This window comes from Ambystoma mexicanum, chromosome 5q (genome assembly GCF_040938575.1).
Source record: "Ambystoma mexicanum isolate Mex_15411 chromosome 5q, UKY_AmexF1_1, whole genome shotgun sequence".
Taxonomy (NCBI): domain Eukaryota; kingdom Metazoa; phylum Chordata; class Amphibia; order Caudata; family Ambystomatidae; genus Ambystoma; species Ambystoma mexicanum.
In genome coordinates, this window is record NC_090933.1 from 1352600378 (window position 1) to 1352743983 (window position 143606).

The window sequence follows — 143606 nt, forward strand, 5'->3', positions numbered from 1 at the left end:
ATGAACTTTTGATGAGGACATCATCTACATAAGCCAGGTTACCCCTCGCACCCAGGTCGGGCATGGCCTTATGTAGGAAAATGTTGAATTAATTTGCCGGAGTTGAGGTATCCGAAGGGAGACCGGGTCCAGGTGTACTGCTGGCCCCCAAAGGTAAAAGCCAGTTTGTATTGGTCCTCCCTACTGACAGGCACGGTCCAGTATCCATTGGTCAGGTCTATTACTGTGAATACCTGTGACCCCTGAATCTGGGCCAGCCCTTGGTCAATGTAGGGCAGAGGCCATCGGGAAGTATGGAGCCGTTTGTTGAGCTCCCTAAAATCGGCGCAGAGTCTCCACTGGCCATTTGGCTTCAATATTCCCAGTGCAAGATTATTGAAAGTGCTGTGGACTGGACAGATTATTCCCCGGGACTCAAGGTTCTTAATTATTTCAGTAAGGGACTCCATGGATGCGAGAGGCAAGCGATATTGCTTCACAAACACTGGAATCATGCCAGGCTCTGTGGGAATTGTTGTGGTGTGGATGTCGGTGCGACCACAGTCATATGAGTCTACCGCAAAGAGATCTTGGAAATCCAAGAAAACTTGTTTCAACTTTTGCTTCTGTTCCAGAGTCACACAGGCATCAGCTAGGTTGACTCTCTCTTCCACCATCTGCCTGAAGCCTTGAAAGACTTCTGGTTTGGCTATCTCATCGGCCTCCTCCAGCTGGGTGGAGAAGTCCCTGGTCAGAGTGCTGATTCGGACTGGAGGCTTCAGGTGGGAAAGGCAGCCCTCATGGACCTGGAAATTCACCTCATCCCTCCTGAAGTCACAAGTCACATCTTCCTTACCATAAGGGCAAGAAGTGTACACCAGGAAGTTTCCCCCATGTAGGGTGAAAATCCTGTCTGGTGTTGTATTGTCCTCACTGTCACTGTCAAAACAGTCCTTGGGGATTTGTCCTAACAGTTCATTTCCTAAATCAATGGAGAAATGTCGGTCATCAACCGCCATTCCCATAATGGTGCCTGCGGCTAGAGTAATACTCTTTAAGTCGCTGTTATCCACCTCTATTGGAATGGTGTCATGTTCTATGTTGACTAATGGTGTTGGGTTTACGCCTAACCTTTGCTGTTGGAGAGAAGCATTTAGATGAATATAAGCATCAGGGATTTTCAATTTTTGTCTTCTTTTAACTTTCACTTCCAGGGAGAATTGTCGGGTCCTTTCCGGGATGGTGACTTCCTCTTTAATCTGACTTTCAACTGCATAAGGTAGCAATTGAGCTGACCTAAATGCTTTTTCTGGATCATCAAAGCCCATGGGATTATCCGCTAATTGGGACCAAGCTTTGAAGTTTATTAGGTCCAAACTAATGGCAAAGCGATTGAGAATGTCACTGCCTAAGTAAAAGGCGGCAGTGACGTCTCGCACGACCCAACAATTATGGACTATGCTCTTGTTGCCAATGGACATTTTGAGCATACACCTGCTTGGCAGGAGATGTTTGGAATTAGGTGCTTCCAGGTCCATTTCCCATTTGTCTATCAGTTTGAATGTGGGAAATGCTGGATCTTTTGGGAGTTGGCGGAACATGGCTTCGCTGATGAAGCTCTTAACATTGTTCACACACATTTGAGCGAGAACAGAGTCCTTCCCATAATTTAACTGAAGAGGGATGAACAACTGCTCTCCAATTTGCTGAATATCGGCCAGGCTCTGAGCTGATTTCATATCTTTCTGGACTATAGGAGGTGGAGTGTCTGATTGTGGATTGGTAAAGAATTTCAGAGTGTTTCCTTCCAGTGTGGAATACCACCTTAAACTGGAAGGAAGGTTGATTTTCAGAAATAGAGAGGACCCCCCCCATCACCAGTCTGTTGTCCTACTGCTATTACTGTCACATCTGGAATTTGGTTGTTCTGGAAGTGAAATTCTACTTGGTCAGATTTTTTGTTCAACCATGTGACAGGTGCCGTTTAAACTAACATGGTTGACACTCTGTTTTAATTTTATTGGTCAGCTAGTCTGGATCCAGAGGACCTTGTTTACGCAATCTATTAGGGGTGACAACCTTCTCAGGAGGTCATTCCCTAGTAAACAAGGGGTGCCCTCTGGAGTCACCACTATGACCGGGTCTTTCACCTTGTGTCGCCCAATTTTGATGTCCAAATCTGCAGTCCCCTCGACAGGAATTTCCTTCCCGTCAAAGTTCTGCAGTTGTCCAGGAAGTGAGGTGAGAGGAATATGGTAATTCTACCCCCTTCCCGCATTTAGTTCATCAAAGGCCCTTTTGGACAGAAGGGTAGCTTGGGATCCAGTGTCCACCAGTGCCAAAATTGTACCCTGCCCCTGTACTTGTACCGGGGCATAGTATCTTCCCTCCTTCTCCTCAAGGGGGCACAGATAATGCACATTTTTGGACAACTGGTGGGCTAACTTTCTGGTTTTTGACATGGCGAGAGAAGAGATTTGGGCAGAATTCTGTGAAGAGCCTGGGGAATCTGAAAAAAAAGTTGGCAACTGGAAATGGTTTCGGGTTCTGGGCCGCCCCCCCCCTTTTTGGAGGCAGTCCTCAGGATGGGTTTGACCCATGGGGTTTTGGTATTGTTGGTTCTAGGATAGAATGGTGGGCGGCGACAGCTCAATCCCCATATCTACCCAGTCTGTTGATTCGGTTTTAGGTTCCCCTGGTTCCGGTTCTGGGCCGCCCCTGCCTTTTTGGAGGCAGTCACCAGGATGGGTTTGAACCAGGGGTTTTTGTTTTTGTTTTTTCTGGGATAGGATGATGGGCGGTGACAGCTCAATCCCCACATCCACCCAGTCTGGATTGGAATCTCTTGGGACCCATTTTCCTTGGGAGGAGTTCCCCCATCTCTGAAGGAGAAGATCCTTTTCCCCGGATCCTCCGAGGATCCCTCTCCCTCAAATTGGAAGACCTGTACCTCCTCCACAAAGTGGGTCTGTTTGGGTCTTTTGTTTCTCCTACCTCCTCTCTGCTCCTTGGGTGGCAGACTTTCAGGGGTAGGAGATTTTGTTTCCGGTTCCTGGTTTTCCAGGGGCTGTTTACAAGTTGGGAAGGAAGCTTCCTCCAAGGCTTTACACCCCCCTTCCCCTTGTGCCTCCTCCCTGGGAACCGATGGGTTATCGGGGTGCTGCCCCCGTCATTGTTCTGGAGCACCAGGCCCAGAGTTTGGGGCATTCTGCGGTGGCATGCTCATCTGAGGGTTCTGTTGAGCCCTCAGTATGTGACCCAGATCCCGTGCCATATTTTGGACCTGGCGCTCAAGTTGTGAAACCCGCTCAGGCTGATACAGGGCTCTATTTTCTCCCCTGGGCTGATCCCGGGAAGGGTAGCTATCCCTTCTCTGGTAATACCCCGGATTGGGAAGAATTGGGTCCCCCTCCACCCTTGGCCTCCCCTCTCCCGGATTAGGTTGTCTGGGCTCAGGGAATTGGGGAAAGAAGGATGGATGATTTTGGGGCTGGAAATTGGGTGGATACCTGGGAAAAAAGTTCTGCCCAGGATTTGGTGAACTTCTGCCCTCCTGGGGGAAGTTAGGAGGGAAGTTCCCTGTGTCAGGTGCTTGGCTGGATCCCCCCCCTTGGGCTGGAGGAGTCCACACATAACCCAGAATGGGTCTGTTTCCCTTGTAGCGGGGATTTACATAGTCAAGGGAGCGGGGGACCCCATTTGTGGGACTAGCTCCTCGACTCCCTGTCTGTGACTGGCCCGAGGGCCTTCTGGGCTGTGAATTATTTGGCGCAGGCAGGTTTTTAGGCCCCCCATCTCCAAACCTAAAACGGGGGCAACCTTTACCTCCGCCACCTTGGCAGCAGCAGGGGTGCTGTTGGTTTTGGGGTTTTTCTGCGCATTACTGTTATTTTCTATGGGCTTCTGCACCTCATAGATCCCGGTAGCCTGTTCAATGACCCAGTCTAGTGACCTCTTCTCGTGAAAATCTCTCACTAGCTGGGTCATGATGTATTTGGGCAAGGCATGGAAAAAGGTATTGACAAATTCTCTGCTGTCCGTGTGCACCCTTCTGGTGGTCTGCGCAAAGGCACGCTTCAATTCTTGCACGAATTCTTGTGGGTCCTGATCGTCCCCACATTGCAAATTGTAGGCTGCCTTGCGAGCCTCTTGAGGATTTCTATGAACAGAAAAATGTTTCAAGATGGCCGCCCTATATGCAGACCATCTTGAATGGTTTTGGTCCTCCAGCCCTGCAAAGAAACTGGAGTATTCTGGGGAGAATGTCCATTTGACAATCTGGATGCAGCTACTGCTGTCCTTCAAATGGAAAGTCTCCATCATTTGCTCATAGAGCTCCAAGTGTTCCCAAACAGAATACTTGGCGTTCTTATGATAAGGCGTGATGACACTCCTTATTGCCTTTATTTGTTTCAATGGGTCCTTAAGCAAGGCCCTTTTTGCCTTATTGGCCTTTTTGGTTCAGGTAGCCCTGGTCCATTCATCCTCTGACCCCGAAGCACTGCTCCCAGAGGTGCCCATCTGATCTTCCAGGTTTTCCCGGATTCTGCGAGCCTGGGAATGGCTGGCAGAATGTGGGGACCTGGTCTCCTGTGTCCTGTGTCCTGTAACGCTCAGAGGAGTCTTCAGATTCCTCCTTGCTGCCAGGATTTGATGGGTACCTCCCCCACTGACCTAACTGGGCAGAGGTTTTTAGGATGTCCTTAGGGGGCCTAATTTCCTGGGGTTCCCCACTAAATTGCACTGTACTTAGGTGCCCATACCCGGATGCCCGCCCATCCATTCCTGGGTGGTACTAGCCTATGAGCCCCATCCTTTTGGCTGGATAGTAATCTGCCATCCCTGTGGCCCTGTGCTCATGTGCGCCAGGGGACATGGGGGTGGCAGAGTCCAGGGACTGGGAGAGTTGAAGGCCTCTGGTACTAGGGCTCCTGAGGTTATGCTCAGGAGTTTCCCTTTCCCAGCGAACCTCATCTCTATCCGCCCCTGTTCCCTGTTGCAATGCAAGAGCCTGCACTTTCCATTCCTCAGTTAAGGCCTTACTAGACTCTATCAGTCTCTCCTGCATGGCTACCTGTTGCTGGAGCCTATCATTGTGCTGACAGAGAGCATCATTCTCTCTCTGTGCCTCCTGATTGGTCCTGGAGTACTGGGCCAGTCTCTGCTGCAGGAGGGTTACCTCATGAGCTGTGTCCCTATTGGCCTGCTCCTTTCTTGCCAGAGCATCCTCCACCCTCCTGGTGTGCTCTAGCAAGTCGTGATGCTCTTTTTGGCGGTCACCCAGCCCCTGGAGGGCCAGGTGATTTTCTTCATTTTTTTCTTTTAATTGGCAGACTTCCTGGCCTAAGGTGTCCCTCTCCTGACTAAGAGCCTGCATCTGTGCCGCCAGGTCGTCCCTCTGCCTTTGAAAGGAACAAGCTTTCTGGCACTCTTCCTGAAATTCTGTCTGGGTGTCCAGGTCTTTCAGAATCAGTTTATTGCTCTCTTCTTTTTCTCTATCCAATTGGCTTTGCAGGGTGGCTACCTGCTTCGTGCATGCCCTGTTGAAATCTATTTGTTGCTCCAGCTTTTTCTGGCTCTGCAGTAAGGAGTCCAAACTGTCTTGGTGCTTCTTCTGCAAAGCCAGAATTCTGGTATCCTGGTCAGCCTTTTCCTGTTGCAGGATATCCATATCCTCCTTCATTTTAATGATGTATTGTCTACTCCCGTTTTCTGACTCCTGGCTTCTGTGCAGCCTCTGCTCAGAAGAGTCCAGGTCAGATTAGGCCTTTTCTAACGCCATCTGTTGCCTATTTGCCAGATCTTGGCCTTCAGCACATTTGTCCTGCATGGCTCCCATATATGGATACAAATATGCCGCTATCCTAACAATCTTATTGTTTTCATCTTTGGCTTTAGGGGCCATATATAATTCACTCAGGGCCACATGTAATGGACCCTGATCTATCCATTTATCTGAGTCTGTTTCAGTGACCTGTTGCGCGATTGCCTGCAACCAGACCGTTTGGTCCTGATGAATCCACTCACCTCTCACAAATAGCTTATGTAAGAAGTGCTCTCTGGCTATTTTGATGTCTACCAGTGTCGTCATTCTGGAGATTTGAGTTCCTTCCTGACTTACCGAAGTTTGTATTTTATTTTGCAAAACAAACCTTCTCCTTAGAGCGTCCCTTTGAGGAGTGCTTTACAGCGTACCACCGAATGGTGATCTAACCGGATATGTGTATGCGGTCAGTTGGCACACTGTATTAAGCTGCACAAGTGGTAACTCTTATCCAGAATCCCCGGCTACGAGCCCCCACTTTGTAAGTAACTCCAATCAAGCAATCCCACTAAGTCAGTGCCTAGTCTGGGATGGCCAAGGCAAGCCCTTATTTATATATTTTTATGGCAAGTTATAATCTGGATGATGAACCCTTATATAACAACCCTCTCTTTGAATCCCCTGACCTCACTGAGCCAAGAAGTAGGTTTGTTTTGCAAATTAAAAGATTTATTTGAAAAATGAAACAATATATATATATCACACTTTTATGAATAAATTAATATTTGATAGCACACTTAGGAATATAATGTTGATCAACAATGGGTAATGTTACACATGCACTCAAGGGCGCATTGCTGTATTGATGTTGTGCAGCGCTAATTTTCTATTACTATATTGACTCCATGTTGCTGATTTGAGTCATATGTGGTGTGGCATGGTGTGCAATGTGCATGTGGATGGATGGGTCATGTTTGGCATCTTGGATTGTTTTCAATGTTGTGCAGCTTCAAATTGCATGTGGGTTCTTTTCCAGTAAATTGTGGCCTTCCTTGATGGACATTGGCGTACATCTGTATGTCCATTTGTTCTACGGACGACAGTCCACACCCAGTTGGAGTATGCACCCCCCCAATCAAACCCAGTTGGAGTATGCATCTCTCCACCCAATCACACCCAGTTGGAGTATGCATCTCTCCCCCCCAATTACACCCAGTTGAAGTATGCATCTCTCTCCCCCCCAATCACACCCAGTTGGAGTATGCATCTCTCCCCCCCAATCACACCCAGTTGGAGTATGCATCTCCCCCCAATCACACCCAGTTGGAGTATGCATCCCCCCCCCAAATCACACCCCACATCACACTGCCATGTGCTTGCCCTGCTACTCACCAAGTAGCCACAAACGTTGTCCGGCTTGTCGCTCCATGTAGCGTGGTATGGTTGAGTTGCCCAGGATCATTGAGTCATGGGTTTATCCTTGATATTGGGCACAACAATGTGTGATTATCTTGTTTGAGTCACATACCATTTGGACATTGATGGAGTGGAATTGCTTTCTATTTCGGTAGACTACTTCATTGTGATGTGGGACAACCAATTCCACATGGGTACAGTCGATGGCCCCAATGCAACTTGGGATGCCTGCCAGTGAATAGAAGCCAACTTTGGTGTTTGCGATCTCCTCTCTCTTAGAATCCCCCTTGACCCCACTGAGCCAAGAAGTAGGCTTGTTTTGCAAATTTAAAAGGTTTATTTGAAAATTAAACAATATATATATATATCACACTTTTATAATAAATTAATGTTTGATAGCACACTTGTGAAGATGATAGTGATCAACAATGGATAATGTTACAGTGGTACACTCTTTTTAATAGCTTAGGAGTTGATATGGAGAGGATAAAGTAGCTGAGAATGCTTTTATGGCTTCAAGGACAATGCAAGGATGAATGAAAATGCAGTACAGAAAATAAACTTGATATGATTTTAGCAAAAGATAATATAATCACTTTTTCTCTGGTAATTCACCCCCCCCCCATGCCATGTAAGAAATGGAAGGAGAGCACACAGTCTTCAAGAATCCCAACAAAATGCAATACGAAATGCAGTTCCCCCCTAGCAAGCTTAGAGAAAAACAGGTATGATTTTAAAACACAGGCACAAAATGCTTCGAATGTGATGACAATGAAGTGAGAAATGTGCTAAAAAGGCTTTTTATTCTCTCTAGAGGTTCAGGGTGGTTGATATCTAGTTTATATTAGTTCAGGCTCACTTTAGCAATGCTCTATGAGTAACTAGCATTTTAAAACGAATTTTAGCAAAGGTAAGCAAGGAGCTGCTGATTTTTACACGTGGCTGAAATTGTGCAAAATGTCAAATCGCGGCAAATTTAATCACGTGCGTCGAGCGTAATACGGAGGCACTATAAAGAGTAGGAAGTCGGTTCTAGGTTCGTTGGAAAGCCTAGAATCTTAGCTTTAAGATAAAAGTTTCGCTCCTAGCACCGGAGATACGGACGATTTTGTGAAGGTAGTTTTAGGATTTGAAATTTAAAAGTTCAAAATGACAGTTGACAGTTTTCAGCTTTAAAAAGGACAGAATGACACACACGACTCCTATGAGGTAGTTCTAAATAGGTTAAAATAGTTTTAATTAGATTATTTTAAACTAAGAGATCAGTCTGGCACAGTCCTAGAGTACTCACACTATCTTTTGGACAGGAATGACTTCGTCACCGATCGGGTCAGGATTGGCTGGACTTCTGCTAGCGGTTCTTCACAGTGGTCTGGTCTCTGGTTCTGCTCTCAGCACTGCACAGTTCTGGCCTCTCTGGATCTCTGGTCTCTCTGAATCTCTGGTCTCTCTGGATCTCTGGTCTCTGGAAGTTGATGGATTTGAAGTCTGGAGTCTCCCGGCAAAGCGTCCCGCAAGAAAGTGGAAAGTGAATCTCCACCTGTCCTGCACTGTCTGCTTTTATGTGTTTAGAAGTGGGTGTGTGCGTGGCATAACTGAGCCTGCCCCTCTCTACTTGTCATTGGCCCAATTCTCCCCTCTCCCATGATTGGGGGAAGGAAATGGATTGTCATCATGATGAGGTCTGTTTATGGGTCAGAGGATCCTCCCCTGGTCAATTTGCCCACAAATCTATATTTGATTCAAATACATATTTCCCAGATACACAAGTGGTTGACATTACATGTACATATTACAGATTAATTAAGACAGGTCTCTGTTCAAGACCCATGTTCCTGCGAGCTGGGATTCAGAAATGACAACATTTTGCGCATTTTTGGTCAGTTTACCAATATCGGACATTTACCAAAAATTACACAAATGTGCGCAAGGAGTATGGACATTAATTGATGAAGTGTCAGATTTATAACATGCAGACATTTCGAGTAAGACCCTATTTTCCGCTAGCAACCCCCCAGAATACACCACAGGGTCCTAACACCTCTTAAAACGTGCACAGAAAAATCACAAGAATAATGCTATTACTTATATAATTTTGACCAGTCCGCACTATGATTTATCTATCTTTTTAAAATGATGCCCTGGTCAAAAGGGAAAAGGGGTGTGGCTTCCCACAACACATGGTGGAATAACTGGTTTATCCACTTCCCCCAAGCTCAGCTTGCTAGCAGAGGCACTGCCCCTCCCAGTTTCTCCCAAGAGGAAGCCCTTTACGACCCCCCCCCCCAATTTAACATTTGCCTGAGTCCAGGACAGGACTTTGTTCAATTTCCTGCAGTCTGCAGGTACCCCTCCCTTAATTCAATCAGAGAGGTGTGATCTCCTTTTGGTAGGGGCAGCAGGATGCAGCCAGGCCTGGGAAGAGTTGTTGAGCCAGTTCAACTCCCATCGGGGGTAGTTGTCAGGCAGAATTCAATTTCTTTAAGTCAAGCTTCAGCTAAATGTCCTGTTTGTTCCCAGTTGAAATCAAACTTACAATTTTTACACATGCAGCTAGAATGCTGATTCTAAGTTCAAAACCATGACATTTAACAGTTGCAAACTAGGTGACACTCAAAAGTAGGTCACTCATTTAATTTAAACATTTTGATTTTAGTGGTTATAAATCCAATTTCAATTAAGCTGCTGACATCCACAGCTCAGCCAGTTTTGTTATAAACATTGTTTTGGGCTCTTCATCTTCCCAGATTTTGTATGCACACAACACTTCATTCTGCCAGATGTCTGCTGGTGTTCAGTAAGATTTTTGAATGTCCTGCAATGTTCGAAATAGGCACTTTGAGCTTGCATTCAGGAAAACAAAGGTGATTTTAAGGCTCTTTTGGTCTAACAACACTGTTATTTTTCCTTTGACACCACCTTTCACCCTGGCGCTTCCGGTCCATCATGCTGGCACTGGTGGGTGGCAGGTTATACAACCATTTTGGTGTGCGCACAACCGCACGGTTTTCCAGGTTCTGGGATGGAATGATGGGCGGCGACAGCTCATCCCCACATCCACCCAGTCTATTGATTTAGTTTTGTTCTGGGATAGAATGATGGGTGGCGACAGCTCATCCCCACATCTACCCCGTCTAATAATTCAACATGGGTCAAAACCCTTGAAAGTTTTTTTGTTCTCTGTGTAACAGGCACAGTTGTCCCAGCACGCCCCTTTCCGGGGACTCTGCTGTTGACTTCAGTAACCAAGAAATAAACACAGCCTTACATTTTCAGGCTGTGCTTATTTTAATTCTTATGTCCATTCACTGGAGGTAATGTGCACAGAGCTTCAGTTGAAATGCAGATACGCCTAAATGGTTTAGGAGGTGCTTCATGCTGTGGGATTTGTGCCCCCTTGAGAAGGTGCCAGCCCCGAACACCCCAGGGGAGCGAGCCCCATACTGTGAAGACCACTAGGCTTCTGTCCACTGCCACTGTGTTTGCTTGCTGCTGCCACTGAGTGTCACATTCATGAGTTAGTACTCATAGTTGACAATCTCTTGCTGTCAGAGCAGCCTACGCATCACATCAGAGTGACCCATTCTGCCTCAAAGTGGGAGGGCTTCAGCCCTTCCAAGCCCAAAACTGGCACCACCCATGGGTGTTGGAGAAGCTGAATTTGGTAATGGGAGTTAATATATTTATTTATTTAATTGGTTATTTATAACACGCTTAATACGCAGAGGTTTCTAAGCACGGACCCGGGGATCCAACCTGAGTTGCCCCATGTCGTCTTGTTTCCAAGACGAGCACGTTGCCCCTTAGCTATCCTCTCAAGACGTAATGTATCACTGAATGCTTCCCTATTCATTCTTGATGATGACAAACCAATGCAGGGTTTGAGTCATGCTGGTAAATCTTGGATGCGCGCTGGTAAAGAAAATGATCCTACGTGCCTGGAAATCACCACATTTCTTGTGCATAGAGGAGTGGATCAAGGATTTACTGACCCTTTCAGACTTCAAGAGGGTCATTTACGAGAATAGGGAGTAGGAGAAGTTTCAGGAGATCTGGGGTCCTTTTCTGGATCTATATGGACAACCCCGATGCAGACAAGTCCCATGTACTATACACCCCTCATGACATGCATGTCCTAAATGAAATGATTGTTAGTTTCAGATCTATGGCGGATGCAATGTACCCTTACTCATCAGTGCCTTTCTCCCCCCCCCCCCTTTTTCCCTTTCACTTCTTCAGAGAATAAATGGATTTCTGACGCTTGCTTTAGAGTTAGCTTTTGATGTAGGACACTAATTAGTGTATCTACTGTTTTGGTCATTGAGTTGTTATACTTGAGTATTGAGATTATGTACAATATTTTTTGTTGTTAAATTTCGATAAAAAAAGACTTATGGAAAAAAAACAATAGTCTGTCAAGTATTTACCTCGACTGGAACATATAGGAACTCGCTCACACGTGTATAGAAATGACTGCATGGAATGCCTCTTTTCAAGCTTTAGAAACAATATGCAGAGTATAGGGTTTGCAGAGTATAGGGTTTGCAGACTATAGTTTCTGCAGGTGTGTAACTGATAGGGTTAGAGGATTAAGAAATCCCAAGCCTGCCGGACTCCACTTCTTCTGTGTGTGTAATTAAGAGGCCCTGCAGATAAAGTGATATTTGGAGTTGGAGCCTCCATTTCTTACAGGTGTATGAAGTCATCGAGCTCAATACCTTTAGAAAGGAACATGGAATGGCTGCAAACATTAATTCATAATTGTAATTCTGGTGATGTGATATGATCCCGCCTTGCACTCAAGCATTGAGGTACCGAACATCACCACTAATGTAGTGCAGGGATTCTTGAGTTAGAGCAGGAGATATACAGAGATAAACATGTTTTTATTTACCAGCTATTGAATGACAGCAATTTATGAATCTTTATATACGTAGCCGGTAGAATAAGAGGAAGTCAGTGATTATTTAATATCTTAATAACAGGCAGTCTTTACTTATCTACATTGATTCATTTACCAAATACTAAATAGCCAAACTTCATGCACCATTATTCATTGTATCACTGAGTCAGCAGAGGTCTTTCTAGGCTCAAGAAATCAGGGTCGAGTTATGCATCAGGTGTTTCCTTCTTGGAGGTTCCATCTAGTGGGTGGTATTCCTCAGGACGTGTGGGGGTCATGGAAGGAGCAGGAGTGACTGGAACGCTTCCCCTACCGCTAGAAAGAGAACGCAACAAAGACACGTTATCCCACTACAGAGGGTGACAATAGCAAACACAGGCAGAGTCAAGTGGCTGAAACTAATGCCACATTCAGTGTCTTCTGCCCAATGACAGACACCCACAGCCCACCATCTGTTGTAACTAAGCCCCCTAGTTTTCACCCATCCACACTCTGTTCCCCCACACATACACCCTCCGTCCTCTAGCTCACGATCTGTCATTCCCAACAACCAACCTTCTGTTGTGTACCGCCCCCCAGTTATTCTCCTGGTTGAGCAGGTAAACATCCTCCATAGCAGTGGAGGATGGCCACAGGGATGATGATGAGAGAGTGCTATGTGAAGTGGGTCTGTGGAAGAACCCGAAGGTGTTCCCTCGAGTCACTGAGGTAAAAGGGAGTCTTCAAGGAGAGGTTGACCCCTGTGGAAGGCAGGCGTGTGTATCCGGCAAAGAGGGTGAAAGGCTTTGAGATGACCAATCACACCGCTTTGGAGGGGGGCTGAACAGGATGCACCTGGGTTATTGGATAGGAGCTGTGAATGCAATACAAGCAGCAATGTTCATATAAGTGTGAAAAGATGTGTCCTTAATGAAGACTCTGTGAGAGCATGATTAGGGTAAGTGCTTTACTCAAGTCCGGATGATGAGAATACAAGCTGCAGGTAAGTTCTCACTTAAGTTCTTAGAAAGACCTAGAAGACATCCACTGGCTCCCACTCTCACAGGCAATCAGCTCTCAACTGACATTCAGAAAACACACAGGGGTACTCACACATGAACTTTCCACACATTCGACCCGGGCGGTACGGGATTACCGGTACCGGTAAGGGCACCGGTACCGGTAATCCCTTACCGCCCTATTACGAGTTCATTTTGCGGGTCCTCCCTTAACGCCTTTTGGTAGACAAAGGTCCAGAGGTGCTTAGGAAAAAAAGGGTGTTAGAGCACGCAGAGGAAGATGCTGTGTGGTTCGATAGCAAAATCTTCCTCATAGAGAAGGGAAGGGAATGAGGCCAGTGATAAACGTGAGGGAACTCAACAAGTGGGTGATGTGCCACAATTCCAGAATGGAAGGGGTGCACCTGCAGTGAGATAGGCATCAGAGAGGAGATTGGATGGCAAGACTGGATCTAGAGGATGAACACGTGACAGCACCAATGTGTGTGCGAGACAGAGACTTCTAAAGGTTCAAGCGGGTAGGATAGATGCAGCACTTCACGTGCCTCCCGCATGGGCGCACAGGGGCTGTGTGGGGTTTCACGAAGATCATGCGGCTCACAGTGATATGGTCGGGGTCGAGAGGTGCCAGACTACTTTATCGGGATGACCGTTTGTTCATGGTGGAAAGTAGGGAGTTGGTTCTGAGAACGTGTTAAAGGAGATGAACATCCAACAACGCAGCGGAATCCCATGATGGAGGCAAATGCGCAGTTAGTGTTGCAAGAGGACGGCTCAGTGGTGGGTGGGAGAGGATTGGAGTAGCATTCGGAAACAGCTGATATGAGAAGCCAAATGAATAGGTCAGTTTGCCAAGTTATAAGGTGTGTGAAGAGTAAAATAAAATGAAAGGGGCAAAAACAGGCCATTGTGGACCCCCATTGGGAGAGAGGCGGCCACACCCAGCCTATCGAGATGATCAGATGGCCAGCATTGTGGTAGAAGCCTCTGGGCTTAATTCAACAACCAGCCCTAGTTTTTACCATCTTCCCGGACTAGCCTGTAAGCACACATGTGACCCCAAACCCAGAGGAAGGGGTCTAGTGCGTTAAGAAGTAGAAGAGTGGAGACTATGGAACCTAGAGCAAGAATGAAGTATGGGGGCACTTAAAACCCCACACTCTGAGTGACTGACAACTGATGGTAAGTCCAAGAAAGGGATACCAGATTCAAAATATCGAAACACGGAGACTTTCTTGTTAACACATTTCGGTATTGACATTTGATTGTGGGGTGAATGTAAAGGCCCTTTCACATGAATAGCAAGATTTTAAACACTGAAACAAAAACGGCCTGGCCTTTGTTGTTGTTTTTCAAGTAAAATCAACGAGCTATGTGGAAAGTGGCCTACCTCCCATTACAAATGGATAAGCATTATTTTAGTTTACAAAAGAATGCGGAATCAAAGATCCCTGCCACATGGAAAACAGGATTTTTACACATTGAAAAAGAAAAATGGCCTGCACAGGTTTGTGCAAATAAAAATGGCATTAAAAAGTAAACGTGAAAAAAATATCACTGATCACAGAAAAATGTCAGGAAAATAAAACATGATGTGCGGGTTGAACAAAACCAATGTATATTATGTTTCACCTACAAAACTCCAGGGACATTTGAAGAACCACTTTGTCTTTTGGTAAATGTCAGCCAAAGCTAGACCCAATTGCTAGCTGTGGGCAAAACTTCCCAAGGAAAACTCCCACTCTCAGCCTGGATGCCACACCTCCCATCTAATGACCGAACGCAATAAAATGTCCTGCTACAGGTGTCGAAAATCAGTGTTCTCCGGACCTGCCGCTCTGAAAGCACCGACTTCAAGAAAAAGTCAACCTTGGCTGGAACACGACTAATATGTGTGAAAATAGGGGCACCCACTTCAAAGAGCAATCTTCCAACACAAAGGAGACTGATAAAGGCACAGGCTGACCCAGTGAAAACAAATGGCTGGATGGCAGGAGTCAGTGTGATTTGACTCACATGAAGATTCACAATTAATTTAAAAGGACTATTATCATTTACCCTTTTTTCTGAGCCTTCATAAGGCAGATGGATTTAATCTGTTTACCATTTTTTAATGTCATTTCAAGGCGATTTTGGGGATACAAAATTCATCTTCCTGTGACTGTGGGAACGGTGATGGCCAATTAAACTAGGTTTCTGGCTGATCTGAACATGTTCCAAATGTGAGAGTTGGTGAGCGGGTGGAAAATGAAATTAGGGATATGCTTAAAAAAGTACATATTCATAACTGTTGTGCTTTTTATGGAAGGTGCCACATGGCCGTGCTACATGATACGCAACTGGTGTTTGGCTTATCCATGATTAGCTCAAACAGAAAATATGTTTACTATGGGAGTTGCTAGTAAAATTCTGAAGTTTTGATATATAACTAGTTTTTGCCAAAGAGTTGAAAGGAGAACAAAGGGGTGATTACAAATGGGAATTGCCATATGTTGTTCCAGACTGTCACGATCCCTTCCACGCACACACCTATACATCATGTGGTCCCCAAGGCGCTCCCCCGCCCCCGTCTCACTCATCCCTTTCTCCCTCCCCTCTCCGGGACTCACGTGGATACTCACACGCCTTGAGCGCGCACCCGCGCCTGGTCCGTAACAGGACTGCTGTCAGGCTACGGCCGTTTCTTCACTGGCAGTTACCTTGGCGCCTAGGATTGCGAAGGACTAGCATTGAGCTTCCGCGTCGCGGGACTGTAAGGTCACGTGACGCTCTTGCCCGATCACGTGACTCAGCCGCGCATCACGTGATCAGAAGCGCGAGTACTTAAACACGGAAACCCAGGTACTCGTTGCTTCACAGCTGTGCTCTGCATCCTGTTTGGCGTTACGTACCTTTGGATCAGTGACTACTCACGGAATCGACTTGGCCTGCTCTACTGGACTCTTCTTGGATCTACCCTTTGGATTTGTTTGCATAGTGATATTCGGCTCTCGACCACGGACTGTTATTGGATTGCCTCCCGGATCTCCTTCTTGCACCTTGGCTCTTTGGACTTCTTGTCTCATAGCTCCACAGTTCCTGCTAACAGGCGAACAAGCTGAGGACTACTCCTCTTGGGGTACTTCAGTCCACGTGGGTCCCGGACCTCTCCACTAGATTCACCACCTCTTCCTTGACCCTTATTGGTAAGACCTTTCCGTTTTCCTAAACACTGTGGTTACTGTTTATTGCTTGGTACTTAATCCGCATTTTCTTGCAGCAGCGTGGGGTCCCAGAGGTTCGCGGTCCCGGACTTGAACATCTTCGCCTGTGGCCTCAACGGCTGCACAGAGAGTGGCTTTAGGTTCTCTCTGTGAGGCATTTGGGGACAGAGGCCTCTTCTGCCTACACGACACTCAAGTCACAACACAGACCTCTAAACCAATCCTAACTTGGAGGCTGGGTTTGTGAGGAGAGAGAAGGGTAAGTGTCCAATCCTATTGGCAGCGATTATTGCAGGGTAGTTCCGCAAGATTGTAAAATTGGTGGTGTCATCGCTGCTATATAAGGGGGTCTGCACTAGGACAGGGGAAAGAAAAAAAGAAAAAAGTAGACACACTGGGACAGACAGAGAGGAGAGACAGACTATCAGGAAGGCTGAAACTTACCATCTGACAGCTGTAAGGAGACACTAGATGAGATTGCTGAGAGCGCATCTGGGTTGAGCTGTCTATTCCTAGGAAGGCCTCAAAGCTGGCTGGGTCCTCTGGTGGAGAGGGGGAGGCCATCTTTGAGAGTGGAGTGACCAGGTCCCCGCCCTATCTTTCCAGAAGTGCCTGAGATGCAGCTGGCTTTCCTGAACCTTAAACAGAGGCTTGCTATGTAAGTAGATCTGAGTTCTGGGAAACCAAAAGGTGTAAGAGTCTGCTTGCCTTGAATCCTTTCACTTCGTAGTGGTTGGGGTACAAAACTGTGTAGATCCTTAGCCTATATAACAAAAAATATTAATTTAATTATTTCCCCATTTGGCAGAAGACTACAGGGGGAATTTTGTTAAAATTCGAAATTAACAAAGCTCACTTCCCAGTGTGCGCTGAAAACTATAGCCTATACTTTAATTGGGTAATCCTTGTTGTCTGCTGACCCCGACTTCTTAAGGAAGGTGGGTGTCTTTGTTCGTAAATCAGTCCAACCTTTTTATCCAGCCTCCCCAACACAGGCCTTTTAGTAAGGCGGGGTCTGAATTCCAAAATCCCCCAAATCATTCCAATTTTTCTGTCTGATTTCCCAACATAGACCAAAGCAAAGGGGGTCTGAAAAACAAACCACTAAATCACCCTGTGTTTATTTTAAAACATAAATGTGGACAAAATCCTCATTACCAACCTTGAAACTCTACTGCTAGCCTTTTAAGCCTTCAGGAAAATTTAAAACTATCAGTGTAATTATTTAGTGAATTGAAAATTACGGAAAGGGAAAAAATGTGATTGTGTTCTTTTTAATTTCACTTTTGTGATCTATTTACACCGAGAGAAGTTGATTGTGTTGTGCCACGGATAAAGTGGCGTTTTGACATTTTCGTGCATTTCTATTACTTTTAATTTAAATAAATACCAATATATTACCCACACACCAGCCTGGTTCTTGGCTCATTGTTAGCTCAGGGGAGAGGGATCCAAGGGGCATGATGTGTGTCTGAGATAGGGCTAAAAAGAAGAATCTGTTAAACAGTGTGTTGCATAACCACCTGAGTGGGGGGAAACTCCTTGTGTTTAGGGTGGCTTCTCAATAAACCGTTACATGATTACAGTCATGTTTTTAGAAAAAGATCTATAATTTGTCATGAATTAATGGTTTATAACTTTACGCCCTATTGGCCAGGGGTGTTTATATCGCCCCCACACCCACATTTTGAATACATTTGGAACAGCGGAGTGTGCCAGCACAGTGTGCTGCAGTGGATCTATGTGATCACTGCGACCGTCATAATTACGACATACAAAGCCGACTTAAAAAAAACCATTAAACCCCCTTTACACCACATATATATGGGGATAGACCCACGGATCACTCCCATATTAATATTATATCATTAAACCACACATATGTATATATGTGGTGTAGGGGGACCTAAAAAAAAAAAATCAGCATTTTTTTGCCCGTCGTAATTGTGAGGGCGACATTTTGGGCCATTACCTACTGCAGTCAGTGCAGTGCATGCACAGACGGGCGCACTGGCGCAAAGAAGTCATCTCTGAATGATGAACAACTGAAGGTAATTTGCACGTGAGTTGCGATCTGATGATTTGCCTTTGTCTTCGCTTGGAAGGTGGTGCCTGAAGTTCCGTGAAACCCGTCCTTATGTTCACGTAACACGTTACAGCTTCAAAACTGTCCCTTCGGTTTCACGACTCCAATGTTTGGCTACATACTTATAAACATCAGATATAGTAGCACTTGACGCTGCTGCCTTACCTGATTCAGAAGCACCCTAGCGGTACCCTCTCGGGTGGGCAGATCCACTGATACCAACCAGTGGCGGAGCAACCGTTTATTGCTAGCGCTCGGGGAGCAACGAGTGTTTTAGCCTCTGCTACTTGATATCCATCTTTATATACAGAACATCTTCAAGTAATTCCTCACAGTCTTCTCTTTTGAGACGCTCTTAGATCGCTCACCAAATCTAACGTCAGCACAAATCATCGGGGACTGCGGACGGAAAGCCTTTGAACCGTGTGCCGTTTCTAGTCTTTGGTGCAACTAGGGATTAAAATAACTAAGCCATTAGGAGAATCTCGGAAGTCTCTGGGACTAAGTGCTGGAAAATAATATTGCTGGCGAAGAGAGAAAAAAAAACCTCTAAAACATATATACATGTGGAAGAATACACTTAGGCAATAGATTATAATATGTATATATAATGTTGGTGTGCAAGGGAGCTGGAATTTCTATTAACCATGTTGTAATTCCTCTAATACCTATGTTGAACCTATATACATTTCTATATGGTGCTGATCCTACATGGCTCCTCAATATGGCCCAGATGATAGGTCCCAGCTCAGCCCAGGTGGTAAATTGAATATTGAGGTAGAGAGAGGAAAACAAAGAGAGGGGGCAGTCAGGCTTCCCGCATCTTAGAGATTGCGGAGAAGTAGCTGAGAGTGAGAAGGAGAAAGAGCAGGGTCAAGCGGGTGCAAATATGGATTGGAGGGACATGCATAGATTGTGAGGATGAGAGCAGAGGACGAGAGGAGGAGAGTTTTCAAGTTTGAGTTTTTCATTTTGTTGTTTCACAAACATTAAAAAAACAAAAACATTGATTGCCAAATCACAAACTGGCACACTTCAAAGCAAATTCCATTTTCCTGGCGTTTATAGACCCTCTGAAATGCTTCTCTCGCAAAGACAGATTGTAGTAATGACCACTTCTCAGGGGGTGTAGAATGCATGTAAGGGCCCACCAGCACGAGGACCACGGTGCAGGTTCAGGCACGCAAGTGGCCCAGTACACCCCACGCCTCCTGAATTTAAGTGATCACTAGTCAGACCCCAGGATTCATCTGGGGTGCAAATAGTTTTATTTTATTGTTTTACGGGAGATGAGATCTGTGCATATTCTGGAAGCCCAATCCCCCATTAAAAAACTAAAATACAAGAGGCCCTCCCCCATAGGAAAAGGGACTTAGACCCTTTTCTATTTCCATGATGGCCACAGGCAGGAAGAGTGCTGGGCCTGGAGCACGGATCTCTGGTCCAGCAGGTAAGTGGGGAGGGAGTGGGGAGAGGGTGTGCAATGTCTTTAGGGGTGGGAACAGGGTGTGGACATGTGGAGGCAACAGGGAGAGGTGCTGGGACGTGCAGCACACAGAAACTGTTTGTTACAGATTCTAGTCAGGTAAAATGTGTGCACATTGCATTTAATGCAGGCTGCAGTTTGTCATTCACGCTACAATTCTGCCTGCCAGGAAACGTCCTCATTTCACATACATCTGACTCTCTTTCAGTGGCTAATGTCCCCTTTTTTCGCAAGGGTACAGGTAGAGTAGGGTTTGTCCATTTAGGGTGACACATTGAATGCTCCACTTCAAGAGCTTCATACATAAATTCAGCAACACTGTGTTATGGTTCTATGTCTTATCATTTTGGGAATACCAAAATGCTCCATTTCAATGCTACTGTGGTCTACAGTTTCCATAATGGTGTGAGAATGTTATTATATCACATGTGTATGTATAGCGCTTCGTGCTTGAACCCTCCCACTTCAAAGTGCTGTAGCAACGGTGGAATTACTACCAAATGTAATGGTACTCAATTTTTCATCCTCAAAAGGATGACGGGCTGATTACGCTGCCAAGATTGGAACTTGAAAAGTGCAGGCAGGCACATAGTAGAGCATTAACTCACTGAGCTATACACTTAGTGCAGATACAAAGGAACACATATCAGATTTTCCCCGCATCCTCTCCTAACCCCTTTTCCCTCCAGTCCTTTTTCAATACAAAATATAACATTAATATTATCACATTTATAAAAAGTGTGCGTGACAATATTTGCCCTGCTTCTAAGCACTGTAATAAAAAGTGAAATAATAGGTGTTCTATTAATAAGAAATGTAATCCCCACAGTCAAAGCATTACCAACAGTTGTGGGTGTACACATGTAAGGAGACATGTCTAAATGATAGCATCAATAATTCCATCCAAAGGCCCAGAATGATGCCATCGTCTTAAATCAGTGTTGTCAGGGCTGATTTAAGTGTGACTACTACTAAACTTCAAACATGCCTCTACAAAAATCATATCCTGAGCATTGCCTCTGCCTCCATGAGATATGCACTCATCTAATTAGTTTAGGCTATTAGCTGGCACTTCCGCCACCTATACGCTGAAACTACTGCATGAGAGTACAGATAGGGAGAAATGCATATGAGGAGGGACACACAGCTTGTAGGTGTTGTTTGTTTATGGGCCCACTCATTGACTGCCCATGGACATGGTAACCACTATAGCCTTTCCCACCACCCAGTTCCTGCCCCTGCCCACCCAAACCACCTTCTCATGGGTACTCTTTGTGGTCATTTTATTCACGCCTTACCATCAAACGTTGCACTTGAAGTGCATGGCAGTGTTTTACCAAAGCAGTCTTCCGAGAAATAATAACTTAATTGGGGCTGTAAATTCACTGCTGGTGTAATAAAAATGTCATAACCAGGTTTGCCTTCAGCAACTCAGATTATAAGCACTATGCGTGTCTTTCACTGAAGTCATGTAAAAAACAAGCACTGGCAAAGCCAACAGTTTTGGGTTGTGTATAAGTATTAGGCATATGCCAGGTATAGCTATTAAATGTCCAGGTAATTGCACCATGTTGCACCTGTTACCATCAATGCCTAGTTAATACTATTACGGCAATACCTGGCAAGTGCCTTTTCCATGCCTACACAAAAGCCCAATTTGATGGTGTTGCCAATGCTTCTTTTCACTCAGCAAGTATCACTGCTACAGCAAATTGCTCTATGCTGCTACTCCCCCTTCCGAATCTGAGCTGTGTATGGCCGAATACCTCTGGACCATATTACCTTATTATAGGAAAAACGTGTTTCCCACTTCATTTAATTTTTTACCATGAGAATACTCGAAGTAAAATGGACTTCCGTGAATGTGCTTCTAATGCACACTTTCTCTCTGTGCAATGCCACGGTTGCCACTGTAACATGCCATGCTTAGCAGTAAAAGTGGAGTTGGGAGGGGGTCTGCCACCCTCGACATACCTTACAACACTACTTTGAGTGGGAGATTTTGGTTGTAGGTAAAATGATCGAATCTAAATGGTCGACAGAACAAATGGTCGACACCAAAGGTCGACAGGTCAATGCCACGGTTGCCGCTGTAACATGCCATGCCTAGCAGGAAAAGCGGAGTGGAGAGGAGGTCTGCCACTCTCGCCAGACCTTACAACACTACTTTGAGTGGGAGATTTTTACTTCTGATGCCAGGGGAGACTTTCTCTCTGTGCAATACCACGGTTGCTGTTGTAACATGCCATGCCTAGCAGGAAAAGCGGAGTGTGGAGGAGGTCTGCCACTCTCGCCATACCTTACAAGACTACTTTGAGTGGGAGATTGTTTACTTCTGATGCCAGGGGAGACTTTCTCTCTGTGCAATACCACAGTTGCTGCTGTAACATGCCATGCCAAGCAGAAAAAGCAGAGTGGGGAGGAGGTCTGCCACTCTCGCCATACCTTACAACACTACTTTGAGAGGGAGATTCTTTACTTCTGATGCCAGGGGAGACTTTCTCTCTGTGCAATGCCACGGTTGCCGCTGTAACATGCCATGCCTAGCAGTAAAAGTGGAGTTGGGAGGGGGTCTGCCACTCTCGCCATACCTTACAACACTACTTTGAGTGGGAGATAGTTTACTTCTGATGCTAGCGGAGACTTTCTCTCTGTGCAATGCCACGGTTGCCGCTGTAACATGCCATGCCTAGCAGGAAAAGCGGAGTGGAGAGGAGGTCTGCCACTCTCGCCATGCCTTACAACACACTTTGAGTGGGAGATTTTTACTTCTGATGCCAGGAGAGACTTTCTCTCTGTGCAATGCCACGGTTGCCACTGTAACATGCCATGCCTAGCAGGAAAAGCGGAGTGCCATGCCTAGCAGGAAAAGCGGAGTGGAGAGGAGGTCTGCCACTCTCGCCATGCCTTACAACACACTTTGAGTGGGAGATTTTTACTTCTAATGCCAGGGGAGACTTTCTCTCTGTGCAATGCCACGGGTGCTGCTGTAACATGCCCTGCCTAGCAGTGAAAGCAGAGTGGGGAGGAGGTCTGCCACCCTCGCCATACCTTAACAACACTACTTTGAGTGAGAGATTGTTTACTTCTGATGCCAGGGAGACTTTCTCTCTGTACAATGCCACGGTTGCCGCTGTAACATGCCATCCCTATCAGGAAAAGCGGAGTGGAGAGGAGGTCTGCCACTCTCGCCATACCTTACAACACACTTTGAGTGGGAGATTTTTACTTCTGATGCCAGGGGAGACTTTCTCTGGGTGCAATGCCACGGGTGCAGCTGTAACATGCCCTGCCTAGCAGTGAAAGCGGAGTGGGGAGGAGGTCTGCCACCCTCGCCATACCTTACAAAACTACTTTGAGTGGGAGACTGTTTACTTCTGATGCCAGGGGAGACTTTCTCTCTGTGCAATGCCACGGTTGCCGCTGTAACATGCCATGCCTAGCAGTAAAAGCGGAGTGGGGAGGAGGTCTGCCACCCTCGCCATACCTTAACAACATTACTTTGAGTGAGAGATTGTTTACTTCTGATGCCAGGGGAGACTTTCTCTCTGTGCAATGCCACGGTTGCCGCTGTAACATGCCATGCCTAGCAGGAAAAGCGGAGTGGAGAGGAGGTCTGCCACTCTCGCCATACCTTGCAACACTACTTTGAGTGGGAGATTGTTTACTTCTGATGCCAGGGGAGACTTTCTCTCTGTGCAATACCACGGTTGCTGTTGTAACATGCCATGCCTAGCAGGAAAAGCGGAGTGGGGAGGAGGTCTGCCACTGTCGCCATACCTTGCAACACTACTTTGAGTGGGAGATTGTTTACTTCTGATGCCAGGGGAGACTTTCTCTCTGTGCAATACCACAGTTGCTGCTGTAACATGCCATGCCTAGCAGGAAAAGCGGAGTGGGGAGGAGGTCTGCCAATCTCGCCATACCTTACAACACTACTTTGAGTGGGAGATTGTTTACTTCTGATGCCAGGGGAGACTTTCTCTCTGTGCAATGCCACGGTTGCCGCTGTAACATGCCATGCCTAGCAGGAAAAGCGGAGTGGGGAGGAGGTCTGCCACTGTTGCCATACCTTGCAACACTACTTTGAGTGGGAGATTGTTTACTTCTGATGCCAGGGGAGACTTTCTCTCTGTGCAATACCACGGTTGCTGTTGTAACATGCCATGCCTAGCAGGAAAAGCGGAGTGGGGAGGAGGTCTGCCACTGTCGCCATACCTTGCAACACTACTTTGAGTGGGAGATTGTTTACTTCTGATGCCAGGGGAGACTTTCTCTCTGTGCAATACCACAGTTGCTGCTGTAACATGCCATGCCTAGCAGGAAAAGCGGAGTGGGGAGGAGGTCTGCCAATCTCGCCATACCTTACAACACTACTTTGAGTGGGAGATTGTTTACTTCTGATGCCAGGTGAGACTTTCTCTCTGTGCAATGCCACGGTTGCTGCTGTAACATGCCATGCCTAGCAGTAAAAGCAGAGTTGGGAGGGGGTCTGCACTCTCGCCATACCTTACAACACTACTTTGAGTGGGAGATTGTTTACTTCTGATGCCAGCGGAGACTTTCTCTCTGTGCAATGCCACGGTTGCCACTGTAACATGCCATGCCTAGCAGTAAAAGCGGAGTGGGGAGGAGGTCTGCCACCCTCGCCATACCTTAACAACACTACTTTGAGTGGTCGATTGTTTACTTCTGATGCCAGGGGAGACTTTCTCTCTGTGCAATGCCACGTTTGCCGCAGTAACATGCCATGCCTAGCAGTAAAAGTGGAGAGGGGAGTAGGTCTGCCACCCTCGACATACCTTACAACACTACTTTGAGTGGGAGATTTTGGTTGTAGGTCAAATGATCGAATCTAAATGGTCGACAGAACAAATGGTCGACACCAAAAGGTCGACAGGTCAAATGATCGAATTTTTTTTTTTGTTTTTTCACATTTTTTTTTTTTGGGGTGCCGCTGTAACATGCCCTGCCTAGCAGTGAAAGCGGAGTGGGGAGGAGGTCTGCCACCCTCGCCATACCTTAACAACACTACTTTGAGTGAGAGATTGTTTACTTCTGATGCCAGGGGAGACTTTCTCTCTGTGCAATGCCACGGTTGCCGCTGTAACATGCCATGCCTAGCAGGAAAAGCGGAGTGGAGAGGAGGTCTGCCACTCTCGCCAGACCTTACAACACTACTTTGAGTGGGAGATTGTTTACTTCTGATGCCAGGGGAGACTTTCTCTCTGTGCAATACCACGGTTGCTGTTGTAACATGCCATGCCTAGCAGGAAAAGCGGAGTGGGGAGGAGGTCTGCCACTCTCGCCATACCTTACAACACTACTTTGAGTGGGAGATTCTTTACTTCTGATGCCAGGGGAGACTTTCTCTCTGTGCAATGCCACGGTTTCCGCTGTAACATGCCATGCCTAGCAGTAAAAGTGGAGTTGGGACGGGGTCTGCCACCCTCGCCATACCTTAACAACACTACTTTGAGTGGTCGATTGTTTACTTCTGATGCCAGGGGAGACTTTCTCTGTGTGCAATGCCACGGTTGCCGCAGTAACATGCCATGCCTAGCAGTAAAAGTGGAGAGGGGAGTAGGTCTGCCACCCTCGACATACCTTACAACACTACTTTGAGTGGGAGATTTTGGTTGTAGGTCAAATGATCGAATCTAAATGGTCGACAGAACAAATGGTCGACACCAAAAGGTCGACAGGTCAAATGATCTAATTATTTTTTTTGTTTTTTCACATTTTTTTTTTTGGGGTGCCGCTGTAACATGCCCTGCCTAGCAGTGAAAGCGGAGTGGGGAGGAGGTCTGCCACCCTCGCCATACCTTAACAACACTACTTTGAGTGAGAGATTGTTTACTTCTGATGCCAGGGGAGACTTTCTCTCTGTGCAATGCCACGGTTGCCGCTGTAACATGCCATGCCTAGCAGGAAAAGCGGAGTGGAGAGGAGGTCTGCCACTCTCGCCAGACCTTACAACACTACTTTGAGTGGGAGATTGTTTACTTCTGATGCCAGGGGAGACTTTCTCTCTGTGCAATACCACGGTTGCTGTTGTAACATGCCATGCCTAGCAGGAAAAGCGGAGTGGGGAGGAGGTCTGCCACTCTCGCCATACCTTACAACACTACTTTGAGTGGGAGATTCTTTACTTCTGATGCCAGGGGAGACTTTCTCTCTGTGCAATGCCACGGTTGCCGCTGTAACATGCCATGCCTAGTAGTAAAAGTGGAGTTGGGAGGGGGTCTGCCACTCTCGCCATACCTTACAACACTACTTTGAGTGGGAGATTGTTTACTTCTGATGACAGGTGAGACTTTCTCTCTGTGCAATGCCACGGTTGCCGCTGTAACATGCCATGCCTAGCAGTAAAAGCAGAGTCGGGAGGGGGTCTGCCACTCTCGCCATACCTTACAACACTACTTTGAGTGGGAGATAGTTTACTTCTGATGCTAGCTGAGACTTTCTCTCTGTGCAATGCCACGGTTGCCGCTGTAACATGCCATGCCTAGCAGGAAAAGCGGAGTGGAAAGGAGGTCTGCCACTCTCGCCATGCCTTACAACACACTTTGAGTGGCAGATTTTTACTTCTGATGCCAGGGGAGACTTTCTCTCTGTGCAATGCCACGGTTGCCGCTGTAACATGCCATCCCTATCAGGAAAAGCGGAGTGGAGAGGAGGTCTGCCACTCTCGCCATACCTTACAACACTACTTTGAGTGGGAGATTCTTTACTTCTGATGCCAGGGGAGACTTTCTCTCTGTGCAATGCCACGGTTTCCGCTGTAACATGCCATGCCTAGCAGTAAAAGTGGAGTTGGGAGGGGGTCTGCCACCCTCGCCATACCTTAACAACACTACTTTGAGTGGTCGATTGTTTACTTCTGATGCCAGGGGAGACTTTCTCTCTGTGCAATGCCACGGTTGCCGCAGTAACATGCCATGCCTAGCAGTAAAAGTGGAGAGGGGAGTAGGTCTGCCACCCTCGACATACCTTACAACACTACTTTGAGTGGGAGATTTTGGTTGTAGGTCAAATGATCGAATCTAAATGGTCGACAGAACAAATGGTCGACACCAAAAGGTCGACAGGTCAAATGATCAAATTATTTTTTTTTGTTTTTTCACATTTTTTTTTTTGGGGTGCCGCTGTAACATGCCCTGCCTAGCAGTGAAAGCGGAGTGGGGAGGAGGTCTGCCACCCTCGCCATACCTTAACAACACTACTTTGAGTGAGAGATTGTTTACTTCTGATGCCAGGGGAGACTTTCTCTCTGTGCAATGCCACGGTTGCCGCTGTAACATGCCATGCCTAGCAGGAAAAGCGGAGTGGAGAGGAGGTCTGCCACTCTCGCCAGACCTTACAACACTACTTTGAGTGGGAGATTGTTTACTTCTGATGCCAGGGGAGACTTTCTCTCTGTGCAATACCACGGTTGCTGTTGTAACATGCCATGCCTAGCAGGAAAAGCGGAGTGGGGAGGAGGTCTGCCACTCTCGCCATACCTTACAACACTACTTTGAGTGGGAGATTCTTTACTTCTGATGCCAGGGGAGACTTTCTCTCTGTGCAATGCCACGGTTGCCGCTGTAACATGCCATGCCTAGCAGTAAAAGTGGAGTTGGGAGGGGGTCTGCCACTCTCGCCATACCTTACAACACTACTTTGAGTGGGAGATTGTTTACTTCTGATGACAGGTGAGACTTTCTCTCTGTGCAATGCCACGGTTGCCGCTGTAACATGCCATGCATAGCAGTAAAAGCAGAGTTGGGAGGGGGTCTGCCACTCTCGCCATACCTTACAACACTACTTTGAGTGGGAGATAGTTTACTTCTGATGCTAGCTGAGACTTTCTCTCTGTGCAATGCCACGGTTGCCGCTGTAACATGCCATGCCTAGCAGGAAAAGCGGAGTGGAGAGGAGGTCTGCCACTCTCGCCATGCCTTACAACACACTTTGAGTGGCAGATTTTTACTTCTGATGCCAGGGGAGACTTTCTCTCTGTGCAATGCCACGGTTGCCGCTGTAACATGCCATCCCTATCAGGAAAAGCGGAGTGGAGAGGAGGTCTGCCACTCTCGCCATACCTTACAACACTACTTTGAGTGGGAGATAGTTTACTTCTGATGCTAGCGGAGACTTTCTCTCTGTGCAATGCCACGGTTGCCGCTGTAACATGCCATGCCTAGCAGGAAAAGCGGAGTGGAGAGGAGGTCTGCCACTCTCGCCATGCCTTACAACACACTTTGAGTGGGAGATTTTTACTTCTGATGCCAGGGGAGACTTTCTCTCTGTGCAATGCCACGGGTGCTGCTGTAACATGCCCTGCCTAGCAGTGAAAGCAGAGTGGGGAGGAGGTCTGCCACCCTCGCCATACCTTAACAACACTACTTTGAGTGAGAGATTGTTTACTTCTGATGCCAGGGAGACTTTCTCTCTGTACAATGCCACGGTTGCCGCTGTAACATGCCATCCCTATCAGGAAAAGCGGAGTGGAGAGGAGGTCTGCCACTCTCGCCATACCTAACAACACACTTTGAGTGGGAGGTTTTTACTTCTGATGCCAGGGGAGACTTTCTCTCGGTGCAATGCCACGGGTGCAGCTGTAACATGCCCTGCCTAGCAGTGAAAGCGGAGTGGGGAGAAGGTCTGCCACCGTCGCCATACCTTACAAAACTACTTTGAGTGGGAGACTGTTTACTTCTGATGCCAGGGGAGACTTTCTCTCTGTGCAATGCCACGGTTGCCGCTGTAACATGCCATGCCTAGCAGTAAAAGCGGAGTGGGGAGGAGGTCTGCCACCCTCGCCATACCTTAACAACACTACTTTGAGTGAGAGATTGTTTACTTCTGATGCCAGGGGAGACTTTCTCTCTGTGCAATGCCACGGTTACCGCAGTAACATGCCATGCCTAGCAGTAAAAGTGGAGTTGGGAGGGGGTCTGCCACTCTTGCCATACCTTACAACACTACTTTGAGTGGGAGATTGTTTACTTCTGATGCCAGGGGAGACTTTCTCTCTGTGCAATGCCACGGTTGCCGCTGTAACATGCCATGCCTAGCAGTAAAAGCAGAGTTGGGAGGGGGTCTGCCACTCTTGCCATACCTTACATCACTACTTTGAGTGGGAGATTGTTTACTTCTGATGCCAGCGGAGACTTTCTCTCTGTGCAATGCCACGGTTGCCGCTATAACATGCCATGCCTAGCAGTAAAAGCGGAGTTGGGAGGCGGTCTGCTACTCTTGCCATACCTCACAACACTACTTTGAGTGGGAGATTGTTTACTTCTGATGCCAGGAGAGACTTTCTCTCTGTGCAATGCCACGGTTGCCACTGTAACATGCCATGCCTAGCAGTAAAAGCAGAGTGGGGAGGAGGTCTGCCACCCTCGCCATACCTTAACAACACTACTTTGAGTGGGAGATTGTTTACTTCTGATGCCAGGGGAGACTTTCTCTCTGTGCAATGCCACAGTTGCTGCTGTAACATGCCATGCCTAGCAGGAAAAGCGGAGTGGGGAGGGATCTGCCACTCTCGCCATACCTTACAACACTACTTTGAGTGGGAGATTTTTTACTTCTGATGCCAGGGGAGACTTTCTCTCTGTGCAATGCCACCGTTGCCACTGTAACATGCCATGCCTAGCAGGAAAAGCGGAGTGGGGAGGAGTTCTGCCACTCTCGCAATACCTTACAACACTACTTTGAGTGGGAGATTGCTTACTTCTGATGCCTGGGGGACCCCTACTTGCTGTGAGACGCAGAGGTGCTGCATTGCCACCAGTGGCGGGGGTAGCTTTTGGTGCCAGGAAGGGGCTGGGGGGGGATAAGAGGGTTCCAGAGGTAGGCTGTCTGCCATGCCGCCTCTGACTCCACCACTGAGTGGCACCCCATGAGCGCCATGCCTCTGCCCCCGCCCGTCAGGAGATGGGGGGGCAGGTTTATTTCCCTATTCCTTAGAGTACAGCCCTGAGCAGGATGGGTCTTGGTCACTGTGAGACTCACAGCTCTACATGTGATTGTCCGGCGTGTACCCTGTGCCCATCAGTGAGAGTGGAGCAGGTCCTGCCATCCCATGCTTACCTTACAGGTCGGCCCTCAGCAGGATGGGTCCTGGTCACTGTGAGACTCACAGCTGTAGATCTGATTGTCCAACGTGTACCCTATGGCCATCTGTGAAAGTGGAACAGGTCCTGCCACCCCATGCTTACCTTATAGGCCGGCCCTGAGCAGGATGGGTCCTGGTCACTGTGAGACTCACAGCTATAGATCTGATTGTCCGGCGTGTCCCCTTTGGCCATCAGTGAGAGTGGAGCAGGTCCTGCCACTCCATGCTTACCTTACCTTAATCAACCCAGGCAAAACAGTGATAATGATTGTTTCAAAAAAGGGAGGAGACATCAACTACATCCCCTGGCCAAGAGAGCTCGGCACCACACCAGAACCATCATCAACTGTAAAAAACCTAGGGGTCCTGATGGATAACAACCTCACTCCGGAGCCACAAGTAAACTCAGTAATCAAGAAATGTTTCTTCCTCCTTCGAGCATCAAAAAGATCCTACCGTTCCTGTCATTTGCCAACAAAACACTTACCATCATCGCTCTGATCATGTCCAGAGTGGACTATGCCAATAGCCTATACCTGGGCATGCCCGAACGACTTCTAAAAAAAACTGCAACGGATACAAAATGCAGCAGCCAGACTCCTCCTCAAGCTACCCAGAAGAGAACACATCACACCCGCGCTAAAATTACTACACTAGCTAACACTGAAACAGCGAATAAAGTTCAAGGCCATGTGCATCACGCACAGAGCAATACACAAACAAGGTGCAGAATTCCTAAGCGACAAACTACGCCTACACCAACCGACAAGAACACTAAGATCAAGCACCGACATACGCCTGGAACCAAAATCCTACAACAGAAAAAAACTCGGAGGATCGTCTTTCTCTCACCAGGCACCTAAAACCTGGAATGACCTACCTAAGAATGTACGGAATACAACAAACCACCTAGCATTCAGAAAACTCCTCAAATCATGGCTCTTCAAAGCATAACCACAACGGAGACGTACTAGAATGCCCCGACATTAAAACAATGACGAAAATAACTCCAACCTCGACCACTCTCAAATTGGACAAACACTCAAACCAAAGAACCAACCACTCGACAGAGCATAAGACATCATTGAAAATAGCCACAAAGGAAGGCTGCAGAGACTGACCACATACCTAGACCCACACGAAAGCCCAATTGACTCTCCAACTCGCACGTACCGGACGAATATATCCAGACCGGCAGACACATCTAGATAGACGCTGGCCTGCGTCGCATCTGGATAGGATCGATTGAAGAATAACATGCCCGCACCTAGAAAAACGTGAATGCTAACATGGGCCACACCTAGAGTTGTGAACACCAACCTGTGTGGCGCTCAGATGGACATGTGAATGTTAGCATGCCCACACCTGGACGGGTCTCCAGACACTAGCCTGCGCCGCTTCTGGGTGGGAGTATGAGTGTTGGCATGACCACACCTGGATGGAGTCCTGAGCGTTGGCCTGTGCCGCGTCTGGATGGGAATGTGAGGGCCGGCAAGTGCCACACTCAGACAGAACTGTGAATGTTAGCATGGTAAAGGTCAGGTAACCCACTAACCAATATAAGCTCAAACTATGCATACTTATCTCACTCAAAAAACTCATACAACCATCTCTCGCACAACAAGCCGCACGCACTTCACAACACTGCAACAACACATAATCCGGAACAACAACACACACGGACGGACTCCGATCCGATACCCGCACCAAAGCTCAGCACCCGGTGTATACCGAGTTGAAGCTGCCAACAGAACACCACTCCTCTCATTATCCTACTCCCTTCTTCACCTTACTAACCCAACCCACCTTTATCGTTTATAGATCCGCCTGGGGACCAATTCCGTTGGTGACGGTGCGCGGTACAAATACATTTAACATTTAACATTTAAAATGTAACTTACAGGCCGGCCCTGAGCAGGATAGGTCCTGGTCACTGTGAGATTCACAGCTGTAGATCTGATTGTCCGTCATGTACCCTGTGGCCATCAGTGAGGATGGAGCAGGTCCTGCCATCCCATCCTTACCTTATATGCCGGCCTTGAGCAGGAGGGCGCAGGCCCCCGCTGCCAGAAAGAGCATTGTGTAGCTGAGTTTCCCATTGGCTGTTCCACTGGAGTGGGGGGCAGTATGAGTAGTCCCTCCATTGCACAGGTCTGTGCTGCAACAGTGGATAGAAGTCGGGATACCTGACACCGTGCCCGTGCTTTCCTTACAGGCCACTTTGCAGTTCTTGGCGACGGCTGTCACTCCTGTAAATGAAGAAATAAAGGGTTAAACGGTGAGTGCTTGCAGACTCCATGGATCTCAGCCCTCTATGCCGCGAAGAGGCGCAGGAACCTAGACTTTAATGTCAGACGAAGCCACAGCTCTATCACAGAATGTATTTCAGGGGTTTCCCTTTCCTGCCACCACCACTTCTCCTGGTTCTGTGTATTTTCTTGCATGATTTGAGAGAGGAAAGCTCCCCCATGTGCCCTCATTGTGTAAGGATGTGATCTGAGAGGGAACCCATTCAGACAGATCTGTGGAAGGCCACAGAGTCTAAATGCTGCCATCCATGTGCTGGCTGATAGGTTTAATTGGATTGTTTATCAAAATAGTGGATACAAAGTTTTAAATGTGCACTTACACACCCTATGTTACACTGTTACAAATATAATGCTTTTTTGTATTCACATGAAGAAGCAGGAATACATGGTTTCAAAATGCTGCCATAATTACACAGTGGGGAACATGTTGAGAATGATAGCTCCTAGTAACTGGGATGTGGCATGTTAGCACTTTATGAACCTTAGAAAATCTGCTTGCATGAGTTCCTTTGTATTCTCTGGAAGGGCAGAAAACCAAATAGTTTCTAGTTTCACATAAATCAACAGCGGTGACTGGTGAATTTTGAAAGTGGGAGAGTGGGGAGGGGAGGAATATTTTCTGAAATTGGTGCAGGCAAACACAGCGGGAGAGCCCATAACTCAATGTTATTTATTTATTTATTTATTTATTAATAATATACTTTCAGCCAGTGGCTTTGTATATACTACATAAAATTGCAAACATACACATCAACATGATAAAATTCCATGTCAAACTAATAAAATCCTTTGACAATTTACATACGGATTATCATGCAATTTAAGTAACTCATAAACTATTAGCAGCGCCTACTTACACATTTAAAATCAAGGTGACAATACTAAAACATAATTCAAGCTTTCTATTTTATCCTAAAATTTAAAAACCATCTGCATATTCAAATAAAATTTCACCATATGGTACATAAAATTGGTGTCGTCGCCTTTCATAAAAGTTGACCATTTTTCAAAACTATCATCGCAATCAATTGCATTATCTTAAGATTTTAAGCACATTGTGCACATCTTGTTTAAACGTTCACAGCAAGCGGGTGTTTCAAAGTCTCTATCACATTACACCCACATAAACGACAACGTTTATCAGTGCCTGATCTCCAGTGCCTTCCACCTATTTCTTCCAATGTGTCAGTCACAAACGTTGAATTTCAATAATAGATCATTTCCAAATATATATGCATTAGGGTAAGCTACAATATACTTAGGATTAGACGGCCGGGACAGCCAGTATTGACAATATGAACCACTAACTTTCTTAGTCGATAATTCGACACTATGGGACTCACGGCTGTACTCTTGCATCTTCTTTTGAAGCCAGAATTTCAACTTATTTTGTGATGCATTATTTAGACATCTATCATACCGGATGTCCATTTGTTATGCTGTTTAATACTTTTCCCCATTATTCCAATAGTGGCATACCTATTCAGTTTTAGATATGCTTGAATATAGGTCACAATAACTGTATCGTTATCTAGCAGCATCATGCTTTTTAGGTACGTAACCATTTCCTTCATACATTCTAAAACAGCGCCTCTCCGTTCAAATTCAAGATAGATATACTAAATTGTTAAGTTCAGAGGCCTTCTGAAGAGTTTCCTCCTAAGCAACTACTACCTCAAATAACTCATTTTTAGGAGGACTTGCTGGATCTCCAGCCAAGAAGTCAGTTACAAAAAATTGGGTAAAATCATTGTTTTCCGGTGCAGTTTCATGCAGGCGTAAAGCTATGGAATCGGCCTTCTTTCATTCCTGTGTTAAAGCAGGCGTGGTTATATGGGCTACCATAATAAATGCTCTCTACAAAGCATAACTTTCAGCCAGCATTTTTATTTGTATTCAAAACTGAGACATCAATGAAAGACTAAAGGCAATTTCACACATTCTTACTCATTCATTTTCCAATCCTTTTTGTAAAAGTCATAAAGTGCATGCAAGGGTCCAACAGCACGTATGTGCTAACATTGGGGTCCCCTGGGACAGTTACCACTATTAACAAAATGACCCCTCTGTACTTTCATCAATACTCAACTTGCACAGGCCGCCACCTGTCGGCAAGTTCCTACCCTGGATGTTATTCTTACGACTACTTCCTCCGTCAGTGGACTGATCACATGGGTACCCTTCGAACTATATTGGTAGCCCCATGCAGCCTGGGAGATAGTCCCGAATTCCATTTGCTTCTTTATCTCCATGATACTTTTATAGACTCATTGATTTATTGATAATAATAATAATGCATTTCTTATATAACGCTACAGACCGATATGTCTCAGAGCGCTGAAATAACAGAAGACATTATCCTCCAACAGAGTGGTACTCTTTCAGATGACATCGAAGCCTGTCAAGTGCCCAATGCCCTTCTGAAACGTAGCACCACCAAGAACCTTACTAGCAGAAAATACTGGAAACAAGCAACCATGGTAATTTAGAGATTTATCTGTAGTGGAATGTATTTGGCTTCTTTCAAAATCACCCAAACAAAATTCTCAACAATATAAACAAAAAATAGTTAACAGACTGAAAGAGGTTACATGGCAGGTAGGAACTTCTCTTTAGGTAAGAACTTCTCTTTAGGTAATGACCGTCTGAATGAGCTTACATGGCAGATAGGAACTTCTCTTTAGGTAAGAACTTCTCTTTAGGTAATGACCGACTGAATGAGCTTACATGGCAGGTAGGATCTTCTCTTTAGGTAATGACCGACTGAAAGAGCTTACATGGCAGATAGGAACTTCTCTTTAGGTAGGAACTTCTCTTTAGGTAATGACCGACTGAAAGACCTTACATGGCAGGTAGGATCTTCTCTTTAGGTAATGACCGACTGAAAGAGCTTACATGGCAGATAGGAACTTCTCTTTAGGTAGGAACTTCTCTTTAGGTAATGACCGACTGAAAGAGCTTGCATGGCAGGTAGGATCTTCTCTTTAGGTAGGAACTTCTCTTTAGGTAATGACCGTCTGAATGAGCTTACATGGCAGATAGGAACTTCTCTTTAGGTAATGACCGTCTGAATGAGCTTACATGGCAGATAGGAACTTCTCTTTAGGTAATGACCGACTGAAAGAGCTTACATGGCAGATAGGAACTTCTCTTTAGGTAATGACCGTCTGAATGAGCTTACATGGCAGATAGGAACTTCTCTTTAGGTAATGACCGACTGAAAGAGCTTACAAGGCAGATAGGATCTTCTCTTTAGGTAATGACCGACTGAAAGACCTTACATGGCAGGTAGGAACTTCTCTTTAGGTAGGAATTTCTCTTTAGGTAATGACCGACTGAAAGAGCTTACAAGGCAGATAGGATCTTCTCTTTAGGTAATGACCGACTCAAAGACATTACATGGCAGGTAGGAACTTCTCTTTAGGTAGCAACTTCTCTTTAGGTAATGACCGACTGAAACAGCTTACATGTCAGGTAGGATCTTCTCTTTATTTAATGACCGACTGAAAGAGCTTCTATGGCAGGTAGGATCTTCTCTTTAGGTAATGAGAGATTGAAAGAGCTTATATGTCAGGTAGGATCTTCTCTTTAGGTAATGGCCGACTGAAAGAGCTTACATGGCAGGTAGGATCTTCTCTTTAGGTAATGACCGACTGAAAGAGCTTACATGGCAGGTAGGATCTTCTCTTTAGGTAATGACCGACTGAAAGAGCTTACAGAAGCAGAGATATGTATCTTAATTAGCGGGGTCTCAGTCGGTATGGCAGTGTGTACTTGCTCTCCGCAACAGCCGATAGAAGGAGCCCTGTGAATCATTTTGCTGCTTCTAGACAGTTGTTTAAGGTGTTGGGTGTTAGAAGTCTTGTACTCGACGTCTGTTTCTTGCATTATTTCAGGACCTTTGGGTTTGCATGTGTGTGTGTGTGCGTGCTGTAGGGAGGGAGACTGGGAGTTGGGTTGCACGCTTCAGTGTATAACTTACAGCCAAAGGCATGCTGTTTGTCCCCAATGTGTGTGCTGTGGCACTGCTGTTACACCCACATCTTTGTTGGTTAGGTGGTGGCTGCTATTTGAGGTTAACTTTAAGGTACCTTAATAAAAATACAAAATAAGGTTCTATCCTGTGTGTCTATGTGGTGGATTTTTCAAGGTAATGCTATAAGCTAGTGTTATGCTTGCAGATGGCTGCTGTTCTGAGACTGTGTGTCTGTGGTTAGCTACTCAGCTGATGGCTGTTTAGGTGGCTCGGTTGATAGCATAATTGCATAGACTGTTAATTTAAATGCCTATATGTGTGCTTTACGTATTGTAGTTGCTGGTTATTGTGTGTGTAACTTGGTGGGGCTGCTTTTTGTGGACCTGCAGTTGTGCACCATCCTGTGTTGCGTATAGTTATTTATTGCTGTCACTTTTGTTTGTTTTCAATGCATTATCACAGATTTGCATTTATCTTAGGGTTGCTTCTGCTTGTATGTACTTGTGCTTTCGGGTTAACTACTGTTGAATCCTCTTTGTATGCCGATGATGTAGGGGGATTCAGTCATGGCTTGTGTATTCTATGAAGTAGGGTGTTGTTGCTGTCATGTTTGTAACATGGCTCTTGTTCATGAGGTTGGATTTTGAGTGTGGCATACTGGCATTGCCCTTTGGCCGGATGAAGTGACACCAACACATACTCTATCCGTACTGATAATGTGTGTTAATAGGAATTGCAGATCCACAGGCTGCACCCTGCTCCACCTTCTGACAAGCAATACAGAAAAGCGGCATGGGCAGGGCTCCTGTAAACTCTGGTTTGGACTGACTGGTGTTTCCCAGCGGCCCTGTTCACTGTGGGCCTGGTGGAACTGGACGGGAAAGCACTGTTTGGTGCAGGCAGCTGAGGCTTTTAAAAGTCCATTGGCATAGGGGCTGCATCAGATAATGGACTCATATTGCTGGGATGTTTCTGAAATCTACCTCTTTGGCCTTTGCAATGCAAATCGAGGTTTCAATGTCATGAGTACTTTACAGCTGGGATGGGGGACTTGGATGTATTTGCAGGCTGTAGACATCTGGGAGCACTGGATCCAAATGTGTTCTTTGATATGTTTCTTACTGTTCTTCAGATATTACACTCATGTTTTGTCCCACTATGATTGAAGATCTGCTTTGAGAGATCATGAACTTATTTAAAACATTCCTTTTTAATCCATATATATTTACAAAATGCTTAATATACACGAACTTTGGTTAATGGTATTCAACTTTTCCTTTGGGGGACTCGCCCAATCCCCTTATAGAAGGGTTAGGATCACACGCTCCGCTCTCCCGATTGGAGAAATATGGGGCTGCTTTGACAACATTTTCCAGGGCCACTTTTGGTTCCCAGTCCACCCCTGATTACATCGGGCCCTGGAAACACCCAGGAAATCATGCTGGTGTGCTAATAGCTAGACTTGAGAGTTGTTGCTTAATTAGAAGAAGTTACAAATATATTCTTGTAAGACAATCCAGAGAATGGGTAAATCTTTGCATGATTGCAGGAACATACACATATGTCCCATTAAGAATTCAGGGGATGACTTCTCGAGCAGTAAAACAGTCTCTTTGCTCTGACGTCATGCTGGATGCAACATGTCTTCTATGTTATGTACATCTGAAACCCATGTTGTGTTATACATGTGCTGGTTCCTTCAGGATGTGCAGAAGGTCGACTATGGGCTGGGGGGGTAATTCTTGGGTAGGGCGTTGCATTCCATCATGACCTGAAGGTGAGCGTGAACTATTCAAATGTGTTGACATTGAACCTGACGTCAATATCATGGTAGATAGCATTAGCCAGTGAGTTGCATTATAGCACCCCCGCCCCTTCCCCCCACCCTCCGATCGATCCCAATTTGGGCCAGGTTTTAGATTTAGTTGTACAGTCTTTCTGACCAAGGATGTTCAGCCTTTGGGTCTCGCCATTTGAAAGAATAGAGTGTGCCATCTTCAGCCCGTCACAAATATGGTGAGAAGTGGGTGCCTACATACCTATCCTCAAGTATAGCGCTTAGAAATGCAGACATTGTTAATGATAAAGACTGTGTGCACCATTGTTAGTGATCTCTTACCTACTGAAGTAGCTTGCACTGTCATACAGTAGGCACTTGCTGATGAGCAGTTGGTGGTTGTGGTCCTACAGTTAGCAAGGTTAGTTGTTGCTTCACATGTGTAGCACTTCAACGAATGTGCTGTGAAGGAAAAGAAAAAGAAACAGATTGTAAGAAATCCTCTTTGGTCCATGAGCTGAATTGTAAAACGCCTGCATAGGCAGCTACCCCAGCAGCTACCCTGGCATCTACCCGACAGCTATCCCGGCAACTAGCCGGGCCACTAGCCCAGCATCTAGCCCGACACTTAGCCCGGCAGCTACCCCAGTAGCTACCCCGGCATCTAGCTTGCAGCTAGCCCGGTTTCTAGCCCAGCAGAATGCCCGGCAGGCCTGCACGGCATCTAGCCTGGCATCTAGCCCAGCAGCTGACCCAGCAGCTATCCCAGATTCTAGTTTGGTAGCTAGCTCGGCAGCTAGTCCGGCAGCTAGCCCGGCATCCCAGAATGCGAGATCCGGCTCCCTTCATGGCTCTCATTTGCTAATCGATTTCAATGAGAGACCTGGCCAATATTTGAATTTGATGAGAAACACAAATGTCTACTCAGTTTGAAAAGAGGTTTGTGGGTGAAAATATAATAGCAAGGAAAGCTAAGCCAGCAGACCCTACAACCTCAAGAGGGGCCGACACACACAAGATTTTCCCCATGTTGGCAAAGGACGTGGGTGAGATGAAAACCACCCTGGATGAACTCCCAATAGAGATAGCGGGGTATTAAGAGTCGCATCTATAACCTACACATCTTGGGAGTCAGTGAGAGACTTGTATGGCTGATATGAATCAAGCATTCCATCCGGATGGGTGATAAGACCAGACAGATAACTGAAAATAACTACAAAAAAGTGGAAGGTCTCATGTCAACCACAGAAGATATGCTTGGGGAGGCAAGGTGGAAGGGGAGGGTCTCAGGTGGAAGGGGAAGGTGTCATGTCAACCAGAGTAGATACCCTTGGGGAGGCCAGGTGGAAGGGGAAGGTGTCATGACAACCAGAGAAGATATCCTTGGGGAGGCCAGGTGGGGGGGGGCTCATGTCAACCACAGAAGATATCCTTGGGGATGGCAGGTGGAAGGGGAAGGGCTCATGTCAACCACAGAAGATATCCTTGGGGAAGCCAGGTGGAAGGGGAAGGTGTCATGTCAACCACAGAAGATATGCGTGGGGAGGCCAGGTGGAGGGGGAAGGTCTCATGTCAACCACAGAAGATATCCTTGGGGAGGCCAGGTGGTAGGGAAAGGTCCCATGTCAACCACAGAAGATATCCTTGGGGAGGCCAGGTGGAAGGGGAAGGGCTCATGTCAACCACAGAAGATATCCTTGAGGAGGCCAGGTGGAAGGGGAAGGTCTCATGTCAACCACAGAAGATATGCTTGGGGAGGCCAGTTGGAGGGGGAAGGTCCCATGTCAACCACAGAAAATATGCTTGGGGAAGCCAGGTGGAAGGGGAAGGTGTCATGTCAACCACAGAAGATATGCGTGGGGAGGCCAGGTGGAGGGGGAAGGTCTCATGTCAACCACAGAAGATATCCTTGGGGAGGTAAGGTGGTAGGGAAAGGTCCCATGTCAAACACAGAACATATCCTTGGGGAGGCCAGGTGGAAGGGGAAGGGCTCATGTCATCCACAGAAGATATCCTTGGGGAGGCCAGGTGGAGGGGGAAGGTCTCATGTCAACCACAGAAGATTTCCTTGGGGAGGCCAGGTGGAAGGGGAAGGTCTCATGTCAACCACAGAAGATTTCCTTGGGGAGGCCAGGTGGAAGGGGAAGGTCTCATGTCATCCACAGAAGATATCCTTGGGGAGGCCAGGTGGAGGGGGAAGGTCTCATGTCAACCACAGAAGATTTCCTTGGGGAGGCCTGGTGGAGGGGGAAGGTCTGATGTCATCCACAGAAGATATCCTTGGGGAGGCCAGGTGGAGGGGGAAGGTCTCATGTCAACCACAGAAGATATCCTTGGAGAGGCCAGGTGGAGGGGGAAGGTCCCATGTCAACCACAGAAAATATGCTTGGGGATGGCAGGTGGAAGGGGAAGGGCTCATGTCAACCACAGAAGATATCCTTGGGGAAGCCAGGTGGAAGGGGAAGGTGTCATGTCAACCACAGAAGATATGCGTGGGGAGGCCAGGTGGAGGGGGAAGGTCTCATGTCAACCAGAGTAGATACCCTTGGGGAGGCCAGGTGGAAGGGGAAGGTGTCATGACAACCAGAGAAGATATCTTTGAGGATGCCAGGTGGGGGGGGGGCTCATGTCAACCACTGTAGATATCCTTGGGGAGGTAAGGTGGTAGGGAAAGGTCCCATGTCAAACACAGAACATATCCTTGGGGAGGCCAGGTGGAAGGGGAAGGGCTCATGTCAACCACAGAAGATATCCTTGAGGAGGCCAGGTGGAAGGGGAAGGTCTCATGTCAACCACAGAAGATATGCTTGGGGAGGCCAGGTGGAGGGGGGAGGTCCCATGTCAACCACAGACAATATGCTTGGGGATGGCAGGTGGAAGGGGAAGGGCTCATGTCAACCACAGAAGATATCCTTGGGGAAGCCAGGTGGAGGGGGAAGGGCTCATGTCAACCACAGAAGATATGCTTGGGGAGGCCAGGTGGAGGGGGAAGGTCTCATGTCAACCACAGAAGATATCCTTGGGGAGGCCAGGTGGAAGGGGAAGGTGTCATGTCAACCAAAGAGGATATCCTTGGGGAGGCCAGGTGGAAGGGGAAAGGCTCATGTCAACCACAGAAGATATCCTTGGGGAGGCCAGGTGGAGGGGGAAGGTGTCATGTCAACCACAGAAGATATCCTTGGGGAGGCCAGGTGGAGGGGGAGGGTCTCATGTCAACCACAGAAGATATCCTTGGGGAAGCCAGGTGGAAGGGGAAGGTGTCATGTCAACCACAGAAGATATGCGTGGGGAGGCCAGGTGGAGGGGGAAGGTCTCATGTCAACCACAGAAGATATCCTTGGGGAGGTCAGGTGGTAGGGAAAGGTCCCATGTCAACCACAGAAGATATGCGTGGGGAGGCCAGGTGGAAGAGGAAGGTGTCATGTCAACCACAGAAGATATGCGTGGGGAGGCCAGGTGGAAGGGGAAGGTGTCATGTCAACCACAGAAGATATGCGTGAGGAGGCCAGGTGGAAGGGGAAGGGCTCATGTCAACCACAGAAGATATCCTTGGGGAAGCCAGGTGGAAGGGGAAGGTGTCATGTCAACCACAGAAGATATGCGTGGGGACGCCAGGTGGAGGGGGAAGGTCTCATGTCAACCACAGAAGATATCCTTGGGGAGGTCAGGCGGTAGGGAAAGGTCCCATGTCAACCACAGAAGATATCCTTGGGGAGGCCAGGTGGAAGGGGAAGGGCTCATGTCAACCACAGAAGATATCCTTGGGGAGGCCAGGTGGAAGGGGAAGGGCTCATGTCAACCACAGAAGATATCCTTGAGGAGGCCAGGTGGAAGGGGAAGGTCTCATGTCAACCACAGAAGATATGCTTGGGAGGCCAGGTGGAGGGGGGAGGTCCCATGTCAACCACAGACAATATGCTTGGGGATGGCAGGTGGAAGGGGAAGGGCTCATGTCAACCACAGAAGATATCCTTGGGGAAGCCAGGTGGAGGGGGAAGGGCTCATGTCAACCACAGAAGATATGCTTGGGGAGGCCAGGTGGAGGGGGAAGGTCCCATGTCAACCACAGAAGATATCCTTGGGGAGGCCAGGTGGAAGGGGAAAGGCTCATGTCAACCACAGAAGATATCCTTGGGGAGGCCAGGTGGAGGGGGAAGGTGTCATGTCAACCACAGAAGATATCCTTGGGGAGGCCAGGTGGAGGGGGAAGGTCCCACGTCAACCACTGAAGATATCCTTGGGGAGGCCAGGTGGAGGGGGAAGGTCTCATGTCATCCACAGAAGATATGCTTGGGGCGGCCAGGTGGAGGGGGAAGGTCCCACGTCAACCACAGAAGATATCCTTGGGGAGGCCAGGTGGAGGGGGAAGGTCTCATGTCATCCACAGAAGATATCCTTGGGGAGGCCAGGTGGAGGGGGAAGGGCTCATGTCAACCACAGAAGATATCCTTGGGGAGGCTAGGTGGAAGGGGAAGGTCTCATGTCAACCACAGAAGATATCCTTGGGGAGGCCAGGTGGAGGGGGAAGGTCTCATGTCAACCACAGAAGATATCCTTGGGGAGGCCAGGTGGAGGGGGAAGGTCTCATGTCATCCACAGAAGATATCCTTGGGGAGGCCAGGTGGAGGGGGAATGGCTCATGTCAACCACAGAAGATATCCTTGGGGAGGCCAGGTGGAGGGGGAAGGTCCCATGTCAACCACAGAAGATATCCTTGGGGAGGCCAGGTGGAAGGGGAAAGGCTCATGTCAACCACAGAAGATATCCTTGGGGAGGCCAGGTGGAGGGGGAAGGTCTCATGTCAACCACAGAAGATATCCTTGGGGAGGCCAGGTAGAAGGGGAGGATCTCATGGCCAACAGCTTCTTCTTTACAGGGACGTCCTCAAGAATGTGGGTGAGAAGAGTAGGCGTCTGGAGAGGGGGGGTGTTGCAAGGGAGCTGAACTTGAGAGGCGCCTCAGTTAAGCTCACGGCTCCAAAGCTATTCTAGCTTGGGGGTGCGGGGCATCAGCTGGTGATAAACAAGCCGTAGAGTGGGGTGCGATGCTGGAGGGACACAGGCTGACCAGTCACCCGCAGCATTAGATGCCCTGCCTTTGTGATATTATTTCATGCTTGCACATTATAAGTGAGTGACATTTGGTAAGTGGCGGGCATCGTGCTAGCTCTACGTCCACTGTGGCCAAGTAATTTGCTACAGCACTGTGGGAAGGGGTGGTGCAGTGTGACAGGGGATGCAGGCCTTTAGCACCCCCATCTTTCTATACCGCAGACTCCAGTATTGATGCCTCATGTGCCTCACCCCGTCTGTGTATTGGGGTTCAAACTCAGCTGAGATGTGAATTTTGGGTTACTCCGTCCCTCTTGGGAGCTGCAATGTTTGACATGCGGTGCCCTTTTGTTTATTGAGGTTGGAGATCTCAACACATGTTGGCAGTTAATATGGTGCCAGACCCCAGGATGTGTGTAAGAGTTAGTGGCACACGGTCTGTAGCTCATGGCGGGGCTTGAGGTGGGACTGTCATGTTGGCAGATAGGGTACACTGGCATCACTGTGATAGGGGCCTCCTCAGACTCGTGCCACGCTATTAAAAGGGGTGCCACACTGGGGCTGGGAACATGAGGTCAAACTGAACTGCATGGGTGAGGCCTCTGCAGGGGATACGGCTGCAGGGTATGCAAGGAGATCCTGCTATAAGACTGAAGCCCCTGGTGGTGAGGGCTCAGGATGGGTCCCCATTATCAATTGTGGCACCAATTATTCCTCAAATAATCCTAATATGAAATCCCTTTATAATCATATTGCCACGGCATGGCAGCTCCTGCGGCTTTAACTTAGTGTCATTATGACATTTGATCTGATTATTTAAATAATAATTAAGCTCCCCTCAGCTCAGGGTAGGTATTTGCTCTGCACCCTGTGATTGGCTGGCCCTGCTCATACAGGCTGATTCTATTATGCCATTGTGTTCCCCCATATATACAGAGTGCGCGCGAACCAGGTTACCCATGAGTTCCATATGCCATGGTTACAAACACTATAGTGCTCTCTGTGTGGTAGTGTGCATGGCCAGTGTATGGAAGCGGCCTGCCCCAACATGGGCGCAAATCATAAGCGTAGTACGGTGAACATGTCAATCATGCTGCATGCGCCAAGCTGTGGGCCAGCACTGTTATAGAGGCATACCTGTGTACACACACACGCAAGATCACCTTGAAGGCATGCACTGCCCTCACTCCTCAGGGCGATGGAAGGGCTTGAGGGGGGGGGGGGCTCGTGTCTTGTGACTTGTGTCCAGGTGTCTTTTTTGCTTTTCTACTCGACTCACAGCAAAGTACCCGACTTCTTTTGGGGCAGCGCAGACTTGGAGAAGATATGCAACACTAAGAGCGGACACAACTGGCCATCGAAGCCTCACTCTCTGCAGAAGCACACAAGCCTGCAGGCTCTTATATGGGCTTGGAATGGATGAGATTGCAGAGGCCACTGGACCGTGCTGGTGTACCACATTAAAGAGGGTGTGTGTATCTTCATGCTTATAGCTCAACTCCAAAGATCCAAGGTCTGGGTTTGTGTAAACACAGGGCCCCTCTGAGCTGTACTGGAATGTGGTTACATTTGTTGTCAAGACTATTCTTTTACTTTGTGTCTCTAGTGTTAAAGAACCCTATTGCTGTCATCAAATATTTCTTTGGAGAGGGTTGAGGGCGTTGGGCTTTCAAGTGTAGAGTTTTGCTTCGTCTATGTTTAGGGTGGGATTTTAACTGCTGCCACTGGTTCCGTATATTAAGGGGTACTCCTGATTTTGCGGGCGAGGCGGAAGTGTAATGTCACACTTCAGGAGGGGAGGGTCTGGTGAGAGAAAGGCGACTTCTGTGTATTTCGATGCTGTAAACCTGTTTGATTGGGGAGGTTCACTTGGGGGCCCTCGGGTTGGACTTGCTGATTTAATATGGAATGCAACGGGTCTTAACGACTACAAAAAGTATAAAAAACGCCAGAGATAAAAAGCTTGGGGGATAACGGTGGGTTTCTGCTAGAGTTTTGCTAAACCCCAAAGGCGAAGCGGCATTGGAAGAAGCACTGGGATGGTCAAGAGGGTGTTTCATACATTAAATGATTCCAGTTTGAGGGGTGTTACCCCAGTGAGTCATAAGAATCTTTCTGTATCCGTGTGGCCTTCTGCTCATGACGGCTGAAGATGTGTGGCGCTGCCCCCCCCACACTCCTTGGAGGAGACGGGGCTGATCTCTACAAAGGGATGCCTGGTGGGGTTGCCTGTAGCCCATTAATCCGGGCTGTCAAGGGGCGTGGCCTAATGGGCCGACAGCCAACACCCCCAAACCTCCCAGGAGGTAGGCCATGCCCTCTTCATGAGGCCCAATCCCCATGCCCTGTAGGCCATGCCCTCGTCACGAGCCCCAATCCCCCCGCTGGTAGGCCATGCCCTCTTCATGAGCCCCAATCCCCATGCCCTGTAGGCCATGCCCTCTTCATGAGCCCCAATACCCACGCCCTGTAGGTCATGCCCTCTTCATGAGGCCCAATCCCCACGCAGGTAGGCCATGCCCTCTTCATGAGCCCCAATCCGCATGCCCTGTAAACCATGCCCTCCTCATGAGCCCCAATTCCCCCACAGGTAGGCCATGCCCTCTCCATGAGCCCCAATCCCCACGCCCTGTAGGCCAGGCCCTCTTCATGAGCCCCAATACCCACGCCCTGTAGGTCATGCCCTCTTCATGAGGCCCAATCCCCACGCAGGTAGGCCATGCCCTCTTCATGAGCCCCAATCCCCATGCCCTGTAGGCCATGCCCTCTTCATGAGGCCCAATCCCCATGCCCTGTAAGCCATGCCCTCCTCATGAGCCCCAATTCCCCCACAGGTAGGCCATGCCCTCTTCATGAGCCCCAATCCCACACCCTGTAGGCCATGCCCTCTTCATGAGCCCCAATACCCAGGCCCTGTAGGCCATGCCCTCTTCATGAGCCCCAATACCCACGCCCTGTAGGCCATGCCCTCTTCATGAGGCCCAATCCCCACGCCGTGTAGGTCATGCCCTCTTCATGAGGCCCAATCCCCATGCCCTGTAGGCCATGCACTCTTCATGAGCCCCAATACCCATGCCCTGTAGGTCATGCCCTCTTCATGAGCCCCAATCCCCCAGCAGGTAGACCATGCCCTCTTCATGAGCCCCATCCCCCCCCCCAGGTAGGCCATGCCCTCTTCATGAGCCCCAATCCCCCAGCAGGTAGGCCATGCCCTCTTCATGAGCCCCAATCCCCCAGCAGGTAGGCCATGCCCTCTTCATGAGCCCCATTCCCCCCCTCAGGTAGGCCATGCCCTCTTCATGAGCCCCAATCCCCAGGCCCTGTAGGCCATGCCCTCTTCATGAGCCCCAATCCGCCTGCAGGTAAGCCATGCCCTCTTCATGAGCCCCATTCCCCCCCCAGGTAGGCCATGCCCTCTTCATGAGCCCCAACCCCCCCCCCCAGGTAGGCCATGCCCTCTTCATGAGCCCCAATCCCCCAGCAGGTAGGCCACGCCCTCTTCATGAGCCCCAATCCCCCAGCAGGTAGGCCATGCCCTCTTCATGAGCCCCATTCCCCCCCCCAGGTAGGCCATGCCCTCTTCATGAGCCCCAATCCCCAGGCCCTGTAGGCCATGCCCTCTTCATGAGCCCCAATTCGCCTGCAGGTAGGCCATGCCCTCTTCATGAGCCCCATTCCCCCCCCGAGGTAGGCCATGCCCTCTTCATGAGCCCTATTCCCCCCCAGGTAGGCCATGCCCTCTTCATGAGCCCCAATCCCCAGGCCCTGTAGGCCATGCCCTCTTCATGAGCCCCAATCCGCCTGCAGGTAGGCCATGCCCTCTTCATGAGCCCCATCCCCCCCAGGTAGGCCATGCCCTCTTCATGAGCCCCAATCCCCTCCCCCCCAGGTAGGCCATGCCCTCTTCATGAGCCCCAATCCCCCAGCAGGTAGGCCATGCCCTCTTCATGAACCCCAATCCCCCAGCAGGTAGGCCATGCCCTCTTCATGAGCCCCAATCCCCCAGCAGGTAGGCCCTGCCCTCTTCATGAGCCCCAATCCCCCTGCAGGTAGGTCATGCCCACTTCATGAGTCCCAATCCCCACGCCCTGTAGGCCATGCCCTCTTCATGAGGCCCAATCCCCATGCCTGTAGGCCATGCACTCTTCATGAGCCCCAATCCCCCCACAGGTAGGCCATGCCCTCTTCATGAGCCCCAATCCCCACGCCCTGTAGGCCATGCCCTTTTCATGAGCCCCAATCCCCCCACAGTCAGGCCATGCCCTCTTCATGAGCCCCAATCCCCCCACAGGTAGGCCATGCCCTCTTCATGAGCCCCAATCCCCCCACAGTCAGGTCATGCCCTCTTCATGAGCCCCAGACCCCCTACAGGTAGGCCATGCCCTCTTCATGAGCCCCAATCCCCACGCCCTGTCGGCCATGCCCTCTTCATGAGCCCCAATCCCCCCGCAGGTAGGCCATGCCCTCTTCATGAGCCCCACGCCCCATGCCCTGTAGGCTATGTGTTAGGCAGAATCCTGCGCAGTACCCTTTGGGAACCCCACACACAATTAAGACTACAAGTGTAAGTACAATTTCACCTTTGGTACAAGCTTGTACTACACAGTAAAGTGGTAGCGATGGCTGAGCAGCCAGACTTATCTCAAGAGTAAAGTGAGCAGTAGAAACATTTACTCAGAGGACCAACAAATACAGTGATTCAAATATACACTTACTCAAGGTTTCTTGGTAAAAGAATATACATTTATTTACTCACTCAGTTAGAAAACATTACACTAGCACAAGCAGCTCAATATCACACACTAATAAACCACAAAAAATACAACCGGTAAGTAAATGAACAAGTTTAGCTCCCCTGAAGTGGGAGCAAAATGGCACTTCAGATACTTAATAAAGGGGTAAAAAGACAAGGTTATAAGAAAAGGCAGCACAAATACATTCATAGGCAGGGTAAAGGGTTTCAGTTAACTACAACCAGCAATTCTTCTCATATGCCTGGGCCAAAGTCAATGGCTCAGAGTCTTTGTATAGGATAGCACAGTTCTGGTAGTAAACGGTTAAGTGTTTGCCACAGAGTTTAAAGGTATTTGGTTAGTGTAAAGACCGGAGGGGGGTCTGCACTTCCACTCTCTATATGGTAGAGGGGAGGCACAGAGACCCCTGCCAAGATTCTCTATTATTGGAACGTGGTTGAGCAATCAACGCATAGCTTCTCAGGAGGTGATGCGAGCTGGTTCTTAAGTGCAGTGTAGTCCCTGAGCACCCAGGAAGGAATGCCCACACACTGTATCGCTTACAACAGAGTCTTTATATAATTAATATTCAAGGTCATATTCACGATCATGATAACTCACTTTGTACTCCGAAAATCAACAATGGTAAATATGTACAATTCTATAGTGGTACCACTAACGTTATTAGATCTCATTAAAGTGCATACGGTCAGAATGACACACAGATCAAAATAAAGAGGAAACCAGCAGTAGAGAGAGGAAGGAAAGCAAGATGGTTCAGCAATTGGCAGAATCCTGGTCCCACTACCTAGACACAGTTCTGTGTGGAGATCCCCCCACCTGGGCAACTTGCAGAAGAAAGATACAAGCCCAGTCCATATATTGTTCAAACTAGACTTTCCAATAGTTCTGCAACCCCAAAGTACCTGGCGTTGTAGCATTCCTTGTCGGGGAAATCGACAACCCTTCTTGAGTGCCCTCCCTTTAAAGCAAGAGTCACGGGTCATCGAACGTCCGACGGAGAACAGGTCGAGCTACGACGGTGAAGTGGCCGCATCGTTCCTAGCGGTGCTCGTTGACTGTGAAGTGTAAACATCCTGCAAGGAAGAGGCTTGCGGGGCACCTCGATGTCAATAGTTCTGGACCGCAAAGAGTTGAAGAACTGTGGCCCAGCAAGGGCATCGAGTCGTCGGCGTCTCTGTGGTCTTTGGGTGGCAGGAAACCCACCAGTGGATGCTCCTCGGCGCCTCGATGGTCAGGCCTTCTCCGGCAAGATACAGCGGCGACGATGCGTACGAGAGCGTCCTTGGATCAATTAAGTTCTTAGGCAACGTGAGCACGGCGGCGACAGTGGCGGACAGCAGTCCAGGCGTTCTCCTTGGTGTTCCGCAGCAAACCCGTATCGGGTCGGCAGCCTGTCGAAGGTCTGTCTACCATGGAGCTTAGGCAAAGATCAGCTGTGCACGATGGTCCTTCGTAGCTCGGGAAGAGGGAACCTTACCAGTTCCTCTGTGGGTCAGTTCTTGAGGCACAGCAGCTTTCAGATTGCAAAGGAGAGCAACAGCAATTCTTCTCGTCCAGCAGGGCTCAAGGGTAAGCTTCAGTTACTCCAGTTACTCATCGTAGTGGACTTCAGCTTCCGAACAGGATTCTTAGCAGTGAGAGGTCCCCAGATATACTGTTGATCTCCCATTCATTCCCCTGGGTCACACTCAAGCATCCAATCGAGAAGGCTCCAGCCAGTCTGGTCGGCACTTCCCCACACTACCATATACGGAACTTCCACCCAACATCCAGTCAAGGGGAAGGGACAGAGGCAGGGCTTCCTGGGACTTCGGGAAGATCAAGGTAACAGGTGATGGAAGGCAAGAGGCCATGGGGGCCATTTTGTCTCCATCAGGAATCTACTGATTCCAATGACAGGGCCTGGGCATCTCAAAATGGAGGACGCTCAGGACACCAGTCATTTCAGCACGGAGCTGCCACCAGCCTGTACCCTCGTCTGTGGGTCACACATAGGTGCCCAAAAACATACACTAGGGGCACAGGGTTGTACCTCTACCCATGGGTGCCATAAGGGTATCCCACGGGTCTGTTCACCAAACCAAAAGAGAGAGAGCTGCACCGCCAGGAGTCCCACATGAACTCCTGCACGGAAAACACAACAGGACACATGATAAAAACAGTAAAGGACAAGGATACGGAGGCCCTGTCCCTCCGATGCATTTCCAGCATCACAACTAGGTGAAAAGTGTGAAGAATGTTTAGGGAAGGACAAGTCTTCGAAGTTGAGGAAAGATTCACGCACTCGATGGCCGAAAATAGTTCCAGACTGCATTTGCACAGTACCTTTTAAATGAAGAAAGCTGTAGCTGAGGCAGTTGTTCCTGGCAGTTTCTGCAGATCTCGCTGTTCCTGAGCTTCAGTTGTGGGGACAAGAAGGAGGGTGTCGGGAGGTTCCTGCACTTTCCAGGGATGAGGCCAAAAGATGTAGCAAGACGTTAGTTTAAGGTGTGAGTGCCTTAAAGTCCACGAGCTGGTTTCCTTCCCTCTGTCTATCCGGTTTTCAACAGCACTCTGATGAAAATTCGACCAGATGTGGAAGGTGTCCAGGTGGCTTGGAGTTGGTTGTTCCCACCAAACTCAAGGGAAGAAGTTAACCTTGAAGGGCTTCTCTGTCAATGGAGTTTCAGGCAATTCAGACCTGCAGCAGGGCTTCACCGGTCGTCCAGGAGTTGCAGCAGTCCTCTTCCTTCCTCTCCTCTTCGGTTCTTTCGTTCCAGTGGTCGACTCTGCTTTCCAAGTCCCAGAGACCTGCTTTTAAACAGTTTTCCCCCATTTATTACAGCCTGGCTGTCACTCACACAGTAGGGTGGCTGTCCTTGCCGGACAGCTAGCCGGTCAATCACGCCAGAATGCATTCAGGTCTCCAAGGAAACTAAGCACAGGAAGTTTCGGGCACCTCCCTCACATCCTGTTCACCCCAGAACTCAGGCGCCAGAGGAGGGCTTCAGCACTGAAGCCTGCTAAAGGCCAACGAACAAAGAGACCAAACCTGGTTTGGCGCATAGAAACAAACACAAGAAGGACCTTTCCTAAAAGAAATGGTGAAAAAGTCAACCAGAGTCTGTTTTTACAGATAGGTCTTGGGCGCCATATTGAAAAACATGGCTAATCCGATTTTTAGCTACCGTTGTTCGCGGTCGGGAAAAATCATGGTAGTTTGATCTAAACCACTGCCACCAGCCATTTAAAGTAGGAAAGGGTAACATTTGACTGTTACATGAGTGTTTTGACTCAGAGGAAGCTAGGCAACCCCTCCAGCACTCTATAGGAAGATAGTGTGTGCTGGGTCAGTAAATTTAAAGAGACTAGTAAAGTCAATTTAACTTTACATGCTCTGGGAGACAGTAGTCAGTCCCAGATAGGGTGTTTAAACCTTGGGAAGTCTGAAAGACATCCCTGTGCCACTGCACTGAAGGTGCTGTGTGACACACAGAAAAATATGATGCCTATGGAGTTGTTTTAAAATTCCATAACCAAAGACCACAAAAGTAAAACACATACCAAAATACATGGAAGAGTGGAAAAAAAAGGCTCTCACTCTTCCCAGGTAGAAAAATCAAATCCTAGAAATCCAGCAAAGTTGCTGGGGGTCTCAAAAGGTAAGGGAAATTAGCACATTTTGAGAATCCTCCCTAACACTCATCCCCCCCAGACTAAGGGAGAGGAGGATTTAATCCACTCCTGGATGAATCTCCTTACTCCATTCGATCAAACATCCTGGAGATACCATCAGCATTCTGGTGGTGACACCCATACCTGTGTTCAATGGTAAAATCAAACCCTTGCAGGATGATTGACCATCTCAGTAGTTTAGGGTTTTCCCCTTTCATTTGCATCAACAATCTCAAGGGTTGGTGGTCAGTCTGAATCACAAAAGTAGATCCATACAAGTATGGTCTAAACTTCTTCAGTGACCACACAACAACAAAGTATTCACGCTCAATGGTTGCCCACCTTGTTTCTGGTTCCTTCAGCGTCCTGCTAATGAAGCAAATGGGGTGCTCCCTACCATTCTCATCTATTTGACTAAGGACTGCACCTATACCTGTATTTGAATCATCTGTCTGCACAATGAAGGTTTGGCTATAGTCAGGAGCTTTTAGGACTGGAGCTTGACAAAGGGCTTTCTTTAGGCCTTCAAATGCTTGAGTGCACTCCTCATTCCAACTGACCTTTTTAGGAATTTGGGTGAGTAGACCACATTCAAGGAAGAAGCTATGGTCCCATAGTTCTCTATGAAGTTCCTATAGTAACCAGTGAGGCCTAAGAAGGCTTTTACTTGTATTTGAGTAGTAGGGGTGGCCCAGTTTTGTACAGCTTGTACTTTGCTAGCCAATGGCCTGATTTCACCTCCTCCTACCTCATGTCTAAGGTAGACCACTTTACTCTGACCAATTTGACATTTACTAGCCTTTATGGTCAGATGGGCCTGCTCAAGAGCCTGCAAAACATATCCTAAGCGGTGAACATGTTCTTTCCAAGTAGGGCTGAACACTGCAATGTCATCCAAGTATGCCATGCAGAAGTCCTCCATCCCATTCAGAGCTTGATTAACCACCCTTTGGAATGTAGCAGGTGCATTCTTTAGTCAAAAAGGCATTACCTTAAACTGGTAGACCTGGTAGAGGCCTGCTGGGGTTGAGTTTGCAGTTTTCTCCTCGGCATGGTCTGTCAGTGCTATTTGCCAATAGCCTGAAGTGAGATCAAATGTACTGAGGTACTTGGCTGAACCAAGTTTATCCACCAGTTCATCTGTCCTTGGTAAAGGGTGAGCATCAGTCTTGGTGACTGCATTAAGGGCTCTATAGTCCACACAGAATCTCAACTCTTTGGATCCTGCCTTTGGTACTAGAACAACTGGACTAGACCATGGACAGGTAGAATGCTCTATTACCCCGAGATCAAGCACCTTGTTGACCTCCTCCTTTATGTGGGATTTTACATAATCTAACATCCTGTAAACTCTGCTTTTAACAGGTAAACCACCAGTTTGAATATCATGCTGGCCCCAAGGGGTCAGGCCTGGTGATAGTCAAATCAGGGAGGCAAACTGATTTAACAGAAACTTGCACTCCTCCTGTTGTTCAGGTGTCAAATTAGAGGAGAGATTAACTCCTTCTATTTTCTCATCTAAAGGCTGGCCTCTTAGTAGGTCAGGCAGAGGTTCACTCTCCTCCTCCTCTTGGGCTGAAGCTAGAAGCAAAGCTCCCACATCTGGTCTTGAGATATTAGCCTTTAGGCGGTTGGTGTGAAAGACTCTGGAAGCCTCCTTAGGATTGCCTAAGTCCACCAGATAGTTGACCTCTCCAGGTTTGCGCACAACCTTGAAGGGTCCTATCCATTTGTCCTGTAAGGCTCTCTGCCTTGTAGGTACCATGACTAGAACTAGCTATTCTTCAGAAAACTCAATGATGTTGGCCTTCTGGTCATGCCAATGCTTCACCAGAGTCTGTCCTGCTTTCAAGTTATCTGATGCTTCTGACATCATGTGTGACATTCTCCTCTGGAGACCTATCACATAGTCAGTGACTCTCACTGGCTTGTGGGAAAGAACACTCTCCAATCCCTCCTTAAGTAGGGCCAAGGGGCCTCTAACTGGATGGCCATAAATAAGTTCAAAGGGACTAAATCCAACTCCCTCCTGAGGGGCTTCTGTATAAGCAAAGAGAAGGCATGGCAGTAGAAGGTCCCACTTTCTCCTAAGGGGTTCCACTAAAGTACCTATCATGTTCTTCATTGTACGGTTGAACCTCTCTACCAATCCATTTGTCTGAGGATGGTAGGCAGTTGAGAACTTATAAGTTACTCCACAGCTTTTCCACATGGCCTGCATGTAGAGGGACATAAAATTGGATCCCCTGTCAGAGATAATGTCCTTAGGAAAACCTACTCTGGTAAAAATACCAAGTAGGGCCTTAGCCACAACCTGAGCTGTAACAGTTCTCATATGTATGGCTTCAGGATACCCAGTAGCATGGTCTACTACAATCAGGATAAACCTGTTTCCTGAAAATGTTGGTGGGTATAAGGGACCAACAATGTCGATTCCTACCCTCTCAAAAGGGACTCCCACCACTGGGAGAGGCACCAAGGGTGACAAATTCTTGGCTCAACTCTTGCCAGAGGTTTGGCAATTGTGACAGCTCCTACAGTACTCATCTACATCAGACCCCAACTTAGGCCAGTATCAATACAAAGAGAGACTTTCCTTGGTCTTCTTAAAACTTAAGTGACCCGCCAAAGGTATCTCATGGGCTAACTGTAGGAACTGGGGTCTGCTTTCAAGAGGCACTGCAAGTCTTCTGTAGTCCCCCGGGGATAGACTCAGTCGGTTCAAAGTAGAAGAGGCCATCTTCCCAGTACAACCTATGCTTCCCTGGCTCTTGCCCATCCAGCTGGTAAGCTGCCTTTTGGCAAAGACCTTCAAGAGTAGGCCACTCTCGTTGACCTCTGCTGAAGTCTGCCCTACAGGGTCCACCTTCTGCCAGTAAAGACTGTAGCTCAGGATGGTCTGCAGGATCCAGATCTACAACAGGAGGACGGTCCTCTTCCAGCTCTGATTCCTCAGCAGCTGATTCAACCACACAAGGTTGTCCACATACTCAGCCTCAGCTGGTGGAGGAGTCACAGGTGTGACTTTGGACAGTCCCCTAGGGGATGCCCTTGTTGGTAGCACAGTAGTGCTGGCTGGTTTCTTCCTGGAGGTTTTAGGTTTCCCCTTTTCCTGCTTCTTCTTAGAAATGGCAGTCAGTAAGTCCTGTGGACTGGGAGTTATATGTTCTTCTATAATCTTCTCTTGAGAGCCCCTTAAGGTACTCTCTCTGGCCTTCCTAGTCCGCTCCTGTTTCCTTTTTCTGGGAGGCCTGGGGGTGCTTGCTACAACTCCAATAGTTTTTAAGTCATTCCCCAGTAGGACCCTCCCAGGTACTTCACTCTGCACACTTACAGGTATCTTGACAGTCATGTCATTGCACTGGATGAGAGCTGGTAACTGTGGAAGCTTTTGGACAGGCCTCCAGCAAGCTTAGTTAGGAATTTGGGTGCCTTAGCAACATCCTCAACCTTGAAAAATGATTCATCAACTACAGTTATGCTGGCCCCAGTGTCTCTATTGGCAGGGGTCTCCTGACCATTCCCAAGAACACTGTCTTTGTAATACTCTTTAGTATTTTCTGGAATGGAATTGTAGATATCTAAGTTTTGTTGTTCGCACAGACCCAGGAATACTAAAGAAACACTGGTTGAGACTTTCATGGGTTACTCGGCCAGTAAGTGAAAGTTTCCATTTGCCATTGATACTTCATCCTCTGGGGAGAAGGATAAGGAGATAGTGTGGATCCCTGAAGGTTTACCCTTACATCTGGGATCCCCTTTCACATGGTCAGTTGACCACAAACATAACATTTTCCAAATGTCTTTATGAATGGGGGTTTGTTCTAACCTCCTTCTGGTTTGGCACACTAGCCTGATTCGGTTTCCCTTGTGGCTTACCCTTGTTATGTCTGTGGCCCTCTTTTAGAGTGGAAGTATTAGAGTTCTCCTTGTTGTCTTTCTTGTGCTGCTTTCCCTCCTCCTTCTTCTTAGTTACCCCAGAATCCTTGTGAGTAGCCCTGTTGGCAACCCACAAGTCAGCAGCCCTTGCTAACCTCTTTGGATCAATTTCCTTAGAGTCAGCCAAGTGCTGTCTCAGCTCAGGAGAGCAGGCATCATAAATAGACTCTAACATAAACAGATTTATCATACCTTCATAAGTGTTAACTCTGTAACCCTTAACCCATCCATCTAAGTTTTTCAAACATTCAGTCACCCAGGTAGCCCAAGGGGTACCGTCATGCTTTTAGAGGGTTCTAAACCTCTTAAGAAACTGAGAAGGGGTCTTCCCAAATCTAGCTATCAAAGCTAGCATCACAGTTTCATACTCCTTTCCGTCTATATTCCCCAACCCCATTACCACATCAGTTGCAACAGGGGGTAGCCTACAAAAAAGCCAAGGAATCAACTGATTCCCTGCAATGTCTTGATTTTCATGGTTATATTCAAAAGCAGCCAACCAATCCAAAATATCAAGCTTAACCTTATATTTACTTACTGCATCTTTGGGCGTGTGTGGGAGATTCTGGGAGAGAACCAGTTTCAAGAGACAACTTTTTCATTTCAGGTGCATGATTCAACTCCATTTCTCTGAGTTTAAGTTCTTGATGTTTGCTTTCAGTTTGAGCTTGGCTTCTTTTAATCTTTAACTCAAGTCTCATTATTTCTAATCTTTAACTCAAGTCTCATTATTTCTAAAGAGACAAATTCAGGACATAGATTTGGACCTGGCAGGGTCCCTGTGGTCAAAGGTTGAGGCCTATAAGCAGGTGGAGGTAAAACAGGGCCTATATTGTGAGACTCTTCTGCCTCATCTAACTCATCCATAACATTTGAGTTACCCTCAGAAACATTATCATCCTCATCAACATTTTCCAAATATCCTGCAGGTGTGGGGGTTTCAGACCCACTCCTCAGACTTTGGTATTCTAACAACTTTTCTATCAATTCAACCGTCTTGCCTTTTACAGTGAGATTCCTAGCTTTGCACATATCTCTCAATTGATCAACAGTTAAGGTCACTAGGGTCTCCTGTCTGTAGCTAGTGTTGCTTAGCCGTTTTAGGGTTATTTGATCAAAGGTAAGAGCAGTAGTCTAAATGTAACAATTATACTTTATCCTCACCACTGTACACCAGTGTTAGGCAGAATCCTGTGCCGTACCCTTTGGGTACACTACACACAATTAAGACTACAAGTGTAAATCCAATTTCACATTTGGTACAAGCCTGTACTACACAGTAATGTGGTAGCAATGGCTGAGCAGCCAGACTTATCTCAAGAGTAAAGTGAGCAGTAGATCAAGTTACACAAAGGACCAACAAATACAGTGATTCAAATATACATTTACTCAAGGTTTCTTGGTAAAAGAATATACATTTATTTACTCAGTCATTTAGAAAACATTACACTAGCACAAGCAGCTCAATATCACACACTAATAAACCACAAAAATCCAACCGGTAAGTAAATGAACAAGTTTTAGCTCCTCTGAAGTGGGAGCAAAATGGCACTTCAGATACTTAATAAAGGGGTAAAAGGACAAGGTTATAAGAAAAGACAGCACATATACATTCATAGGCAGGGCAAAGGGTTTCAGTTAACTACAACCATTAATTCCTCTCATAGGCCTGGGCCAAAGTCAATGGTTCGGAGTCTTTGTATAGGATAGCACAGTTCTGGTAGTAAACGGTTAAGTCTTTGCCACATAGTTTAGAAGAATTTGCTAGGCGAAAAGTTTGACAAATGTTTAGGGAAGGACAAGTCTTCGAAGTTGGGGAAAGTTCCACAAACTTTTGCGATGGCTGAAAAGATTTCCGGACCGCGTTTGCACAGTACCTTTTGAATGAAGAAAGCTGTATCTGAGGCAGTTGTTCCTGGCAGTTCCTGCAGATCTTGCAGACAAGAAGGAGGACGTCGGGAGGTTCCTTCACTGCCCAGAGATGAGGCCAAAAGCTGTAGCAAGACGTTGGTTTAAGGTGTGAGTGCCTTAAAGTCCACGAGCTGGTTTCCTTCCCTCTGGATATTCGGTTTTCAACAGCACTATGATGAAAATTCGACCAGATGGGGGCGGTGTCCAGGTGGCTTGCGAGTTGGTTGTTCCCATCAAACTCAAGGGAAGAAGTTAACCTTGAAGGGCTTCCCTGTCGTCGGAGTATCAGGCAATTCGGACCTGCAGCAGGGCTTCACCGGTCGTCCAGGAGTTGCAGCAGTCCTCTTCCTTCCTCTCCTCTTCGGTTCTTTCATTCCAGTGATTGACTCTGCTTTCCAAGTCCCAGAGACCTGCTTTTAAACAATTTCCCCCCATTCATTCCAGCCTGGCTGTCACTCACACAGTAGGGTGGCTGTCCTTGCCGGACAGCCAGCCGGCCACTCACGCCAGAGTGCATTCAGGTCTCCTAGGAGACTAAGCACAGGGAGTTTCAAGCACCTCCCTCACATCCTGTCCACCCCAGACACCCTGGCTCCAGAGGAGGGCTTCATCACTGAAGCACGCCAAAGGCCAATGAACAAAGGGACCAAACCTGGTTTGGCATGAAGAGACAAACACAAGAAGGACATTTCCTAAAGGAAATGGCGAAAAAAGTCTACCAGAGTCTGTTTTTACAGATAGTTCTTGGGCGCCATATTGAAAAACATGGCTGACCCGATTTTTACCTACCATTGTTTGCGGTCGGGAAAAATCATGGTATGATATGATATGATATGGCATTTATAACGCGCCTATACACAAGTGTTTCAAGGCGCGACGAGGCAAGGGGGGGACAAAGGGAGGACCGACAATGATCTTACTGGGCCAGGTGTTATTCAGATCGTGCAAGTGCATGGGTAGGGGGGAAAAAAGGAAGAGTGCAAGGGGGAAAAGGGAGAGGGGAAAGTGCAGTACATGGGAAGTGGAATAAATAAGAACACATGAAAAAACAACAGGCATGTGCAAGAAAGTGCGGATAAAGTGCTGAAAAGGGGACTGAAGGGATACATAAAAAACAGTCCCCAAGTGCAGGGGTTACCAGGGAAGCAGTGCAGGTGGGCAGTTGACAGGGCCTGGGCCAGATATCAGAAGGGTGGCCAGGTAACCTGTGCAATTTCAGTCAGGAGTTCAGCAAGGGATGGGAGGAGAGAAAGCAGAAGCAAAGAGGAAGGTTTTGAGGTGTTTCCGGAACCGGAGGTGGTTCTCCTCGAGTTTCAGGGAGGCAGGAAGGCTGTTCCAGAGAGAGGCCCCTGCCGAAGAGAGTGATCTGCCACCAACTTGTTGCTTGGAGAAGCGACTGACCCTGAGGGAGTTGGAGGCAGATGAGCGAAGAGCTTGTGAAGGAAGGTATTTAGGAAGAGAGAGTTGAAGGTATTTCGGCCCCAGACCCCAGAAGGCCTTGTGTACAATGCAGATGGTTTTGAATTTAATCCTCGCAGCCACTGGGAGCCAGTGCAGAGATTTCAGTCCGGGAGAGATATGATCCCGGGGCTTGAGGCCAAGGAAAATTCTTGCAGTCCTGTTCTGGATAAGTTGCAGAGGGCGGAGAGTGGAGGCGGGAAGATGTAGACAGAGGCTGTTAAAGTAGTCCAGCTTGGAGAGGACCAGGGCTCTGGAGACAGTGAGCTTCTGGGGGAAGGATAGGAAAGGAAGAATACCTCTAAGGAGGTGTAGCTGGTAGTGTGACCTCTTAGAGACGTCCGAGATATGAGGGGAGAAGGAGAGTGTAGAGTCGAAGATGACCCCAAGGTTTTTTGCCTTGCGGTCGGGAGGGGAGGAGGGCCAAGGGAGGCCGGCCAGAGAGCTTCAGGGAAGGAGGGAGTGGGTGTGCCGATGAGTAGAATCTCAGTTTTACTGGCATTAAGGCATAGGTCGTTGGCGGCACACCAATCCTGGATGGCAGATGTGGGATGTTTCAACCCACGCATCCAAGCCATACAACATCATTGTGCATTACTTAAATGGGAAACATCATAATGGCCGCCGGAAAGCATGCTGCTGGCCAGAAATCACCAGAAAGTGCGCAGTGAGAACCTGACACAGACAGGCTGCCATCTTCTTTTGCCTCTGTCAGTGTTATTACAGGACACCATTGCCAGCCCCATCCTTTGGCTGCCCACAGAACAAAAGCAGACAAAGGAATACAGAGCTGTTCAACAATTCATTTTCTTAATTGTCAAAATTGCTAAAATCATGGGCATGAAACCACCAAAAAAATCCAACTTCTGGTTGGGCGTTCTACATTACTCTACTGCAGAATCCACATCAATACAATTTTAGCAAGGATCATATGCTATCAAGTAAAATCCCCTTTTTGAAATGTATTAATGTAAGGCAGCTGTCAAAAATGGGTGCAATACCATTTCCCACCACTGACTGGCGCTAGCAATCTAAATTCTGACAGGAGACTTGTATTTCAGGAGCTTAACAGTGAACCTGAGTTAGCTGCGACTTCAAAGGCTTGCTTGTCCATGAGAAGTCTTCACACCTGGTCATCTCAGCAAGAAGGCAGGAAATCACAAGGTTCTGTTAATCAAATGGAGAGTGGCACCCTGGACTGATGCCCTGCTAGCAGGAAAAAACAGACAAAGGATTCCTTCAGCTGAATATGGTATGCTGATTTTGGGTGTGAATGTCAACACTGCTCTGGGGGAAGGCAAGACATTTGATGTCTGAGTCAAGCCAAGTTTCTAGGGGCGGGGACAAACCAATGGGTGTACTGCAGTGGAGGCAAATGTATGTTTTATTAAATTGCTTATAAAATATTGTATCAAGTTGACAGAAATGTACAATTTGGGGATTCTTAATATGAAAAATGCACCCACGATTTGAGACTAAGCTGGACGTTGTGGAATGTTCTGAGGCCAAGCCCTGTAATTATTAATATTGTAACGTCTGTGTTTATGCTAGGGACCTCAAAACTTACTGTAATATGCACAGAGAGGGTGTGTACCTCCGTGTCAGATTTGATGAAAAACCAATATGGCAAAACCCACTAAAAGTGCAAAATGTTGTCATTTCTGAACCCAAGTTCGTAGAAACATGTGGCTTGAACCGAACGGTACCTTAAGCAATCTGTCATGCAATTTAGGTAATATTAACAAGTTGTGTATCTTGTAATTATGTGTTTTATGAAAAAGAAGATATGTTGTATGGACACAAAGGGGAGTGTCCTTTCCTTGAGCCCTAAAGATGACACCGGATGACTCATTCTGACTCACAATTCCCTTCTCCAGTCAGGTCACAGTAAATCCTTTAACCTATCAGGATCCTCAGAGGGTTGGGCATAGAAAGTCAGCCTTCCAACCCAAAAGACATAAAAAGAACCACTGAGACCCAGATAGGGACATTCATTTTCCACTCTTTAATCGATTCCTGCGCAGCACGCTGCCTGACCATATCCATAACTTAGACTCCAGATAGACTCCAGAACTTGAAGCAGAGAGGCCTGAACCAAAAGCTGAATCCTTCTCAGCAGGCCTCAGAATCCAGCAACCTAACTAAACTATTCAACAGCCGGGCAAGCTCTTTTGATTCTGGCTAGAACCCTGTGCCAGAACCATATCCAGACCGCTGTGCCGTGCCGATAGCAGACCCAGACCAGACCACTGTGCAGGGCCGATAGCAGACCGAGACCAGACCGCTGTGAGCATAACCAGTGCCAGAGACTGTCCGGAGAGAGAACCGCAGCCCAAACCTGACCAGATCTGTGACGAGGTCCGTTCCAGTCCAAAACTAGGAGTGAGTATCCAGCCAAGAACTGTGCATAGTCATATCTTAGTCTAAAGTAATCTCATCCCATCCATTTCAACCTAATTAGACTGCATAGAAACCGTGTGTCCATTCTGTGATTTCAAAGCTGCAAAAGTGTCATCTGTCATTCTGAAATCTTGACTTCATTTCTGAAAATCTACCTCCACAAAAATGTCAGTGGCCCTCATTATGACCCTTGCGGAAAGGGGTTTACGCCGGCGTAATGCATGGCGTACCTTTCCGCCTTACTACGAGTTCCCGTAGCGCCATGGTGCTTTTTTCGCCTGCTTTTTCCGCGCGGAAAAATCCATGGCGCTACGGGACTTGTTGTTAATTACGCCACCGTAATTTACGGTGGCGTAATTAACGCCTTCCCCACTCCCATTATACCCTATGGGGCAAAAATGGGAATGGGGAAGGGTAAATGGGGATTGGGGACTTACCGCCCCGCCAAGGTCGGAATGGGGCGGTAAGTCCGCCAACCCCCATGGCGGAGTTGGCAGCTTTGCGCCATGGACCATGGTGCAAATTGCACCATGGTTCTCCGCCAGGGTCGTAAGGAGGGCCAGTATCTTTTGGACCGTATGTCCTAGAAGCGAGATTGAACTGTCATTTTAAAGCTAAGAACCTGAGCTTTCCAACAAACCCAAAACGACCTTCCAACTCCTTATTGTTTTACCGTAATCACGATCGACGCACTCAGAAAAAGTGAAGCGAATTGCAATTTAACTCAATTCCACCACTTGTAAAATAGCTGCTTCTTGCTTTCCACTGCTGAAATTCGTTTTCAACCTGATAATCATTCCTGATTCATTGCTAGTGTTGACCTGAACTAATTCAAAGTAGCTATCACCTACCCTGAATCTCCGATAGGGAATTAAAACCATTTTTAGCATATGTTTCACTTCCTTGCAATCACATTTAAAAGTATTTGGCCTGTGTTTTAAAATCATCCCTGTTTCTCTTAGCTTGCAGGGGGGAACGGGAACTGAACTGCTTCTGATTGTATTCCTGAAAACCTCTGTGCCCTCATTTCCATCGCTACATATTGCATAGGGGGGGAGGAGTTGTCACAAAGGAAAAAGTGATCAGATTATCTCTTGTAGAAACCATAACCAGTTTATTTCCGTGCTGCATTCTTTCCATCATTGCTTTTCCTTGAAACCATACAAAGTATTTTCTGCTACCTTATCCTTTCTATTCCAACTCCTAAGTAATTAAGGAATTGTGCTACTGTAATATTATCCATTGTTGATCACTGTTCATACTCATAAGTGTGCTATCAAATATTAATGTATTCATAAAAGTGTGATATACATACATATTGTTTAATTTTTCCAATAAACCTTTTAATTTGCAAAACAAACCTACTTCTTGGCTCAGTGAGGTCAGGGGGATTCAAAGAAAGGGTTGTTATGTAAGGGTTTATCATACAGATTTAAGAACTTGACATAACAATATATGAATAAGGGCTTCCATTGGGCATCCCAGACTAGGCATTGACTTAGTTGGATTGCTGAATTGAAGTCACTTACACAGACAGACAGTCAGAGATGAGGGAGGGAGAGGAGGAGGCCTCGGGTAGCCTGAAAATGAGCTGGGTGTCATCAGCATAGCACTGAAAGTTGGGGCAGAGAGTGGCGATGCGGTGGGCAAGGAGTGCCAGGTGTTGGTTGAACAGCCAGGGAGAGAGGTTAGCCCCTGGGGGACACCACAGGTAGAGAAAAAGATGTCAGAGAGGAAGGACCCAAGTTGGACCTGGGAGGGCCAGTCGGAGAGTAAAGAAGTCAGCCACGCCAGAGCCAGACCAGTGATACCCAGGTTGTCACAGAGACAGTTGAGAAGGATGGCACGATTGACCGTGTCAAAGGCAGAAGAGAGATCAAGTAGGATAAGAACGCAAGGGGTGTTAGAGTCGAGGTTGGAGAGCAGGTCTTCACGGATGTTCTGGAGAGCAGTTTCCATGCTTCTGGCAGCTCTGAAGCCAGACTGATGGTCATGAAGACAACCAACAGATTCAGTGTGGAGATTGAATTGGGAGATGGCCAGTTTCTCCAGGAGCTTGCCCAGGAAGGGAGTTATGGAGATTGGACGATAGTTAGCCAGCCAGGAGGGGTCGGCAGAGAGTTTCTTAAGAAGAGGGTGCACAAGGGAGTGCTTCAGGGGGGAAGGGAAGACTCCACTAGCGAAGGAGTGATTGCAGAAATCTGCCAGAGCAGGAGCTAGGGAGTCGATGTGATCCTTAGTAGTTTTGGAGGAACATGGGTGAACCTGTTTTGACAAGACTTTCATAGGTCGGACTTGTCTAGAAACCTTGTCTGGAGAGAAAAGGGGAAAGGTAGAGAAGGAGGGAGGAGGGGTGGCAGCAGAAGGGCCAGAGGAAGAGCAGGGAATAGTGGGAGGGGGGTGAGAGGAGGAGAGTGAGGACAGGATGTCCTGAGTTTTATAAATTAAGTGAGAGGCCAATGCCGTGCATAGGGCCTGGGAAGGGACAGGAGAGGTAGAGACTGCGGCAGGATTGGCTAGTTCCCTGCAGATTTTAAAGAGTTCAGCGAGCTGTTAGATGCCGCAGAGATGCGGGTTTGAATATGAGCTCTCTTCTTGGTGAGGATGGAGAGCCGGTATTGTCTTTGCAGCAGGCGGCAGGCCAGTTTGTCAGAGGATGAACTTGAAGCACGCCATTTCCTCTCGGCAACCCTGCACTTCCGTTTTAGGCTGATGAGGTCTGAGTCGTACCAGGAGTTGCACTTGGCTTTGGGCTTCAAGCGGATTCTCATGACAGGGGAAAGGATGTCAAGAGTATCAGATATAGCAGAGTGGAGAGTGAAGAGGGCTGCGTCAGGGTGAGAGTCAGCCAGGGGGGGGAGGAGGTGAGAAGGTGGCAGCGATAGCCTCAACTGAGACACGCTTCATGGGTCGGGTGACCGAGAAGGTGGGTGGTAGATATGGAGGTGGCTTGGCCTGCGGGGTAGGGAGGGTGAGGTGGGAGGAAAGGAGAAAGTGGTCACTCCAGGAGAGAGGAGTGGAAAGAGGGATAGAGAGGGGAAGGGCTGAAGAGATCAGAACATCGAGAGTGTGCCCTGCAGAGTGAGTCGGGCCAGAGGGGAGAATAGTGAGGGAGAGTCGCAGAGGTCGTGAAAGAGTTCAGATGGGGGGCAGGAGGCATCCAGCTGGATGTTGAAGTCTCTGAGGAGGAGGAATTGAGTGGTTGAGGCCAGGAGTGAAGAGGAGAGGTCCGCCCACTCAGAGAGGATGGAAGAAACCTGACCAGGTGGCCGATAGATAGTAGCCACAGTAAGGGAATGGCGAGGCGAGAGAGAGACCCTGCAGACGAGGCATTGAAAAGAGGAGTAGGCCTGCGTAGGAATGATAGAGGCAGGAATCCACTCAGGGAAGATAAGGGCTACGCTCCACCAGATCTGTTGGGCCTGGGCGCGGAGAGGATCTTGTAGCCATCAGGTAGGAGCATGTCAAAGCTGGTGACAGAGCAGGACGTAAACCATGTCTCACTGAGACCGAGGACATGGAGGTTGAGTTCTTCAAGAAGGCAGCAGATGTCAGAGGAGTGTTTGACAGCGGATCGGTAGTTAAGAGTGGCAATGTGGAGAAGGTTGCCCTCCTTGAAGGACTTCCGGGGAGGGGTACAGATCAGAGGTACGCCCTGCAGAGGTGTAGAAAGCGCCAGAGAGGGGGCAGAGTGGGAGGGGGTAGGCAAGGTAGCCAAGGAAGTGGGGAGGGGAAAGCAGGAGAAGAAAGGAAGTTGATGAGGCGCGGAAAGCATCTATCAAAGAGATGAAGGTTGGCCTGAGGGCCTTGGACCAAGACGGTTCCATTAGAGTAGACATTAATGATGACCTTAGAGGAAAGGAAGGAGGCCAGGAGGGCATCCCAGCGAGTACCACCATTAATGGGAGAAGAGGAGAAAGGCGAGAGAACAGAGACCATATGAGGGGTCCATAGATCTGGAGAAGGAACGACAAAGAGGATGTCGGTGAGAGTTTCCTTGGAGGAGGCACTGCTGTAGGTGTCAGCGATAGGGAGGTCTGGGTTGGAGACCAGGATGTCCTTTTTAAACTTTTTCCTACCAGACTTAGTGAGGAGAGCAGAATAGTCAATAGTGAAACAGTTTGAAAAGATGGGGGAGACAGAGAGCACCATAGAGTAGGTGGGAGAGGAGGGGGTCCAGGAGTAGGCAGACAAGACAGCGAGAGGCAAGTGAGCAGGAGAGTGGCACAGGACGGTACTTAAGCGGTGAGCGCAGGAGAGGCCCAGGTAATATTAAGATAGGAAGGAAGGACAACCTAAATTTGAGAATCCTAAAGAGGGAGAAAAAGGCCTAGGTTTCACAGAGCAACTTTAAATATGGTGACAGTGCATGTTAAACAGGTAGAGAAACCCACCTAAATTTGAGAATCCTAAAGAGGGAGAAAAAGGCCTAGGTTTCACAGAGCAACTTTAAATACGATGACAGTACACAGTAGAAACAGTGAGATCACAGCTGACTTAGTTGGTCACACCAGGTGGACACAGTGGACAGAGGGCCCAGACCAATGTGCAAGTCTGATCTAAACCACTGCCACCAGCCATTTAAAGTAGGAAAGGGTAACATTTGACTGTTACATGAGTGTTTTGACTCAGGGAAAGCTAGGCAACCCCTCCAGCACTCTATAGGAAGATAGTGTGTGCTGGGTCAGTAAATTTAAAGAGACTAGTAAAGTCAACTTAACTTTACATGCTCTGGGAGACAGTAGTCAGTCCCAGAGAAGGTATTTAAACCTTGGGAAGTCTGAAAGACCTCCCTGTGTCACTGCACTGAAGGTGCTGTGTGACGCAGAAAAAGATGATGCCACTGGAGTTGTCTTAAAACTCCATAGCCAAAGAACACAAAAGTAAAACACACATCAAAATACATGGAAACGTGGGAAAAAAAGGCTCACACTATTACCAGGTAAAAAATCAAATCCCAGAAATCCAGCAAAATTGCTGGGGGTCTCAAAAGGTAAGGGAAATTAGCACATTTCTCGAATTCTCCCTAACATGTAATATGTCTCTTCAAGTCCACTTGTCTACAGCATAGTGCTGCAGAGGGGGTAGTGTTCTCTGTTTCCGGCACAGAGCGTCACCTCTGCCACCACCTGTCACCTCCTGTTTCCCACACCTCTATGCTGAGAGCAGGGACACTTGCACTTCTGGTGAAGGCATGGCACTGCCCCGTGGTGCTTTCCTTGCCACATTATTTTCCTAATCAGACCTTCCTTCAATTGCTAGCAGTGGCAGGTAGGTCAGCAGGGAGGTTGGGAGACAGCATGATGCCCCGGCTTCTGTTATCTTCTAGGGCCTTGTGCCTCGGATTGCAAAGCTAAGGAAGCAGGTAGGCATAGCAGAGGAGCTACCGCTCTGTGCTTGCTGTTGCTGCCTGGCACCACTAAAAAGGACATAGAAGCTGCAGAGCCAGGCCATGTGTTGCTATCTCATTTCTATTAGACAATGGGGGCATGGGATGGATGGGGGGCAATGATGCAGCCTTCTTTTCCCATGCAACAGCATTGAACAGTCTGGCTGTGGGAGAAGAAGAGTGCAGCACTCCCTATGCTCTGTCCCTGGCACCGCAGAGTCTGGCTGTGAGAGAAGAGGAGTGCAGCGCTCCCTATGCTCTGTCCCTGCAGAGTCTGGCTGTGGGAGAAGTGGAGTGCAGAGCTCCCTATGCTCTGTCCCTGGCATTGCAGGGTCTGGTTGTGAGAGAAGAGTACTGCAGCGCTCCCTATGCTCTGTCCCTGCACTGCGAGTCTGGCTGTTGGAGAAGAGGAGTGCAGTGCCCCCATGCTCTGTCCCTGGCACTGCAGATTCTGGCTGCTGGAGAAGAGGAGTGCAGCGCTCCCTATGCTCTGTCCCTGGCACCGCAGAGTCTGGCTGTGGGAGAAGTGGAGTGCAGCGCTCCCTATGCTCTGTCCCTGGCATTGCAGAGTCTGGTTGTGAGAGAAGAGTTCTGCAGTGCTCCCTATGCTCTGTCCCTGCACTGCCGAGTCTGGCTGTGGGAGAAGAGGAGTGCAGGGCCACCATGCTCTGGCCCTGGCACTGCAGAGTATGGCTGCGGGAGAAGAGGAGTGCAGCGTCCCTTATGCTGTGTCCTTGGCACTGAAAAGTCTGGCTGTGGGAGAAGAGGAGTGCAGTGCTCCCTATGTTCTGTCCCTGGCACTGCAGAGTCTGGCTGCATGAGAAGAGGAGTGCAGCACTCCCTATGCTCTGTGCCTGGCACTGCAGAGTCTGGCTGCAGGAGAAGAGGAGTGTGGCGCTCCCTATGCTCTGTCCCTGGCACTCAGAGTCTGGCTGTGGGAGAAGAGGAGTGCAGCTCTCCCTATGCTCTGTCCCTGGCACTGCAGAGTCTGGCTGCGGGAGAAGAGGAGTGCAGCGCTCCCTATGTTCTGTCCCTGGCACTGCAGAGTCTGGCTGCAGGAGAAGAGGAGTGCAGCACTCCCTATGCTCTGTGCCTGGCACTGCAGAGTATGGCTGCGGGAGAAGAGGAGGGCAGCGCTCCCTATGCTCTGTCCCTGGCACTGCAGAGTCTGGCTGGGGGAGAAAAGGAGTGCAGCACTCCCTTTGCTCTGTCCCTGGCACTGCAGAGTCTGGCGTGGGACGAGATGAGTGCAGTGCCCCCTATGCTCTGTCCCTGGCACTGCAGAGTCTGGCTGTGGGAGAAGAGGAGTGTAGTGCTCCCTTTGCTCTGTCCCTGGCACTGCAGAGTCTTGAGAAGAGGAGTGCAGCGCCCCCTATTCTCTGTCCCTGGAACTGCAGAGTCTGGCTGCAGGAGAAGAGGAGTGCAGCGCCCTGTATGCTGTGTCCCTGGCACTGCAAAGTCTGGAGAAGAGGAGTGCAGTGCCCCCTGTGCTATGTCCCTGGCACTGCAGAGTCTGGCTGGGGGAGAAGATGAGTGCAGTGCTTCCTATGCTCTGTCCTTGGCACTGCAGAGTCTGGATGTGGGAGAAGAGGGGTGCAGCGCTCCCTATGCTCTGTCCCTGGCACTGAACAGTCTGGAGAAGAGGAGTGCAGCGCCCCCTATGCTCTGTCCCTGGAACTGCAGAGTCTGGCTGCAGGAGAAGAGGAGTGCAGCACCCCCTATGCTCTGTCCCTGGCACTGCAGAGTCTGGCTGCGGGAGAAGAGGAGTGCAGCGCTCCCTATGTTCTGTCCCTGGCACTGCAGAGTCTGGCTGCAGGAGAAGAGGAGTGCAGCACTCCCTATGCTCTGTGCCTGGCACTGCAGAGTCTGGCTGCGGGAGAAGAGGAGGGCAGCGCTCCCTATGCTCTGTCCCTGGCACTGCAGAGTCTGGCTGGGGAGAAAAGGAGTGCAGCACTCCCTATGCTCTGTGCCTGGCACTGCAGAGTCTGGCTGTGGGAGAAGAGGAGTGTAGTGCTCCCTATGCTCTGTCCCTGGCACTGCAAAGTCTTGAGAAGAGGAGTGCAGCGCCCCCTATTCTCTGTCCCTGGAACTGCAGAGTCTGGCTGCAGGAGAAGAGGAATGCAGCGCCCCGTATGCTCTGTCCCTGGCACTGCAAAGTCTGGAGAAGAGGAGTGCAGTGCCCCCTGTGCTCTGTCCCTGGCACTGCAGAGTCTGGCTGGGGGAGAAGATGAGTGCAGTGCTTCCTATGCTCTGTCCCTGGCACTGCAGAGTCTGGCTGTGGGAGAAGAGGGGTGCAGCGCTCCCTATGCTCTGTCCCTGGCACTGCACAGTCTGGAGAAGAGTAGTGCAGTGCCCCCTATGCTCTTTCCCTGGCACTGCACAGTCTGGAGAAGAGGAGTGCAGCACCCCCTATGCTCTGTCCCTGGCACCGCAGAGTCTGGAGAAGAGGAGTACAGTGCCTCCTGTGCTCTGTCCTGGGACTGCAGTGTCTGGCTGCAGGAGAAGAGGAGTGCAGCGCCCCATGCTCTGTCCCTGGCACTGCAGAGCCTGGCTACGGTAGAAGAGGAGTGCAGCACCCCCTATGCTTTGCCCCTGGCAATGCAAAGTCTGGCTGCGGGAGGAGAGGATTGTAACGCTCCCTATGCTCTCTCCCTGGCACTGCAGAGCCAGGTTGCAGGAGAAGAGGATTGCAGCTCTCACTATGCTCTGTCCCAGGCACTGCAGAGTCTGGCTGCAGGAAAAGTGCAGCACCCCCCGTGCTCTCTCCCTGGCACTGCAGAGTCTAGCTGCGGGAGAAGAGGAATGCAGCACCCCCTGTGCTCTGTCCCTGGCACTGCATAGTCTTGCTGCAGCAGAAGAGGAGTGGAGCACTCCCTATGCTCTGTCCTTGTCAGCACAGAGTCTGGCTGCGGGAGAAGAGAAGTGCAGCACTCCCTTTTATTTGTACCTGGCACTGCAGAGTCTGGCTGCAGGAGAAGAGGAGTGCAGCACTCCCTGTGCTCTGTCCATGGCACTGCAGAGTCTGGCTGAGCGGGGAGAGGAGTGCAGCACTCCCTGTGCTCTGTCCCTGGCACTGCAGAGTCTTGCTATGGGAGAAGAGGAGTGCAGCGCCCCCTGTGTTCTCTCCCTTGCACTGCAGAGTCTGCCTGGGAGAAGAGGAGTGCAGCACTCTCTGTGCTCTGTCCCTGGCACTGCAGAGTCTGGCTGCGGGAGAAGAGGAGTTCAGCACCCCCTATGCTCTGTCCCTGGCACTGTAGAGGCTGACTGCGGGAGAAGAGGAATGCAGCGCCCCCTGTGCTCTGTCCCTGGCACTGCAGAGTCTGGCTGCGGGAGCAGAGAAGTGCAGCTCCCCCTATGCTCTGTCCCTGGCACTGCAGAGAATGGCTGGGGGAGAGGAGGAGTGCAGCACTCCATATGCTCTGTGCCTGGTACTGCAGAGTCTGGCTGCGGGAGAAGAGAATGCAGCGCTCCCTATTCTCTGTCCCAGGCACTGCAGAATCTGCCTGTGGGAGAAGAAGAGTGCAGCACTCCCTATGCTCTGTCCCTGGCACTGCAGAGTCTGGCTGCAGGAGAAGAGGAGTGCAGCACTCCCTATGCTCTGTGCCTGGCACTGCAGAGTCTGGCTGCTGGAGAGAGGAGTGCAGTGCTCCCTATGCTCTGTCTCCAGCACTGCAGAGGCTGGCTGTGGGAGAAGAGGAGTGCAGCGCTCCCTGTGCTCTGTCTCTGCACTGCAGAGTCTGGCTGGAGGAGAAGTGGAGTTCAGCACTTCCTATGCTCTGTCCCTGGCACTGCAGAGTCTGGCTGCGGGAGAAGAAGAGTGCAGCATCCCCTCTGCTCTGTCCCTGGCACTGCAGAGTCTGGCTGCGGGAGAAGAGCGGTGCAGCGCCCCCTATGTTGTGTCCCTGGCACTGCAGAGTCTGGCTGTGCGAGGAGAGGAGTGCAGCACTCCCTGTGCTCTGTCCCAGGCACTGCAGAGTCTGGCTGTGGGAGAAGAGGAGTTCAGCGCCCCCTGTGCTCTGACCCTGGCACTGCACAGTCTGGCTAGTAGAAGAGAAGTGCAGCGCCACCTATGCTCTGTCCCTGGCACTGCCGAGTCTGGATGCGGGAGGAGAGGATTGCAGCACCCCCTATTCTCTGTTCGTGGCAATGCAGAGTCTGGCTACAGGAGAAGAAGAGTGCATCACCCCCTGTGCTCTGTCCCTGGCACTGCAGAGTCTGGCTGGGAGAAGAGGAGTGCAGCACTCTCTGTGCTCTGTCCCTGGCACTGTAGAGTCTGGCTGTGGGAGAAGAGAAGTGCAGTGCTCCATGTGCTCTGTCCCTGGCACTGCAGAGCCAGGTTGCAGGAGAAGAGGATTGCAGTGCTCCCTATGCTCTTTCCCAGGCACTGCATAGTCTGGCTGCAGGAGAAGTGCAGCACCCCCTGTGCTCTCTCCCTGGCACTGCAGAGTCTGGCTGCTGGAGAAGAGGAGTGCAGCACCCCCTGTGCTCTGTCCCTGGCACTGCATATTCTTGCTGCAGCAGAAGAGGAGTGGAGCACTCCCTATGCTCTGTCCTTGTCAGCACAGAGTCTGGCTGCTGGAGAAGAGAAGTGCAGCACTCCCTATACTCTGTACCTGGCACTGCAGAGTCTGGCTGCAGGAGAAGAGTAGTGCAGCACTCCCTGTGCTCTGGCCCGGGCACTGCAGAGTCTGGCTGCGCGATGCAGAGTCTGGCTGCAGGAGCAGAGAAGTGCAGCTCCCCCTATGCTCTGTCCCTGGCACTGCAGAGTCTGGCTGCGGGAGAAGAGGAGTGCAGCGCTCCCTATGTTCTGTCCCTGGCACTGCAGAGTCTGGCTGCAGGAGAAGAGGAGTGCAGCACTCCCTATGCTCTGTGCCTGGCACTGCAGAGTCTGGCTGCGGGAGAAGAGGAGGGCAGCGCTCCCTATGCTCTGTCCCTGGCACTGCAGAGTCTGGCTGGGGAGAAAAGGAGTGCAGCACTCCCTATGCTCTGTGCCTGGCACTGCAGAGTCTGGCTGTGGGAGAAGAGGAGTGTAGTGCTCCCTATGCTCTGTCCCTGGCACTGCAAAGTCTTGAGAAGAGGAGTGCAGCGCCCCCTATTCTCTGTCCCTGGAACTGCAGAGTCTGGCTGCAGGAGAAGAGGAATGCAGCGCCCCGTATGCTCTGTCCCTGGCACTGCAAAGTCTGGAGAAGAGGAGTGCAGTGCCCCCTGTGCTCTGTCCCTGGCACTGCAGAGTCTGGCTGGGGGAGAAGATGAGTGCAGTGCTTCCTATGCTCTGTCCCTGGCACTGCAGAGTCTGGCTGTGGGAGAAGAGGGGTGCAGCGCTCCCTATGCTCTGTCCCTGGCACTGCACAGTCTGGAGAAGAGTAGTGCAGTGCCCCCTATGCTCTTTCCCTGGCACTGCACAGTCTGGAGAAGAGGAGTGCAGCACCCCCTATGCTCTGTCCCTGGCACCGCAGAGTCTGGAGAAGAGGAGTACAGTGCCTCCTGTGCTCTGTCCTGGGACTGCAGTGTCTGGCTGCAGGAGAAGAGGAGTGCAGCGCCCCATGCTCTGTCCCTGGCACTGCAGAGCCTGGCTACGGTAGAAGAGGAGTGCAGCACCCCCTATGCTTTGCCCCTGGCAATGCAAAGTCTGGCTGCGGGAGGAGAGGATTGTAACGCTCCCTATGCTCTCTCCCTGGCACTGCAGAGCCAGGTTGCAGGAGAAGAGGATTGCAGCTCTCCCTATGCTCTGTCCCAGGCACTGCAGAGTCTGGCTGCAGGAAAAGTGCAGCACCCCCCGTGCTCTCTCCCTGGCACTGCAGAGTCTAGCTGCGGGAGAAGAGGAATGCAGCACCCCCTGTGCTCTGTCCCTGGCACTGCATAGTCTTGCTGCAGCAGAAGAGGAGTGGAGCACTCCCTATGCTCTGTCCTTGTCAGCACAGAGTCTGGCTGCGGGAGAAGAGAAGTGCAGCACTCCCTATAATCTGTACCTGGCACTGCAGAGTCTGGCTGCAGGAGAAGAGGAGTGCAGCACTCCCTGTGCTCTGTCCATGGCACTGCAGAGTCTGGCTGAGCGGGGAGAGGAGTGCAGCACTCCCTGTGCTCTGTCCCTGGCACTGCAGAGTCTTGCTGTGGGAGAAGAGGAGTGCAGCGCCCCCTGTGTTCTCTCCCTTGCACTGCAGAGTCTGCCTGGGAGAAGAGGAGTGCAGCACTCTCTGTGCTCTGTCCCTGGCACTGCAGAGTCTGGCTGCGGGAGAAGAGGAGTTCAGCACCCCCTATGCTCTGTCCCTGGCACTGTAGAGGCTGACTGCGGGAGAAGAGGAATGCAGCGCCCCCTGTGCTCTGTCCCTGGCACTGCAGAGTCTGGCTGCGGGAGCAGAGAAGTGCAGCTCCCCCTATGCTCTGTCCCTGGCACTGCAGAGAATGGCTGGGGGAGAGGAGGAGTGCAGCACTCCATATGCTCTGTGCCTGGTACTGCAGAGTCTGGCTGCGGGAGAAGAGAAGTGCAGCGCTCCCTATTCTCTGTCCCAGGCACTGCAGAATCTGCCTGTGGGAGAAGAAGAGTGCAGCACTCCCTATGCTCTGTCCCTGGCACTGTAGAGTCTGGCTGCAGGAGAAGAGGAGTGCAGCACTCCCTATGCTCTGTGCCTGGCACTGCAGAGTCTGGCTGCTGGAGAGAGGAGTGCAGTGCTCCCTATGCTCTGTCCCCAGCACTGCAGAGGCTGGCTGTGGGAGAAGAGGAGTGCAGCGCTCCCTGTGCTCTGTCTCTGCACTGCAGAGTCTGGCTGGAGGAGAAGTGGAGTTCAGCACTTCCTATGCTCTGTCCCTGGCACTGCAGAGTCTGGCTGCGGGAGAAGAAGAGTGCAGCATCCCCTCTGCTCTGTCCCTGGCACTGCAGAGTCTGTCTGCGGGAGAGGAGCGGTGCAGCGCCCCCTATGTTGTGTCCCTGGCACTGCAGAGTCTGGCTGTGCGAGGAGAGGAGTGCAGCACTCCCTGTGCTCTGTCCCAGGCACTGCAGAGTCTGGCTGTGGGAGAAGAGGAGTTCAGCGCCCCCTGTGCTCTGACCCTGGCACTGCACAGTCTGGCTAGTAGAAGAGAAGTGCAGCGCCACCTATGCTCTGTCCCTGGCACTGCCGAGTCTGGATGCGGGAGGAGAGGATTGCAGCACCCCCTATTCTCTGTTCGTGGCAATGCAGAGTCTGGCTACAGGAGAAGAAGAGTGCATCACCCCCTGTGCTCTGTCCCTGGCACTGCAGAGTCTGGCTGGGAGAAGAGGAGTGCAGCACTCTCTGTGCTCTGTCCCTGGCACTGTAGAGTCTGGCTGTGGGAGAAGAGAAGTGCAGTGCTCCATGTGCTCTGTCCCTGGCACTGCAGAGCCAGGTTGCAGGAGAAGAGGATTGCAGCGCTCCCTATGCTCTGTCCCAGGCACTGCATAGTCTGGCTGCAGGAGAAGTGCAGCACCCCCTGTGCTCTCTCCCTGGCACTGCAGAGTCTGGCTGCTGGAGAAGAGGAGTGCAGCACCCCCTGTGCTCTGTCCCTGGCACTGCATATTCTTGCTGCAGCAGAAGAGGAGTGGAGCACTCCCTATGCTCTGTCCTTGTCAGCACAGAGTCTGGCTGCTGGAGAAGAGAAGTGCAGCACTCCCTATACTCTGTACCTGGCACTGCAGAGTCTGGCTGCAGGAGAAGAGTAGTGCAGCACTCCCTGTGCTCTGGCCCGGGCACTGCAGAGTCTGGCTGCGCGATGCAGAGTCTGGCTGCAGGAGCAGAGAAGTGCAGCTCCCCCTATGTTCTGTCCCTGGCACTGCAGAGTATGGCTGGGGGAGAGGAGGAGTGCAGCACCCCCTGTGCTCTGTCCCTGGCACTGCAGAGTCTGGCTGCAGGAGAATAGGAGTGCAGCACTCCCTATGCTCTGTGCCTGGTACTGCAGAGTCTGGCTGCAGGAGAAGAGAAGTGCAGCGCTCCCTATTCTCTGTCCCAGGCACTGCAGAGTTTGGCTGTGGGAGAAGAGGAGTGCAGCACTCCCTATGCTCTGTCCCTGACACTGCAGAGTCTGGCTGCGGGAGAAGAGGAGTGCAGCACTCCCTATGCTCTGTGCCTGGCACTGCAGAGTCTGGCTGCGGGAGAAGAGAAGTGCATCACCCCCTATGCTCTGTCCGTGGCACTGCAGAGTCTGGCTGTGCGTGGAGAGGAGTGCAGCACTCCCTGTGCTCTGTCCCAGGCACTGCAGAGTCTGGCTGTGGGAGAAGAGGAGTTCAGCGCCCCCTGTGCTCTGACCCTGGCACTGCACAGTCTGGCTAGTAGAAGAGAAGTGCAGCGCCACCTATGCTCTGTCCCTGGCACTGCCGAGTCTGGATGCGGGAGGAGAGGATTGCAGCACCCCCTATTCTCTGTTCGTGGCAATGCAGAGTCTGGCTACAGGAGAAGAAGAGTGCATCACCCCCTGTGCTCTGTCCCTGGCACTGCAGAGTCTGGCTGGGAGAAGAGGAGTGCAGCACTCTCTGTGCTCTGTCCCTGGCACTGTAGAGTCTGGCTGTGGGAGAAGAGAAGTGCAGTGCTCCATGTGCTCTGTCCCTGGCACTGCAGAGCCAGGTTGCAGGAGAAGAGGATTGCAGCGCTCCCTATGCTCTGTCCCAGGCACTGCATAGTCTGGCTGCAGGAGAAGTGCAGCACCCCCTGTGCTCTCTCCCTGGCACTGCAGAGTCTGGCTGCTGGAGAAGAGGAGTGCAGCACCCCCTGTGCTCTGTCCCTGGCACTGCATATTCTTGCTGCAGCAGAAGAGGAGTGGAGCACTCCCTATGCTCTGTCCTTGTCAGCACAGAGTCTGGCTGCTGGAGAAGAGAAGTGCAGCACTCCCTATACTCTGTACCTGGCACTGCAGAGTCTGGCTGCAGGAGAAGAGTAGTGCAGCACTCCCTGTGCTCTGGCCCGGGCACTGCAGAGTCTGGCTGCGCGATGCAGAGTCTGGCTGCAGGAGCAGAGAAGTGCAGCTCCCCCTATGCTCTGTCCCTGGCACTGCAGAGTATGGCTGGGGGAGAGGAGGAGTGCAGCACCCCCTATGCTCTGTCCCTGGCACTGCAGAGTCTGGCTGCAGGAGAATAGGAGTGCAGCACTCCCTCTGCTCTGTGCCTGGTACTGCAGAGTCTGGCTGCAGGAGAAGAGAAGTGCAGCGCTCCCTATTCTCTGTCCCAGGCACTGCAGAGTTTGGCTGTGGGAGAAGAGGAGTGCAGCACTCCCTATGCTCGGTCCCTGACACTGCAGAGTCTGGCTGCAGGAGAAGAGGAGTGCAGCACTCCCTATGCTCTGTGCCTGGCACTGCAGAGACTGGCTGCGGGAGAAGAGAAGTGCATCACCCCCTATGCTCTGTCCGTGGCACTGCAGAGTCTGGCTGTGCGTGGAGAGGAGTGCAGCACTCCCTGTGCTATGTCCCTGGCACTGCAGAGTCTGGCTGTGGGAGAAGAGGAGTGCAGCGCCCCCTGTGCTCTCTCCCTGGCACTGCACAGTCTGACTGGTAGAAGAGAAGTGCAGCGCCACCTATGCTCTGTCCCTTGCACTGCCGAGTCTGGATGCGGGAGGAGAGGATTGCAGCACCCCCTATGCTCTGTTCATGGCAATGCAGAGTCTGGCTACAGGAGAAGAAGAGTGCATCACCCCCTGTGCTCTGTCCCTGGCACTGTAGAGGCTGACTGCGGGAGAAGAGGGGTGCAGCACCCCCTGTGCTCTGTCCCTGGCACTGCAGAGTCTGGCTGGGAGAAGAGGAGTGCAGCACTCTCTGTGCTCTGTCCCTGCCACTGCAGAGCCTGGCTGCGGGAGAAGAGGAGTGCAGCACCCCCTATGCTCTGTCCATGGCACTGTAGAGGCTGACTGCGGGAGAAGAGGAGTGCAGCGCCCCCTGTGCTCTTTCCCTGGCACTGCAGAGTCTGGCTGCGGGAGGAGAGGAGTGCCGCACCCCCTGTGCTCTGTCCCTGGCACTGCAGATTCTGGCTGCGGTAGAAGAGGAGTGTAGCATCCCCTGTGTTCTGTCCCTGGCACTGTAGAGTCTGGCTACGGGAGGAGAGGAGTGCAGCACCCCCTGTATTCTGTCCCTGGCACTGCAAAGTCTGGCTGCGGTAGAAGAGGAGTGCAGCACCACCTAAGCTCTGTCCATGGCACTGCAGAGTCTGGCTGCGGGAGTAGAGGAGTGCAGAGCCCCCTATGGTCTGTCCCTGGCACTGCAGTCTGGCTATGGGAGGAGAGGAGTGCAACGCTCCCTATGCTCTGTCCCTGGTACTGCAGAGTCTGGCTTCAGGAGGAGAGGAGTGCAGCGCTCCCTGTGGTCTGTCCCTGGCACTGCAGGGTCTGCCTGTGGGGGAAGAGGAGTGCAGCACTCCCAGTGCTTTGTCCACGGCACTGCATAGTCTAGCTGCGGGAGAAGAGGAGTGCAGCACGCCCTATGCTCTGTCCCTGGCACTGCAGAGTCTTGGTGCAGGAGAAGAGGAGTGCAGTGCTCCCTATGCTCTGTCCCTGGCACTGCAGAGTCTGGCTGTGGGATGAGATGAGTGCAGTGCTGCCTATGCTCTGTCCCTGGCACTGCAGAGTCTGGCTGTGGGAGAAGAGGAGTGCAGTGCTCCATCTGCTCTGTCCCTGGCACTGCATAGTCTGGCTGCGGGCGAAGAGGAGTGCAGCACTCCCTGTGCTCTGTCCATGGCACTGCAGAGTCTGGCTGTGGGAGACAAGGAGTGCAGCACCCCCTATACTCTGTCCCTGGCACTGCAGAGTCTGGCTGCGGGAGAAGAGGAGTGCAGCACTCCCTATGCTCTGTCCCTGGCACTGCAGAGTCTGGCTGCGGGAGAAGAGCGGTGCAGCGCCCCCTATTTTGTGTCCCTGGCACTGCAGAGTCTGGCTGTGCGAGGAGAGGGGTGCAGCACTCCCTGTGCTCTGTCCCTGGCACTGCAGAGTCTGGCTGTGGGAGAAGAGGAGTGCAGCACCCCCTGTGCTCTGACCCTGGCACTGCACAGTCTGGCTAGTAGAAGAGAAGTGCAGCGCCACCTGTGCTCTGTCCCTGGCACTGCCGAGTCTGGATGCGGGAGGAGAGGATTGCAGCACCCCCTATGCTCTGTTCGTGGCAATGCAGAGTCTGGCTACAGGAGAAGAAGAGTGCATCACCCCCTGTGCTCTGTCCCTGGCACTGCAGAGTCTGGCTGGGAGAAGAGGAGTGCAGCACTCTGTGTGCTCTGTCCCTGGCACTGTAGAGTCTGGCTGTGGGAGAAGAGAAGTGCAGTGCTCCATGTGCTCTGTACCTGGCACTGCAGAGCCAGGTTGCAGGAGAAGAGGATTGCAGCGCTCCCTATGCTCTGTCCCAAGCACTGCATAGTCTGGCTGCAGGAGAAGTGCAGCACCCCCTGTGCTCTCTCCCTGGCACTGCAGAGTCTGGCTGCGGGAGAAGAGGAGTGCAGCACCCCCTGTGCTCTGTCCCTGGCACTGCATAGTCTTGCTACAGCAGAAGAGGAGTGGAGCACTCCCTATGCTCTGTCCTTGTCAGCACAGAGTCTGGCTGCTGGAGAAGAGAAGTGCAGCACTCCCTATACTCTGTACCTGGCACTGCAGAGTCTGGCTGCAGGAGAAGAGGAGTGCAGCACTCCCTGTGCTCTGTCCCTGGCACTGCAGAGTCTGACTGCGCGATGCAGAGTCTGGCTGCAGGAGCAGAGAAGTGCAGCTCCCCCTATGCTCTGTCCCTGGCACGGCAGAGTATGGCTGGGGGAGAGGAGGAGTGCAGCACCCCCTATGCTCTGTCCCTGGCACTGCAGAGTCTGGCTGCAGGAGAATAGGAGTGCAGCACTCCCTATGCTCTGTGCCTGGTACTGCAGAGTCTGGCTGCAGGAGAAGAGAAGTGCAGCGCTCCCTATTCTCTGTCCCAGGCACTGCAGAGTTTGGCTGTGGGAGAAGAGGAGTGCAGCACTCCCTATGCTCTGTCCCTGACACTGCAGAGTCTGGCTGCAGGAGAAGAGGAGTGCAGCACTCCCTATGCTCTGTGCCTGGCACTGCAGAGTCTGGCTGCGGGAGAAGAGAAGTGCATCACCCCCTATGCTCTGTCCGTGGCACTGCAGAGTCTGGCTGTGCATGGAGAGGAGTGCAGCTCTCCCTGTGCTCTATCCCTGGCACTGCAGAGTCTGGCTGTGGGAGAAGAGGAGTGCAGCGCCCCCTGTGCTCTGTCCCAGGCACTGCACAGTCTGACTGGTAGAAGAGAAGTGTAGCGCCACCCATGCTCTGTCCCTGGCACTGCTGAGTCTGGATGCGGGAGGAGAGGATTGCAGCACCCCCTATGCTCTGTTCATGGCAATGCAGAGTCTGGCTACAGGAGAAGAAGAGTGCATCACCCCCTGTGCTCTGTCCCTGGCACTGCAGAGTCTGGCTGCGGGAGAAGAGGAGTGCAGCACCCCCTATGCTCTGTCTATGGCACTGTAGAGGCTGACTGTGGGAGAAGAGGCGTGCAGCGCCCCCTGTGCTCTGTCCCTGGCACTGCAGAGTCTAGCTGCGGGAGCAGAGGAGTGCCGCACCCCCTGTGCTCTGTCCCTGGCACTGCAGAGTCTGGCTGCGGTAGAAGAGGAGTGTAGCATCCCCTGTGTTCTGTCCCTGGCACTGTAGAGTCTGGCTACGGGAGGAGAGGAGTGCAGCACCCCCTGTATTCTGTCCCTGGCACTGCAAAGTCTAGTTGCGGTAGAAGAGGAGTGCAGCACCCCCTAAGCTCTGTCCATGGCACTGCAGAGTCTGGCTGCGGGAGAAGAGGAGTGCAGCGCCCCCTATGGTCTGTCCCTGGCACTGCAGAGTCTGGCTATGGGAGGAGAGGAGTGCAACGCTCCCTATGCTCTGTCCCTGGTACTGCAGAGTCTGGCTTCGGGAGGAGAGGAGTGCAGCGCTCCCTGTGCTCTGTCCCTGGCACTGCAGGGTCTGCCTGTGGGGGAAGAGGAGTGCAGCACTCCCTGTGCTTTGTCCACGGCACTGTATAGTCTAGCTGCGGGAGAAGAGGAGTGCAGCACGCCCTATGCTCTGTCCCTGGCACTGCAGAGTCTTGGTGCAGGAGAAGAGGAGTGCAGCGCTCCCTATGCTCTGTCCCTGGCACTGCAGAGTCTGGCTGTGGGATGAGATGAGTGCAGTGCCCCCTATGCTCTGTCCCTGGCACTGCAGAGTCTGGCTGCGGGAGAAGAGGAGTGCAGTGCTCCATCTGCTCTGTCCCTGGCAATGCATAGTCTGGCTGCGGGCAAAGAGGAGTGCAGCACTCCGTGTGCTCTGTCCATGGCACTGCAGAGTCTGGCTGTGGGAGACAAGGAGTGCAGCACCCCCTATACTCTGTCCCTGGCACTGCAGAGTCTGGCTGTGGGAGAAGAGGAGTGCAGCACTCCCTATGCTCTGTCCCTGGCACTGCAGAGTCTGGCTGTGGGAGAAGAGGAGTGTAGCGCTCCCTATGCTCTGTCCCTGGCACTGTAGAGTCTGGCTGTGGGAGAAGAGAAGTGCAGTGCTCCATGTGCTCTGTCCCTGGCACTGCAGAGTCTGGCTGCAGGAGAATAGGAGTGCAGCACTCCCTATGCTCTGTGCCTGGTACTGCAGAGTCTGGCTGCAGGAGAAGAGAAGTGCAGTGCTCCCTATTCTCTGCCCCAGGCACTGCAGAGTTTGGCTGTGGGAGAAGAGGAGTGCAGCACGCCCTATGCTCTGTCCCTGGCACTGCAGAGTCTTGGTGCAGGAGAAGAGGAGTGCAGCGCTCCCTATGCTCTGTCCCTGGCACTGCAGAGTCTGGCTGTGGGATGAGATGAGTGCAGTGCCCCCTATGCTCTGTCCCTGGCACTGCAGAGTCTGGCTGCGGGAGAAGAGGAGTGCAGTGCTCCATCTGCTCTGTCCCTGGCACTGCAGAGTCTGGCTGTGGGAGAAGAGGAGTGTAGCGCTCCCTATGCTCTGTCCCTGGCACTGTAGAGTCTGGCTGCGGGAGAAGAGAAGTGCATCACCCCCTATGCTCTGTCCGTGGCACTGCAGAGTCTGGCTGTGCATGGAGAGGAGTGCAGCACTCCCTGTGCTCTGTCCCTGGCACTGCAGAGTCTGGCTGTGGGAGGAGATGAGTGCAGTGCCCCCTATGCACTGTCCCTGGCACTGCAGAGTCTGGCTGCGGGAGAAGAGGAGTGCAGTGCTCCATCTGCTCTGTCCCTGGCACTGCAGAGTCTGGCTGCAGGAGAATAGGAGTGCAGCACTCCCTATGCTCTGTGCCTGGTACTGCAGAGTCTGGCTGCAGGAGAAGAGAAGTGCAGTGCTCCCTATTCTCTGCCCCAGGCACTGCAGAGTTTGGCTGTGGGAGAAGAGGAGTGCAGCACTCCCTGTGCTGTGTCAATGGTGCTGCATAGTCTGGCTGTGGGAGACAAGGAGTGCAGCACCCCCTATGCTCTGTCCCTGGCACTGCAGAGTCTGGCTGTGGGAGGAGAGGAGTTCAGCGCTCCCTATGCTCTGTCCCTGGCACTGCAGAGTCTGGCTGAGGGAGAAGAGAGTGTAGCGCTCCCTATGCTCTGTCCCTGGAACCGCAGAGTCTGGCTGTGGGAGGAGAAGAGTGCAGTGCCCCCATGCTCTGTCCCTGGCACTGCAGAGTCTGGCTGCGGGAGAAGAGCGGTGCAGCGCCCCCTATGTTGTGTCCCTGGCACTGCAGAGTCTGGCTGTGCGAGGAGAGGAGTGCAGCACTCCCTGTGCTCTGTCCCAGGCACTGCAGAGTCTGGCTGTGGGAGAAGAGGAGTTCAGCGCCCCCTGTGCTCTGACCCTGGCACTGCACAGTCTGGCTAGTAGAAGAGAAGTGCAGCGCCACCTATGCTCTGTCCCTGGCACTGCCGAGTCTGGATGCGGGAGGAGAGGATTGCAGCACCCCCTATTCTCTGTTCGTGGCAATGCAGAGTCTGGCTACAGGAGAAGAAGAGTGCATCACCCCCTGTGCTCTGTCCCTGGCACTGCAGAGTCTGGCTGGGAGAAGAGGAGTGCAGCACTCTCTGTGCTCTGTCCCTGGCACTGTAGAGTCTGGCTGTGGGAGAAGAGAAGTGCAGTGCTCCATGTGCTCTGTCCCTGGCACTGCAGAGCCAGGTTGCAGGAGAAGAGGATTGCAGTGCTCCCTATGCTCTTTCCCAGGCACTGCATAGTCTGGCTGCAGGAGAAGTGCAGCACCCCCTGTGCTCTCTCCCTGGCACTGCAGAGTCTGGCTGCTGGAGAAGAGGAGTGCAGCACCCCCTGTGCTCTGTCCCTGGCACTGCATATTCTTGCTGCAGCAGAAGAGGAGTGGAGCACTCCCTATGCTCTGTCCTTGTCAGCACAGAGTCTGGCTGCTGGAGAAGAGAAGTGCAGCACTCCCTATACTCTGTACCTGGCACTGCAGAGTCTGGCTGCAGGAGAAGAGTAGTGCAGCACTCCCTGTGCTCTGGCCCGGGCACTGCAGAGTCTGGCTGCGCGATGCAGAGTCTGGCTGCAGGAGCAGAGAAGTGCAGCTCCCCCTATGCTCTGTCCCTGGCACTGCAGAGTCTGGCTGCGGGAGAAGAGGAGTGCAGCGCTCCCTATGTTCTGTCCCTGGCACTGCAGAGTCTGGCTGCAGGAGAAGAGGAGTGCAGCACTCCCTATGCTCTGTGCCTGGCACTGCAGAGTCTGGCTGCGGGAGAAGAGGAGGGCAGCGCTCCCTATGCTCTGTCCCTGGCACTGCAGAGTCTGGCTGGGGAGAAAAGGAGTGCAGCACTCCCTATGCTCTGTGCCTGGCACTGCAGAGTCTGGCTGTGGGAGAAGAGGAGTGTAGTGCTCCCTATGCTCTGTCCCTGGCACTGCAAAGTCTTGAGAAGAGGAGTGCAGCGCCCCCTATTCTCTGTCCCTGGAACTGCAGAGTCTGGCTGCAGGAGAAGAGGAATGCAGCGCCCCGTATGCTCTGTCCCTGGCACTGCAAAGTCTGGAGAAGAGGAGTGCAGTGCCCCCTGTGCTCTGTCCCTGGCACTGCAGAGTCTGGCTGGGGGAGAAGATGAGTGCAGTGCTTCCTATGCTCTGTCCCTGGCACTGCAGAGTCTGGCTGTGGGAGAAGAGGGGTGCAGCGCTCCCTATGCTCTGTCCCTGGCACTGCACAGTCTGGAGAAGAGTAGTGCAGTGCCCCCTATGCTCTTTCCCTGGCACTGCACAGTCTGGAGAAGAGGAGTGCAGCACCCCCTATGCTCTGTCCCTGGCACCGCAGAGTCTGGAGAAGAGGAGTACAGTGCCTCCTGTGCTCTGTCCTGGGACTGCAGTGTCTGGCTGCAGGAGAAGAGGAGTGCAGCGCCCCATGCTCTGTCCCTGGCACTGCAGAGCCTGGCTACGGTAGAAGAGGAGTGCAGCACCCCCTATGCTTTGCCCCTGGCAATGCAAAGTCTGGCTGCGGGAGGAGAGGATTGTAACGCTCCCTATGCTCTCTCCCTGGCACTGCAGAGCCAGGTTGCAGGAGAAGAGGATTGCAGCTCTCCCTATGCTCTGTCCCAGGCACTGCAGAGTCTGGCTGCAGGAAAAGTGCAGCACCCCCCGTGCTCTCTCCCTGGCACTGCAGAGTCTAGCTGCGGGAGAAGAGGAATGCAGCACCCCCTGTGCTCTGTCCCTGGCACTGCATAGTCTTGCTGCAGCAGAAGAGGAGTGGAGCACTCCCTATGCTCTGTCCTTGTCAGCACAGAGTCTGGCTGCGGGAGAAGAGAAGTGCAGCACTCCCTATAATCTGTACCTGGCACTGCAGAGTCTGGCTGCAGGAGAAGAGGAGTGCAGCACTCCCTGTGCTCTGTCCATGGCACTGCAGAGTCTGGCTGAGCGGGGAGAGGAGTGCAGCACTCCCTGTGCTCTGTCCCTGGCACTGCAGAGTCTTGCTGTGGGAGAAGAGGAGTGCAGCGCCCCCTGTGTTCTCTCCCTTGCACTGCAGAGTCTGCCTGGGAGAAGAGGAGTGCAGCACTCTCTGTGCTCTGTCCCTGGCACTGCAGAGTCTGGCTGCGGGAGAAGAGGAGTTCAGCACCCCCTATGCTCTGTCCCTGGCACTGTAGAGGCTGACTGCGGGAGAAGAGGAATGCAGCGCCCCCTGTGCTCTGTCCCTGGCACTGCAGAGTCTGGCTGCGGGAGCAGAGAAGTGCAGCTCCCCCTATGCTCTGTCCCTGGCACTGCAGAGAATGGCTGGGGGAGAGGAGGAGTGCAGCACTCCATATGCTCTGTGCCTGGTACTGCAGAGTCTGGCTGCGGGAGAAGAGAAGTGCAGCGCTCCCTATTCTCTGTCCCAGGCACTGCAGAATCTGCCTGTGGGAGAAGAAGAGTGCAGCACTCCCTATGCTCTGTCCCTGGCACTGTAGAGTCTGGCTGCAGGAGAAGAGGAGTGCAGCACTCCCTATGCTCTGTGCCTGGCACTGCAGAGTCTGGCTGCTGGAGAGAGGAGTGCAGTGCTCCCTATGCTCTGTCCCCAGCACTGCAGAGGCTGGCTGTGGGAGAAGAGGAGTGCAGCGCTCCCTGTGCTCTGTCTCTGCACTGCAGAGTCTGGCTGGAGGAGAAGTGGAGTTCAGCACTTCCTATGCTCTGTCCCTGGCACTGCAGAGTCTGGCTGCGGGAGAAGAAGAGTGCAGCATCCCCTCTGCTCTGTCCCTGGCACTGCAGAGTCTGTCTGCGGGAGAGGAGCGGTGCAGCGCCCCCTATGTTGTGTCCCTGGCACTGCAGAGTCTGGCTGTGCGAGGAGAGGAGTGCAGCACTCCCTGTGCTCTGTCCCAGGCACTGCAGAGTCTGGCTGTGGGAGAAGAGGAGTTCAGCGCCCCCTGTGCTCTGACCCTGGCACTGCACAGTCTGGCTAGTAGAAGAGAAGTGCAGCGCCACCTATGCTCTGTCCCTGGCACTGCCGAGTCTGGATGCGGGAGGAGAGGATTGCAGCACCCCCTATTCTCTGTTCGTGGCAATGCAGAGTCTGGCTACAGGAGAAGAAGAGTGCATCACCCCCTGTGCTCTGTCCCTGGCACTGCAGAGTCTGGCTGGGAGAAGAGGAGTGCAGCACTCTCTGTGCTCTGTCCCTGGCACTGTAGAGTCTGGCTGTGGGAGAAGAGAAGTGCAGTGCTCCATGTGCTCTGTCCCTGGCACTGCAGAGCCAGGTTGCAGGAGAAGAGGATTGCAGCGCTCCCTATGCTCTGTCCCAGGCACTGCATAGTCTGGCTGCAGGAGAAGTGCAGCACCCCCTGTGCTCTCTCCCTGGCACTGCAGAGTCTGGCTGCTGGAGAAGAGGAGTGCAGCACCCCCTGTGCTCTGTCCCTGGCACTGCATATTCTTGCTGCAGCAGAAGAGGAGTGGAGCACTCCCTATGCTCTGTCCTTGTCAGCACAGAGTCTGGCTGCTGGAGAAGAGAAGTGCAGCACTCCCTATACTCTGTACCTGGCACTGCAGAGTCTGGCTGCAGGAGAAGAGTAGTGCAGCACTCCCTGTGCTCTGGCCCGGGCACTGCAGAGTCTGGCTGCGCGATGCAGAGTCTGGCTGCAGGAGCAGAGAAGTGCAGCTCCCCCTATGTTCTGTCCCTGGCACTGCAGAGTATGGCTGGGGGAGAGGAGGAGTGCAGCACCCCCTGTGCTCTGTCCCTGGCACTGCAGAGTCTGGCTGCAGGAGAATAGGAGTGCAGCACTCCCTATGCTCTGTGCCTGGTACTGCAGAGTCTGGCTGCAGGAGAAGAGAAGTGCAGCGCTCCCTATTCTCTGTCCCAGGCACTGCAGAGTTTGGCTGTGGGAGAAGAGGAGTGCAGCACTCCCTATGCTCTGTCCCTGACACTGCAGAGTCTGGCTGCGGGAGAAGAGGAGTGCAGCACTCCCTATGCTCTGTGCCTGGCACTGCAGAGTCTGGCTGCGGGAGAAGAGAAGTGCATCACCCCCTATGCTCTGTCCGTGGCACTGCAGAGTCTGGCTGTGCGTGGAGAGGAGTGCAGCACTCCCTGTGCTCTGTCCCAGGCACTGCAGAGTCTGGCTGTGGGAGAAGAGGAGTTCAGCGCCCCCTGTGCTCTGACCCTGGCACTGCACAGTCTGGCTAGTAGAAGAGAAGTGCAGCGCCACCTATGCTCTGTCCCTGGCACTGCCGAGTCTGGATGCGGGAGGAGAGGATTGCAGCACCCCCTATTCTCTGTTCGTGGCAATGCAGAGTCTGGCTACAGGAGAAGAAGAGTGCATCACCCCCTGTGCTCTGTCCCTGGCACTGCAGAGTCTGGCTGGGAGAAGAGGAGTGCAGCACTCTCTGTGCTCTGTCCCTGGCACTGTAGAGTCTGGCTGTGGGAGAAGAGAAGTGCAGTGCTCCATGTGCTCTGTCCCTGGCACTGCAGAGCCAGGTTGCAGGAGAAGAGGATTGCAGCGCTCCCTATGCTCTGTCCCAGGCACTGCATAGTCTGGCTGCAGGAGAAGTGCAGCACCCCCTGTGCTCTCTCCCTGGCACTGCAGAGTCTGGCTGCTGGAGAAGAGGAGTGCAGCACCCCCTGTGCTCTGTCCCTGGCACTGCATATTCTTGCTGCAGCAGAAGAGGAGTGGAGCACTCCCTATGCTCTGTCCTTGTCAGCACAGAGTCTGGCTGCTGGAGAAGAGAAGTGCAGCACTCCCTATACTCTGTACCTGGCACTGCAGAGTCTGGCTGCAGGAGAAGAGTAGTGCAGCACTCCCTGTGCTCTGGCCCGGGCACTGCAGAGTCTGGCTGCGCGATGCAGAGTCTGGCTGCAGGAGCAGAGAAGTGCAGCTCCCCCTATGCTCTGTCCCTGGCACTGCAGAGTATGGCTGGGGGAGAGGAGGAGTGCAGCACCCCCTATGCTCTGTCCCTGGCACTGCAGAGTCTGGCTGCAGGAGAATAGGAGTGCAGCACTCCCTCTGCTCTGTGCCTGGTACTGCAGAGTCTGGCTGCAGGAGAAGAGAAGTGCAGCGCTCCCTATTCTCTGTCCCAGGCACTGCAGAGTTTGGCTGTGGGAGAAGAGGAGTGCAGCACTCCCTATGCTCGGTCCCTGACACTGCAGAGTCTGGCTGCAGGAGAAGAGGAGTGCAGCACTCCCTATGCTCTGTGCCTGGCACTGCAGAGACTGGCTGCGGGAGAAGAGAAGTGCATCACCCCCTATGCTCTGTCCGTGGCACTGCAGAGTCTGGCTGTGCGTGGAGAGGAGTGCAGCACTCCCTGTGCTATGTCCCTGGCACTGCAGAGTCTGGCTGTGGGAGAAGAGGAGTGCAGCGCCCCCTGTGCTCTCTCCCTGGCACTGCACAGTCTGACTGGTAGAAGAGAAGTGCAGCGCCACCTATGCTCTGTCCCTTGCACTGCCGAGTCTGGATGCGGGAGGAGAGGATTGCAGCACCCCCTATGCTCTGTTCATGGCAATGCAGAGTCTGGCTACAGGAGAAGAAGAGTGCATCACCCCCTGTGCTCTGTCCCTGGCACTGTAGAGGCTGACTGCGGGAGAAGAGGGGTGCAGCACCCCCTGTGCTCTGTCCCTGGCACTGCAGAGTCTGGCTGGGAGAAGAGGAGTGCAGCACTCTCTGTGCTCTGTCCCTGCCACTGCAGAGCCTGGCTGCGGGAGAAGAGGAGTGCAGCACCCCCTATGCTCTGTCCATGGCACTGTAGAGGCTGACTGCGGGAGAAGAGGAGTGCAGCGCCCCCTGTGCTCTTTCCCTGGCACTGCAGAGTCTGGCTGCGGGAGGAGAGGAGTGCCGCACCCCCTGTGCTCTGTCCCTGGCACTGCAGATTCTGGCTGCGGTAGAAGAGGAGTGTAGCATCCCCTGTGTTCTGTCCCTGGCACTGTAGAGTCTGGCTACGGGAGGAGAGGAGTGCAGCACCCCCTGTATTCTGTCCCTGGCACTGCAAAGTCTGGCTGCGGTAGAAGAGGAGTGCAGCACCACCTAAGCTCTGTCCATGGCACTGCAGAGTCTGGCTGCGGGAGTAGAGGAGTGCAGAGCCCCCTATGGTCTGTCCCTGGCACTGCAGTCTGGCTATGGGAGGAGAGGAGTGCAACGCTCCCTATGCTCTGTCCCTGGTACTGCAGAGTCTGGCTTCAGGAGGAGAGGAGTGCAGCGCTCCCTGTGGTCTGTCCCTGGCACTGCAGGGTCTGCCTGTGGGGGAAGAGGAGTGCAGCACTCCCAGTGCTTTGTCCACGGCACTGCATAGTCTAGCTGCGGGAGAAGAGGAGTGCAGCACGCCCTATGCTCTGTCCCTGGCACTGCAGAGTCTTGGTGCAGGAGAAGAGGAGTGCAGTGCTCCCTATGCTCTGTCCCTGGCACTGCAGAGTCTGGCTGTGGGATGAGATGAGTGCAGTGCTGCCTATGCTCTGTCCCTGGCACTGCAGAGTCTGGCTGTGGGAGAAGAGGAGTGCAGTGCTCCATCTGCTCTGTCCCTGGCACTGCATAGTCTGGCTGCGGGCGAAGAGGAGTGCAGCACTCCCTGTGCTCTGTCCATGGCACTGCAGAGTCTGGCTGTGGGAGACAAGGAGTGCAGCACCCCCTATACTCTGTCCCTGGCACTGCAGAGTCTGGCTGCGGGAGAAGAGGAGTGCAGCACTCCCTATGCTCTGTCCCTGGCACTGCAGAGTCTGGCTGCGGGAGAAGAGCGGTGCAGCGCCCCCTATTTTGTGTCCCTGGCACTGCAGAGTCTGGCTGTGCGAGGAGAGGGGTGCAGCACTCCCTGTGCTCTGTCCCTGGCACTGCAGAGTCTGGCTGTGGGAGAAGAGGAGTGCAGCACCCCCTGTGCTCTGACCCTGGCACTGCACAGTCTGGCTAGTAGAAGAGAAGTGCAGCGCCACCTGTGCTCTGTCCCTGGCACTGCCGAGTCTGGATGCGGGAGGAGAGGATTGCAGCACCCCCTATGCTCTGTTCGTGGCAATGCAGAGTCTGGCTACAGGAGAAGAAGAGTGCATCACCCCCTGTGCTCTGTCCCTGGCACTGCAGAGTCTGGCTGGGAGAAGAGGAGTGCAGCACTCTGTGTGCTCTGTCCCTGGCACTGTAGAGTCTGGCTGTGGGAGAAGAGAAGTGCAGTGCTCCATGTGCTCTGTACCTGGCACTGCAGAGCCAGGTTGCAGGAGAAGAGGATTGCAGCGCTCCCTATGCTCTGTCCCAAGCACTGCATAGTCTGGCTGCAGGAGAAGTGCAGCACCCCCTGTGCTCTCTCCCTGGCACTGCAGAGTCTGGCTGCGGGAGAAGAGGAGTGCAGCACCCCCTGTGCTCTGTCCCTGGCACTGCATAGTCTTGCTACAGCAGAAGAGGAGTGGAGCACTCCCTATGCTCTGTCCTTGTCAGCACAGAGTCTGGCTGCTGGAGAAGAGAAGTGCAGCACTCCCTATACTCTGTACCTGGCACTGCAGAGTCTGGCTGCAGGAGAAGAGGAGTGCAGCACTCCCTGTGCTCTGTCCCTGGCACTGCAGAGTCTGACTGCGCGATGCAGAGTCTGGCTGCAGGAGCAGAGAAGTGCAGCTCCCCCTATGCTCTGTCCCTGGCACGGCAGAGTATGGCTGGGGGAGAGGAGGAGTGCAGCACCCCCTATGCTCTGTCCCTGGCACTGCAGAGTCTGGCTGCAGGAGAATAGGAGTGCAGCACTCCCTATGCTCTGTGCCTGGTACTGCAGAGTCTGGCTGCAGGAGAAGAGAAGTGCAGCGCTCCCTATTCTCTGTCCCAGGCACTGCAGAGTTTGGCTGTGGGAGAAGAGGAGTGCAGCACTCCCTATGCTCTGTCCCTGACACTGCAGAGTCTGGCTGCAGGAGAAGAGGAGTGCAGCACTCCCTATGCTCTGTGCCTGGCACTGCAGAGTCTGGCTGCGGGAGAAGAGAAGTGCATCACCCCCTATGCTCTGTCCGTGGCACTGCAGAGTCTGGCTGTGCATGGAGAGGAGTGCAGCTCTCCCTGTGCTCTATCCCTGGCACTGCAGAGTCTGGCTGTGGGAGAAGAGGAGTGCAGCGCCCCCTGTGCTCTGTCCCAGGCACTGCACAGTCTGACTGGTAGAAGAGAAGTGTAGCGCCACCCATGCTCTGTCCCTGGCACTGCTGAGTCTGGATGCGGGAGGAGAGGATTGCAGCACCCCCTATGCTCTGTTCATGGCAATGCAGAGTCTGGCTACAGGAGAAGAAGAGTGCATCACCCCCTGTGCTCTGTCCCTGGCACTGCAGAGTCTGGCTGCGGGAGAAGAGGAGTGCAGCACCCCCTATGCTCTGTCTATGGCACTGTAGAGGCTGACTGTGGGAGAAGAGGCGTGCAGCGCCCCCTGTGCTCTGTCCCTGGCACTGCAGAGTCTAGCTGCGGGAGCAGAGGAGTGCCGCACCCCCTGTGCTCTGTCCCTGGCACTGCAGAGTCTGGCTGCGGTAGAAGAGGAGTGTAGCATCCCCTGTGTTCTGTCCCTGGCACTGTAGAGTCTGGCTACGGGAGGAGAGGAGTGCAGCACCCCCTGTATTCTGTCCCTGGCACTGCAAAGTCTAGTTGCGGTAGAAGAGGAGTGCAGCACCCCCTAAGCTCTGTCCATGGCACTGCAGAGTCTGGCTGCGGGAGAAGAGGAGTGCAGCGCCCCCTATGGTCTGTCCCTGGCACTGCAGAGTCTGGCTATGGGAGGAGAGGAGTGCAACGCTCCCTATGCTCTGTCCCTGGTACTGCAGAGTCTGGCTTCGGGAGGAGAGGAGTGCAGCGCTCCCTGTGCTCTGTCCCTGGCACTGCAGGGTCTGCCTGTGGGGGAAGAGGAGTGCAGCACTCCCTGTGCTTTGTCCACGGCACTGTATAGTCTAGCTGCGGGAGAAGAGGAGTGCAGCACGCCCTATGCTCTGTCCCTGGCACTGCAGAGTCTTGGTGCAGGAGAAGAGGAGTGCAGCGCTCCCTATGCTCTGTCCCTGGCACTGCAGAGTCTGGCTGTGGGATGAGATGAGTGCAGTGCCCCCTATGCTCTGTCCCTGGCACTGCAGAGTCTGGCTGCGGGAGAAGAGGAGTGCAGTGCTCCATCTGCTCTGTCCCTGGCAATGCATAGTCTGGCTGCGGGCAAAGAGGAGTGCAGCACTCCGTGTGCTCTGTCCATGGCACTGCAGAGTCTGGCTGTGGGAGACAAGGAGTGCAGCACCCCCTATACTCTGTCCCTGGCACTGCAGAGTCTGGCTGTGGGAGAAGAGGAGTGCAGCACTCCCTATGCTCTGTCCCTGGCACTGCAGAGTCTGGCTGTGGGAGAAGAGGAGTGTAGCGCTCCCTATGCTCTGTCCCTGGCACTGTAGAGTCTGGCTGTGGGAGAAGAGAAGTGCAGTGCTCCATGTGCTCTGTCCCTGGCACTGCAGAGTCTGGCTGCAGGAGAATAGGAGTGCAGCACTCCCTATGCTCTGTGCCTGGTACTGCAGAGTCTGGCTGCAGGAGAAGAGAAGTGCAGTGCTCCCTATTCTCTGCCCCAGGCACTGCAGAGTTTGGCTGTGGGAGAAGAGGAGTGCAGCACGCCCTATGCTCTGTCCCTGGCACTGCAGAGTCTTGGTGCAGGAGAAGAGGAGTGCAGCGCTCCCTATGCTCTGTCCCTGGCACTGCAGAGTCTGGCTGTGGGATGAGATGAGTGCAGTGCCCCCTATGCTCTGTCCCTGGCACTGCAGAGTCTGGCTGCGGGAGAAGAGGAGTGCAGTGCTCCATCTGCTCTGTCCCTGGCACTGCAGAGTCTGGCTGTGGGAGAAGAGGAGTGTAGCGCTCCCTATGCTCTGTCCCTGGCACTGTAGAGTCTGGCTGCGGGAGAAGAGAAGTGCATCACCCCCTATGCTCTGTCCGTGGCACTGCAGAGTCTGGCTGTGCATGGAGAGGAGTGCAGCACTCCCTGTGCTCTGTCCCTGGCACTGCAGAGTCTGGCTGTGGGAGGAGATGAGTGCAGTGCCCCCTATGCACTGTCCCTGGCACTGCAGAGTCTGGCTGCGGGAGAAGAGGAGTGCAGTGCTCCATCTGCTCTGTCCCTGGCACTGCAGAGTCTGGCTGCAGGAGAATAGGAGTGCAGCACTCCCTATGCTCTGTGCCTGGTACTGCAGAGTCTGGCTGCAGGAGAAGAGAAGTGCAGTGCTCCCTATTCTCTGCCCCAGGCACTGCAGAGTTTGGCTGTGGGAGAAGAGGAGTGCAGCACTCCCTGTGCTGTGTCAATGGTGCTGCATAGTCTGGCTGTGGGAGACAAGGAGTGCAGCACCCCCTATGCTCTGTCCCTGGCACTGCAGAGTCTGGCTGTGGGAGGAGAGGAGTTCAGCGCTCCCTATGCTCTGTCCCTGGCACTGCAGAGTCTGGCTGAGGGAGAAGAGAGTGTAGCGCTCCCTATGCTCTGTCCCTGGAACCGCAGAGTCTGGCTGTGGGAGGAGAAGAGTGCAGTGCCCCCATGCTCTGTCCCTGGCACTGCAGAGTCTGGCTGCAGGAGAAGAGGAGTGCAGTGCTCCATGTGCTCTGTCCCTGGCACTGCAGAGTCTGGCTACGGGTGAAGAGGAGTGCAGCGCTCCCTGTGCTCTGTCCATGGCACTGCAGAGTCTGGCTGTGGGAGACAAGGAGTGCAGCACCCCCTATACTCTGTCCCTGGCACTGCAGACTCTGGCTGCAGGAGAAGAGGAGTGCAGCACTCCCTATGCTCTGTCCCTGGCACTGCAGAGTCTGGCTGTGGAAGAAGAGGAGTGTAGCGCTCCCTATGCTCTGTCCCTGGCACTGCAGAGTCTGGCTGCAGGAGGAGATGAGTGCAGTGCCCCTATGCTCTGTCCCTGGCACTCCAGAGTCTGCCTACGGGAGAAGCGGAGTGCAGCCCTCCATGTGCTCTGTCCCTGGCACTGCAGAGTCTGGCTGCGGGAGAAGAGGAGTGTAGCGCTCCCTGTGCTCTGTCCATGGCACTGCAGAGTCTGGTTGTGAGAGACAAGGAGTGCAGCACTTCCTGTGCTCTGTCCCTGGCTCTGCAGAGTCTGACTGTGGGAGACAAGGAGTGCAGCGCCCCCTATGCTCTGTCCCTGGCACTGCAGAGTCTTTCTGCGGGAGAAGAGGAGTGCATCGCTCCCTGTGCTCTGTCCTTGGCACTGCAGAGTCTGGCTGTGAGAGACAAGGAGTGCAGCGCCACCTATGCTCTGTCCCTGGCACTGCAGAGTCTGGCTGCGGGACAAGAGGAGTGCAGCGCTCCCTGTGCTCTGTCCCTTGCACTTCAGAGTCTCTGGCTGCGGGAGAAGAACAGTGCAGCACTCCCTGTGCTCTGGCCCTTGTACTTCAGAGTCTCTGGCTGCGGGAGACGAGTAGTGTAGCACCCCCTATATTCTGTCCCATAGGAACTCCATTGCAATACTTGGCATTTGGGTGCATAGCCAGGAACCTGAAAGCAATACAATGGTAATTGGATGAGTACAAGGGATGTTGACAGCAACACCTGACAGGGTGAGCACCTGAAACGTTGGCGGCAATAACTGGAAATAGTGCCAGTAATTGAGTTTTTAATGGGAATAATGTGAGTTCCTGTATTTGACTCTGATTCCTGGCAGTGGGAAACAGGATTATCTTACCCTCACCTGGTGAGATTGCTCTGAGATTTAAGTGTGTCCACCATTTATCATGTATCTGTAGTTACACAAACAAGATTGTGGCATTGCCGTCATTTAAATAATTCAGTCACACTTAGCAACCCCACAGACACACCTTACACTTCTATTGAAGCGCTCTCTCCCACCTACTACATGATCCCCATCTACCACACAAGCCTGTAGCCCCCCAGCCAGACAAACGTAGCATATTACAGACACAACCTTAGCACCACTCAAACGACCCCTCTTCCCCACTTACACATCCCTCCAATGCTCAACGATTACACCAGCATGATCACACATTGCACCCCGCTCAGAGAAACCCTGCAAGTACCACCATAATTCATGTGTAAAGAGTTCCCAACTCTCTATCAAGTAGGAAGATGGATGCGGGGAAAGGTCCTGGCTAAAGAACTCATCCCCCGCTGTAGATAACATTTTCATAGCAATGATAAATCTTCCTTTTGCTTTTACTGGTGGATTATTTTTCCACACTCACAGAATCTTTAACTCTTTTTATGGGTGTCATTTTTTATTGTCTTTTAAAAGTTATCCTCTTTGACAACTTTTTGGCAATAAGTCCCTATTGTGTTGCTGGGTTGCCCTAGGGGCTCCCCTTTTAACTTTCTCTCGCTAACCTTGAGATAACTACAGTTCCCAAGGGTAGAAAGGATCTTTGGATCCCTTTTACATTTTATTTCGTGAGACCAGCAACCCCACCTTATGTGCAGTACAGGGAAAATACTGAGTATCCCTTTTCTCATCTTAAATGTAACATGTATGTTACAAGGCATAGAGCAGCATCCAGCCACGGGGAAAACCTTGCCTAGAGCCTTCCCTATGATCCTTGCTGCAAAAGTCCTTCCAGTGTCCTGTCTTCTGTCTTCTTGATGAAGGAATTCAGCAACTGGGTTTTTGGCTGCAGGTCCTGAAGTTCTCCTGCTGCAAAATCTTCTTCTGTGCTGAGGTACTGTGATGGCTTGGGTATTTACTTACCTTAAGTCTCTTGTGATTTCTGTGTAGTTTTGGGGTGTTTTCTGTAATTGGGAGTCCTCTCGTCCAGTGCACCCAGGCCCACTGCTAGAATCCTGCTAGGGTGTCTTCTGTGAAGCCCCTGGACCCTCAACTAACTCTAGAGCAAAACACTTGTTCTAACAGTCTTCCTCAGGAACTCTGACTTTTGCTACTTAAGAACCTATCCTGACCTGCCTGTTGGACACTGGACCCTAGTGACCACCCGTCTGCCACTGAGAACACTCATGCTCCAAGAATAAGGCAAAGACTTTTAAAGGATTGGCCCTTTTGCCTAGAAAAGAGAATAAGTGTTTAAAAGATACTTACTTGCAAAAGAAGTTGGTTGGTAACTGAAACTCTGAGAGTGAACAGTTACAAAAGTTATAACTTACCTTAGAAATGTTCTGCCATTCTGAAAAGTATATGTCAGGTTAGTACTTACCTTAGACATGGTCTGCCGTTCTGAAAAGTATATGTCAGGTTATTACTAACCTTAGAGATGGTTTGTTGATCTGAAAAGTAGATATATGTTTGTTTTACTTACCTTAGGCATGTTTTGAAATTCTGAAAAGTATATTAAACCTCTTTCTTTCCTTAGAAACTGTTTTACCATTCTGGGGAAGAATTTTCATATGCAATTGTTGAGGTGGTTAAAGTGCATGTTTATGCAATGTCACCAGGTTCGACTGTGACAGATTTTGGCAGCAACGCCATTGTGTTGCTCAAAGTGTATTTACTGTCATCAAATTAAAGTGAATTAAAACTAAACTCAAAACAGATGATTTAAATAAAATTGAATGGACATTTAAAGCATTGTACAACAGTTTGTAACACTGATCCTTATGCTTGTGCAGTCTTGTGCCCTGCATGTGTTATGGCACGGGCAGCCCCCCACAGAGCGACCCACGGTGTATACACCAGTGACAGACTTACCTATGCCAAGAAGGAGTGCAGAAGCCAGGAGAGCGCACAGGAGGACCTTCATCTTTGCTGGAGGGGGAGAGAGGCTGTGTCTGATGGCTGATGTCTCTGTGAGTGTGTCCTCCAGCAATGTCTCTGCGGGTTGCCTTCGCCTGGTGCTGGTGTGGCATCCTGCTGTGACCGCTTTATAAAGCATCACAGTGTTGTGGGGACGCTTGTTGTGCAGTCACATGTGCACCAAGGAGACAGAGTTTATGCGGGTGTTGCAAAGAAACAATACCTCTCTGGGTGCACACAGCATTGCTACCCCCTGCAAGAGAAGCATAATGGGGGCTGGGGGGGGCGATTGCAGGCGCAGGTGTAATCCCAGCCCTAACGACTGCACGTGGCGTCTGCCGTGAATACAAAAGAACCCCACATTCCTAAATTGAAAACTAACGATAAGCGCAGGGTGAACCCAGGAGAAGGAACAACTGTTTCAATTTTATGGCGTGTAAATTGCCAACTTAGTTTGGTGAAAACGCAGACACTGTGTGGTGCATTTATGTTACACTCATTCATTATAACCGCAGAGGATTGCTATAGTCACACTTGAATTACTGAGCGTTCAATTCGGCTGATCTCCAGAGCAGTTACCCACACAGACAGCAGTGATCGAAACTGTAAGGTCAGAAGTCCCAGCGTCACTTCAGGAGGAGGTCCACGGAATGTTTGCATTTATCCTGACTGGGCAACCCAACTTCCCCCTGATGAAACCTCATTAAAAGCGCCATCAGGGATGCAAATCCTCCCTGTGAGACTGGATTGTGACGCAAATATATTTGGGGGTGGGTTTAAGCAAATAATGAATGTAGGGAGTTATGGGGGGGGCCTCGGAGAGGACCCCCCCACATATATTTGCAGTAAAACCTTCCAGCAAAAAAAGAAAGTCAATGATTCGTTGAGATAAATTTGTACAAATCCTATAGAGCTGCCTGATGGACATGGGGGGGGGGGGGTTATCCTACCAGGATTACTTGTAGGACCAATACCGTCTACAATCCGAGTCCAACGGCCTAATGTTGTGACCGGCGAGAGTGAGCGTGAAACAGCAGGCGGTGTTATGGCTTCTGCCTACTTCAGAAATTGGGGGGCAACATCGCCACAATGAGGGATGGCCTGGATCCTTGAATGGTGTCTGGAATCAGACCCGAATCCAGACCAGAAGCAAAAACACGGAAAGATGGCATTGAAAGTTTGCATCACCAAAAGATTGATTACACGCAAACACGTGATGGAGTGCTCAATTGGCCCTATGCTCCTCAGCTCCTATTTACCATTAGGGTTTACAACCAAACCTTGTTAACGAATGGGCGGATCCCAACAAACGACGAACACAAAAACCCAAGTAGAGTCATACACAACCTCTGCTAGACTGATATATCTCCATAAACTCCTGAAAGCTCATTTTGGTCCATGTAGCAGAGAGGGACGTTTGCATTTGCCTACTAGAGGTGACACAAGCTTGGTCAGTTGCAATCATAATGTGTCATGCAGTTACTCATCTTGATATGGAAAAATGGTCGTTCTTGAACCCATCCCATCATGGCCGCCACCTCATCCTCCTTTAGTGCGACAATCATAATGTGTCCTGCAGTTACTCATCTAGATATGGAAAGATGGTCCTTCTTGAACCCATCCCATCATGGCCGCCACCTCAGCCTCTTTTAGAGCGACAATCATGTGTCCTGCAGTTACTCATCTTGATATGGAAAGATGGTCGTTCTTGAACCCATCCCATCATGGCCGCCACCTCAGCCTCTTTTAGAGCGACAATAATAAAGTGTCCTGCAGTTACTCATCTTGATATGGAAAGATGGTCGTTCTTGAACCCATCCCATCATGGCCGCCACCCCAGCCTCTTTTAGAGCAACAATCATAATGTGTCCTGCCAGTTACTCATCTTGATATGGAAAGATGGTCGTTCTTGAACCCATCCCATCATGGCCGCCACCTCAGCCTCCTTTAGAGCGACAATCATAATGTGTCCTGCAGTTACTCATCTTGATATGGAAAGATGGTCCTTCTTGAACCCATCCCATCATGGCCGCCCCCTCAGCCTCTTTTTGAGCGACAATCATAATGTGTCCTGCAGTTACTCATCCTGATATGGAAAGATGGTCGTTCTTGAACCCATCCCATCATGTTCGCCACCTCAGCCTCTTTTAGAGCGACAATCATAATGTGTCCTGCAGTTACTCATCGTGATATGGAAAGATGGTCGTTCTTGAACCCCTCCCATCATGGCCGCCACCTCAGCCTCTTTTTGAGCGACAATCATAATGTGTCCTGCAGTTACTCATCTTGATATGGGAAGATGGTCGTTCTTGAACCCATCCCATCATGGTCGCCACCTCAGCCTCTTTTAGAGCGACAATCATAATGTGTCCTGCAGTTACACATCTTGATATGGAAAGATGGTCGTTCTTGAACCCATCCCATCATGGTCGCCACCTCAGCCTCTTTTAGAGCGACAATCATAATGTGTCCTGCAGTTACTCATCTTGATATGGAAAGATGGTCCTTCTTGAACCCATCCCATCATGGCCGCTACCTCATCCTCTTTTAGAGCGACAAGCATAATGTGTCCTGCAGTTACTCATCTTGATATGGAAAGATGGTCGTTTTTGAACCCATCCCATCATGGCCGCCACCTCAGCCTCTTTTTGAGCGACAATCATAATGTGTCCTGCAGTTACTCATCTTGATATGGGAAGATGGTCGTTCTTGAACCCATCCCATCATGGTCGCCACCTCAGCCTCTTTTAGAGCGACAATCATAATGTGTCCTGCAGTTACACATCTTGATATGGAAAGATGGTCGTTCTTGAACCCATCTCATCATGGTCGCCACCTCAGCCTCTTTTAGAGCGACAATCATAATGTGTCCTGCAGTTACTCATCTTGATATGGAAAGATGGTCGTTCTTGAACCCATCCCATCATGGTCGCCACCTCAGCCTTTTTTAGAGCGACAATAATAATGTGTCCTGCAGTTACTCATCTTGATATGGAAAGATGGTCGTTCTTGAACCCATCCCATCATGGTCGCCACCTCAGCCTTTTTTAGAGCGACAATAATAATGTGTCCTGCAGTTACTCATCTTGATATGGAAAGAAGGTCCTTCTTGAATTCATCCCATCATGGCCGCCACCTCAGCCTCTTTTAGAGCGGTCCCCATCACTGACTTGGCTGCTCACCTTGCCTAATTCCATAGAGTCATGTCCTAGGCCTTAGATCCTTACATTGGCTCAGAAGCGATATTGCCTCTCTTGAATTAATTCTAAAGATATACACACGTATTTACTCCCCCCAAATATTAAAATATATTTCATTTTGTATGACCATGTAATAAATCACCAAACAGTGAAACTGAGAACATGAGTATCAATGTGCATCGCAACCCGTGGCACATTCCTGGGAGAGAGGCCCAGTGTATGCTGCGCGGGCCCCAGTGACCTCAGAAACTCCTGCATACGTTGAAAGCCCGCCATGCCTGCATTCACATAGCAGGGTGACACTCAGGAAGCAAGTGATGCAGCACTCAGGGAGCACACCGTAGCCTTCATTAACTTGGAGAGTCCAGTGCTTGGCGTCGATCTGCAGGAGTTTAGGGAAGTGAATGTATTTCCATTCACCTGGATCAGATATCCGTAGGAGCAGAAGTGTTAACCTCTCCAAGACCAGGTCTAACCGGACTGGAGGCAGAGTGGCCCTTGTCTCCCCTGAATGGGTCCCTACTACCATCATACCCACTCAATCCTAGTCTACCTTGGAATGTCTTGTCTTTAAGCTCTGTGTCTCTCCTACTCTCTTGCTCACTCTCGCTACTATCTACAGGACTCTTGGGCCGATCACTCCCTTCCTCTCAGAGTGGGCCAACCTCGTCTCCTCTCTTCTGACCTCTACCTCTAAGCTTCTCCTCCTCAGGGATTTCAATATTCATCTGATTCTCCTGACGTATCCACGCTACTCTTCCGCAACCTCTGCGATTCTCGATCCCACACCATTCTTGCATCTGGACAAACCCACTCAGCCGGGCACACTTTGGATGTGCTCATCTCAGCTGATATCACCTTCTCTAACCCTCTGACTACTCCTCTCTCCTGGTCTGACCACTCTCTCCTTTCCTCCCATCTTGAGCTCCTGGGCTTCCTGGCTAAGCCTCTGCCTTCTCTGCCAATCTCCTTCTCTGTCATTCCTCGACCGATGAAGCGAGTATCAGTAGCTGCTTTTGCTGCCTCCTTTACTCCCCACATTCCTTTTATTCACTCCCACACTGACTCAGCCCTTACTAACCTTCACCTCCCCATCTTCAACACCCTTGACATCCTTGCCCCTGCCATGAGGATCCGCATGAAACCCACCTCCAAGTGCAACACCTGGTCAGATTCCGATCTAGCATCGCTGAAACGCAAGTGCAAAGTTGCTGAACGAAAGTGGTTGGCTTCTAGAACATCCTCTGACAAACTGGCCTGCTGCCTGCTCCAAAGGCAATACTGACTCTCCATCTGCTCCAGGAAATAGGCCAATATCCAAACCTGCATCGCTAGGGCCTCAAATAATAGGGCTGAACATTTCAAAATCTTTAAGAAACTTGCCAATCCTACTGCAGTCTCCACTTCCACCCCCTTCTTGGGCAAACTCCTGGAGAAGTTGGTCATCTCCCAATTTAACCATCACACTGAATCTTTTGGCTATTTCCATGATCACCAGTCTGTATTCAGAGCAGCCAGGGGCATGTAAACTGCTCCCCTGAACACCCATGATAACCTGCTCTCAAATGATGACTCCAGCACTCTTTATGCCTTTATCCTCCTCGATCTATCCTCTGCCATTGACACGGTTGTAAAGATACCTGGTGGGGGGTGTCTGTACTTCTGCTCTCTATATGGTAGAGGAGAGGCACAGAGGACCCCAGCCAAGATTCTCTATAAGGTAGCAATGGACGAGCAATAAAGGCCTAGCTTCTCAGGAGGTGATGCAGCCTGGTTCTTAAGTACAGTGTAGCCCCCGGACCCTCACAAAGGAATGCCCACACACTGTATTACTGAAAACACAATCTTTATATAATTAATATTCAAAGGTATGTACACGATCACAATAGCGCACTTTGTACTTGGAAATCAACAATGGTAAATATATACAATTCTAAAGTGGTACCACCAATATTATCAGATCCCATTAAAGTGCATTAACTATACTGTTAGAATGTTACACAGATCAATAACAAGGAAAACAGCAATAGAGATAGGAAGGAACGCAAGATGGTTATGATATGATATGATATGATATGATATGACATTTGTAACGCGCCTATACACAAGTGTTTCAAGGCGCGACGAGGCAGGGAGGGGGGAACAAGGGGAAGACAGACAACGATCCTACTAGGCCAGGTGTCATTCAGACCGCGCAAGTGCAGGGGTAGGGGGAAGGGAAAAGTGCAAGGGGAAGGGGAGGGGGGAAGTGCAGTACAAGTCAATAGAATAAGTAAATAAATAGGGCCAGCTGGTGGCAAGTGCAAGGTAAGTGCGGGAAAGAGCTGGGAAAGGGGGGGCTGTAGGGATACAGAGACAGTCCCTCAGTGCAGGGGTTGCCAGGGAGGCAGTGCAAGAGGAGAGTGGCTGGGACCAGGACCGAGGTCGGTGAGAGTGGCCCAGTTGCAGATTCGGTGCAGATTCAGTCGAGACTTTAGCAGGGGAGAGGGAGAGAGAAAGCAGAAGCAAAGAGGAAGGTTTTGAGGTGCTTCCGGAACCGGAGATGGTTCTCCTCAAGTTTCAGGGAGGCAGGAAGGCTGTTCCAGAGGGAGGCCCCTGCCACGGCGAGAGATCGACACCCGACTCGTTGCTTTGAGAAGCGGCTGACCCTGAGGGAGTTGGAGATGGATAAGCGAAGGGCTCGGGAAGGAAGATATTTAGGAAGAGCGAGTTGAAGGTATTTAGGCCCCAGGCCCCAGAAGTCCTTGTGGACAATGCAGAGGGTTTTGAACTTAATCCTCGCAGCCACTGGGAGCCAGTGTAGAGATTTCAGTCCTGGAGAGATACGGTCCCTGGGCTTGAGGCCAAGGACAAGTCTCGCAGTTCTGTTCTGGATGAGTTGCAGGGGGCGGAGAGTGGAGGCAGGCAGATTAAGATAGAGGCTGTTACAGTAGTCCAGCTTCGAGAGAACCAGGGCTCGGGAGACAGTGAGCTTCTGGGGGAAGGAGAGGAAGGGAATAATACCTCTGAGGAGGTGCAGCTGGTAGTGTGACTTCTTAGAGACGTCAGATATATGAGGAGAGAAGGAGAGTGTGGAGTCGAAGATGACCCCGAGGTTTTTTGCCTTGCAGGTAGGAGCAGGAGGAGGGCCAAGCGAGGATGGCCAGAGAGCTACAGGGAAGGAGGGAGTGGGTGTGCCGATGAGTAGAATCTCATTCTTACTAGCATTAAGGCAGAGGTCATTGGCGGCACACCATTCCTGGATGGCAGACAGACAGTCAGAGATGAGGGAAGGAAAGGAAAGGTTGAAACAATAGGCAGATTTCTGGCCCCTACCACTAGACACAGTTCTGTGTGGAGATCCCCCCACCTGGTCAACCTGTAAAATAAAGATATAGCACAAGCCCAGTCCATATATTGCTCAATAGTCTTGTTCTCTCCTATAATGTTTTTACCCCCCCCCCAATGTACCTGGTGGAGTAGAGTTCTTCGAAGAAGCGTCGACGGATTCTTCTTGAAAGACCCCCTTTCAAGCAGGAGTCATGGATCGTCGAGAGGCGTCGAAGGAAGTGAACTTGGCATTGACGGCTTCGCGGAGAAGTTCGAGGGTGCCGGGACCATGGCGTCGATCCAGGCGTTGCTCGTCGGCGACGTCCTGCGAGGATGAGGTGTGCGAGGCGCCTCGGTGATTGATTGTTCAGGACCGCAAAGAGTTTCGGAAGAACGGTGGCCCAGCAAGGGCGACGAGTCGTTGAAGTCTTTGTGGTCTCTGGATGGTGGGGAACCCACCGGCGGATTCTCCTCGGCACGTCGGCGGCCTTGACTCTCTGTCTAATGTTCTTAGGCAAAGGAGCGGGCGGCTCGGGTCATCGGCGGCCCGGCGTCAAGTGGTCCCCTCTTCTGGGGCAACACAACTTCGACGAGCCTCCAGCGGTTACACAAACCTGCAAACCATGGTCGACGGCGATGAACTTCGACAGCGGCGAAGTCCGGGTGCTTCACTTCGTTCTCCTCGGCTGTCCCATCTCGGGTAGGCAGCCTTTCGAAGGTCTGACTTCCAGGGAGCTTCGGCGAAGGTTAGCGGTGCTCAATGGACCCTTGGAGCATGGGAAGAGGGCGCCTTACCAGGTCCTCTCCGGGTCAGTCCTCGACGAATTTGGCAGCTTTCAGATCAGGTCGAAAACAAGGTAACATGCAATAGAAAGCAAGAGGCCACAGGGGCCATCTTGTTTTCTATCAGGAGTCAACTGATTCCAGTGGCAGGGCCGGGGTATCCCAAAATGGAGGATACTCAGAGCATCTGTCGAATTCAGCATGGAGCTGCCACCAGCCCATACCCTTCTCTGTGGGCCACCCACAGGTTCCCAAAAACATACACTAGGGGCACAGGGTTATACCCCCACCCATGGTTGCCGAAAGGGTATCCCATGGGTCTGTTCACCAAACAAAAAAAGAGAGAGCTGCACCGCCAGGAGTCCCACATGAACTCCTGCACAGGAAACACAACAGAACTCACGATAAAAAGGCAGTAAAGGACAAGGATACGGAGGCCCTGTCCCTGATATGCATTTCCAGCATCACAATCTAGTACGTCAGCGCATACATGGGACCTGCATCACAGAGAGTATGTAGGCATGATGGCCAGTGGGCACCAGTGCATGAGTATCAGGATAGTTCCTTCATCACGGCAGGTGGATGCATTCAGTATCCTGGGGTTGTCCTCTTGAGTTAGTGTTGGGAAGACTCATTCACCACAGCAAGTGCCTGGACACAAGCATCTATGAGTCCTGGAAGATTACTAATGGGGCTCTCCCTTCATCACAGCAGGTGGATGCATTCAGGATCCTTGGGTGTCCTCATGAGTTAGCGTTGGGAAGACTCATTCACCACAGCAAGTGCCGGGACACAAGCATCTATGAGTGCTGGAAGATTACTAATGGGGCTCTCCCTTCATCACAGCAGGTAGATGCATTCAGGATCCTTGGGGTGCCCTCATGAGTTAGCGTTGGGAAGACTCATTCAACACAGTAAGTGCCTGGACACAAGCACCTATGAGTCCTGGAAGATTACTAATGGGACTCTCCCTTCATCACAGCAGGTGGATGCATTCAGGATCCTGGGGTTGTCCTCTTGAGTTAGTGTTGGGAAGCCTCATTCACCACAGCAAGTGCCTGGACACAAGCATCTATGAGTCCTGGAAGATTACTAATGGGGCTCTCCCTTCATCACAGCAGGTAGATGCATTCAGGATCCTTGGGGTGTCCTCATGAGTTAGCGTTGGGAAGACTCATTCAACACAGTAAGTGCCTGGACACAAGCATCTATGAGTCCTGGAAGATTACTAATGGGGCTCTCCCTTCATCACAGCAGGTGGATGAATTCAGCATACTGGGGTTGTCCTCATGAGTTAGCGTTGGGAAGACTCATTCACCATAACAAGTGCCTGGACACAAGCATCTATGAGTCCTGGAAGATTATTAATGGGGCTCTCCCTTCATCACAGCAGGTGGATGCATTCAGTATCCTGGGGTTGTCCTCATGAGTTAGCGTTGGGAAGACTCATTCACCACAGTAAGTGGCTGGACACAAGCATCTATGAGTCCTGGAAGATTACTAATGGGACTCTCCCTCATCAGGGCAGGTGGATGCATTCATGACCCTGGGGTTGCCTCTTGAGTTAGTGTTGGGAAGACTCATTCACCACAGCAAGTGCCTGGACACAAGCATCTATGAGTCCTGGAAGATTACTCATGGGGCTCTCCCCTCATCGCAGCAGGTGGCTGCATTCAGTATCCTGGGGTTGGCCTCATGAGTTAGCATTGGGAAGACTCATTCACCACAGTAAGTGGCTGGACACAAGCGTCTATGAGTCCTGGAAGATTACTAATGGGACTCCCCCTCATTAGAGCAGGTGGATGCATTCACCATCCTGGGGTTGTTCTCTTGAGTTAGTGTTGGGAAGACTCATTCACCACAGTTAGTGCCTGGACACAAGCATCTATGAGTCCTGGAAGATTACTAATGGGGCTCTCCCTTCATCACAGCAGGTGGATGCCTTCAGTATCCTGGGGTTGTCCTCATGAGTTAGCGTTGGGAAGACTCATTCACCACAGCAAGTGCCTGGACACAAGCATCTATGAGTCCTGGAAGATTACTCATTGGGCTCTCCCCTCATCACAGCAGGTGGCTGTATTCAGTATCCTGGGGTTGTCCTCATGAGTTAGCGTTGGGAAGACTCATTCACCACAGCAAGTGCCTGGACACAAACATCTATGAGTCCTGGATGATTACTAATGGGGCTCTCCCTTCATCACAGCAGGTGGATGCATTCAGGATCCTTGGGGTGTCCTCATAGGTTAGCGTTGGGAAGACTCATTCAACACAGCAAGGGCCTGGACACAAGCATCTATGAGTCCTGGAAGATTACTAATGGGACTCTCCCTCATCAGGGCAGATGGATGCATTCATGACCCTGGGGTTGTCTCTTGAGTTAGTGTTGGGAAGACTCATTCACCACACCAAGTGCTGGACACAAGCATCTATGAGTCCTGGAAGATTACTCATGGGGCTCTCCCCTCATCACAGCAGGTGGCTGTATTTAGTATCCTGGGGTTGTCCTCATGAGTTAGCGTTGGGAAGACTCATTCAACACAGCAAGTGCCTGGACACAAGCATCTATGAGTCCTGGAAGATTACTAATGGGGCTCTCCATCATCACAGCAGGTGGATGCATTCAGGATCCTGGGGTTGTCCTCTTGAGTTAGCGTTGGGAAGACTCATTCACCACAGTAAGTGCCTGGACACAAGCATCTATGAGTCCTGGAAGATTACTAATGGGGCTCTCCCTTCATCACAGCAGGTGGATGAATTCAGCTTACTGGGGTTGTCCTCATGAGTTAGCGTTGGGAAGACTCATTCACCATAGCAAGTGCCTGGACACAAGCATCTATGAGTCCTGGAAGATTATTAATGGGGCTCTCCCTTCATCACAGCAGGTGGATGCATTCAGTATCCTGGGGTTGTCCTCATGAGTTAGCGTTGGGAAGACTCATTCACCACTGTAAGTGGCTGGACACAAGCATCTATGAGTCCTGGAAGATTACTAATGGGACTCTCCCTCATCAGGGCAGGTGGATGCATTCATGACCCTTGGGTTGTCTCTTGAGTTAGTGTTGGGAAGGCTCATTCACCACAGCAAGTGCCTGGACACAAGCATCTATGAGTCCTGGAAGATTACTCATGGGGCTCTCCCCTCATCACAGCAGGTGGCTGTATTCAGTATCCTGGGGTTGTCCTCATGAGTTAGTATTGGGAAGACTGATTCACCACATTAAGTGGCTGGACACAAGCGTATATGAGTCCTGGAAGATTACTAATGGGACTGCCCCTCATTAGAGCAGGTGGATGCATTCATGACCCTGGGGTTGTCTCTTCAGTTAGTGTTGGGAAGACTCATTCACCACAGCAAGTGACTGGACACAAGCATCTATGAGTCCTGGAAGATTACTAATGGGGCTCTCCCTTCATCACAGCGGGTGGATGCATTCAGGATCCTGAGGTTGTCCTCTTGAGTTAGTGTTGGGAAGACTCATTCACCACAGCAAGTGACTGGACACAAGCATCTATGAATCCTGGAAGATTACTAATGGGGCTCTCCCTTCATCACGGCAGGTGGATTCATTGAGCGTCTTGGGGTGACCTCATGAGTTAGCGTTGGGAAGACTCATTCACCACAGCAAGTGCCTGGACACAAGCATCTATGAGTCCTGGAAGATTACTAATGGGGCTCTCCCTTCATCACAGCAGGTGGATGCATTCAGGATCCTTGGGGTGTCCTCATGAGTTAGCGTTGGGAAGACTCATTCAACACAGCAAGTGCCTGGACACAAGCATCTATGAGTCCTGGAAGATTACTAATGGGGCTCTCCCTTCATCACAGCAGGTGTATGCATTCAGGATCCTTGGGTGTCCTCATGAGTTAGTGTTGGGAAGACTCATTCAACACAGCAAGTGCCTGGACACAAGCATCTATGAGTCCTGGAGGATTACTAATAGGGCTCTCCCTTGATCACAGCAGGTGGATGCATTCAGTATCCTGGGGTGTCCTCATGAGTTAGCATTGGGAAGACTCATTCACCACAGAAAATGCCTGGACACAAGCATCTATGAGTCCTGGAAGATTACTAATGGGGCTTTCCCCTCATCACAGCAGGTGGATGCATTCACCATCCTGGGGTTGTTCTCTTGAGTTAGTGTTGGGAAGACTCATTCACCACAGCAAGTGCCTGGACACAAGCATCTATGAGTCCTGGAAGATTACTAATGGGGCTCTCCCTTCATCACAGCAGGTGGATGCATTCAGGATCCTTGGGGTGTCCTCATAGGTTAGCGTTGGGCAGACTCATTCACCACAGTAAGTGCCTGGACCCAAGCATCTATGAGTCCTGGAAGATTATTAATGGGCTCTCCCTTCATCACGGCAGGTGGATGCATTGAGTGTCTTGCGGTGTCCTCATGAGTTAGCGTTGGGAAGACTCATTCACCAGAGCAAGTGCCTGGACACATGCATCTATGAGTCCTGGAAGATTACTAATAGGGCTCTCCCTTCATCACAGCAGGTGGATGCATTCAGTATCCTGGGATGTCCTCATGAGTTAGCATTGGGAAGACTCATTCACCACAGAAAATGCCTGGACACAAGAATCTATGAGTCCTGGAAGATTACTAATGGGGCTTTCCCCTCATCACAGCAGGTGGAAGCATTCACCATTCTGGGGCTGTTCTCTTGAGTTAGTGTTGGGAAGACTCATTCACCACAGTTAGTGCCTGGACACAAGCATCTATGAGTCCTCGATGATTACTAATGGGGCTCTCCCTTCATCACAGCAGGTGGATGCATTCAGGATCCTTGGGGTGTCCTCATAGGTTAGCGTTGGGAAGACTCATTCAACACAGCAAGGGCCTGGACACAAGCATCTATGAGTCCTGGAAGATTACTAATGGGACTCTCCCTCATCAGGGCAGGTGGATGCATTCATGACCCTGGGGTTGTCTCTTGAGTTAGTGTTGGGAAGACTCATTCACCACAGCAAGTGCCTGGACACAAGCATCTATGAGTCCTGGAAGATTACTCATGGGGCTCTCCCCACATTACAGCAGGTGGCTGTATTTAGTATCCTGGGGTTGTCCTCATGAGTTAGCGTTGGGAAGACTCATTCAACACAGCAAGTGCCTGGACACAAGCATCTATGAGTCCTGAAAGATTACTAATGGGGCTCTCCATCATCACAGCAGGTGGATGCATTCAGGATCCTGGGGTTGTCCTCTTGAGTTAGCGTTGGGAAGACTCATTCACCACAGTAAGTGCCTGGACACAAGCATCTATGAGTCCTGGAAGATTACTAATGGGGCTCTCCCTTCATCACAGCAGGTGGATGAATTCAGCATACTGGGGTTGTCCTCATGAGTTAGCGTTGGGAAGACTCATTCACCATAGCAAGTGCCTGGACACAAGCATCTATGAGTCCTGGAAGATTACTAATGGGGCTCTCCCTTCATCACAGCAGGTGGATGCATTCAGCATACTGGGGTTGTCCTCATGAGTTAGCGTTGGGAAGACTCATTCACCATAGCAAGTGCCTGGACACAAGCATCTATGAGTCCTGGAAGATTACTAATGGGACTCTCCCTCATCAGGGCAGGTGGATGCATTCATGACCCTGGGGTTGTCTCTTGAGTTAGTGTTGGGAAGGCTCATTCACCACAGCAAGTGCCTGGACACAAGCATCTATGAGTCCTGGAAGATTACTCATGGGGCTCTCCCCTCATCACAGCAGGTGGCTGTATTCAGTATCCTGGGGTTGTCCTCATGAGTTAGTATTGGGAAGACTGATTCACCACATTAAGTGGCTGGACACAAGCGTATATGAGTCCTGGAAGATTACTAATGGGACTGCCCCTCATTAGAGCAGGTGGATGCATTCATGACCCTGGGGTTGTCTCTTCAGTTAGTGTTGGGAAGACTCATTCACCACAGCAAGTGACTGGACACAAGCATCTATGAGTCCTGCAAGATTACTAATGGGGCTCTCCCTTCATCACAGCGGGTGGATGCATTCAGGATCCTGAGGTTGTCCTCTTGAGTTAGTGTTGGGAAGACTCATTCACCACAGCAAGTGACTGGACACAAGCATCTATGAATCCTGGAAGATTACTAATGGGGCTCTCCCTTCATCACGGCAGGTGGATTCATTGAGCGTCTTGGGGTGTCCTCATGAGTTAGCGTTGGGAAGACTCATTCACCACAGCAAGTGCCTGGACACAAGCATCTATGAGTCCTGGAAGATTACTAATGGGGCTCTCCCTTCATCACAGCAGGTGGATGCATTCAGGATCCTTGGGGTGTCCTCATGAGTTAGCATTGGGAAGACTCATTCAACACAGCAAGTGCCTGGACACAAGCATCTATGAGTGCTGGAAGATTACTAATGGGGCTCTCCCTTCATCACAGCAGGTGGATGCATTCAGGATCCTTGGGTGTCCTCATGAGTTAGTGTTGGGAAGACTCATTCAACACAGCAAGTGCCTGGACACAAGCATCTATGAGTCCTGGAGGATTACTAATAGGGCTCTCCCTTCATCACAGCAGGTGGATGCATTCAGTATCCTGGGGTGTCCTCATGAGTTAGCGTTGGGAAGACTCATTCACCACAGTAAATGCCTGGACACAAGCATCTCTGAGTCCTGGAAGATTACTAATGGGGCTCTCCCTTCATCACAGCAGGTGGATGCATTCAGGATCCTTGGGTGTCCTCATGAGTTAGTGTTGGGAAGACTCATTCAACACAGCAAGTGCCTGGACACAAGCATCTATGAGTCCTGGAAGATTACTAATAGGGCTCTCCCTTCATCACAGCAGGTGGATGCATTGAGAGTCTTGCGGTGTCCTCATGAGTTAGCGTTGGGAAGACTCATTCACCAGAGCAAGTGCCTGGACACAAGCATCTATGAGTCCTGGAAGATCACTAATGGGGCTCTCCCCTCATCACAGCAGGTGGATACATTCACCATGCTGGGGTTGTTCTCTTGAGTTAGTGTTGGGAAGACTCATTCACCACAGCAAGTGCCTGGACACAAACATCTATGAGTCTTGGAAGATTACTAATGGGGCTCTCCCTTCATCACAGCAGGTGGATGCATTCAGGATCCTTGGGGTGTCCTCATAGGTTAGCGTTGGAAAGACTCATTCAACACAGCAAGTGCCTGGACACAAGCATCTATGAGTCCTGGAAGATTACTAATGGGACTCTCCCTCATCAGGGCAGGTGGATGCATTCATGACCCTGGGGTTGTCTCTTGAGTTAGTGTTGGGAAGACTCATTCACCACAGCAAGTGCCTGGACACAAGCATCTATGAGTCCTGGAAGATTACTCATGGGCTCTCCCCTCATCACAGCAGGTGGCTGTATTCAGTATCCTGGGGTTGTCCTCACGAGTTAGCGTTGGGAAGACTCATTCACCACAGCAAGTGCCTGGACACAAATATCTATGAGTCCTGGACGATTACTAATGGGGCTCTCCCTTCATCACAGCAGGTGGATGCATTCAGGATCCTTGGGGTGTCCTCATAGGTTAACGTTGGGAAGACTCATTCAACACAGCAAGGGCCTGGACACAAGCATCTATGAGTCCTGGAAGATTACTAATGGGACTCTCCCTCATCAGGGCAGGTGGATGCAGTCATGACCCTGGGGTTGTCTGTTGAGTTAGTGTTGGGAAGACTCATTCACCACAGCAAGTGCCTGGACACAAGCATCTATGAGTCCTGGAAGATTACTCATGGGGCTCTCCCCTCATCACAGCAGGTGGCTGTATTCAGTATCCTGGGGTTGTCCTCATGAGTTAGCGTTGGGAAGACTCATTCACCACAGCAAGTGTCTGGACACAAGCATCTATGAGTCCTGGAAGATTATTAATGGGGCTCTCCCTTCATCACAGCAGGTGGATGCATTCAGTATCCTGGGGTTGTCCTCATGAGTTAGCGTTGGGAAGACTCATTCACCACTGTAAGTGGCTGGACACAAGCATCTATGAGTCCTGGAAGATTACTAATGGGACTCTCCCTCATCAGGGCAGGTGGATGCATTCATGACCCTGGGGTTGTCTCTTGAGTTAGTGTTGGGAAGACTCATTCACCACAACAAGTGCCTGGACACAAGCATCTATGAGTCCTGGAAGATTACTCATGGGGCTCTCCCCTCATCACAGCAGGTGGCTGTATTCAGTATCCTGGGGTTGTCCTCATGAGTTAGTATTGGGAAGACTCATTCACCACAGTAAGTGGCTGGACACAAGCATCTATGAGTCCTGGAAGATTACTAATGGGACTCTCCATCATCACAGCAGGTGGATGCCTTCAGTATCCTGGGTTGTCCTCATGATTTAGCGTTGGGAAGACTCATTCACCACAGTAAGTGCCTGGACACAAGCATCTCTGAGTCCTGGACAATTACTAATGGGGCTCTCCCTTCATCACAGCGGGTGGATGCATTCAGGATCCTGAGGTTGTCCTCTTGAGTTAGTGTTGTGAAGACTCATTCACCACAGCAAGTGACTGGACACAAGCATCTATGAGTCCTGGAAGATTACTAATGGGGCTCACTCTTCATCACGGCAGGTGGATGCATTGAGCGTCTTGGGGTGTCCTCATGAGTTAGCGTTGGGAAGACTCATTCACCACAGCAAGTGCCTGGACACAAGCATCTATGAGTCCTGGAATATTACTAATGGGGCTCTCCCTTCATCACAGCAGGTGGATGCATTCAGGATCCTTGGGGTGTCCTCATGAGTTAGCGTTGGGAAGACTCATTCAACACAGCAAGTGCCTGGACACAAGCATCTATGAGTCATGGAAGATTACTAATGGGGCTCTCCCTTCATCACAGCAGGTGGATGCATTCAGGATCCTTGGGTGTCCTCATGAGTTAGTGTTGGGAAGACTCATTCAACAAAGCAAGTGCCTGGACACAAGCATCTATGAGTCCTGGAGGATTATTAATAGGGCTCTCCCTTCATCACAGCAGGTGGATGCATTCAGTATCCTGAAGTGTCCTCATGAGTTAGCGTTGGGAAGACTCATTCACCACAGTAAATGCCTGGACACAAGCATCTCTGAGTCCTGGAAGATTACTAATGGGGCTCTCCCTTCATCACAGCAGGTGGATGCATTCAGGATCCTTGGGTGTCCTCATGAGTTAGTGTTGGGAAGACTCATTCAACACAGCAAGTGCCTGGACACAAGCATCTATGAGTCCTGGAAGATTACTAATAGGGCTCTCCCTTCATCACAGCAGGTGGATGCATTCAGTATCCTGGGGTGTCCTCAGGAGTTAGCGTTGGGAAGACTCATTCACCACAGTAAATGCCTGGACACAAGCATCTATGAGTCCTGGAAGATTACTAATGGGGCTTTCCCCTCATCACAGCAGGTGGATGCATTCACCATCCTGGGGTTGTTCTCTTGAGTTAGTGTTGGGAAGACTCATTCACCACAGCAAGTGCCTGGACACAAGCATCTATGAGTCATGGAAGATTACTAATGGGGCTCTCCCTTCATCACAGCAGGTGGATGCATTCAGGATCCTTGGGGTGTCCTCATAGGTTAGCGTTGGGCAGACTCATTCACCACAGTAAGTGCCTGGACCCAAGCATCTATGAGTCTTGGAAGATTACTAATGGGCTCTCCCTTCATCACGGCAGGTGGATGCATTGAGTGTCTTGCGGTGTCCTCATGAGTTAGCGTTGGGAAGACTCATTCACCACAGTAAGTGCCTGGACACAAGCATCTATGAGTCCTGGAAGATTACTAATGGGGCTCTCCCTTCATCACAGCACGTGGATGCATTCAGGATCCTTGGGTGTCCTCATGAGTTAGTGTTGGGAAGACTCATTCAACACAGCAAGTGCCTGGACACAAGCATCTATGAGTCCTGGAAGATTACTAATAGGGCTCTCCCTTCATCACAGCAGGTGGATGCATTCAGTATCCTGGGGTGTCCTCAGGAGTTAGCGTTGGGAAGACTCATTCACCACAGTAAATGCCTGGACACAAGCATCTATGAGTCCTGGAAGATTACTAATGGGGCTTCCCCCTCATCACAGCAGGTGGATGCATTCACCATCCTGGGATTGTTCTCTTGAGTTAGTGTTGGGAAGACTCATTCACCACAGCAAGTGCCTGGACACAAGCATCTATGAGTCATGGAAGATTACTAATGGGGCTCTCCCTTCATCACAGCAGGTGGATGCATTCAGGACCCTTGGGGTGTCCTCATAGGTTAGCGTTGGGCAGACTCATTCACCACAGTAAGTGCCTGGACGCAAGCATCTATGAGTCTTGGAAGATTACTAATGGGCTCTCCCTTCATCACGGCAGGTGGATGCATTGAGTGTCTTGCGGTGTCCTCATGAGTTAGCGTTGGGAAGACTCATTCACCACAGTAAGTGCCTGGACACAAGCATCTATGAGTCCTGGAAGATTACTAATGGGGCTCTCCCTTCATTACAGCAGGTGGATGCATTCAGGATCCTTGGGGTGTCCTCATGAGTTAGCGTTGGGAAGACTCCTTCAACACAACAAGTGCCTGGACACAAGCATCTATGAGTCCTGGAAGATTACTAATGGGGCTCTCCCTTCATCACAGTAGGTGGATGCATTCAGGATCCTTGGGGTGTCCTCATGAGTTAGCGTTGGGAAGACTCATTCACCACAACAAGTGCCTGGACACAAGCATCTATGAGTCCTGGAAGATTACTAATGGGGCTCTCCCTTCATCACAGCAGGTGGATGCATTCAGGATCCTTGTGGTGTCCTCATGAGTTAGCGTTGGGAAGACTCATTCAACACAACAAGTGCCTCGACACAAGCATCTATGAGTCCTGGAAGATTACTAATGGGGCTCTCCCTTCATCACAGCAGGTGGTTGCATTCAGGATCCTTAGGGTGTCCTCATGAGTTAGCGTTGGGAAGACTCATTCACCACAGTAAGTGCCTGGACACAAGCATCTATGAGTCCTGGAAGATTACTAATTGGGCTCTCCCTTCATCACAGCAGGTGGATGCATTCAGGATCCTTGGGGTGTCCTCATGAGGTAGCGTTGGGAAGACTCATTCAACACAACAAGTGCCTGGACACAAGCATCTATGAGTCCTGGAAGATTACTAATGGGGCTCTCCCTTCATCACAGCAGGTGGATGCAGTCAGGATCCTTGGGGTGTCCTCATGAGTTAGCGTCGGGAAGACTCATTCACCACAGCAAGTGCCTGGACACAAGCATCTATGAGTCCTGGAAGATTACTAATGGGGCTCTCCCTTCATCACAGCAGGTGGATGCATTCAGTATCCTGGGGTTGTCCTCATGAGTTAGCGTTGGGAAGACTCATTCACCACAGTAAGTGGCTGGACACAAGCATCTATGAGTCCTGGAAGATTACTAATGGGGCTCTCCCTTCATGACAGCAGGTGGATGCATTCAGTATCCTGGTTTGTCCTCATGATTTAGCGTTGGGAAGACTCATTCACCACAGTAAGTGCCTGGACACAAGCATCTCTGAGTCCTGGACCATTACTAATGGGGCTCTCCCTTCATCACAGCGGGTGGATGCATTCAAGATCCTGAGGTTGTCCTCTTGAGTTAGTGTTGTGAAGACTCATTCACCACAGCAAGTGACTGGACACAAGCATCTATGAGTCCTGGAAGATTACTAATGGGGCTCTCCCTTCATCACGGCAGGTGGATGCATTGAGCGTCTTGGGGTGTCCTCATGAGTTAGCGTTGGGAAGACTCATTCAACACAGCAAGTGCCTGGACACAAGCATCTATGAGTCATGGAAGATTACTAATGGGGCTCTCCCTTCATCACAGCAGGTGGGTGCATTCAGGATCCTTGGGTGTCCTCATGAGTTAGTGTTGGGAAGACTCATTCAACAAAGCAAGTGCCTGGACACAAGCATCTATGAGTCCTGGAGGATTATTAATAGGGCTCTCCCTTCATCACAGCAGGTGGATGCATTCAGTATCCTGGGGTGTCTTCATGAGTTAGCGTTGGGAAGACTCATTCACCACAGTAAATGCCTGGACACAAGCATCTCTGAGTCCTGGAAGATTACTAATGGGGCTCTCCCTTCATCACAGCAGGTGGATGCATTCAGGATCCTTGGGTGTCCTCATGAGTTAGTGTTGGGAAGACTCATTCAACACAGCAAGTGCCTGGACACAAGCATCTATGAGTCCTGGAAGATTACTAATAGGGCTCTCCCTTCATCACAGCAGGTGGATGCATTCAGTATCCTGGGGTGTCCTCAGGAGTTAGCGTTGGGAAGACTCATTCACCACAGTAAATGCCTGGACACAAGCATCTATGAGTCCTGGAAGATTACTAATGGGGCTTTCCCCTCATCACAGCAGGTGGATGCATTCACCATCCTGGGGTTGTTCTCTTGAGTTAGTGTTGGGAAGACTCATTCACCACAGCAAGTGCCTGGACACAAGCATCTATGAGTCTTGGAAGATTACTAATGGGGCTCTCCCTTCATCACAGCAGGTGGATGCATTCAGGATCCTTGGGGTGTCCTCATAGGTTAGCGTTGGGCAGACTCATTCACCACAGTAAGTGCCTGGACGCAAGCATCTATGAGTCTTGGAAGATTACTAATGGGCTCTCCCTTCATCACGGCAGGTGGATGCATTGAGTGTCTTGCAGTGTCCTCATGAGTTAGCGTTGGGAAGACTCATTCACCAGAGCAAGTGCCTGGACACAAGCATCTATGAGTCCTGGAAGATCACTAATGGGGCTCTCCCTTCATCACAGCAGGTGGTTGCATTCAGGATCCTTAGGGTGTCGTCATGCGTTAGCGTTGGGAAGACTCATTCACCACAGTAAGTGCCTGGACACAAGCATCTATGAGTCCTGGAAGATTACTAATGGGGCTCTCCCTTCATGACAGCAGGTGGATGCATTCAGGATCCTTGGGGTGTCCTCATGAGTTAGCGTTGGGAAGAACTCATTCAACACAACAAGTACCTGGACACAAGCATCTATGAGTCCTGGAAGATTACTAATGGGGCTCCCCCTTCATCACAGTAGGTGGAATCATTCAGGATCCTTGGGGTGTCCTCATGAGTTAGCGTTGGGAAGACTCATTCAACACAACAAGTGCCTGGACACAAGCATATATGAGTCCTGGAAGATTACTAATGGGGCTCTCCCTTCATCACAGCAGGTGGATGCATTCAGGATCCTTGGGGTGTCCTCATGAGTTAGCGTTGGGAAGACTCATTCAACACAACAAGTGCCTGGACACAAGCATCTATGAGTCCTGGAAGATTACTAATGGGACTCTCCCTTCATCACAGCAGGTGGTTGCATTCAGGATCCTTAGGGTGTCCTCATGAGTTAGCGTTGGGAAGACTCATTCACCACAGTAAGTGCCTGGACACAAGCATCTATGAGTCCTGGAAGATTACTAATGGGGCTCTCCCTTCATCACAGCAGGTGGATGCATTCAGGATCCTTGGGATGTCCTCATGAGGTACCGTTGGGAAGACTCATTCAACACAACAAGTGCCTGGACACAAGCATCTATGAGTCCTGGAAGATTACTAATGGGGCTCTCCCTTCATCACAGCAGGTGGATGCAGTCAGGATCCTTGGGGTGTCCTCATGAGTTAGCGTTGGGAAGACTCATTCACCACAGCAAGTGCCTGGACACAAGCATCTATGATTCCTGGAAGATTACTAATGGGGCTCTCCCTTCATCACAGCAGGTGGATGCATTCAGTATCCTGGGGTTGTCCTCATGAGTTAGCGTTGGGAAGACTCATTCACCACAGTAAGTGGCTGGACACAAGCATCTATGAGTCCTGGAAGATTACTAATGGGGCTCTCCCTTCATGACAGCAGGTGGATGCATTCAGGATCCTTGGGGTGTCCTCATGAGTTAGCGTTGGGAAGACTCATTCAACACAACAAGTGCCTGGACACAAGCATCTATGAGTCCTGGAAGATTACTAATGGGGCTCTCCCTTCATCACAGTAGGTGGATGCATTCAGGATCCTTGGGGTGTCCTCATGAGTTAGCGTTGGGAAGACTCATTCAACACAACAAGTGCCTGGACACAAGCATCTATGAGTCCTGGAAGATTACTAATGGGGCTCTCCCTTTATCACAGCAGGTGGATGCATTCAGGATCCTTGGGGTGTCCTCATGAGGTAGCGTTGGAAAGACTCATTCAACACAACAAGTGCCTGGACACAAGCATCTATGAGTCCTGGAAGATTACTAATGGGGCTCTCCCTTCATCACAGCAGGTGGATGCAGTCAGGATCCTTGGGGTGTCCTCATGAGTTAGCGTTGGGAAGACTCATTCACCACAGCAAGTGCCTGGACACAAGCATCTATGAGTCCTGGAAGATTACTAATGGGGCTCTCCCTTCATCACAGCAGGTGGATGCATTCAGTATCCTGGGGTTGTCCTCATGAGTTAGCGTTGGGAAGACTCATTCACCACAGTAAGTGGCTGGACACAAGCATCTATGAGTCCTGGAAGATTACTAATGGGACTCTCCCTCATTAGAGCAGGTGGATGCATTCATGACCCTGGGGTTGTCTCTTCAGTTAGCGTTGGGAAGACTCATTCACCACAGCAAGTGCCTGGACACAAGCATCTATGAGTCCTGGAAGATTACTAATGGGGCTTCCCTTCATCACGGCAGGTGGATGCATTCAGGATCCTGGGGTTGTCCTCATGAATTAGCGTTGGGAAGACTCATTCACCACAGTAAGTGCCTGAACACAAGCATCTATGAGTCCTGGAAGATTACTAATGGGTCTCTCCATCATCACAGCAGGTGGTTGCATTCACCATCCTGGGGTTGTTCTCTTGAGTTAGTTTTGGGAAGACTCTTTCACCACAGCAAGTGCCTGGACCCAAGCATCTATGAGTCCTGGAAGATTACTAATGGGGCTCTCCCTTCATCACAGCAGGTGGATGCATTCAGGATCCTTGGGGTGTCCTCATGAGATAGCGTTGGGAAGACACATTCACCACAGCAAGTGCCTGGACACAAGCATCTATGAGTCCTGGAAAATTACTAATGGGGCTCTCCCCTCATCACAGCAGGTGGATGCATTCACCATCCTGGGGTTGTTCTCTTGAGTTAGTGTTGGGAAGACTCATTCACCACAGCAAGTCCCTGGACACAAGCATCTATGAGTCCTGGAAGATTACTAATGGGGCTCTCCCTTCATCACAGCAGGTGGATGCATTCAGGATCCTTGGGGTGTCCTCATGAGTTAGCATTGGGAAGACTCATTCACCACAGTAAGTGCCTGGACACAAGCATCTATGAGTCCTGGAAGATTACTAATGGGGCTCTCCCTTCATCACAGCAGGTAGATGCATTCAGTATCCTGGGGTTGTCCTCATGATTTAGCGTTGGGAAGATTCATTCACCACAGTAAGTACCTGGACACAAGCATCTCTGAGTCCTGGAAGATTACTCATGGGGCTCTCCCTTCATCACAGCAGGTGGACGCATTCAGGATCCTTGGGGTGTCCTCATGAGTTAGCGTTGGGAAGAATCATTCACCACAGCAAGAGCCTGGACACAAGCATCTATGAGTGCTGGAAGATTACTAATGGGGCTCTCCCTTCATCACAGCAGGTGGATGCATTCAGTATCCTGGGGTTGTCCTCATGATTTAGCGTTGGGAAGACTCAATCACCACAGTAAGTGCCTGGACACAAGCATCTCTGTGTCCTGGAAGATTACTCATGGGGCTCTCCCTTCATCACAGCAGGTGGATGCATTCAGGATCCTTGGGGTGTCCTCATGAGTTAGCGTTGGGAAGACTCATTCACCACAGCAAGTCCCTGGAGACAAGCATCTATGAGTCTTGGGAGATTACTTATGGGGCTCTCCCTTCATCACAGCAGGTGGATGCATTCAGGATCCTGGGGTTGTCCTCTTCAGTTAGTGTTGGGAAGACTCATTCACCACAACAAGTGACTGGACACAAGCATCTATGAGTCCTGGAATATTACTAAAAGGGCTCTCCCTTCATCACGGCAGGTGGATGCATTGAGTGTCTTGGGGTGTCTTCATGAGTTAGCGTTGGGAAGACGATTCACCACAGCAAGTGCCTGGACACAAGCATCTATGAGTCCTGGAAGATTACTAATGGGGCTCTCCCTTCATCACAGCAGGTGGATGCATTCAGGATCCTTGGGTGTCCTCATGAGTTAGTGTTGGGAAGACTCATTCAACACAGCAAGTGCCTGGACACAAGCATCTATGAGTCCTTGAAGATTACTAATATGGCTCTCCCTTCATCACAGCAGATGGATGCATTAAGTATCCTGGGGTTGTCCTCATTATTTAGTGTTGGGAAGACTCATTCACCACAGTAAATGCCTGGACACAAGCATCTCTGGGTCCTGGAAGATTACTAATGGGGCTCTCCCTTCATCAGGGCAGGTGGATGCATTGAGTGTCTTGGGGTGTCCTCATGAGTTAGCGTTGGGAAGACTCATTCACCACAGCAAGTGCCTTGACACAAGCATCTATGAGTCCTGGAAGATTACTAATGGGGCCCTCCCATCATAACAGCAGGTGGATGCATTCACCATCCTGGGGTTGTTCCCTTGAGTTAGTGTTGGGAAGACTCATTCACCACAGCAAGTGCCTAGACACAAGCATCTATGAGTCCTGGAAGATTACTAATGGGGCTCTCCCTTCATCAGAGCAGGTGGATGCATTCAGTATCCTGGGGTTGTCCTCATGAGTTAGCGTTGGGAAGACTCATTAACCACAGCAACTGCCTGGACCCAAGCATCTATGAGTCCTGGAAGATTACTATTGGGGCTCTCCCTTCATCACGGCAGGTGGATGCATTGAGTGTCCTGTGGTGTCCTCATGATTTAGCGTTGGGAAGACTCATTCACCACAGCAAGTGCCTGGACACAAGCATCTATGAGTCCTGTAATATTACTAATGGGGCTCTCCCTTCATCACAGCAGGTGGATGCATTCAGGATCCTTGGGGTGTCCTCATGAGTTAGCGTTGGGAAGACTCATTCAACACAGCAAGTGCCTGGACACAAGCATCTATGAGTCATGGAAGATTACTAATGGGGCTCTCCCTTCATCACAGCAGGTGGGTGCATTCAGGATCCTTGGGTGTCCTCATGAGTTAGTGTTGGGAAGACTCATTCAACAAAGCAAGTGCCTGGACACAAGCATCTATGAGTCCTGGAGGATTATTAATAGGGCTCTCCCTTCATCACAGCAGGTGGATGCATTCAGTATCCTGGGGTGTCTTCATGAGTTAGCGTTGGGAAGACTCATTCACCACAGTAAATGCCTGGACACAAGCATCTCTGAGTCCTGGAAGATTACTAATGGGGCTCTCCCTTCATCACAGCAGGTGGATGCATTCAGGATCCTTGGGTGTCCTCATGAGTTAGTGTTGGGAAGACTCATTCAACACAGCAAGTGCCTGGACACAAGCATCTATGAGTCCTGGAAAATTACTAATAGGGCTCTCCCTTCATCACAGCAGGTGGACGCATTCAGTATCCTGGGGTGTCCTCAGGAGTTAGCGTTGGGAAGACTCATTCACCACAGTAAATGCCTGGACACAAGCATCTATGAGTCCTGGAAGATTACTAATGGGGCTTTCCCCTCATCACAGCAGGTGGATGCATTCACCATCCTGGGGTTGTTCTCTTGAGTTAGTGTTGGGAAGACTCATTCACCACAGCAAGTGCCTGGACACAAGCATCTATGAGTCCTGGAAGATTACTAATGGGGCTCTCCCTTCATCACAGCCGGTGGATGCATTCAGGATCCTTGGGGTGTCCTCATAGGTTAGCGTTGGGCAGACTCATTCACCACAGTAAGTGCTTGGACCCAAGCATCTATGAGTCTTGGAAGATTACTAATGGGCTCTCCCTTCATCACGGCAGGTGGATGCATTGAGTGTCTTGCAGTGTCCTCATGAGTTAGCGTTGGGAAGACTCATTCACCAGAGCAAGTGCCTGGACACAAGCATCTATGAGTCCTGGAAGATCACTAATGGGGCTCTCCCTTCATCACAGCAGGTGGTTGCATTCAGGATCCTTAGGGTGTCGTCATGAGTTAGCGTTGGGAAGACTCATTCACCACAGTAAGTGCCTGGACACAAGCATCTATGAGTCCTGGAAGATTACTAATGGGGCTCTCCCTTCATGACAGCAGGTGGATGCATTCAGGATCCTTGGGGTGTCCTCATGAGTTAGCGTTGGGAAGAACTCATTCAACACAACAAGTGCCTGGACACAAGCATCTATGAGTCCTGGAAGATTACTAATGGGGCTCCCCCTTCATCACAGTAGGTGGATGCATTCAGGATCCTTGGGGTGTCCTCATGAGGTAGCGTTGGGAAGACTCATTCAACACAACAAGTGCCTGGACACAAGCATCTATGAGTCCTGGAAGATTACTAATGGGGCTCTCCCTTCATCACAGCAGGTGGATGCAGTCAGGATCCTTGGGGTGTCCTCATGAGTTAGCGCTGGGAAGACTCATTCACCACAGCAAGTGCCTGGACACAAGCATCTATGAGTCCTGGAAGATTACTAATGGGGCTCTCCCTTCATCACAGCAGGTGGATGCATTCAGTATCCTGGGGTTGTCCTCATGAGTTAGCGTTGGGAAGACTCATTCACCACAGTAAGTGGCTGGACACAAGCATCTATGAGTCCTGGAAGATTACTAATGGGGCTCTCCCTTCATCACAGCAGGTGGATGCATTCAGTATCCTGGGGTTGTCCTCATGAGTTAGCGTTGGGAAGACTCATTCACCACAGTAAGTGGCTGGACACAAGCATCTATGAGTCCTGGAAGATTACTAATGGGGCTCTCCCTTCATGACAGCAGGTGGATGCATTCAGGATCCTTGGGGTGTCCTCATGAGTTAGCGTTGGGAAGACTCATTCAACACAACAAGTGCCTGGACACAAGCATCTATGAGTCCTGGAAGATTACTAATGGGGCTCTCCCTTCATCACAGTAGGTGGATGCATTCAGGATCCTTGGGGTGTCCTCATGAGTTAGCGTTGGGAAGACTCATTCAACACAACAAGTGCCTGGACACAAGCATCTATGAGTCCTGGAAGATTACTAATGGGGCTCTCCCTTTATCACAGCAGGTGAATGCATTCAGGATCCTTGGGGTGTCCTCATGAGGTAGCGTTGGAAAGACTCATTCAACACAACAAGTGCCTGGACACAAGCATCTATGAGTCCTGGAAGATTACTAATGGGGCTCTCCCTTCATCACAGCAGGTGGATGCAGTCAGGATCCTTGGGGTGTCCTCATGAGTTAGCGTTGGGAAGACTCATTCACCACAGCAAGTGCCTGGACACAAGCATCTATGAGTCCTGGAAGATTACTAATGGGGCTCTCCCTTCATCACAGCAGGTGGATGCATTCAGTATCCTGGGGTTGTCCTCATGAGTTAGCGTTGGGAAGACTCATTCACCACAGTAAGTGGCTGGACACAAGCATCTATGAGTCCTGGAAGATTACTAATGGGACTCTCCCTCATTAGAGCAGGTGGATGCATTCATGACCCTGGGGTTGTCTCTTCAGTTAGCGTTGGGAAGACTCATTCACCACAGCAAGTGCCTGGACACAAGCATTTATGAGTCCTGGAAGATTACTAATGGGGCTTCCCTTCATCACGGCAGGTGGATGCATTCAGGATCCTGGGGTTGTCCTCATGAATTAGCGTTGGGAAGACTCATTCACCACAGTAAGTGCCTGAACACAAGCATCTATGAGTCCTGGAAGATTACTAATGGGTCTCTCTATCATCACAGCAGGTGGTTGCATTCACCATCCTGGGGTTGTTCTCTTGAGTTAGTTTTGGGAAGACTCTTTCACCACAGCAAGTGCCTGGACCCAAGCATCTATGAGTCCTGGAAGATAACTAATGGGGCTCTCCCTTCATCACATCAGGTGGATGCATTGAGTGTCCTGGGGTGTCCTCATGAGTTAGCGTTGGGAAGACACATTCACCACAGCAAGTGCCTGGACACAAGCATCTATGAGTCCTGGAAAATTACTAATGGGGCTCTCCCCTCATCACAGCAGGTGGATGCATTCACCATCCTGGGGTTGTTCTCTTGAGTTAGTGTTGGGAAGACTCATTCACCACAGCAAGTCCCTGGACACAAGCATCTATGAGTCCTGGAAGATTACTAATGGGGCTCTCCCTTCATCACAGCAGGTGGATGCATTCAGGATCCTTGGGGTGTCCTCATGAGTTAGCATTGGGAAGACTCATTCACCACAGTAAGTGCCTGGACACAAGCATCTATGAGTCCTGGAAGATTACTAATGGGGCTCTCCCTTCATCACAGCAGGTAGATGCATTCAGTATCCTGGGGTTGTCCTCATGATTTAGCGTTGGGAAGATTCATTCACCACAGTAAGTACCTGGACACAAGCATCTCTGAGTCCTGGAAGATTACTCATGGGGCTCTCCCTTCATCACAGCAGGTGGACGCATTCAGGATCCTTGGGGTGTCCTCATGAGTTAGCGTTGGGAAGAATCATTCACCACAGCAAGAGCCTGGACACAAGCATCTATGAGTGCTGGAAGATTACTAATGGGGCTCTCCCTTCATCACAGCAGGTGGATGCATTCAGTATCCTGGGGTTGTCCTCATGATTTAGCGTTGGGAAGACTCAATCACCACAGTAAGTGCCTGGACACAAGCATCTCTGTGTCCTGGAAGATTACTCATGGGGCTCTCCCTTCATCACAGCAGGTGGATGCATTCAGGATCCTTGGGGTGTCCTCATGAGTTAGCGTTGGGAAGACTCATTCACCACAGCAAGTGCCTCGACACAAGCATCTATGAGTCCTGGAAGATTACTAATGGGGCTCTCCCTTCATCACAGCAGGTGGATGCATTCAGGATCCTTGGGGTGTCCTCATGAGTTAGCGTTGGGAAGACTCATTCACCACAGTAAATGCCTGGACACAAGCATCTCTGAGTCCTGGAAGATTACTAATGGGGCTCTCCATCATCACAGCAGGTGGATGCATTCAGGATCCTTGGGGTGTCCTCATGAGTTAGTGTTGGGAAGACTCATTCACCACAGCAAGTGCCTCGACACAAGCATCTATGAGTCCTAGAAGATTACTAATGGGGCTCTCTCCTCTATCTGGGACATGAAAGACATTCGCTCCCCGGGGTTTATCTAGGCTGCAAATGGCTTTTGTTTCTTTTCCTCCAAAGATTGGCGTTGCAAGCAACACCAATCTCTGAAGGAACAAAAAAAAGAAAAAATAGAAACAAACATGGCCACTGCCATAGGGAAAGGTACTTAGTCCCTTTTCCATGTCTATGGCACCCAGAGTTGAAGGTGTGGCGGACCAGTCCCCTAGGAAAGTTGTGAGGGAGGGAGGAAGAGGCTGGGGGAGAGTTTTTGTTTGGTTTGGGAGAACTTTGGGAGGTTGGGAGGCAAGAGGGAGAGGCTCCCTGATGCCACTGCACATGAAAAAAATGGCGCCACCCTGGGAAGGGCCTAGAGTGGCTGAACAGCAGGCGAAGAATGTATATTCTCATCCCTGTTCCAGCCACCTGATTGGTCAATGGCTCTTCCCTTGTTGCGAATGGGGCCTTCCCTTCATCGCATTGATCTCTGGGGCTCTGGAACATTAGTAAATTGACGGCTCTTCTATCCCAACAAGGGGTGGATGCTTGACTCCAGTGGTCCAGTAATATTATCATGAGAAGCTGTCCCTGTGCCCCTACACAGGATGGACGCCATGACACAGCCTCACAGTTTCATGGCACAGTGATAAATGCATGTGTTTTGGCATCGAGGTGGCAGTGTGCCAAGCCTTAGAGTACAATGGTGCACTGCAGGGCATTTATGTCTAAGGAAGCTGATGGCAAAAGACGCAAAAATATGTTTGTAGTTGTATATTACCTTAAGAGGTAATTAGTGGCTGTGCTAAAGCGCGTTGGGCGTCATGGTGATAGGAATGCAGACCTCGACCAACACACCGATCGACCACAGTAAGTCAGGAGCCTTCCACATGCAAGCCTTTCACCCATTCCTCTGACATTCCGGAGGGTCCGTATCCTGTGCAGGAAGCCTTTGGGGGTCTTTCATCCCTTTGAAGAATGTAAGATCCATGCAGGTGCCCACTTATAGGAATGTACAGCAACGAGACGCCATGTCATTAATCCAAACAGATTGGAAAGCAAATTTTTAACTGTTCAGAAAGAGAGCACGTGATGCATAGATGAGGATGTGACATGCTGAGTGAGTGATATCACCAGAAACTGGAGGGAGATGAGAAACTGACAGAACCTTCATGAGTGCTGAAGGAGCCATCCTGTGTATCACCACACACTCTCTTCTTGCTATGCATCTTATTCCCAAGCCATTACACCGACACATACAAAACATATTCCATAAATAATGTTACACCATCACCTTATTATTAAAATGGACTAAAAAGCAGCCTGACCCTACTCTATGCCATAAAACACTAAGAATAAACAGGAGTCAGAAGCTCAGCAAATAGAAGAGAGTCTGTGTTACGTTCTGGCTCCGCGTTACAGCGCGGGGGAGACAGAACGTTGTGGGCTTTGACAGAAGGCCGCAGTGGCGCAGCTCCAGCAGGAGCGAAATGAAGACACACCACACCTTGTTGGATGCATGCCCGGAACTGCCTCCCATGCTCGGGGGCGGGGCTTTTATTCAGACGCCCTGCGTCACTGCGTTGCGGGACGCAGGGCGGATGTAACATTCCTCCCTTATTATAACTTAACTTAACATTAAACCACACACATTATCCAACTATGCAAATGCTTGAAACTACAAAACCCTGGGTGCTTCCCAGTCTTAGAGTTCTCGTGGGGAAAAGCTACCACACATAGTCTTGGAGCCGAGCCGGCGGCTTGGTGGCGGTTCTTAAACCATATCTCCCACCCCTGGAGCTGGGCCCCACTGTCTCATTGGGTCTCTCACCTTCCATCTCCGCCTCACCCTCAGGTTCGCTCCACTGCTCCCACGTCCAGTCGCTCGCATCTTCTTCACCCTGAAAGTTGGGGGGTGCTTCGTCAATCGGCTGGGAGTCATCATCTTCTTGGGGACATTCCCCATCAGTCCATAGGTTGCGTGGCACAGCCTTGAACCACGACGCATTTCGGATCACCTGACGGTGTCCTCTCTGCACAGTTATCATGGTCCCTTGTGTATCGCTGACGGTCCAGGGGAGGGACTCATTGCGGGAGTCCAGCTTGGACTTTGTCGGGTTCCGCAGCATGACCACCTGGTCGTCCACCTGGTGGTTAGATGGTTTCGCCCTCCTCTTGGCACTCATGTGAGCATTGGCTTCTGTTCTTCTTCTTTCGGTGCGCTCCTTGTCGAGTCTGTCCGGGCTTCTGCTGGGGTGATGTGGAATGGACGACTTTATGACGGTGCCGAACATGAGGTCAGCTGGCGGGACACCCGTTGTGCTGTGCGGGGTGAACCTGTAGTTTCGCAGAAAACGATAGAGGTCGACTTTCCACAGACTGGCATTTGCTCTTGATAACCTCAGCACTTTGTTAACTGTCCTCATGAACCGTTCCACATCCCCATTCGCCTGGGGCCACCTTGGCATGATGTGGTGGTACCGGATGTTAAGTTCTTGCAGGTAGTGTTTGAACTCCTCCCCTTGGAATGGTGGACCATTGTCGCTCTTGATTGTAGTGGGCAGTCCATGTTTTGCAAACATTTTCTCCATAGCAGGGATGACCACTTCCGCTGCCGTGGATTCAACCACCTCGACTTCCGGATATCGAGAGTGGTCATCAATGGCCACCAGGAGGTACAGGCCTTCTTGCAGTTTACAAAAGTCGATGCTTATTGCGTCCCATCTGCCACTACCTCGTTCCGCTGACTGGATTGGTTCTGGATCAGGTGGGGCTCCGGTACTCAGGCATGGTAGACAGGTGTTGACTAGCTTTTCCACCTTTTCATCTATTTGTGGAAACCACACTCGGTGTCGGATTCGAGCCTTCGTTTGAGCCATCCTTTGGTGGCCCTCATGAGCAAGCACCACTATTCTGTCCTGCAGGCACAGTGGGATGATAATGCGATTTCCCCTGAGCAGCAACCCTTGCTCTGTGATTGACAGGTCCTGTCTTATGGTGAACATCCCTGTGAGGAACGCTTTTGCTTCCGCTGTCCTGTTGTGGGTGTTCTTCATAAAGGACCTCTAATCCCCTGAGATGATAGGATCCTTTACCAGGTCGCAACACGGGTCCTTGTGTGTTTCATCCGCAATGTCATCGATGATGACAGCCTTTGGTCTCCTGGCCCGCACTACCTGGCAGATGTGTTCCTCGGTCTCCTCGGCTACTTGAATTTCCTGTGGCGTCGCTGCTCGAGGGTGTCTTGAGAGGAAGTCCGCCGGGTTTCCGCTACCCGGCTGATAGGCCAACTCAAAATTGTACTGTTGGAGATGGAGCAGCCATTTGGCTATTCTGGCGGGCGGGTGCGAGGATGTGCCCATGAAGATTGGCAAGAGGGGTTTGTAATCCGTAATTGCGGTGAACCTCCTGCCATACAGATAGAGGTGAAAATGACGACACCCCCACAGTACGGCAATCGCCTCCTTCTCAATGTGAGAGTATCGCTGCTCTGTCATGGTGAGAGCTCTGGACGCATAGGCGATGGGCCTCTTCTCACCTTCCTTTGTGACCTGCATGAGGATGGCCCTTAGGCCAACAGGGCTGGCATCCACAAAGAGTTCAGTCGGGAGTGCAGTGTCGTAGTACGCCATCTTCGTGTCCACTGATAAGGACTCTTTGATGCTTTCAAACGCTTCCTGACACGCTTGCCCCCATTTACACTTCGTGTTGAGCTTGGTAAGTTCACAAAGGGGTTCAGAGAGAGTGGCCAAGTTCCGGATGAATCTCCCACAGTATGTGGCCATCCCCAGGAAGCTGCGCACTTCAGTGGGTGTCATGGGCGGGCTCGCCGCCTGTATGTTGTCAACCTTCTGGGGGTCTGGGGAAATGCCAGTGCTGCTGAACTTGTAGCCAAAAAACGATATTTCCGTCTTGAAGAACTCGCATTTTTCTTTGTGGATGGTTAGTCCAGCATCTTCTAGTCGGCTCAAAAGCATCCGCAATCTCTTGAAGTGTTCTCCTCTGTCCTGAGCATGGATCAGGATGTCGTCACTTACATTCAGGACACCAGATATGCCCCGGATGACTTCCTGAATTGTCTGTTGAAAAACTTCGGCAGCCGAAGAGATCCCAAAGCTTAGCCGCTTGTATCTTCGCAAACCCATGTGAGTCGAAAAAGTGGTTATGTATCGAGAATCCCTATGCAGCTGTAGCTGGTTTTAACCTGCTTTCAAATCAACCTTATAGAAGAATGTTGATCCTGTGAGATCAGCCACAATTTTGTCGAGGGTCGGCGTGATGTGGCGCTCCCGCTTGATGGCAGTGTTTGGGAGGCGCATGTCTATACAGATCCAGACTTTTCCCAGCTGTTTGGGTTCCTTGGTGACCACCATCTGGGAGACCCATGGTGTTGGCCCCGTTACCTCTTCTATTATGCCGGCGTCTTCCAACGCTTTAAGTTCTTTCTCCACTTGTTCACGCATGTGGAAAGGGGTCCTCCGGTGTCTGACGGCTTTTGGCTGGACCGACTTGTCAATATGGAGCTTGCTTGTCTTCCCTTTTAGACACCCGATCCCTTTTTGCAGGTTGGGATACTGTGCAAGGATGTGCTCAACCTCTTGTGCTTCCTTGACTTGACAGATGAACTTTACTAGCCCCAGGTCCTCAGCTGCATCACCACTCAGGAGGCATTTGATCCCTGCATTTACTACATAGATTTTTGATAGCAGTCTGTTCTCACCGTGGCTGAGGGTGGTGCGGAATCTGCCAACCACCGGTAGGGGTTTCCTACAGCCATATGCAAACAGAACGGTGTCTGTGTTCTTCAGGTCTGGTCATGGTTGCAGTGTTTGAAACATGCTTGTGGGCATACCATTTATGGAAGCTCCCGTGTCACTGGCCATCCATACCCGTTGATTTTGGAGAGTGAGCTGGCATTTGCGCCTGCTGAGCCCTTTTTTCTGTGTGGTCTGTCCATGATACAGGGCTGACACCAGGTACACCTTTCTCCCTTTTATCCGCTGCTACCTGCCAGGTTCTAGGTGTGTCCCTGTAATGTCATCCCCATCTTCCTCAGTTGAAGAGTTGTTCGTCTCGACTCGCTGTGCATTGGCTTGCTTCTTTTTCTTGGTCCCACTCTTCTCCTGGGGATTCTGTGGAGGCGGTAGTGGGGAACCCGATGACCGGCACACCTTAGCATAGTGGTCCTTTCTGCCACATGCCCCACATGTTGTCCCTTGCGTTGGGCAGTTCCGCCGTCCATGTCGCGGTCCACCACACCATCCACACTCCGTGGGCCCCGGGATCCGTAGCTGCCATCTGGCTGGTACCTAGTTGCCGCCAGCCTCATCCCTTGTGGACTGTCTGTTGGTGACGTGGGCCACCATGGAAGTCGTGAGGGCAGGCTGAAGTTTTTGAAGGGTCACACCCATGTTGGCGGCCCTGGCATGAGCCAGCTGCCTTTGACGGCCCAACTCCAGAGTGCGTGTTAGGGAGATGCCCTTTTCGCTCAACACCATCCTCCTCAGCTTCTCCGATTGGATGCCGTTAATGAGTTGTCTCCGGATTTCTTTCTCGACATCCGTGAACTCACACAAGATCGCCAGCTTCCTGAGTCGGGTGTGGTAGGCACCCAAGGTCTCCTCTTCTGCCTGAAATGTGGTGCAGAATATGAAGGTTTCATAGTCAGGGTTGAGTTGTGGGAGAAAATGAGCCGTCAAGCATCTTTCGCTAGCTGGTAAATGTCCTGGCCGTCATCGATGGTTAGCGAGTTAAAAATGCATAGCACCTCGTCTCCCACATTTAGCAACAGGTGTGATCTCATTTTCCTGGAGGTGGTTATGTCCTTGCAATCTATTGCCATTTCGAATTTTTGGATCCATAGCTGCCACCGGGGGCCAACTGATGATGGGTCCGTATATGGGTCGAAAGGCTGAATCATTGCCGACGAGCCCCCTTGTGGGCGAGCCTGTGGTGACGACATCGACAGATTCGCCGCAAGTCTGGAGGGCGTGCCGGGCCTGGGGGTGGACATGCCGGTCGCCATGGTGGGGGTTCACTGGGTCGTGATGGGGTAAGTTCACCTCACCTTCATGTGGAGCTTCAGGCGCGGGTGGTCCCCGCTGTAGGAGAGATCTCGAGCTGTGGTGGATGGGTCTGCTGCCTTGATCCAGTTGCGCACGAGGATTTGCTGCTGTATAAACGCGTGCAGGCTGCGTGTGTGGTGAGCTCCCACAATGTGCCGTGGTTCCTCTGACCCCTGGAGGGGTGTATGTAGATGCTGCAGTCCATTCAGGCCATGGGATGGGACTGTATGGCCGCCAACAGCTGGATCCCGTATGGAGACCAACTCGATGTGGAGAGAGAGAAGGGCGGGGGGGTTAGCGTGCTCCCCCCCACCGGGTGTCCAAAAATTGTGCGTTGCGCTGCTGTAGACAACAGCTGGCAGGGCACCAAACGCGTGTGCTGGGTCCCGTGTCCCTCGTTGCCAGTGTTACGTTCTGGCTCCGCGTTACAGCGTGGGGGAGACAGAACGTTGTGGGCCTTGACAGAAGGCCGCGGTGGCGCAGCTCCAGCAGGAGCGAAATGAAGACACGCCACACCTTGTTGGATGCATGCCCGGAACTGCCTCCTATGCTCGGGGGCGGGGCTTTTATTCAGACACCCTGCATCACCGCGTTGCGGGACGCAGGGCGGATGTAACATTCTAATGAGACACAGCATGTTCATGAATGAGTTATACAGCTGGTTTGTATAGTGTGGCTGGGGCCTTTCCACATTAAACATTAAGATTAGTATGGGGGTTCAAAGCTTCTTGCATGCGTCATTGTGTGAATGAGAAGGAGAAAGCCAAAGGAAGATGATGTGGTAACCCCCTCCCTTTACAGTTCGCCACGTGGGGGACAGTGACGCAATGCTGTTATTGCGTCAGCATCCTGTGTCATTAATGGGCGCTGTCAGATCATTCCACTGTTTGGTAACAGCATTCTTTCTTTGCTCCTCTACAGGCGAATTGGTCCAAAAGTCACTTCGAGTGACAGTCCACCTGAATGTTTGCATTTGTCCTGACTGGGAATCCCAACTTTTTGAAAACTCATTAAAGGCACCATCAGGGATGCAAATCCTGTGTTTCCCCTGTGAGACTGTCATTTTTCAATTTCAGGGTACCCTAAATGTGCCCTATGCCCTGAGCGCATCTCTGCGCACAGTGAGTTTTGTGGGTGCTGCAGGTTGTTTTCAGGTTTTGAATATGTACCCGCGGGGGCAGCCCCTACCAGGAATAGTGGTGTACATCCAATACCATCTCCAAATGGAGTCCAACAGCCTAATGTGTGAGTGTGAAACAGCAGTTGCGGTGCTTGGTTCTGGCTTCTGGCTGCTTCAGAAATCGGGGGCAACAGTGCCACAATGAGGGATGGCCCAGATCCTTGTATGGTGTCCAGAATCAGACCTGAATCCACACCAGAAGAGAAAGTATGGAAAGATGCCAATGAAAGTTTGCATCACCAAAAGATTGATTCCAAGCAACCATGCGATGGAGCGCTCAGTTGGCACTAAGCTCCTCAGGCTCCTTTTTACCTTTAGGGTTTACACCCAAACCTTGTCTAACCTCTTCACAAATCCCAACAAACGACAAACGCAGAAACCCAAGTCGAGTCATACAGAGCCACTGATGAACGGACGTATCTCCATAAACTCCTGAAAGCTCATTTTGGTCCATGTAGGTTTACCTGAGCAGCGAGGGATGTTTGCTTTTGCCTAACTAGAGGTGAGACCAGCTTGCTCAATTACAAGCATAATGTGTCCTGCAGTTACTCATCTTGATAGGGAAAGATGGTCGTTCTCGAACCCATCCCATCATGGCCGCCACCTCAGCCTCTTTAGAGCGACAATCATAATGTGTTCTGCAGTTGCTCATCTTGATATGGAAAAGTGATAATTCTTGAACCCATCCCATCACGGCCACCACCTCATCCTCTTTTAGAGCGGTCTCCATCACTGACTTGACTCCTAACCTTACTTAATTCAATATTGTCATGTCCTAGGCCTTAGATTCTTACACTGGCTCAGAAGTGATTTTGCCTCTCTTGGATTAATTCTAAAAATATACACACTTATTTACTTCCCCCAAATATTAATATATCTTTCAGTTTGTATAACCATGTAATAAATCAGCAGCCAGTGAAATTGAGAACATGAGTATCAATGTGCATCGCAACCCGCGGCACATTCCTGGGAGAGATGCCCAGCGTATGCTGCGGGGGCCAGTGACCTCATATTCATGCTTGGCTCACGTGACAGGAGACCACGATTTGGTCCATTTTGCAGGTTTTAAATGCCGTAAATGAATGAAACTTGTAACTCTTGGTGTTCTTTGTTTGCACCTTAACAAGGGATCATCATCCTCTGCACATTCGTTCATTTCCAGAATAGATAGCTGACCTTGGCGGTTTCAGTCTTGACTCCAGGCCAGATATACTACAAACGAGCAAGCAGGGGTCCTCTTTTTTAGGGGGGCCATGTGGATGAGGACCAAAAAGTACAGTCAAAAAACAAATCCCACATTACGGCTACCCAATTTTCACATGCTCAGATTGTGCATATACAGATATATACGGTATAGAGAACTGTCATGCATCATTTAGACAGAGGTACAACGTTTACTGGGAAAACCTTTTCATATTTTAATCAGTACACACAATATTGCTCCAAAATCAAACTAAAAACATATAAAATACAAACATTATTTCCGATTAACACAGATATTTGTCCAAATCATATCTCTACCTCTCTAAATCATCTATAATTCATGCAGAGACACGAGGTGAAGTTAGTAACGAGAAGTGAGGGGCATTGTTAGAACCACATTTCAATCTATTTGCCCTCTTTATTGTCGTATCTTTGTGGCGTGGGAAGAAACGTTTCCCAGGTGATGCATTTCTACGATTACCCCTTAAATGACTCTTATTGTGCACTTAGACTGTTTTGCTGCATCTGATCCATACAATTTTTCCATTTGGGATCGTTCTTCTGTATACCAAATCGGGATCAGTCTGCCGATTGGGTTTGCTTACTCAGAGTTTTGTTGTTTACGTCTAGTGCAATCCACTGCATTTCTGTTGTATTAATTGGGTCCCCTTCAAGCGTCCCTGTTTTAGATGCAGATTTCCATCAATGGTTTGTAAAGCTGCGTCTTGGGTGCAGTTCTATTTGGACAAAAAATTCCCGACTGTCTGATACAGACGGCAACAGTGAGCGAGACGGAGGACCAGTGTAAAATCGGACCCTTACATACAGTTAGATTGAATATTGAAGGGAAGCCACGTTGAAAACTGGGTTTTCGGAAGGGAACATAACTAACAAAGCGACAACACAGGATAGCGCAGCAGAGGCAAACAACAGATGTTTTAATTCGAATAGAACGGGTAGCCGAAATGTCGAATTTGTTTTTTGACTTGACTTCAGGCCACACAGCCTCATCTTGCAGCTCTACAATTCTGCTTAGTCTTGCTGCGAGACAGTTTTCCCTTCCCGCTACATGGGTACTGGCTATCTCTGTACGCTGTACATACTTTTTATGACGTCACTAACTTGTTTTCTTTGCTCTCTCTCATATTCCTTTAGGGAGTTCCTTAGGTTGTCATCACTTTGGGGATACGTTCCGTAGGGTTATCTTCTCAATGGGTATCTTCTTTTTCGAACACACGCTGTGGTATTGGCACTACGGCTGGTATCAAACACAGCATGGTCTCATGTCGCCAACATATGGGAGGAATGGGGGCAGGGTTTCCTGCAGAGTTATGCAGCTGCTCCTCCACAGTCACGTACGTTCATTGAAATTAGTCCTTCTTCAAATGTTGTTAAAAGATCCATGTTTTGCGAGATTTGCAAAATTGGAGAATTGTGGGGGCATTCAAAGCCAACACTGCGATCGTGTTCCACAGGGTGGGTGCATGACAAGAGAGGAATTCTTTGTGGATGCTCTCTTTGCGGACAAGTTGTCATTCAAGCTGGTTGGTTGATTTGCTGTGCAAGGAGCGTGCACCACCAGATATGTGGAGCTTAGCTGCCAGGTCCGGTGGTGTGCTACTCGTGACTGCTTTGTAGATGGACATGCAGACTTTAGCAGTATCCTGACTTGGATGGAAGCCAATGTAGTTTGTGCAGGATGGCGGTAATGTGGGCACCTTTTTATGCTCCCACAATAAGACGTGCCGCAGCATGGTGGACTGATTTTAGGTGAGCCAAGTAAGCAGCTGGGAGCTCTATCAGGAGAGTATTTCCCACATTGATGTGCGGGATCAGAAGGGCCTGCACTACAGACCCGAAATCATGCAGTGGGATGATTTTTCGAAGGGTAGAGATTCTGAGCCAGGCTATTTGGGCCTTCTTGGCTATGTGTGTCTGGAAGGACATATTTCTGTCAATGGTGAAGCCTAAGGATTTTGCTGAGTCAGAGCGTTGTGGATCAAATCTTTCTAGGCGCATATCATTGAGCCATTGTTGGACAAGTTGTTTTTTAGCCTGCGGACCGATGAGGATGAATTCAGTCTTGGATGGGTTTAGTTTGAGGTAGGCAGTCGATATCCAGGACTGGATGCTGGCTAGATAATCGCTAATACAAATTATTCCTGTGTGCTATTTACTCTCATGTATAACTGATTATCATCGGTGTATTGGTGGATGGCTATATTGGAATCTTTGAGGAGAGTGCTGTTAGGAAATATTTCATATTTGAATGTAATTTTCCCTCCATGTGTCAACCCCCAAACTTTTTGCTGTTGTTTTACACCCTGGTCTAGACTTTGCCAGAGAAGCACAGCCCTCAGCCGCACTCCTCTGGGCTTTCACTTACTTCTTATGGGGAAACAGACATGCCCTTAAAACAGTCAGTACTGGGAGACTTCGTTTCCCTTAGTCCTTTCCTCATGTTGCAGCTTTTGTGCAACATAAAACAAGAGTGCAATGTAACTTACTTTACCGCACCCTTGGGTCTCTAGTCATTCCAAAGGCCCTAGAAATTCTCGCTGGATTTATTATGAACTGTGTAAATGTATCACGGACAGGACTGGTGGCAGCTATCTTTTATCTTATGTTTTGAACCCTTTTTTGCCATGTTATACGCGCTTACCGCATTTGGCATAAATAGGTGGCCTGGCTCAAAAATGGGCATGCCACGAGGTTCTTTGTCCTGTCCTTTGGTAATCTTGCCCCTTCACCTTCCCCATGTCGAGCCGACCCAGGTCAGTCCTTATTTGGTCATGCATTTTCCCACGAAATCCAAAGCTTTCACGGGCTTCTGCATGCCTTGCGTGTGTGCCTCCAGGATGTGGGCTGGGATGTCTGTTCCCAATACACATCCTGGGTGCCAGAGAGTCTGGAGTGTCCTGAATACCTGGGACCACCATGGTCCGTGATTGGTCCACATATGGAGTGAGTGTTTGTGAGCAGATGTACCATTGGGGCCTCTCTGTTTTGGTGCGAAGGGAACTTTGGATAAGAGGAGGTGGAAAACATCACTACCATGTCGATCCCCTGAGTTCACACGAACAAGGGATAAGGAGCCAATTATCCTGCAACAAGAAGCCGAGTCGAGGAACCGTTGGTGACCCGCTGGAAGGTTTGGCACCCTGAGCCCGCTGTCGTTCTGCGAGACCCCTCTGCATCTGATCGTCCTAGAAGGTCTGCGAAGGCGCTTCCACCCATTGGAATAGTGGGACCAACTATTCTCGGCACCTTCATCAAACCCTGCAAGTAAGCCTCTTCGTAAGTGTCCCTGGGCCAACCAGTGGGCTGACCAGCTTACACAGGACGTTTGCTCTGTCACCGCCGCAGTTTCGAGGAAGCCCCTGAAACTTGGTATTCTGCTTGCTCTGTGTCCACGGCACCCTCACACCGAATTTTGTACACTTGGCATTCTCAGGTCTGATGTGAGACGAGTGCGCCCGGACCAGAGTAAACGCGGTTACCGTGTTGCCCTGCTGTGGCAACGACCTGTGCAAGTTCGCTGCACTTGTGACCCTCTTCACCCTGAAGCCTGCTACTGCGGAAACTACACGTTGCGGAGATGTCCTGATTGTCGCATTCGAACCTGCCAGCGAAGTGGACTGAACTGGCAAAGTCTGGGTCTGCCTGCATCGGGGACCGGTGAGTAATCCATACCCCAACCGGTGGCCCCTAGCGCAGGAGCCCATTTCTTTTCCACCACTGTTGCGAAATAGCGACTCTATCCCACACTCTCAACCTGCCTCTGCCCGCAAGTGGAGGTCCTGCTTGAATAGTGGAGACTTGTTCTTCATCGACTGTATCCGCCTTCCTGAGCTACTAGTGACCCTTGAAGAGACCCTATTTTGTCCAGTGGCACAAGCGTGTGCATGTAGTATTGAGCATAAGGCTCCTCTCTTCGTAGGGCTTGGACTGCCTCTTAGTTAGGTGTATTCTTGATGTGGAACTGGGTCTAAAGATTACTTGCACTGCCTGTTTTCCTCCCCATCTAGGTGGTCTACATATTTCGTGCTTCTTAATCCGTTAGACCACCCTGGTCTTGTATATATATCGTGTTGATTGTGATGTGTTGGTTTACTTCAGTATTATTGTGATTCTTTGCTATAGTCTATATTACAAAGGCCCTGTAATAAATGTGTCTATATTTTTAATATAACACCTGTCTGGAGTAATTGGTAAGTGTCCTTGCTTCGTGTGCTCATAGAGGTCTTTCAGTCACCCTCACCCCTCTTGAGACTTAGTCTTGACAGCCTGCCATAGCTACCCTGATTGGTCTGGCTTGTCCAGAGGTTACCCTGTTCCAAATAAAAGGTTGGCCTTCGGAACCTCTGCCCCTCCAGGTCAGAGTTCAGAAATCCATCTTAAGAAGTACCCAGAGGCTTCATGTAGATAACAAAGGATTGGTGAGTGGATGGAGCCTTGGGGGACTCCACAGGAGACCTAGAGTTGGTTAAAACACAATGAGTTAATCTGGACAGCCTGGTGTCTGCCTAAGAGTTAGGAGGTGCGCCAATGGAGGACAGAGCCAGAGAATCCCATCCTGCCAGCAAGGAGGGAGAGTAGGATGCAGTGGTTGACAGTTTTGAATACAGCAGAGAGGTCAAGGAGGATGAGGAGGAATACCTTATCCATGATATGGAGGGGCTCATCCACCACCTGGATGGTGGCTCTCTCGATGCTACACTTTGTGCGGAACCCTGACTGGGGAAAGAAAGGATCGAGGTCAAAGTCAGTCCAGAGGGGCAGTGAGCATTCCGAGGTGCAGGGGATGCTAATGCTGTGGGAGGTTGATTTGATGGTCTCTCATATTTTGTCGATTTTTCAATTAAAAAATGTGTTGAGTCTGTCGCATTTTTCCTGAGATGCTGGTACCTCAGGGTCAGGTGAGTGTTTGGTGCAATGCCTTGCTACTTTAAAGAGGGCTTTGCTCCTGTTAGTGGCTGCCGCAATGGTGATGGAGTACTAAGCAGCTTTGGCCTCGGTAATCAGAATTCTATGGTTTGCGTGCAGCAATTTGAGGTTGGTGAAGTGTCCCGAGTTATAGATTTTGCGCCACCATTTCTCTAGGGCTCTGATTGAGTGTTTTATTGGAGGCTAGCTCGGGGATATGCCATGGGGCGGATGGTGTGGTCTTAGCCTGGCTGGATTTTAGTGGGGCATGAGTGCCCACCAGTTTCATAGCAGATTTGCTGAATAATTCAAGAAGGCCTGAGGTATTCCCTGTAGTGGGGAAGTCTGCAAAGTTTTCTTCTAGCTCATTGACCAGAAAGGTTTTCAATGAGTGGCGCTGAGTGAGAGGGCATTTAGCCTGAGCTTTTTGAGCTGTAGTCAAGTGGGTGACTGATAGTGGGATGGCGGCATGGTCACACCAGTGAACTGGGATAGGGTCTGCACAGGTGATGGAGGAGGATGATGTGAAGAAGTCTGTGTTGCCTTTGTGCGTTGGGGAGAACACAGTTTGCTCACAGTCCAAGAAAGTGGTCAGTGTATGAAAATTGTGTTTCTAGTGTGGATGTCAGCCTGTGATTCAGGGATGTTAAAATCACTGAGGAAGACATTATGTGAGTGTGCTAATTTGGCAGAGGAGAGCAAGTTGAGATGTCTGTAATGAAAGAGTCACTCCTGTGAGGTGGTCTGTAGACAAGGTGGAAGGTGATGGATTCCTTGATATAGGGAACTGGCAGCAATTCATTCAAAAGAGCCTGTTCTGGGAGAGGGTAGGATGGAGCATGACCTGTTGCTCCTGTGGATGATTGTCACTCGACTTGCTGCCCTTCTTGGCTGGTCGGCATGTTAGATGCAGTAGCCTTGGTGTAGCAGAATGTCAAAAACATGTGGGAGGATGGGGTAAACCATGTTTCAGTGATGAACAGGGCATCAAGGTTGTACGAGATGAGGTCAGTGATCTCTACAGCGTGAGTGACTGCTGAGTGAGCATTGATCAACATGAGAGGGCGTGTGCATGTGGTCCGTGGGTGTTTGATGGGGGCAAGGGCCATATTGATGGGTGTCACTGGGGTAGTTTACCAGAGCTGCCCAGGGCACTTGGCCATTCAAACCCTAGTGAGAGTGGGGATGGGCTCTGGAGGGAGGAGACACATGGTGATGTCTTTTTGGGATTAGCTATAGTAGCAATTAGTTTGTTAGTAAAATGCAGGATAGTGGGTCAAGCCCTTGGCGCTATCAGGCCCAAAAATGCCTAAACAGGTGAGGTCCTTGTCTTTGCGCGTCCTTTGCTGAGGAAACCAGTAATGTGAACGCATAATGAAGACTGATTATTTTTTATAATTTGATTTATTACATTTGTATAGCGTACAGCAGCCCTTGGGCATTGAGGCACTGTTACTTGAAGGGAGCTTAGATGCAGGGAGAGGGCACATGGGGAGAAGCAGTTATACATTGAGCAAAAAGAGCAAGTATACATTAGGGTACATAAAATATACATATAGGCATAGGTGAGTCACATTTATGTGGAATCACATTTATGTGATAAACTGGTAGATTATGGCTGTAGATTGTGGTGTACTTCAGGTGAAGAGCATCGTTTTCATGGTTTTGCGAAAGGTCATGAGGGAGGCCTCGTGCTCGTGTAGTGGGAGGTAGGGCACTCCAATGTGTTGGTGTTAGGTAGGGGAAGCTGGAACCACCTGCTCTAATTCTTCTTACCATAGGTACACAGAGCATGTTGGCGTAGGGTGTCCTAATTGGCCTTGTGGAGGAGGAGGAGGGGTGAATCCTTTGCGAGAGGTATTCGGGTGCAGAGTGGTGGATGCACTTGTGGGACAGTGTCAGGCTTTTGAATAAGATTCTCTCTTTTATTGGAAGCCAGTGGGCTGCTTTCCTGGCGGTATTAATATGCTCTCTTCTCGCGATGCCTTGAGCTGTGCGGAGTGCGTTGTTCTGGATGACTTGTAGTCTGACCAGGTTTTTGGTGGAGGTTCCAAGGAAGAAGACGTTGTAGTAGTCTAACCTTGAGCCTGTGATGGCTCGGGCTATGTTGGTGCTGTTCTCTTTGGAGAGAAATGGCCTAGCTGCGTTACTTAGTTTGGCATGGTAGACTGCCGAGGAGGCGATAGCACTGACCTGTTTGCTCATGGATAGGTTGGAGTCCAAATAGACTACAAGGGTTTTGACTGAGTCTGATACAGGAATTTTGATGGATTCGATAGTGAAGTGGCTAAATTGTGAGTTGAGGTTTTTTAATGTGTCGGGGGAGCCTACCAGGAGAATGTCTGTCTTATCAGAGTTGAGGCACAGTCCGTTTACTGCCATCCAAGCCTGGATGGTGTTGTAAATGTCATTAAGCATAGCAGAGTCTTTGTCATAGTTGCCCATTAGGGTGAGGAGGATCTTGGTATCGTCCGCATAGTTTGTGTAGGAGATACCCATACGGTCGAGGATGAGGAAGAGTGGGCGAGTAAAGATGTTGTAGAGGGTGGGGGAGTGGCAGGAGCCTTGTGGAACTCCACAAAGCATGATGGTGGGTGAGGCGGAGGCTAGGTCTGAGAATACTTGCATGGTTCTGTCTTGCAGGAAGGAGGTGATCCAGGTTGTGGCGTCGGGGGAGAATCTGGCTGTGGTGGAGAGGTGATGACATAGGACATGGTGGTCTACGAGGTCGAATGCTGCGGAGAGGTCGAGGAGTACGAGTAGGGATGGTTTGCCTAGGTCTCTGTCATCGTCCATCTAATTCTTTAGATAAAGTAAGTCGGTTTCTGTTCCGTGCCTGGGGTGAAAACCAGATTGGCGTAGCCCTAGGAGCTTGTTTTCTTCAATGAAGTGTTGCCACCTGCAGGTAGGCTGCTTTATCCATCCAGTATCTTGATCAAGAAGGGGACTGTGGTGATGGGCCTGTAACCTTGAGGCAGGAGGGGACTTTCCCAGTGGCAAATGAGGCATTGAGGAAAGCAGTCAGGAATGGTGTGAGGGTCTTGGCACAGTCTTTAATAATAGAGGCGGGGCAGGAGTCATCCTTACAGTTGGACGGTTTTAGGGTCCTCATGAGGTTGATCATGTCTTGTTCCTGTATGGCTTTGAATGAGAAGAAGGGGTACAGTAAAGGGAGGTGGGAGGGGTGGGGTTAGTGGTGAGGGGGAGCAGGTGCTTAATGGAATGTATTTTGGTTTGGAGTGTGCTCAGTTTGTTGTGCATAGCTTAAACATGTGGTGGGTGAGCAACTGAGTGGCGGGTCCTGGCCATGTAACCAGCAGCCTATTCAATGCTGTCTCTTCCATTTGCCTGGATCAGACATCCGCAGGCAGCAGCAGTGATATCTAATGGCCCAGCTGTGGCCCCGCTCCTGCCAGAACACTGCCGTTCTGTAGACTTACCTACTGAGGGCGGCTACTTCTCTATGCCATGTGAATACAAGACCTACAGTAAAATCCGATGACCAAGATTGGGTTAATAATTAAGCATTGGATGGCACCGGAGTAGATCGCAGGAGCTGGGGCTACATTGGAGTAGATCACAGGTGCTGGGGCTGCAGCAGAGTAGATCGCAGGCGCTGGGGCTGCAGCGGAGTAGATGGGAGGGGCTGCAGTGGACAACGCAATGTCGATCAGAGTCACAAGCCAAATGGAAGCCTCTTACTGAAGCACTGTGTTGCTCTGATGCTGCCCAGTGAACAGTGATCTGGGGGGTCTTAGTACGTCAGCGCATACATGGGGCGTGCATCACAGGGAATATGCAGGTATGATGGCCGGTGGGCACCAGTGCATGAGCATCAGGATAGTCCCTTCATCGCAGCAGGTGGATGCATTCAGGACCCTTGGGGTGTCCTCATGAGTTAGCGTTGGGAAGACTCATTCACCACAGCAAGTGGCTGGACACAAGCATCTATGAGTCCTGGAAGATTACTAATGGGACACTCCCCTCATCACAGCAGGTGGCTGCGTTCAGTACCCTTGGGGTGTCCTCTTGAGTTAGCGTTGGGAAGACTTATTCACCACAGCAAGTGCCTTTACACAAGCATCTATGAGTCCTGGAAGATTACTAATGGGGCTCTACCCTCATCACAGCAGGTGGATGCATTCAGGACCCTTGGGTTGTCCTCATGAGTTAGCGTTAGGAAGACTCATTCACCACTGCAAGTGCCTGGACACAAGCATCTATGAGTCCTGGAAGATTACTAATGGGGCTCTCCCCTCATCACAGCAGGTGGCTGCATTCAGGATCCTTGGGGTGTCCTCATGAGTTAGCGTTGGGAAGACTCATTCACCACAGCAAGTGCCTGGACACAAGCATCTATGAGTCCTGGAAGATTACTAATGGGGCTCTCCCTTCATCACAGCAGGTGGATGCATTCAGGATCCTTGGGGTGTCCTCATGAGTTAGCGTTGGGAAGACTCACTCACCACAGCAAGGGCCTGGACACAAGCATCTATGAGTCCTGGAAGATTACTAATGGGGCTCTCCCTTCATCACAGCAGGTGGATGCATTCAGGATCCTTGGGGTGTCCTCATGAGTTAGCGTTGGGAAGACTCACTCACCACAGTAAGTGGCTGGACACAAGCGTCTATGAGTCCTGGAAGATTACTAATAGGGCTCTCCCTTCATCACAGCAGGTGGATGCATTCAGGACCGTGAGAGCATGTGATGGATAGACGAGGAGGCTGACATGCGCAGAGCCTGGAATCACCAGAAACTGGAGAGAGATTAGAAACTGACAGAACCTTCATGAGTGCTGAAGGAGCCATCCTGTGTATCACCACACACTCTCTTCTTGCTGTGCATCTTATTCCCAAGCCATTACACCGACACATACACACATATTCAATGTGATTACATAAATAATTTTACAGCATAAACATATTATCAAAATTGACCCAGAAACCCAACCTGCCTATATATATTCTATGCCATAAAAACACAAGGATAAACAGGGTTGAGATGCTCAACAATGTTGTTTGGAGGACACATCGGCCTGTTGCCATGTTTCTGCCACACGATATTTGTCGAGGATTTTCTTCAGATCAAAATGATTGGCACAAATAAGAAATAGGTATGTCAGACCTTATTTACTGCTCCATACATTTGTTTCCCCCCAATCCTCAGTAGGCATATGGTGTGCTAACCATATCTAAACATATAGAGCCTGGTCCTAGGACTAGAGGACAGGCAAAGCGTATATCAGAGCTGCAAATGGTGTTGCAACGGGCAGTCTCCCGGCAGCCTGCCGAAGGAGAATCGGTGCTGTTGGAGGCGAGAAACGCTCGTTCAACTCCATCGAGTTTACGGAGGCCCACAGCCGCGGTCTCTAGATCTAGTTACTTTGATTGTGGACTTGGTGCTGCACCGCTATCTTACTTTATTGAGGGAAAGCAGCAGTTGTTATGTGGTCAGTGACTTTGTATCATCATTGTGTCATTTATTTTATTTTTTATTTTTTATTTTTAATATTTTAGTTTATTACAAACCTTTTTATTATACATCATCCAAATTATTATGTACATCTTCACACTGTTTTCATGTCACAGTCTCTGATATTTTTACTATTCTTAAGGCTACTTTCTCTCGGCTTTCTTATTTGTTGCGATGATCGTTCTCCAGAATTGGATAACTCTGAATGTGAGTGGTTTGTCTTCTCGCTTAAGATTTGCGACCAACGTAGGAATCATGTCTGTAAACGAAGCTCTCTTGTCTGCAAGAGTTGGACAGGTCATGATAAAGTGCTGAATTGATTCACGTCGATCTTCATGCAGGCAGAATCTGCAAAATGCCATTGTTTCTGGAAGTTGTTTCATTTTCGTCAATACGTCACGAGTAGGTAACAAGTTCAACCGAAGTCGTAGGAAAGTATCTCTTGTCCATTTGTCAGGAAATGTTTGTAGATATTGTGGTAATTGATTTAAATGATAAACATCGGTTGGCGCCCGCTTGCCACTTGGGCCTGCACGATCCAACATGCCCGAACTGAGCTTGATGCACTCGCATCAATGTCCAACCCCTGGTACTACTCTGTCACCGGTGCCCCTGCAACATCCAGTGGGAATCTCTCCCAGGAGTGTTCCACGGGCTCGGAAGCACATTGATACTCATGTTCCTCACTGCTCAGCAGTATTACATTTTTGTGAGTGACTATATTCTTTACAGCTAACCACTATTTAAGTGAGCATCACCTTGTTTCTCAGTTAATACGCTGCAGCCAACGAAATATCAAAATGTATTATTTAAGTAATAAGCCCAGAGCAGGGGGGCATTACTGCTTCAGGTAACACCGTAGCGGCCATACTTACAAGCCCAAGCAAATTGAGGGCCTTAACGCAGGCCCTGGGGCTTTACCTGAAGTGGCATGCACCCCTGTGAGGGTCTTAATGCTATTAGTTACCCGGTCTGTCAGACCGGGGTACTATAAGCATTTGTTTTCAGTTGCAAAACACTCCAGCGTATTGCAACTGACAAAAAAATGAAGAAAAACAAAATGGCCACCAAGGAAGGGGAAACAAAGTCTGTTCTCCCTTTGCATGGTGGCCATTGTAAATAGTAAAAAATGTAAACAAACAAAGTGAATGCCATGGAAAGGAGAGAAGGGACTACAGGTCATCCTTTCTTCCTTTCCATGGCAGTGTGTCGCAGATTGGGAGCGTACGCAGTGGGGACAGAAGTGTTACCAGTGCGTCTGCTCCCGAAAAAGAACCGAAAGAAGATAAGTGGGGGTGGGAGGG

General features: G+C 50.4%; 1 protein-coding gene across 1 annotated transcript; it reads right to left on the reverse strand.

The window, feature by feature from the left end:
• Positions 1–12259: 12259 nt before the first annotated feature.
• LOC138498718 (prostate stem cell antigen-like) lies at positions 12260–95102 on the reverse strand. The gene is made up of 4 exons (XM_069622360.1): positions 94963–95102; positions 38348–38467; positions 31968–32192; positions 12260–12377 (listed from the first exon to the last, which is right to left on the reverse strand). Exons 1-3 carry the CDS (start codon positions 95012–95014, stop codon positions 31969–31971), a joined length of 396 nt encoding a protein of 131 aa, XP_069478461.1. The 5' UTR covers positions 95015–95102; the 3' UTR covers positions 12260–12377; position 31968.
• Positions 95103–143606: the final 48504 nt, after the last annotated feature.

Excerpts from the sequence above, each read along its gene's own strand:
- LOC138498718 (XM_069622360.1), bottom strand. The coding sequence starts at position 95,014 with ATGAAGGTCCTCCTGTGCGCTCTCCTGGCTTCTGCACTCCTTCTTGGC. Across the intron at positions 38,468-94,962 it reads TGCACTCCTTCTTGGCATAG|CACATTCGTTGAAGTGCTAC; the intron begins GTAAGTCTGTCA and ends TTTCCTTCACAG. Across the intron at positions 32,193-38,347 it reads AGTGCAAGCTACTTCAGTAG|GAGTGACAGCCGTCGCCAAG; the intron begins GTAAGAGATCAC and ends CTTCATTTACAG.